Source organism: Calypte anna, chromosome 13, assembly GCF_003957555.1.
Source record: "Calypte anna isolate BGI_N300 chromosome 13, bCalAnn1_v1.p, whole genome shotgun sequence".
NCBI classification, from domain to species: Eukaryota; Metazoa; Chordata; class Aves; order Apodiformes; family Trochilidae; genus Calypte; species Calypte anna.
In genome coordinates this window covers 13,408,653-13,552,253 of record NC_044259.1, presented here as the reverse complement: position 1 = coordinate 13,552,253, position 143,601 = coordinate 13,408,653, and the positions used below count along the sequence as shown (strand labels likewise).

The 143,601-nt window shown below is 44.4% G+C and overlaps 3 protein-coding genes across 5 annotated transcripts; 1 reads left to right on the top strand and 2 right to left on the bottom strand.

The window, feature by feature from the left end:
- The first annotated feature begins 48,539 nt into the window (after window positions 1-48,539).
- On the top strand, window positions 48,540-80,327 carry ADAM19 (ADAM metallopeptidase domain 19). Its single transcript, XM_030459417.1, has 23 exons — window positions 48,540-48,594; window positions 48,854-48,939; window positions 51,582-51,652; window positions 61,286-61,364; window positions 62,402-62,478; window positions 64,044-64,236; window positions 64,693-64,758; window positions 65,707-65,778; window positions 66,595-66,761; window positions 67,867-67,951; window positions 68,196-68,335; window positions 70,901-71,078; window positions 71,680-71,769; window positions 72,985-73,180; window positions 73,456-73,564; window positions 74,082-74,286; window positions 74,851-74,931; window positions 75,422-75,530; window positions 75,632-75,767; window positions 75,989-76,055; window positions 76,616-76,831; window positions 79,185-79,331; window positions 80,054-80,327. The coding sequence occupies exons 1-23, from the start codon at window positions 48,540-48,542 to the stop codon at window positions 80,126-80,128; spliced, it is 2,700 nt and encodes an 899-aa protein (XP_030315277.1). The 3' UTR covers window positions 80,129-80,327.
- A 3,324-nt stretch (window positions 80,328-83,651) lies between these two features.
- NIPAL4 (NIPA like domain containing 4) lies at window positions 83,652-92,176 on the bottom strand. 3 transcript variants are annotated; one of them, XM_030459155.1, is made up of 7 exons: window positions 92,018-92,176; window positions 89,879-90,118; window positions 87,181-87,237; window positions 86,094-86,184; window positions 84,807-84,967; window positions 84,128-84,711; window positions 83,652-83,667 (listed from the first exon to the last, which is right to left on the bottom strand). In XM_030459155.1, the coding sequence occupies exons 1-7, from the start codon at window positions 92,052-92,054 to the stop codon at window positions 83,656-83,658; spliced, it is 1,182 nt and encodes a 393-aa protein (XP_030315015.1). In that variant the 5' UTR covers window positions 92,055-92,176; the 3' UTR covers window positions 83,652-83,655. The 3 variants fall into 3 exon arrangements, with proteins under 3 accessions (XP_030315015.1, XP_030315014.1, XP_030315016.1); XM_030459154.1 differs by lacking the exon at window positions 83,652-83,667 and having other exon boundaries at window positions 84,107-84,711; XM_030459156.1 differs by lacking the exons at window positions 83,652-83,667; window positions 87,181-87,237 and having other exon boundaries at window positions 84,107-84,711.
- A 7,920-nt stretch (window positions 92,177-100,096) lies between these two features.
- Window positions 100,097-141,737, bottom strand: CYFIP2 (cytoplasmic FMR1 interacting protein 2). The gene is made up of 31 exons (XM_030459282.1): window positions 141,611-141,737; window positions 135,157-135,297; window positions 133,020-133,109; window positions 132,860-132,937; window positions 131,754-131,855; window positions 130,886-131,067; window positions 130,480-130,576; window positions 129,700-129,828; window positions 128,235-128,339; window positions 125,382-125,473; window positions 122,472-122,589; window positions 121,780-121,899; window positions 121,003-121,128; window positions 119,851-120,017; window positions 119,446-119,593; window positions 118,970-119,123; window positions 118,401-118,557; window positions 117,620-117,716; window positions 116,914-116,990; window positions 115,846-115,954; window positions 115,331-115,450; window positions 114,451-114,650; window positions 113,859-113,946; window positions 111,660-111,803; window positions 110,086-110,176; window positions 109,272-109,402; window positions 106,122-106,194; window positions 105,524-105,618; window positions 101,665-101,903; window positions 101,009-101,156; window positions 100,097-100,461 (listed from the first exon to the last, which is right to left on the bottom strand). Exons 2-31 carry the CDS (start codon window positions 135,271-135,273, stop codon window positions 100,294-100,296), a joined length of 3,762 nt encoding a protein of 1,253 aa, XP_030315142.1. The 5' UTR covers window positions 135,274-135,297; window positions 141,611-141,737; the 3' UTR covers window positions 100,097-100,293.
- Window positions 141,738-143,601: the final 1,864 nt, after the last annotated feature.

Here is a 143,601-nt window from a genome sequence, read left to right as displayed (position 1 = left end):
CCTGTAAACTAAATAAGGCAACTCAGCTTAGAAGTATCTGATAATTAAAAGCACTAGCAAAGCAAGTCTCACGCATGGCTATAAAAAGGTCTGGAGGCTCAGCAGCTGCCAAGGAAAAGACAGACAAGAGTAAACACCCACACGCACACCTTAGTCCTCCTTGCTTGGCTGTTTAGCATCTGCTCAATTTTCTTCCCTTCTTTTAGGAAAAATATTCAAGAATGGATCATTTCAGGTTGGCTGCTACTTGAAGGGATTTTTGCAACCCCTCTGAGTGCACAACTTTGTCCCACAAAGTCCCACCACACTTTGCTCTCCTATGGTGTAAGAACTGCAAACTTCTCCTCCACCTCTCCCTGAAGCCCAAGAGTACCTGCAAAAGGGGCTGACAACACCTCACCACAGTCAAGCATAAGGGAAAAAGGGTCCATGCCTTCTTTTTGTGATGGCTAGGTGCAGCTCAACAGCCTATGTGAACATGAAACTATGTCCCAGGCATGGGGGGTTGATGCTCACAGAAGGCAAGAGTTTAAAATGCAAACTCCATTATCAACAGTATTTACTCTTTTTATTAAAATACTATGGAAGTTCTTCATTTATTTAAATGATACTTCTCATTTCTTCTGTAGAAATTGAAAGTGAGACACTTGGACAGCTTTCCCTGCAGGACTGGTATTCCATACTTGTCCCAGCATGCTGACAGAGTGCAGTGTCTGATTTCCAAATCCATTATCTTCAATTATCATACTTTAAACAACAGCAAAGCCACCATGTGTGATGCTATCATTAGGAATCTATAAAATACAAGAGGAGCTTCTACAGAGACCAAACTGCACAAAGCCAAGTTTTTATCAGGAATGAGTTTCCAAGGCCCTGGAAATACAAATATTTATTGACATTTATGAACCCTCCCCACTCCAAGAGGTCTCATACAGTACAAGGTCTAGAGCAAGAGCTCCTCTTTTCAGAAATATCTTAAGTTACACCCTTTGGGAACGTGTTGTGCCATCCGATTTATCCTTTAATTTTTTCCTGGTTTTCTCTAAATCATGAAGCTTTCTTGCAGCTGTCCTGAACTGTTCAGCCAGTCTCTGGGGAAGCAGAGTACCATATGAGGGCAGCAATACCAGGGCCACCAACCACCTCCTGCTACCCACCTACACCCAAGTTAAAAATAATAACAGTAAAAATGTCTAAACATCTCTTCAGCCCTCTGACTTGCCCTCAGGCCTGAAATGGGATGCCAGCAACTAGCACCATCTTCCTCCAAGGGAAGCTGACCTTTTAGCTTGTGACTGACTCAGATTCAAGCTGTAAACAACTGCAATTTATTCTTCCCCCACAGCCATTTGTTCTCCTCTCTCCATCTCATGCTGCAGAGTTCAGCTGCCCCCCAAGTCAATGTGCACTAATACTCACTTTTGTTTGCCTTAGAAGAATCCCTTTGCTTGAAAAGATACTCACGACTCTTTTACCCTTGCTAAAAATATCATACCTCATAGAGACATATCTTTTGGAAGAGATGCAGTTTTTTAAAATCCTAAAAACCTTAAAAAAATATTGCATAATCATCTCTCCCCAGTATCTTCTTCCTCTTCAAAGATTTCCTTGCTATGGCCTCACAGCACATGGGAAACACATGCATCCCCAATACCTTTTTCAGCTATTTTGATGACATGCCAGAGGAATTTCCAGGACTAAAAAGGCAGCAGCTTCACTGGCCTGACATCTAGTTGCTAACCTGAATCCAGAAAAAAAACCCCACTGCTTCAGCATTACAGCTGGCAGAGCTATATTCCCAATAAGCTTTGCACCTTTCACTCAGGGCTTTACAGGACATGTTATTGCAGTGCTCTGATGGAAGAGAAACAGCCCTATCATTTAACATGGTACTGCCTGCTCAACATTAAGGTTGCAAAGAAAAATCCCTTGGGGCCCAGGATACTCAGCCAGTCAGGTTAAGAGCAGGTCATACAAGATGCAGAATGACCAGTGGGGTGACTGAGGACATCTGTGGGGCAAAGCCTCTGCAGGACTGGAGGACTTGTGCTCAAAAGCATGTTTGTCTTTCATGAGCATGCCCAGCATATCTGCCAGAATACTAGCAAGACACTTTCCTGCAAAACAAACCTAACATGGTACTGGTAAGGGACTGAACAAGTCTGTATCTTGTGAATCACAGAATCCAAAGTGCTCCCCGTAAGCATGGGGCAGTAAATTCACTACTCAAAGCCTGTGCAAGCACTGAGCTAAAATCTGTGGAAGTAATTAGTTATTACAAAGCCCTGGCTGGACTCTTGACATCATGGTCTCTAAACACACACCCATAGGCTTTTATCAACATGAGGTTATCTCTTCTGGCAGTCGCTTTGGTGAGGGGGGATGAGCCAGCCAGCCCAGGATGGGGTTGGCATCTGCTGGTTTCTTTAGTAGGCTTCAGGTCTCACAAATGCAGCAATCAGGCTGTCTTGGTAACAATGACCACAAAGCAGACCAGGCTGGCCATGTAGAGAACCCTCAGGAACCCTCTTGGGAAGTCAGAATCTGTTTAAATTATTTTACAGCTCCAACCCTCAGTAAGAGAGGTGTAAATGCACACAGAGCTCACTGATTGTGGCTCCCCAGAAACCCAGAGCCACTGTGACTGGTGTCACCAACATCACTGCCCAGATATCAGAATTCAGTAAGTATTACACCAAAAAAATTTTATGGCAAGCACGCAGCTGAGTAAGAAAGCTTTTATGGTGCTAATTACAGTGCAAATCTCCAACACCAGCAGTGAGCTGAACATTCACCCCCCCTTTTAAGTTCTATGAATTCAAAGGGTTTCAGCCTGCCACAAAAGTCTAGTTCAGCCCTGACTGCCACCAAGCAGAGGAATTAATGTGCAATGCCATTTTTTGGTTGTTTTGGAAAGTGCTTGTAATCAAATAGAAAAATATTCTAGCATATTTTAACAGCAAAAGCACCAGTGCATAGACAACCAGCAACATTTAGCATCTACGTCAAACCATACACCACGGTTGTGATCAGCAAAGTGAATGGTACAATCATTAGCTTTTATTTAATTTTCCATTTTATAAATTAGGTTGATTAAAAGCAGAAGGAAGCAATGACTAATCCCCAAAATAGAAGAAAAGGTTGGGTCAAAGTGATGCTGACAGAAATAAGCTGTTAGGGGATGCAGTGCTTTCAGCTCTGCAGCACTTGCATTTATCAAATTTTAAACCATCATTTCAGGTTTTAACAAAACCAAAATTGCCCATTTCAAAACGTTTTTGCTCCCTTAAGCTATTAAAACCTAAGTTCCTCAACAAGGGATATTGCTTTATGAAAACAGAGCAGCAATGCAGGAATAATGTCATCTGATATCATATGCTTTAAAATTGCCCTTTAAACAAACAAAGCAAGAGACACAAATACAAACAGACCTTGAGGTACTAACTCAATCCAGTATTAATTCATTAATTAGGACACGAGAAGCTTTTCTATACTTGGTATTAAGTTGTGGACATGATACCTCTCTTTCTCAGTCTGTAGAATGAATGCCCAGCCTCAGGTTTTAATTGCAATCCTCCATCCACCTCAGAAGGCATCACAGAAATGTAACTGGTGGTGCCAGTTCAGAGTTGAAAGGGGAATGGATTTACCTGCTCAGCACCCACTTCTTCCATGTCCATTCTGAACTATCAATAGTGTAGTAGGGGTCTTATTACTGCAAAGAAAAGTTGAAAGCTGGAACAAGCTTTGCACATGGCTTTGTCCTCATAATCTGCAGCTACTCTTGTATAAGAAGAAAATTCTCCATTTTAATTTGCCTCAGAGTTCATGGCCAGCTCTCAACCATGGATTTCAAACATTTACAAAAGCTCAGTATGGACAATACACCCAGGAGTGCAAGTACCTTAAATGCCACGATTTAAATTCCTTTACTGATCTGACTAAGTTTGCAAGATTTTTCACTATTTCCCTGAAAATAGTTTCATTCTACCTCTTCCAAGCTTTGTGTCACTTCCAGTTTCAGGCTCAAAAAGCCAATCACCTACTCCACAGCCAATGCCTGTCTCAAAAACAGACCCGAGGGACTTTGTACTTAACACAGAAAATGTACAAACACTTGGTTAACAACAAAGTACTTGGTGGAGCCAATCCCTCCTTCCTGATGTCTCATTTTCCAGCAGAGAACAACAACATATTAAAGCATACAAGTCCAAGTGATGCATATGAATGTAATGGCTGGGGCATTTTATGTGCTGCAAGGCTGTATTGCAAGATGATTGATTTCTTATGGCTGAAACTGTCACGTTGAGGCAACATGAAGCTTTGAGTCATGGTATTTAATCTGCAATGTGTCACAAGATCTAGATTAAAGAGGACAATTGCATATTCTTTTCCAGCCTTCCAAAAACTCAACAAAAAAAAAATAAAAATACCAACAGCAACAAAATTAAGGAACCTGTGTCTCTCATTTCTTTGCTACAAAACACAACTAAACATGTAACTCTGTTTGAGAAATCAGAGAAGATGAAATGCAGAAGTCACTATGGGAATTCATTACTCAAAAGCAACCAAAGGGAGGATAACATTTTCCTCACAGACCTCCCCAGAAGATTGGGGCTGTGATAGGCAGCTGTGGCTCCATACCCCAAACTTCCAGAGAGCAAAATATCACAACCAAAATCAGCTGAACAGGTTCAAAATACCAAATTACATTCCAAGACATCAAGTGAGCTCCCCAGTGAAAGCACTGCCCAGTACAGCACAGGAACCCAGTTTTCCCTGCATCCTAAACCTGGGATTAGAGTCACCAGAGCTGGGCTTTATGGAACAATTCCAAACCCAGCTTTGGTTCACAGGACACTTGGTAAGATTAAAGCTTTCTTCAGGGAGCAGCTACTTTCCTCAGATTTCCAGGCTGTTTATGAACCAGAAAGACCTGATTAACACATCAGCTGGCTCGTACAAGATTGAAACCAAAAAGATGGAAAAAAATACAGAAGCTAAAACCAGCACCAAGTCAGAACTAGGGCACACACTGCCAACACCAGGCTGCTGTACAGCAGGAGGGGAGCTTGGCAAGAGAATTGTGTAATTGGAATTACCCAACCCAGAGAAACCCCTTCCTAGAGGACACAAATGGCTCTTGATGCCAAGCAAGATGCCTCCTGTTTCTTCATCCTCTCCAGAAATGCAAACCCTGAGGCCAACTCAGGAGTCGTGGGCTCAGCGACATCTCAAAGATGCCTCTGCATGGGCAGATCCACATTGCTCAATGGGGCATCCATCCTCCTCTATACTGCATCTCTGCCAGCCCTCATCCCAGCTGAAGAATTGGCTTCATTAAAATGCTCTGATTCCACTTAAATAAAAAGCATATACCAGCTTTATTCTCAAGTTACCAATTTAAAGCACGAGACTAAAATGCCTCAAAAACTCTGCAAAGTCTAGAGGTGGCAAATGCCACAGGGAGGTAGGGAAAGCAATTATCCATCAGTTTATTTAAACTTGTTCACTGAAAATATTTAAGCAGGAATTTCACACAGAGATAAGCCACTTGGTAAGGCAAGAGGTTATGGTAAAGAGATGAGTTACTGCATGTGTGCAGGCATAGGTTACAGCAGAGAGCATTGGGACTAGATGACATTTCCAATTTAATCCCCTTTTTTCTGTTGTAAATAGCTTTATTAAACGAATTTTGCTAAGGACTGAAGTTTTCTATGCATCATCTGAGCCCAAAGGCAGTTTTCCCTGCAAAACTTTAAGCAATATTAAGTCAGAATTGAGTGCAAGAAAATAAGAAAACACAAACCAGGTTTTAGACAAACCATTGGTTGAAGGAGGGGAAAAAAAACCTCATGGGAAAATTTATTCACAATTATTTTTACTTAAAAAGCAGAATATTTCTGAACATATGGGCATCAGCATTTCCAACTGGGAGAAGGGAAACCTCTGGGCTAGACAGTCCACACATAATGAAATACAATCCCTTCCTGACCATCTGAGGGCTAAACCCAGACTCAAATAGGCAAAAAAAACCCCTCAAATTTATCCACTGCCAGCCTGTATTTTGAAATATGGGGAAAGAGGAAAAAAAGAACAAACAACAAACTTTGACAGTGCACGCAGCATCTAGGATAAAGTTAGCATTTTTAACATGAAAAAAGTAAAGCCATACCACAGCAAAGTCAACACAGCACTTAGGAAAGAAACAGATGTTTCAAGATAAATTAATTCTCCCCCAAATTTTATCTAATTATTATTTTGCCATTTTCTTTCAAAAGGGCAAGCAGGAATCTGTCATTCCCTGCAACTCCCCTTCCCCCCCCAGTCAGCCCCTTTCAGGAGAACTGTGAGAAAAATGTGATGGGAAGAAAGTTCAAGCAAACCAGAGCGATGCTCGCTCTCGCTCTCTCTCTCTCCAGTTCTGCCCTTTCTCCCAACATTACAATGTAATTTCCTCTCCAAGGTATTCTTTATCACTGGAGATTAAAGGCACATTCTGGGGCTGTTTGATTTGGCCAGTGCTCAGATAAACAAGTAAACTGCAGGGATGCAAAAGTCGACAATCAAGATCAGTTGAGTTGACAGCAAGCAGATAAGAAGAAGCAGGTCAGGGTCTGGTTTGCTTCATTTTCTTACACATTCTCTTACTCTGCTACAGAGAGGGTTCTGGGAGGAACCAGGGTTCTTTTACAAAAAACTACCTTAAAAAAAAAAAAATTGGGGTGGGAAAAAGTCATGCTGAACATCAGTACTCAAAAGCACCACTTTTTATAGCTTAATGGTCACTAGAAAAAAAAAAACAAAAGCAGAAACAAACAAGGTGGCTTTCTCATCTAGGAGGGCAGTTGATTTTATCACCTTCTACCTTCCTCCTTTGCTCTAATGAAAAAGCATGATAGTACATTTATTGTCTTTCCTGCCCTGAGAAAGTAAAAGCTACAGAGGGAATAGTTGATCTCTTAGATTTGTATGGTCTTACATATGTGTATGTGCATATATTTCCAAGCACTTACAATTGTTGTGGGTTGCTCTTTGTTTTGGTTTTTTTCTTGTCTTTCACTGCTCCTAAAGTCACCTGGTTTAACCTCCACTACCTTCTATGTTATGCTAAACCAGACATCTTTATATGGCCCAAGTTAAATTTCAAGAAATAGGTGTAAAAAAACCCAAACAACTCTGCAGAACAGCAGCACTTGTTCTGCATTGGAGAAGTCCTCTCCTTCTTACCCCAGGAAGGGCCAGGCTGACACCCAGGTTGTACCAACCCAGGTATTTACCACAAAACCAAGCCACTAAAAGCACAAAGCTTTGCAAATTTGATCAGCATTAGAGGATTAAACTTCCTGCATCTCTAAAGACAAGCATGGCCAGCTGCCCATTCCTGGCAAAGTTTGCCAAAAGGTATTTTAGGGCCATTTCCTAAATTGACTCATTCAGAGTTTTATTATTTCTTTGAGTTTGGATTTGTTTTGCCTTTTTTTTTTTTTAATTAGGAATCAGAGAAAGGGAGGTAGTGAGCCCCTTCATTTTTAGCTAAAAAATAAGCAACAAATGAAGTTCCTACAGCAAGGAGAGGCACTCATGATGCTGGAAGCTTTACTGATGATTGAAGATGATATTCAGCTCAGCAGAGCTGTAGAAATATAACATAGTTCATAAAGGGGAACAGATTCAAGCTGAGCAAACAAATCCTATAAATTTGCACTTAGCCCCCTAAACAGGGGCAGGAATAAACACAGAAAGGCAAGGCAAAAGTTACCGTAAGAATAAGAAAACTTCTTGATTCCTGGTGGATTTATTCAGCCTGTTGTCTTGTTAGAGACAAGGACTCAGGAAAGCAAAAACTGAGCTCTGTGAAAGGAAGATCTAGGTTTTATTATTGGGGTATTTGTATGGCAGACTGGGCCAGAGGTAACAGAAGAGCAGTTTGGAAGCAAGCTTTTTTGGGACCGGGAGGATGTTATCATTCTCCTCAGCATACCCTGAAGCATTTCTATGGAGTGCAGGGCTGAGCTCTGGGCAGATTTTACCACACTCCTAAAGGGAAGCATTGCAACAAATCTCCCACTGGCATTTTAGAGACCAAGGCCAGAGCAGCAGCTCCTTCAGCTGACCATAAAAGTTAAGACACCTGGTAAATGCATCTTTAGGTCACTTTGAACACACCAGTGCTTTCAGGATTGGTGTGAGATGCAGTAATAAATCCTGGTCTTCCCCTCACCCATCTATGAGCACTCATGAGGAAGAAATGCAAATCCAGACACCAGTGTCTCATGCTGGCCATGCCACAGGGTAGCATCTTCACTTTGCCCTCTATTACCAGCAGGATTTATTCCCTTCCCTCCACCAAAACAAATCTTCATGATTTCTGGCACAGCAACACTTCCCACCTCACTTAGGGACTGTTCAAATGATAAACAACCCCACAACCACCCAGCTTTGGCCCAGACAAGTCACAAGCACAAGAAAAAAATATGTTTTCTACACCACAACTGCAAGGTTGCAGCGAAGGAAGGGAAGGTGGCATCAAGCCATGTAACCATTAATGGCTCAGTGGAAGCTGCTCTTAAATGGATTGGCAGAAAATCCAGTTGCCACTAATGGCCACACTGCTGAGAAAGCCAATAGACCTACAGGAACTCAGCCATATGGTCCATATGTATCTGGAGGAGAGAGAAGCAAGACACCTGCAGTATGTGTAGGAAACCAGACTGTGGTGAGAGCAGCAATATTCTGCTTCTGGCTCAGGGGAAGAATGCGAATCCAGAAAAAGCATGGCCAGGACAACCTGAGGTCTGAACAACTGCACCCTGAATAAAGCACTGTGAATTTGGACAAGGCTTAGGCAAAAATCTGTGCCCTTAAACTTCTCCCTTCTCTCGTGGTGGATGTGCCAGGAAAAGATGGAAGAGAATGAAAAAGCTTCATGTGAGCCCCTGCAATTTGTGCAGCTGTTCCCAAGGAGAAGATGAGCGTGGAGCTGGAGGCTCACGTGGAGGGAGCAGAAACAAACCAGACAGGATTTAAGGGAAAAGATAATTATAGGACCATATGGTGGGGGGGTTTATTTCAATCTTCAAAACAGTTTCCATGGATTGCATCTTCAACTCAAGTCAGGGAATTATGAGTCACTGAGTTTTACACCTCCATTAGCCTGTCCTAATGGTTGTACTGGAAACCCAGAGCTGCACGATGTACAAACCTGATTCATGAGAATTCTCTCTCTGCTAAATCTGAACCTGCATTATTTTGGCAAGAATGCCTACATCATCTCAAGGTTTTTCTGTTTGTTTCAGGGGTTTTGTTTTTGTTTTTTTAAAATCACTTCTTTTGAAACCACATCATAAAATGAACAAGAAATACACAAGCAACATGATGCTCATTTATTTCTTATATAGCCCAGAAGGAATGTAATTAAAAATGTGAACTTTGGCAATTCATCACACAGTCCTTAAGGCTTCAGAATTTTCAAAGAAGAAACTAAAATAAGCAAGATGCTTAACATTGAGAAATGCCTACAAACACCAGAACTATCAGACACAAGGATATTTGCCTTAAATGCATCGAGTTTAACTCACCTCTGGTGCAACTCTCCTGACTCTGAGACAAGCAACCCTGCCATGCTGTTCAGAACACATCCATAAAACACTTAAATCACATCTAAAAAATACAGCATAATTCTACAGAGGTTTTTTAATGAAAATATTTATTGACTGCAGGGGATAGAGCCATTTAAACCTGGTGGGTAAATCACATCCATGAAAGGCTTGCACAAGAGCCAAAGTGAGTGTTTGTGCCCACCACTGCTCTATTGGATAACACTGAAGATTTGTGCTAAATATCTAAACATACAACTTATTTCCACACCCGATTTGTTTACACAGCCATTTGATGTGTGGAAATACAGCTTGTATCAGTGTTCTGGACAAGGTGTCCCCTGCACTGGTGTTAGCAGCATCCTAAGCCAGAACATCTCTGGGCAGGACAAAATATGAGAAACCATTGCCCAAATCTGTTGTTCTGTTACCTCTGATGGAGGAAGAGTGGGGGTTTTGCATAGCACAGACTGAAGTAACCAGCAAGCTCATTCACTACTTACAGTTAAAATTAATAGGCAACCTTGCCCTTCCTTATCTGTGCAGCAATTATTTCCCAATCCAGGCAACAAAGTCATGCCAATTTTGCCCTCTGGGCCTCACAAAGCACACAGTCTAATTCACATTATCCAGGAGCAGCCAAGCCAGAAATTTTTTAGAGGCAGAGATATTCTTGTATCTGCTCTCATTAAGCAATTTCCTGTGGTATTTACTGAGTGGCTACAGCCTGCCAGCACACCCCACAGCCATACCCCTCCCAAGCCTTAAGCTTTTCAAGGTGTCCAATTTTTTTTTTAAATTGTTTTTAATGGGGTTTTTAGGGACTGGCAGTGATGCCCAAACAGCTGAGAAGTCTGGCCAAGAATATACAACCTGGCTCTGTCCCCAGAGTAATTTCTGCTGCTGGACCTGCAGGACTGTAATGCCCTGTTGTGCTCATCTGTTGCACCAGGAAAAATAGGTTGTTTTTTTTTTATATTTATCTCAAAGTAACCTGTTAGAAAACAATGAGAATTAGGCAGACCTAAATCAAGCAAACAACCTAACTTCTATTTCTATTGCAATTTCCAAGCATCCCAACCCCAGCTAAGCTTCCAGCACCCCTGCAAGTCACCAGCCTAAAGTTGTTTCCCACTTGGTCCATCACTTCTTGGTGACTCTGTGAATATCTCTGTGCTATCCCCTTATTTTTTGGGGATGGCAATATCAGACTCCCATATCAACTTCCAGGAAAAAAAAAAAGTTAGAGGTTACTTGAAACCATGTTTCAAAAATCTGCTGACATTTTAGATTCTTAGGTTCAAAATCAGCAATTTTTTTGCTATTGTAAGGCTTAGGAGATGCATTTCTAGAGGACTAAATTTCACAGGCACCTAAACAAAGCAGTTGACATGGTTAAGTAAACATTGCAACACACATGATAAATAAAATCAATGCACGCTTGGGAGTTTATTTTACAAATGAAAAAAAAAAAAAAGATTATAGGAAGGAAAGAAACAGAAATCCCAAGCTAAGAATAAGTTGTGTTGAATTAAATTTAAGTCAGTCTGGACTTGGTGACAACCTCTGTGAAAGGACTGAATTCATAAATGTCTCATGGAAATGGTAAAATTTGAGCCAAGCTTGCAACTATCTGATAGTGCCTCAGTGGGCTGGTTTTCACCACTACAAATGATCATAATTTTCTCTCATTTCTCTATAAAACACCTATTTTCTCTCTTTTACAGACTAACATTACTGTGGCCAGTCTAATCACTGCCATGGGTATATACTCCACTATGTTTTCTTGACAGAAGTGGTACAGAAGACACCCTTCAGATAAGGGCTTTTTTTTTTTTTAACTTGAAAGATAAAAGCAAAAGCAGTTTCTGTGTTCAGCAGTCTTAAAGATGTGATTTAAACTGTTCTGGAAGCATTTATATAATTGAATTATAATTTGCTTCATTTGGGCTTGTGGTCTCCTGTGCACTGTCCAGTGCACAAATCAGGCATTTTGTACAATTCAATTACAAATATATTCAGGAACCTTTTAATCTCATATTAGGTTTCATAATTGATTCCTGCTGTCAGCATCAAGTCTCAGTGTTTGGAGAGTTCTCTCAATGTCTAATGGTGACTTATTTTGGATGTTTATACGCCCTCCCCCCCCAAAAAAAAAGCACAAGAATAATGCATAGATTAAGCCAGATTTTAGGGACCAGATCATTATTACAAGAGTGGATGTAAATTTGTCCATATGTGCAGGGTAGGAATATTCAGAGCAGAAGCAATTTGTACTTTTGACTCTTTCCTTTTTAAACTTTTGGTTTTCTTTGGAATAAGCATATATACATGCTATTGCACTATAAGGCAAAATGTAGAGTGCAATCAGTTTGTGCTTGGAAACATATCCTCTCTTACTAGAAAATGGAATATTTGTATTTTTAGAAACTGGAATAAATCCACAGTAGTCCATCTGCTAAACAAACATCCTAAAAAACTCTTGCCTAAAGTAATGGAAACTGTCGTGCTCTGCTGATAGAGTAGTATACACAACAAGCTTCTTTAAAAATGAAAACCAGGTGTTACCACTCTAAATTTTAGCAAGAATAAGCCCTGAACACACCAGTTTACCCAATCAGTGAATCATAAGAGTCTCTTTCCAGAGGATCACCACTTCTCCTGTCTTTTGGTTGGCCCAGGCAGCAGGGGAGACCTTGCTTCCCACAGAAACCTGCTCGCTTTCAAAGCTATCAAATGTCGAGTTCAGAGTGGTTTTATATAATTAAAACAGCTCCAGCAACCACAGGCTTCAAATTACCTAGCAACTTTTCCATGGAATCTACTGGGACGTTGGCTTTTGCAGAAACCTTTCCTCCTTAGAAAAAAACCAAACCAAGAACACCTAATTTTTCTATAAGTGACAATATACACAGAGTTCATACCAAAATGTAGAACTATTCTAGCAGTACCAAAGCATCACAGGACTATTTTCCTATTCTCCAGGCAAGTATAACACGCTCAGCAAAGCAGATTCAACTCCCCTAGAAGTTATACCCACACAAATACACAGGTCTTAAAGGACTTGTGATGGATTTACTCTTCTGTAAATCTCAGCAATATTGCATTAAAACCCCAATGACAGCAGCCTCCAGAGTCAATGTCCTATCCTACCATCTTTTCAGAAGCTCAATACCTTGAGGCATATAACCCTCTCTGCTTGTTCTCTCATCCTAATCTCTTGCAAAAACACCTGGTTTCAGATAATAAATTTCTTAACTTGTAGAAAGTTGTTACAGTTATAAACTGCCCTACACAAGTTACACAAGGCACTAATTTCTCTGTGCAAGTGGACCAGCAAACCCAGACGAAGGCTATGATGAAAACAGATACACCATCTAGTTTGACAAAAGTAGAGACTTCTCTTCAGCAAAGATTCACTTCAAAGCCCAAATTTAGCAGAATGACTGGTGCTCCATCACCCAGTTGTTTTAATAGCTCATATGCATGCAGTTTTGTGAAGCAGCATCCAGTTTTTCCCTGCAGGCACTACTAAAAACAACCTAGTGAGAAGGAAACCTCTGAAGAGCTACCTAACATGAACCTCCAGAGTCCTGACAAGCATCAGACTACATTTTTCCCCTATTTGGTAGGGTGGGACCAAGGCAAAATCTTTCCACCTTCCACATCATGTGTTGTGTGTTTCACAAAAAAAGAAAAGTAATCTCTGTTTTCAACAGATGATATTCATAATCAAACCACATCAAACAGTTATAAAAGCTCCTTCAGCCTAAATATAAACACAAAGCCTTAAACAATGCTTTTCACAAGAGAATTAAACTGCTGTGGTTTATCACAGTACACAAAACAGTAGCTCTGGGGGGTCCACAGAGATGTAAGAGTTTGTGATATGCAAAAGGAAGGGGGGGAAAAAAGCCCCCCTAGCCCAGCCTGGCATGCAAAGGCACAAGTGTGCATGGAAGGGGCAACCTTGGGTTCTCCTGCTGGCATTTGAGGTCCTCCAAAACACAGATGATGGATTTTACAGTGCAGACTGGTAAATGTCACATCCTTCACAGCAAGGCTTAGCCTTACAACCCAATATCATGACCCAAGGCAGCTGGGGTGAGGGTGGCTACAGAAGGACACCAACCCCACTGATTTATTGGTTTGTGTTACTCAATAGCACCACAAAAGCAGTGGGTTTAGAGCTGCATTATCCCTTCCTCTGCCAGGGCTGGCATGGCTACAAATGAGGGAGTTGGACTCAGCTTTGGACCCCCCCCTAAATTAAGGAGGATGTTGATCAAAACCTTCTGCACAGAAGGCTGTAGAGCAGCCCTCCAGCAACCCCTTCCCATAAACGTTTCTGCACATCAAGGATCCCTTAAGAAGAAACAATAGCAGCTCAAAGTTTAGATTTTTCCTGGGATAACAAACTACTTTGCAGTTTTAACAGACTAATTTAATGTTCTTCAAGGGTGCCTGCCCTTTAGCAAGTGTGCAGCTGATGCCCTTGCAAAGAGACAGGCCTGCTTAGAGAGTTTACTGTCACTTCTGAAGTGTTTTTGCCAAAAAAAAGGATGGTTAACAGCACTTTTGCTGTGCTTATTGCTCTACCCAAGCAAGAGAATCTGGATGGTACATCTGTTAAGAAAATACATCAGCTCACATTGCTGGAATCCCATCCAGAATCATCTTGTGTTGCTCACACAACACAAGATTTTGGACATCATTCGATATGCTTGGATTTTTTTCTACATGTTGACTTTTGCAAGCCAGAATGTGATGATTTCTATACCTGTATGTCTTGCTTTGAGCTCAACCAAATGAGTTGCTCATGTCCTCAAGGCCTTACAACCTTCTCTATTACCCCTGAGTTTCAGCAAATCACACCAGAATTCACCGTGCTTTAAATTCCATTTTCCATTTAGTCCCACTTATGTCACCTTTATTTTCTTTCTAGACACTGGGCTTTGAAAAATGGATTTTGGTAGGACAAAACTGATGCACACAGTGAGGGACAAAGGAAAAGCCAGTCTGCCAGAAGCAGGGCAGCAAGAGATCCCATGGAGCCTGCAATAGGGAGAGGCAGCTGAGCACTACAGCACACACCTTCCAAATGAGACCCAGCTGGATTTCTTGTCCATGCTTTTTACCCAGGCCAAGAGGATGGGCCAGATTGTCAGAGAACAAGCACACTTCAGCATATTGCTCTTAAAACATAATTACACTGAACTAAAATGTACACACTCAGGACAAACAGAAGTGAGACATCCACACGTGCAGCTGACAGATTTCATTTCCTTCTTGGAGTTTCTGCTGGAAACAGATTTGTTAACTAATTTCTACACTGCTATACCAAACAAGCAAATTTTAAGGAAAACAGAAACATTTAAGTGCTCACACTTTTTAAAAAACAGACAGATGAATTATAAGCCCTCAGGTCACTTTTTTTCCAGGGTGGGTATAATAATAGTCCTTAATTAACACAAACCTTACCTCTCCCAAACCACACACTCACACACTCTGCATACAGATAGCTTGAAGATGATTAATTTTGATTACTGATCACACCAAAGGCTTCAGTAACAACTAAAATTACTCTGTTGGTTTTTTCTCCAGCTTCAGAAACATCCTAGTAAGCTTTCAGTGTATCTGCATTTCTACATTCATCCACAGCAGCCCAGTTCATCAAAACAAGACCATAAATTTTGCAGAGAAGTCACATCTCATAGCACTTCATTTTGAGATACCACCTTTGCTTTCTGACTTCACCAAGATGATGGCCAGGTGCTACTGAGCACTCCCATATTAACATATCTAACAGCCAAGGAAATAAAAAAAAAGATTCTGGAAAGTTTCCCTGTGAAAGTGAATACAGCACAGGCACGGATGCTCGCTGCAAATGGGATCCACTTGGCATCATACTATAAATGTGTTCAGTGCTCATCAGAAAAGGGGGTTATTCCAGAGGAAATGCAGCTGTGATTTCATCCATTTTTTGGCAGGTTAATATCCTGCCAAAATATCCAAATTTTTGTAACAGGAAAAAAAAAAGAAAACATCTCCCCCTCCTAAGGATTCTGAATGCTTTTTGTTCAACACCACCATAGTGAGAGATGGAAGAAAGAGATAAGCTGCAAAGTTTTAACATAAATCCTTATATTATTCAAAAGAACAGATAACAGTTACCTACAAATCCAAGTGAATTTTGCAAGCAAGTTAAAATGAGGTCTAGCAATTGATTCAGAAAAAAAATTATGACATTTGAAACTTCTATTTCTTCTCCAATTTGAGAAGAACACCATGGGGAACAGATAAAAGCCACTGCAGCCTGCCAGAAACTCTGTTACCTGCTGTTTGAGTGCAACATACCAAGAGATCTCACTTATGAAAGAAGACCTTAGAGAAGTACCTTCTGCTTGCAAGCAAAATGAGGTCTCCCAAATTGCTTTGCCTTACCCCAATTCCCAAAACAAATGTTATTCACACACCAAGTGGGAGAAATTCCAGTTGTCTATTCACTGATTATCTACATTCAAACATGGTTTGGCAAGGCAGGTTAACCCAACTTGAGCATCACTACTATTTTTTGCTATAGATGATGATAATGTCGGATTCCAGAGCAGCCAAATTAGCATCACTTGCCAGGGGCATAAAAAAAAAACACAACTCAAACCTGGAACAAGAACCACATAAATCAGAGTTGAATACTTTTGAAGAGAGACACATTTTTAAGTTTTATGCTAAATAAAGATCACATTTTTCCATTTACATGGATGTCTGATAACTTTACTGCCAAAACAAGGGAGATATAAACCTGCTAATGAACAGACAGACAGCCACGTGAAGTAATTTGAAAGAAAAATCTTCCCATTTTCTAAATTAACAGTTCCTAAAATGAACTACAGAGACAAACTCTGATCAATTTTTTTTCCTGCAGTCATCCTTTGAAAATGAAGTTGATTTTGTACCATGGTAGATTTTTTTTTTTTCATAAGAAACTCAATTAGCATGAAAACCACATCCTGATGTTTGTTGGCTGCAAGAGTATAAAATCATTTATGTAGATCCCAAGCTGCTTCAGCCAACAGAGCTGCCTGTCATTTATTTCATAAGCACATGGCATTCTGGCACACCACAGGTTAGGGTTTTTAAAAACATCTGATTTACCTCAAGGGTACCCTGAAAAGTCAGCCTAGCATGAAAATACATACACATTTTGTAAAGGTCATTCAAAAGTAACATCTGCTATTGATTCTATCTGAAAAGTCATAACTAATCACCATAAACAGTTACTTAAACAACCTTCTCTTTAGTAAAATTACTCAAAAGGAGTAGTCCCTCCTCATGCATAAAATAACTTATTCATCTCTTGATTACAGAAATACAGGGATAAAGAGGACTGTGGTTGGAGAATTATACCCATTCCCTCATTGCAATCATGACAGCATCCCTCAAGCAGAACCATTGCTCAGAACTTTCAAAGTTGAGTTGGGAAAGTTCAAGCCATACCATGCTGAGCCTTTTTCCCTTTTCTGTTTCAACTCACTCCTCCTAGGACAACACAACCACTTGTCTTTCTCCCAAGATTTCCTGTAGCACTGCAGCCACATTTACTGAGGCCAGGAACACTTTTCTGCAGGACAGTTGTAGACCTGTCAGAAATCTGCCTTTTCTTGCTTTCATGCCCCAAAAAATCCATGCCCACATAGGGCTGACCTGAGGTTTCAAGGGCTGCAAGGTCTCAACTCAAAGAGTTCCCCAAGGGAACATCTTCCCCAGGGGCCAGGCAGAGCTTGGGGGTTCATAACAGAAAGCTGGGGGTGTCTCCAAGTTACCCCAATTGCTGTGGTGTTAAAAAAGACTGCAGACACTTTGTGTCCAGAGGAAACTCCTGTAGGAGCAGCTGCTCCAGAGTAGAGGAGGGATTTTGTTTAAGGGTAGATAAGTCACTTGCCTTAAGACTTTACATCCGACCTTAGAGGGAAGAAAGCAACATTTCCCCCAGCTACACTTTTCCAGTGATCAAAGGTACTTTTCATGCATCTGAAACAACTCCACTGCCTTGCAGCTGAGTGTGTGAAACCTAAAGGGATTTAAGGAGCAAGGTGTTAACTTCTTGACAGCAGTTCTGCTGGGTTTTGTCAGTTTTCTAAGTCCTAAGTGGCATCATGCACTGCCACTGGTCCCACACAGGTACCAGGACAGAGAGACGCAGCCCTGACCTGGTGGTGCCCTTCTAACACAGCCCCAACATCATCAACCCTTTTGCCATGAAATTCAGGGCTATGTTTTGTCCCAATGTGTAAAGGACCAGCACTACCACACACCTCACTTTCAAATTACCAATTCCTGCCCTAGCTCTGTGCTTACTAAAGGAAAGGAACAGGGCCTGAAGAAACAAGACCTGCGTTAATGTAAACAGGGATGTTTTCAGGCTCAAACCATTCAGGCCATTTAGAGTTTTCCAAATAATCCCAAACCTTTTTCCAAGTGATTTTCCTCATGGTTAAGCAACAGACACACAGGTTAATTAAAGCATTCATTTAACTCAGGCCAGAATTAGTTTAATTAACCTTTCAGTGCTAAAAAAGAAAAAGAAGTAGAAAAAGAAAACTGGAAACCTTTCTAAGCAGAGAAAATTATTCACTCCCTGGATTTTCCACTATCTCTTGCTTATGAACTGCATTTGGGACTTGAACATCTCAGTGTATTTCTGCACAGTCCTCATGACAAGCTGGACAACTACTTTTTGCTTCAGCCTTTGTGGTTCAGGGGATTATTATATGTACAGAGATTCAAAGTCAGCAAACCCCTCCTGCTTGTAGACCTCACTGTGCCCTCCCAAAACCCAGCGTGGGGACAGCCCACCCACGGCCAGGGACTTTATTACGCAAATATTTAAGAACATTTGATCTTATCCCCCTGATTACACACACCAATACACTTCAGTTCATAAAAGACAGTCCAGTCTCAAACATCTAGGACTGTTTCATAACAACATATAGTAGACCTCAGGCTGCCCATCTCATTTACAGGTTATTACACCTCTTCTCTGATACTGTGCATACTCTGAAGGGGAAAAAATAAAAAAAAAGCAGTAACAAAGCAAGATTTTCTTGCTGAGTTTATGCCACTATTGAAATGCACTTTTTATGTGCCTACCCAGCAGTCGATCCTCACTCCCATTATTGAAAACAGACTGCCTCAAGCATTGCTCCCTCTCCAGGGAAAACCATGTATTCTTTACTTTTTAATATGGCTGTGCACATAAATATGCACACACAGACATGTGCATGATACACACACCATGGAAGGGCAATCCTAGGTCAGGGCTTTGGAGAGAAAGTTGCTGGGAAGGCAGTGAAATCAGGCCAGGCTCAGGAGTGCTGTAACAGAGAGGGTATTCAGAGCAGAAATACCTAAGGTGTCTATAAGTGTCAGTATGAGAAGTCAGTCCCAATTCTTTATGGTGAAGGGCACAATAAACAGTTGGTTTTTAAAATCTGAGGTATGTGAAAGCACATCAATATGTCTGCCTGAAGGATTCCAGGGACAGCCATAAACATTGTGGACATGATAAACTCAATTAGTTCAGTAAACAAAAAAGGCCCTGATATACTCACTTGGGAAACATTCAGTGGCACGTTATCAGGTTTTCAGGCAGACATCCCACATTAATAAACAGAAAGACATTTTTGCATGTAGAGATTCATGCTCCCCTCTTCAAACCCACAGCTACCTCGAATTCCTCTCAAGTAAATCTCATGCTCTCGGGACAATCTCCCAATTATGCCTATGGAGCAGAGATAACTCAAAGCCAGCTCTGACCACAGGCTCACGCACCACTTAGGCTGAACTTCACAGGAACAGCTGCTTAAACTCTTATTTCCAATCCTTGCTCCCAGTGGGGATCTTTCCTTTGGCTTTCCATAGCATCACCTGCCCCTCAGTCTGCCAGGGCTTCTGCCAGGTGGTTTTCAACTCCACACACAGCTCCTGGTCAGCAAGGACATATTTAAGCTCCACCAAACTTGCTGCCCTGGGGAAAAGACCTCATCACACCCAACTGTTCTACTTTGCCTGGCATTTTCCAAGCTTCACATCAAAGGCACTGCTGCCAAATAGAAGGTGCAACACCATCACTATTTCTTCTTTCAATAACCACAATAAAAACTGCACTAGCACAAAGCTTTGATAAATACATCCCCTACCTAATTTTGACAAGTTGTCATTCATCCCAATTAACTGGGTTTTTATAGAAAATGACATTGCTGATGCAATTTACCCCAGAGCATCTTCTTCACTGGAGGTCAGAGCACTGGTACAGGAGTTTGGGCCATCCCTGCTCCAATGAAATAGAAATCTGTGTGACCAAGGCCAAACTCCACACTCTCCAAACCACAAGTCATTGCCAATATACCAACCTCTCTTTTTTAGCAAACCCCAGAATGGAATTTTACTAGGTCTAAACCACCTGTGTGAAACCCAACCCCCATCCCATCAGAAAGCAGAATTTAATCCTCTCTTACCAACAAGTGGAAGAGTTGATGTTTTCTTTGGCAGTCAGGTCTGCTTCAGAAACACAGATTAGGAAAACCACAGCTCAATAGAGCCCACTTTCAGAAGAGATCCTGCCTGGTATACGTAGCAAGGACAAAGTGATTTCATCAACACAGAAAACTTCATTTCCAGCATTCAAAAAATTAAAAGGCTTGATACAACAGCAATTTTGGATACAGTCACTCAGGAATTATCATGTACAAAGAACCTTGGAAATTCAGGCATGGGAAGGCAAATGTTCTACTGCTCCAGAAAAATGGGTTCTCTGGTAGAGCCACCACACACCCTGTGCATCTTAGATTATAAAATACTAATTTGCCAGAGGATGACTAAGTTAATTAATTCTAACTGCATTTCTACACCAGGGGGGAAGGAAGCATCCATCTTTTCAGGTGAAGTCAACATGAACATTTATTCTAACCATTTCCAGGGCTGGAAAATTGTGCCTACTGAGGAATATGCATTAGAACTGGTAAAGAAATCACCTCTTCCATGAAAAAAATAAACCCACCCAATCCCACATAGACATTAAGCTTTACATGTTTCACAGCAAGAGAGAAAGGGGTTTGTGTATGCACAGCCAGAGCCCAAAGCCACCCCAGGCAGTTTAAGTTTCTTTTGTTGTTGCTGAAAGCATACACTAAAATATAACAATGTTAAAAAAAAATTAAAGTTTTTACTCCCTGGGTTAGACACTGGCTGCTAAAATGTATGTCTGTCTCAGTTCAGGGCATGGAAAGTTCCTGATTCTAAAAGGAAATTATCTGTTTACCACAGACTGTATTAATTAAGGCCTATTGCAGAACTGTATTCTGTGCTAGAAAAACACAACCACATATTTATCAAATTTTAACCATCATTATTGTGTTTTATTGTTTCATAAGCTTTGAAAATGTCATGTCATGATCTATTTCATCTCAGACTTTCCATCTAGAAACCATTGAATAAGCTTCGAGGAGAAGCCAGCTCAGCTGCACATGTATGTACTGCAGGATTCTATTTACAATGAAAATTATCTGCAATTGTTTCTCCTGGAGATCAGTCTGCACAGGCATTCTGTGAAGCCAGAGCTAAATAACAAACAGTGTTTGTAAAAAAACATAAGTTTTCCTGAAGGGGAAAAAAAAAAACGTGGAGGGTAATAAAATCAATGCACTTACAGCAGTCCCAAACTAATGGAAATCTGAGACATCAGCAAAGTGCCAGAGATGTTTCAGTGCATCAGAGTGGTACAAAAGGACTCAAGTCCAGTATTGCTTGCTAAACAGATTGAAAAAGTCTGTCCCCTGCAAGAGGGTACCACTGAGTAAAATCCAAAGCAGTAGTGCTAAAACTGTAACATCTAGGTGAGCTTTGAGCACCAACAACTGGATTTCTGCCTTTCTGACCTCACAAAAAACCCCAAAAACCCCAAAACCAAACAAATGCTAAAAGCTTTCTATTTCTTCAGCACCAAATACTACACCATACTACTTCATGATCAAGAAAAACTGCTCCCATTACATCTCCTCCATACACTCTTATCCTGCTTTTTATAAAGCCTGGAGAGCTCAATACTAGCTGATAAATTCCAAAACAATAGAGTTTACAAGTGCAAGAAACACTTCTTTTTCCCCTTTTAAACATCTCTATTTGGAACAGTTTGCTGGGATTTCTGCCAGGAGCTGGAGGAAAGTCTTTACATATGGGATGTACAATTAAAACGTCAAAGCCAGAGATTATTTAGTGTATTAAGAGGAAACCTAAAGAAAAGCCACACATTTTTAAGAGTCATATTCTTTGCTGAATTATGCCAAGACTATCTCCTCATTCAGTGTGAGCCAAGATTTCATATGTTATTAGAACAATCTAGCCAGGTTTTAAACTCTTTGCCACTCTGCTCCCTTCCCAGATTTCTTCCTCCTGCCCCAGGAGCATCCATGCCTTGAGCATCCCTCAATGCAACGTGCACCAACCTGCCCCAAGCACACACAGTTTGCTCTCCTAGGTAAGCAATTAGGATTTAGTGGGTATCTGCAAAACCTCTGGTTTGTGAGGGTCTGATATCAGATGGAAAAATGCACTGGAGTTATTCAGACACTTTGATCACTGAGATGGTGTTTCTCAAACTCTCAGTTTTTGATCCCAGTTACTGCCTTGCAAAAGAAACACATTAAAGCTGTTAGGTACAGCAGGTTCCAATTCACCTTTTGCAGATCTGCACTGCAGGTTTGCAGTGGGATGGATGCTTACAGCAGGCTGACAGCATTGGAATATCATGCTTAAAGCCAAAGAAAGGGAACATTCAAAATAGTAGGGTTTTTGGGAGAGGACAAAAAAAAGGAAAGGTTTTTTCTGTGCTTTTGTCTGGTGGTTTATTCATAAATCACAAGAACACCTTCAATCCCAGCAGACTCATGGTTTTCACAAGGTCTTCTGTTCAGAAAAACCCAGAAAGCAAAGGCAAGGCAACTTTCTACAGGAACATTTTCTCATTTGGGTTGTCTGTTTGTATGTCGCAGAGGTAGGAGAGTGATGAATTGAAGATTAAGAAAAGTTGCCTTATGTCAGTGTTAGAAATAACACTCAGTATTTTCAACTGGAATTTTTATGCAATAACTCTGGGAAAGAATATATTACAAACACCCCAGTTTCTACAAAAACACAATCTATTTATTTCCTCCTAAAAGTCCTTCCTGCAAAGCAGAGGATGTCACAGGCCTGTGCTGCCCACATGGCTGATCCAGCAGATGTTTAGGGGAGCCCTGCAGCCCCCTACAAGAGCAACCAGTGCAGCATCACAGCATTTTCCTAGACAATTCACATCCTGCCTTGTCCTTCTTGCTCAGGCACTGTTCCCCAAGCTCCCCAGCACACATTGCCATGGTCCAAATAAAACCAAAATAATTTAACAACCACTCATTTCTCATTGATGGAATTACTCAATCCTGCATCTCATTTTTCCTGGTATTTTGCCTCGGGCTGTGCAAATAATCACAAGTTTCATTAAGCCTGAGAGAAGCCCAGATTTGTTAGCAGCATCCCTACTGAGAACTAGAACTGATGGCTTTGAGATTTGATAATGTGAACCAGAGTTAGGAGGAAGTTACTGTGGCAGAAAAGAGCAGAACTGGAACCAAAAGGTCAACCTATCTAAGGACTGGTACCACAACACTGCAGAATACCTACTTAGAGGAAATACAATCATCTTCTGGGTGATCTGTTCAACAAGAGACATTGCAACAATTGGACAAATCAATGCATGCACAAGCCTGCACCTCCTAGTAAAAACCTTTCAATCCTAATAAAGAAGAAATAAATTTGTTAAAATAACCAAAACCAGTACTGACCAACAAAAGCTAGAATTGGATCTGCAACCCAAGAATTGAAAGTTACATTCCCATTAGGAACTACCTTAAGATTGCAACTGACTTGTTGCATGAAACAGAGATGCTTGGGATTAACCCAGCAGTGTAAGGCAGGGGCTCACTGGGCAGGGGTTGTGCTGAAGGCTGCTGGAGGAGGGTGAGCTTGCTGACTAAATCAATGTCCTTAAGCAACTTGCCACAAAAATACATATTCCTGTCTTGTTTAATCATTACAGTTCCCCCTCCATCCCTTGTAAGAGGGCTTTACAGAAAGGGCAGCAGGTAAAGAGGGGCATTTGGTAAGAGAAGATGAGCTGGGAGAGAGGCAGAGCAGGTTCCCTTTCATGCCCAGATAGTTTCTCTGTGCTGTTTGAATTACAGGCTCTATCAGCCATCCTCCCCCAAAAAGTCATGTCTCATCCAATGTGAAAGACATTCGTGAGGAGATTTGTCTCCTTTTGCTTTTCATCACTCATATGCAAATCCATTTGGGGAGAGTGGGAGGACCACGAAGGAAATGAGACATCAAGATAGATGAACTGGTAAGAAAGAACCAAAGAAAGCTCCTCCAACCAAAAATATCTGCAACCAAACTACTTCAGTTTGCCATTCACAGTTTAAAATGGATTATTTATAGATGAGAGATGAAGAGTTGCATGTGAATAGAAATTAGAGGCTTAAATGATAACACATTAGCAGTGTTCATACATCTAGGCTGATGCCTCAAAAGAGATGTGGGCACTAGGATATGCTCATCTCCAAGACATTTTTACCTAGATGAGCTGGAAGGAGAAGATTTTGGCTGCATATCTCCAGCTGACCAGAGCTGTGTGTGATGCTTGGCACTGGAAAGCTTCAGTTCAGCCTTATTTTGTGCCACTTATGGCTCTAACCAACAAATCAATTTCTGCTGCGTCAAAAAAATAGGTTTTTTTAGAGAAAAAAGCAAGAACACGCAGCATTATTTAGCTCTGAATACTACAGCAAGAGCCATTTCCATGCAACAGTCCCACTGAGGTGTTAAAAACACGGACCTCCCCTTTTCCCTCTCTGGAAATGACAGCCCCGATTAGGGCTTGGCTGCACAAACCCGATGAAGCGAAACAAAAACATTTCACAGCCCACAGCATTCCTGGCTCCCCAGCAGAATGCTGGCAGCTGGGAGACTGAAATCAAACCCTCTGGTCTCAGTCCCTTCATCTTCCTCCTTCCAGCTTTTGCACTTTGAGTTATCAGATAAGGACAAATTGACTTTAATGAGGGTTGTTATTCAGCATCTCAGGTGCTTAGGGCTGTATCATCCACAGCCCCCTCCGCCTGTTCTAATTTGAGTGGAAACAGCTTCAGTCAATGGCCCTGAGCAGAGGGGTCCTCATCAGCCTCCCAGCTGAGAAATGTATTTCAGCTGGCTCCATTCATTACCCTGTTCCTTACTCCTTGCCAAGGGTACAGCCCCAAGCAGAAGAGATTAATGGCTTAAACCCCAGGCCCCATTTTACTTGGGGCCAGAGCGTTGCCAGCTTCCACCAAGCACTGAGGTTGAAGACCAGGGAGTTTGGCACCAACCATGCAGAACCTGGCACTTAATGGCAGTGACCGCTCAGCCAACAGCTCCAAACTTGTAGCTTGTGCTTCATCAGCAACAGGAGAGCAATTAGCAGTCACTGCCCCCCACAGGGCAAAGGAGTCTTTCTAGCTTGAGTCTTAGTTCTTTTTGAGGGTTTTTCCCCCCTCCCCTTCTCACTGTGTAATACCCACCCTAGATAATGTTTCCCTCATCCATAAAGGTTTGCCTGACTGTATCCTACCCCAATGCAGACATTCCACACACGCACAAAAGAGTCCCAAACACAATAACACAGTCACATAACCAGGTGGGAAATGCTACAACACAGAGAAGCCAATTAGTGTTATTACTAAATTCCCCCCCCCCTCCCGCCTTGAAAACTGCATCTCTAGGAGTCACCTTTTTGGGATTTCAGCCCAGTACTACCCCTATCATTCTTGCACAAACCCCAGAGTGCTGTTCCAACAGGTCCAGCAGCCCTACCCAGCCCTTGCTCTCCACCAAGCCCCAGCCTCCACTGAACAAAATGGAAACCTGGGATGGAGGGTTCAGGGAGCAAAGCCATCTCAGCAAAGCTTCTCAGACACCTCTGGTTTTACAGTCAAACCAGCTGGGTTACCAGCAGTGGCTCAAAGGGGTATCCAGTGAAGCTGCTTGCTCAGGAGGGTGGGAGAACACACATGGGCTCTGCTGCTATTCCAGAATAAAAGTGATATTTTACACAAGAAAAGCCTTAAAAAAAAAAACAAAAACAAAACAACAAAACACAAAAACCCACCACAATAAAAACCATCCAGGGAGGTGAGGACACCTCAGAAGCATCTTGTTTAACATCTTGAAACTAGGCCAAGAATTTCCCTTTAAGATGCACATTCATTACACTTTTCTCACATGCACCAATTACAGCATGATCTGCAACCAGCAGGTATCCAGCTCCAGAGGGATTACTTTAAAACAGGCTTCAAAGTAACACAGTTGTGCCCAAGGTCAGACCAAAAGCCCCCCTTGGGGCAGCATACCACCTCCAGTAACAAAGAGAACACTGAGAACCTTGCTACAGCCTCAAACCTCCAACATCCAAACCAACTTCTGAAGGTGGCACCCAGGCTGCTACAACACCTGCCCATGGAGCAGTCCTCAGATGAGCTCTTCCCACATACCCATATCTGCATAAACATACAGCTCTGCTTTCCTGCTGGTTTGTACTGGGTTTCCTTCCAGAACATCTTAATTTCTCCCCTCTACTTTAAAAGGCAAAGGGATGCAGACATTTTAAAGATAATTGCATTTAACTCCCATTCCCAGGCTGGAAGGCTGACCCACGCATACACACATGGACATTGCCCATTTCACAGAAACACAGAATGTTTAGGTTGGAAGAGACCTTCAAAATCATCCACTTTAACCTTTTCCCACACTTTCCTGAGAAAAAAACAAACACCACCAAACTCACCTCAGCCACAGAGAGCACAGAATCACATCCCCCCAGCCTGGAGACACATCCACAAGGACTCAGTGGATCCACACAAGACCTCACAGAAACCCACTGAATCCAGGCTTTATGAAAAGGAGGAAGGGAGGGAAGAGCCCCTGGACACACCTGAGATGAGGTGACCTGAGGAGCAGCAGCTGTCACAATTACCAGCAGGTGACAGCACTGATTCTTAATGGGCACTGATGGGAACACATGCACCAAGCAATGCTCCCCTGAGCAAGAAAGAGTGGAAAAGCCCTATTGCCTTTTCTGGTCCCTTTTCTGAGCTAGAGGAGGAAAGATGCTCCTGGTGTCCCTCCTGGTTCCTCAGGAATGGAGGCTGCAGCCAGTTTTGGGGTCATTCCTAGGGGAATGAATTTCATGAGAATTGAAAAGGAAGAATCTAGCAATACATGGGATATATTTGGGAATATATAAGTATATACCCACATATATAAAAAGCCTTCTTCCTGATAACCACCACCATGGGGCTGAAGAGAATTAGAAATGTCCCCTGACCTGATGGGGTGGGAGGGATGGAGAGTTGTCCTTCCCATTCACATCTCCTTGTTAATTAAAAAAATGTGAGGTCTGGGGTTTTTTTCCTTGCTAAATCCCAACTCCTTGGTTTAACAAAACACAGTCTCCCCTTCCTTTTTTTTTTTTTTTTTTTTTTTTTTAAATGGGTGTGTGTGTACAAGTGGAGAAGCCTGGCTTTTATCAAAGGCCTGAATGTGCTTTTGTGTCACTATAACCAAGGAGGACCAAACCAGGGGGGGTGATTGTGCTGCTGCTGCTCCTCCATATACTCCAGACCTCATGTGTCTGATCATCTCCAGCATGGACATCTGCCCCAGCACCAGGGCATGACCGAGTGCCCAGGGATGCTGCAAGGCACTAGTGCACTCTGACCTTATGTCTGTGTGAAGAAATAGTTTAAAGAGTGGATCTTTTTGCTCTGAAAATGAAATGGAGTTCCTTAAAGTCTGGCTTAAGTCACATTAAAACAGCCCTCAAGGAGCTAAAACACAGTCCTTTTATCCCTGAACTCAAAGTGGTCTGCATTAACTCCCAAGCTGGAGTTGAACATCCCTTATTGGGGAATTTAACCATAGCTTTGGAATTAAAATAAGACTTTTATACAGTCCTGACCTACAAAATAGATTAAAAAAAAAATAAATAAAAAAAGAAAATGCAGCAGAAAAGTACATGCAACTTCCAGCCATGGTGAGGACATCTGTGCTTTGCACTGCACTCTGTGCAGAATTGACACACACCCAGAACAAGGGCAGGGGCAGACCCTCAGGCAGCAGTCTCTCCAATAATGAGGATGATCCCTGATCCAGCCCTCCAGGACTGAGCTGGAAAAGTTGTGGTTTAGGATGCAAAGCTTATGGGAAAAAAAAATAAATGTATGCAGCAAAAAACCCGAAGAACTCCCTGTGTCCATGGCATCACCACCCACACCAACACAACCCACCAGCAACAGTGTGCTTGCTAACTGCCCCCCCCTCCCAAAATCAATAACCATCTGTCTTCAGACAAGATAACACCAGCTGCCAGTAGCCAAAAAGCCAGCCTTTCTCTTAAGAAATAGGACATAGATTCCTTACAGTGCCTTATCAGGATCTCTTGCAATCAGACATGCCCTCAAGTCCCTCTGAGATGGTGCTTTAAGTCTCTTGACAAGGAGTCTACACAACACAGCTGAATATATTCAAATGTTTGCACAATAGGGACCCAGAAGCATCATTATTTAGTAGCAGTTACAGCCAAAGCTTCCCAAAGTCTGAAGCAGATCATATCAATACCAACTGTTCTCAGCTTCCAGACAGATCTGCTGATGAAAAAAAGAAAAAATGGAGAAGAAAAATCTGTTCAACATCTCATCCAATCTCTTTCAATGTCTTTTAGCAGTGAAGCAGCAAAACCTGCTCAATCCTCCTGCACCAAGTGCACCATGTGCTGGAGTTGGGTGAACAGGGACTGCTCAGACACAGCACAAAATGGGGAGAAAACCCAGACAAATTCAAGCCAGAAAGAAGCATTTCCAGATGTTCTGCACTGATAGACCTCCTCTTTACTAGTATTTTTTTTTTTTTAGAAGTCTGACCACAAAGCTACAGATGGCTGGGAAAATAATCAAACCTATTTAATTTTTCTTTGTAAATACTTCCCTCTCCATGTCATCCTTGCTGGGAAGCAGCCCAAGAGCCTGGGACACAAGGGGTAAAATTTTGATGTGGTGTACAAAGTTTGGGCTTAAGGGGTCCACCCAGGGGCCACTGCCCTCTGTGTGGTGCTTGTACAGCCAACAACCATGGTCATGCTACCCAGAGCCAGAAGCAAATGGATAAATGTAGGATTTCTTGCAAGTGTATAGGAAACATCACACATGGAGCTGGAGCCAAGTCCCCCACTGGAGCTGTCTGGACATAAATGGTCCCAGTCAACTTGTACCAAAGGGGAACTTCTGATGAATGAAGCCCCAGGCTGTTGGGTGTCAGTGGCTCCTGCAATGGGGTTACTCAGAAGGGTTATAAAGGAATTCCTATTCTACAGGCATCCTCAGGTAAAGACTGACTTTTCTTGGCCGTCAAGTTTTGTCTTGGTTGCAATCATTTTGAAAAAAAAACAAAAACACAAAGGGCAGCCGCTGGTCAGCAAAAGCCAAGTTGTCTTTATGTCTTCAGCAAATACTTACATAAATAGACCAAATTTAAACACGAGCCAGAAACATGACAAACAATTTCAGATGCAAGTAATGCAGGCCCAAATCCTTACTCCAACCAAGATTTGATATGGCCTACAAGATGAATGCAAGATCTCCCACAAATACCTCCCCGGCTCCAATTTGTAGAAAAATGTGGACTTCTGGCACCAATTTAACATTTCACTCAGTGAACAGATTTTCAAGCCCCTTCCTCGAGTCCCACTCCTCTCCCCCAAGGTTTTTTTTCTCATTCTTGCCCCACTGGGTCACATTAAAAAAAGCAAATGACCTCATGCAGGGGGAACGGGGGGCCATTCAGGCCCTGCCATTCCCTGCATTTCCAGCAGCTCTTTGGCTCACTCCTACAAAAGGACAGGAGCTTGATCCAGGGGTGAAACCCAAGCAGCACATTGTACTCACACAGGCTGCCAAATCCAGGAGCCCAGGAGTATCTTGGCACCAGGATATCTCCTACCACATGATAAAACAAAGACTGATGGTGACAAACGAAGAACAGGTGGAGAATTTAATGAGGTCACTTAAGCCATGGGAGTGCAACCTGTGAGGCTGCATTAACACAAACTCTTGCACCCACCAGGCTTGTGCTGGGGGTGGGAAGTCACAGCCTGCAGAGGTATTTGCATCCACCCAGGGATGGGTGCTGCTTGCAAATGGTGGGATTACCATGCAGTCATAGCTGGGAAATAGCAAAAATTGTTGCCTCTTGGGTGTGATTTAGAAAAGCAGAAAGAAATCCAGCCTTTCCACTGTCTGGTTTGTCATGGCAGGACAGGTGCAATTAAAAAAAAAAAGATCAGCAACTGAATCTGTCTTCTCATGCTGCTTCTCCATGAAGTGCATCACCATGAGGACCTCTCACTCAGAGGCTGCTGGACCTTGTGCATGTGTGTGGAAAGGGCAGTTCAATGGACATCCAGCACCAATCCCAGCCAATGAGTCTCTACCAGAGAGCAGAGTCATACACTCCTTCAAAAAATCAAAATCCAATCCAGTTTGATTTTGATGTCTGTTTACACCAGTCACCTGTGCTAGTGATTGTGGTTACTATGCAGCATGTGTCTGTGCTACACAAGCCATGAAACATCAGCCTGAAATACATCAGCTGACTTCCCAAAAGTCAGTTCTGGGCTAAAACCTGCTTCAGTCAACACTGAATGAATGATAAGATCAACCTAAAGCACTCTGGGTTTGAAACACATTCCCAACTTGTTACATAGAAGAAGGACAGGAGATGACAGCCCTGCTAGCTCATCAAGACAGTGGGTACCATGCCAAGCACAATCTATTTTCAATAATCAGTCCCACTAAGCCAAGTTGCTTGTTCACGTGGGTGATATTAATCCATCATTGGAACCAGAAAGAAGAGGAAACTAACTGGAAGCTGATGGGAAACTCCCAGGTGAGTCAGTCCATGAGCACTGACAGAGCCTTCACTCTGCAAAGGCAGCTCTGGAGGGGCTGGCAGCAAAAATATCTGTGCCTAGATAAATGACTTCATATGTCGAGACAAAGATAAAGTTACACAGAGCCTCTTGCAGAGGATATGGTCATCAGGTTTATTTTTGTAGTTTTCATTACACTCAAAATAACTTTGGCAGACAGAAAAAATAAATTTTCAAAGCCTTCTCCCATTGATGTCACCAGTTTTAATTAATTTTTGCTGAAGTGGTCTAAAGATGAATGCTGCTGGGAAAGGGCTGGTTCTTGGTGTATTGCTCTGGGCCTCTGTGTTCAAATACCAGCACTGCACCAAACGCCACCAGGATAAATCCTGTCACAGGCTCACTGGGAGATTGGCTCCAGCCCATTATCCTGCGCCAGTGGTTTTGAGGCCAGACTGCTTTTCAGCTCAGGCCTCTGACTCCGTGTCAGAGGGGCTGCCAGCTCTGGGAATAACACTGGTACCACACTATTTGCTGCCTCAGAAAGTCCTGGCCACATCCAGCATTAAGATCACCTCACTATGACATTAAATGTCACTGTTGGCTGACATGGCAGCTGATCTGGGAGGGTATTGCTTGGATAGGTGCCAAGGGCAGAGAACATTGCCTCCCCTTGGATGCCAGCATCGGTTTGACAGCAGTCCCCAAATTCCCAGACACAAACCTCCCCTTTGCGGCACACCTGGCTGTTACCCACTGCTCAATCCCCCACCATGAATTCCTCAATAGGGGTGCAGAGGAGTGCCCAGAGTGGGTCTGAAATAGAGAAAAAAGTCAGCACAAGCAGAAGTCCCCTGATACGGCCACGAGACACCTGGATGCTGCCAGCAGCCCTCTCCAGACACACAGCAACCCACAGGGCCACAAGAAAACTACTCCTTTACTTTCAAGAGGGATTTGGGGCTTATTCTCTCCTTATTGCTGGCACCCTGAACTGCCCAACACATGGCTGGGACGAGATACGAACCCAAGCAAGATTTCCACTCTATTTATTTCCATCTAGTAACTGCAACGGTAGTGGATCAAGGATTGGACTTGATGATCTCTGAGGTCCCTTCCAACCCAGTCGATTCTATTCTATTCTATCTATTGCAACCACTCAAGATACAACTTCCCAACCCAAATGTTTCCATCATCCTGGAGCTCCCCTAAGCACAACTTTAAGGTTCCCAAGGATGAGATGGGGTCCCACCACTCCTCAGTGGCTGCTTTCCAGGACTTTCTGGAAGAAGCTGGAGGGTATCCATGCCCATCCCAGGTAGTTTCCAGGAGTAGGCAGCTGGCTGCTCCATACATGTGGTGTGCAGACACAGCTCCAGATATCCACAGGGCCTTCCACAAATATCCCAAAAGGACTTGGGAATGGTCACCAGGAAGGAGCAGATGGAAGGTAGCCAGCAGTTATTTCTATGCTCAAAGAGCTTTCTTCCAAAAGCTGCTAGGATCTATGATCAGGTTGTAGTTTTGAAGGGGTAAGATTGGAAAATAAATGAAGAGAAAGTAAGTGCCTGCATTTATGTGGCACCATTTGTCAAAAGTCCTCCCCAGCCAGCAGTTCTTTGTTATTTAAATGCTTTAACGTTTAGCCTCTGGCTCTGGTTTTTCTGTGCAGGAGAGAATTCTGATTGTGTTTGTAAGTTTAGTGCAAAAAAAGTCCTGTTTAAACTAATACTGTAATGCTAATGTCCTGGCCTCCTGCTGGCAAAGTCAGAATGAGAAAGTAAACCCTGCTGAAGCCAAAGAACTGGCAGGGTATGGGAAACCGAGGCAAGGAGAAATTATGAAGTTTTTTTAAAACTTGAAGAAGTTGCAAAGCTCTTTGTTTCATTCTAAATCAGAAATTACAGAAAAAAATAGAGTTTTAATGCTTTGAGTAGGCAGGAAAGCATCTCTTGAGGTGTAGGCAGTAAGGAATACTTCAGACATTTAGGCTCAGTAGATGCACTGCTCATTTAAAAAAGAAACACTTGTTTTCATTTGATATTTCCCCATATCTGTTTAACTATCCTGAAGGACTCATGATTCAGAGAGGCAGCACTACAGACCCAAGCACTGGAGATGTAAAAAGAGCAGAAATGGAGCTGTTATCACGCAAGAGTGTGAAGCAAGCGCTGGCATTAGGAGAGCTCAGCGCATCCCGTTTGGGCTGCTGGAAAACATCTGCCGCTTGTCAGGACTACAAAGCAAGCAGAGCCTTCTCCTCCTTGATCTCCAGCAATTAGGGAAATTCTGTTGTGCTAATTACCTGGGGAGACAACTCGGGGAGAAGGCTGATAGTGAGTGACGCTTGAAAACAACATTTGCAGCAGTAAAAAATTAGGCAGAGATTTCAAGTCACTGGGAACCACAAAATTACCGTGCCAAACCTCCACGGCGTGCTGGAGAAAGCTGATCCCTGTGTATAAAGTTAGGGTAAAAATTTAAAAAATAATAATAAAAAAAATCTTAATAATAAAAAGCTATGTGACTAATAAGTGGCACAGCAAGAATGCTTTTGGAGCTGCTGTGACTGCAGAGGTAGGGAGGGTTGAAAAGGATCCACTTCCCCAAATACACATGGTTTGAATTGCTGAGAAATGGAGCAATCCACCATCCTGCAGGCTGCAGTACCCCTCTGCTCATCCTGCTGCCAAGCCATTATTGGGAAATATTTGTCACATATTAACTGGAACATCAGATTACTACACTGAACATTTAACACTGTTTTGTAATATATCCATACTTTCAAAAGCCCATGACACCACCTCAGCGTGAATTGAAGATGAAGACAGGGATATGCATCATCCAGCAGCCAGGAAATTGGAGTTAAGGCTCCAGAGTGCAAAGCCTGGTGAGGTTCTGTTAAATAAAAAGGCACATGGAAACATAGCCTGTATGTTCACAGACACAGTGCAAGTGCAGCTGAGATGGAGATTTTCAAACCCTCAGTTTGTAACACAGCAAGAACTGGCTGCAAGGCAGGGCATTTGCTAAAGACAGGGGCATTTTCTAAATGGTATTTATTTTATTGTCTTTAAGAGGAAAAATTCGCTCTTGTGCTCTAGCTCAGTGCATCCAGCATCTTTAGTTCTTGAGGGACAAACCCTGAAGACTTTTGGCATGGTGACTGCTGTATTTAACAAGAGCTTTTTGCACCTCAGATTTCAAAAGATTGTGCCTAAAAATGCAAAGAGGGGGAAAAAAAACCTCCTTAGAAAGCAAAAGGCAACCAGAGGCCACCCAACAGAAAAACAAAGTGTTTGCAAGCATGAAGTTTTAGTCTTGCTTTCAATCCACTTCCAAATACTCATTAGCTGAAGCCTGTCCTAGATGCCAGATAAAGCAGTGGTCCTGCACCTGCTGGATTGCATCCTGCATCAAAAATTGCATGAGGACCCCAGCAGAGAAGACCTGAACTTGAGTGGACAAGGGGTCCTCCCTGCAAAGTATCACAGGCCTGGCTCAGAGAATGAAAATAATAAAAATATTGAGCTGCTGTTACACAGCAAGCCAACATATGGGGACAGCCTGTCCTGGGCCTGCCTGGTGCCAGCAGTACCCACCCACTGTGGCCCCATCCCAAATAGCTGGGGGCAGAAAAGCCATGAGCAGGGTCACCATCCCTGCCCCATCAGGGCATTCCAGAGCCTGACCTGCACTTTGCCCTGCTACCTCAACCCCCCCAAGGATGCTTTCCTCTGCTCCAGCCACAGAAATGCCCAAACCACAGAGGAGCCAAACAGACATAAAAATATTGTCATCATTACCCTTCCTCTGCTTTAGCTGAATAAAGCAAAACAACTCAAAGCAGCACGCAGATACTGAGAGAAACTCTGGAGACACCTTTTTGTAGCATACCCAGTGTCAAGCCATAGTAACAATTTTTAAAGCTTCTTTTTTCCAAACTTATTCTTTTTCCTTGACTCTTGGGATGCTCTCTCGTCCTGGCGAAACGGCCGGGCCCCCTCTGCTGGTCACCGGCCCCGCAGCTTTCCCGCAGCTCTCCGGCAGCCCTGCCCGTCTCGAACAGCCCCCAGAATCCCATCCGAGAGATCCTGATGCTTTGTAACAACCCACTCGAGCCCTATAGGTGACTTGGGACAGGTTGGGGCTTTTGTAGAGGTGTTGCTTGTGTGCGTTTGCTTTGTTTCGTTGGGGTTCTGTTTGCTTCATTGTTCTACCGGCAGTGAATTAGGGCTTTGCTGTAATTAAAATAACTTGAGCCTCATTTAACTTCTAAATGGATCATTGTCATCCCCAACTGCTTTTAATGCATAGCAAGTAGCTTTTATCAAAGTGATCCCCAAAATCCACATGCCCTCCAAATGTCCTACAAAACCCCAAACTGTCTTGCTTCAAAGAAAAACAGGTCCCCTTTAAGACAAACACAGATCACAGAGTAAACTCAGAGCACACAGTTTAGCTGTTAGTTTGCAACATGATGTAGGTAAATAAATGCCAGTGAGGGACACAAACTCTTGGGATGTTTCTGGATCAAGATCTTTAACTACAGACCAGAAGGCAATTCAGCTTTCTTCAGGAGAAAGAGTAAAAAGTCAACATGTGTAAAGAGCCCCCCGATTTGCTCAAAAATAGCCTAAAGGCTCCTTGACAGCTCGGCAGCACATCCTCACCTTAGCACAACACTCAGCTCCAGATTGGTGGCAGCCAGGAGCAGCCACCGATGTGACAACATTTCCTACTCACCAGGAAATCACTTCTCCATCCTTCAGCTCACAAATTACTTTGACATTGGTTACTAATGACTCTAAGAAGTATTTCAACAGCACGTGGGAAAACCTCCCCCCTCCTTCCCTCTCCCCTGTCTCTCAAACACAGCAACCAACAAACTCAGTGACCCAGAACCAAATTGGGACTTTCCTGGCCACAAAGGAGCCTCTTCAATCCCAATTGCATTCTGCGGAGCAAAGAAAAAGCCTCTTGACCACTTAAGCACACCCGTAGTGCCCCAGTTGCACAGACCAGAGGAAGATGCAGGCAGCAGAGCCCCAGAAGGCTGACAGACCCAGCTAGGTCTGCATGGCAGAAGGGAGAAAACAAATTTGACCAACCGTGTCTGAAGAGCTGAAAATAAGCATGATTTGGTTTGGTTACAAGGCAGTGTGGCATAAGGGATGCCCACAGGAGCCTTACACTAAAAGAGTGGCAAGTATAACTGCAGCAGCAAGTTAGGAAATTACTGAAATGTTTCCAAGGTTATTAGGCATAATCTTATGGAGAAAAATTTAATTTTTTTTTTTTTTTTTGTCCTGCGAGGACAGAGTAATGCTATGTGTTCCTGCAGGATTCATACCCAGGATGGCAGAAAAACCTGAAACTGCCCATATGTGGGCATCTATAGATCTATACATACTATTTAAGGCTTTTGTTTTTTCCTTTAAAACCTGAATTGAACTTGCTGCTTGCAAGGCTTTGTAACAGGCCTATGCTTTCACCTCCATCAAAGCACTTCACATCTCTCATTCATCTTTTGCTGTTTCTGTAAAAAAATATAAAATGTAAAGGCCTGAAGTGCTTCTGCCCAAAGTCATTCATGTTCAGGACAGCAGAGCACTTAAGGGAGCATTTTCAATAAATGAGATTCCTTTACAAACTAATCTAAGCTGTTTATTGTTTCCAAGGAGCATGCACTTTCACAGCAAGAACAGGAAGTTTTTAACAGTTTAAGAAGTTCATTAAACTCTGGAAGGAAATTTAACAATCGGTGACAGCTTTCATACAGCAAGGCAGTGCTGGGGAAGTCACTGCCCTCCTAAAAGGCAGAGAGGCTGCAGCTTTTAATTATAACACTTGCATTAAACCCCAGTGACTTTGTTACTACTTCTAAATTGGTTTGGCCCAACACCCGGGGCTCACAACCCACTGGAGCTATTTGCTCTTTTATTCTTGTAGCCAAACACCGCTTTTGTCCAAACCTCAAACTCCTTTATCTGTAAACAGGCCAAAGCAAGGCAATGGAGGAAGTTAACAGTCTCAAGCACAAGAGAATGCTTCAGCTAGGAAAGAAACACTTCTTTGTCCATTTTCCTTGGTACAGAGACATATATAAAAAAGGAGAGGAGGTCTCAGGGGTGTTGGTCCAGTGAGCAGGGAGCTCCTGGCCAGTCTGACCTTGGTTTGCACCTACCTGGGGGGCACATGCAGTCTGATGGAGCCTCTCTTGCTGTCCGCAGCTTTGCAAGTCCTTCACCCAGTTTCTGTTTGGAGGAGGAATAAAAACAGCCATTTAGAAAACACATCACATCTAAATGCAGACTGCATGTGCACACCGACTGCCAAGCCACCCAGCACGCTTCCTTCCAAGGGGAGGTCACAGTTTCCCCCTGTGGTGCTCAGTCTCTTTGGATAACACCTTGTGCCATAGGAGAGTACAAAACATTAAATGCTTCTTAGCAAATGGCCTGGCTATGATGCTTGCATAGGGCAGGCAGAGACTCCTGCACACCCCAAAAGTCACTTGAGCCAAGCTGTGGATTGGATTAATCCTGAGCAGCTACTGCATGTCCCATGTCAGCACCATCTCTGTATGGTTGGTGGCCCAGCAGAGCTCCTCTGCTCCACCACGTCCATCCCCAGCAGCAAGACAAAAACCCTGGGGAACCTCTGCAACAAACCATGATGCTGTTTCTAGACACCCTGGAGTTTGTACAGGGAGATACCTGCATGCCAGATGCAGTCTGACTTGGCTGATTTTGTGCCTAAAATTCATTCTATGTGGAGTATTACAGGTTCTTTAGGAGCATGATAAGAAGATGAAGGACAGTGAGGCAAGCACTGCCTGCAAGACTGGGATGCTCGCTCACCCACCCTCAGGCCACCAAAAGCCCAGTGTTTCCACCTCCAAGGTGAAAAACTCATCAATGGGAACGCATGAAAATCCACAGAACCAAAGCGATGTCTACGTGGCGTATTGCAGACAGATGTGTGACTGTGCTTTGCCTGCTCTCTAAGCCAAGCACAATGTTCATTCCTGCATTTAGGACCACTGCCAAGCCCAAGTTAATAAGCCCTTAGATGACAGGTAAGTTATATTAGCTCAGACATAGCACTTTGTGGCTGGGGCAGCCCAGCACAGGGTGGAACATCTCATCATCACCTGTAGTCATTGTGCTCTCAGTCCTCCAGGGAATGCCCTGTCTCACCTTAAGTATTTACCAGTGAGAGAAACCAATAATCTGATAACTTGAGTCCTCACATTTCAAAGAGAGAAAACTCAAAGTACTTACTGAATCAAGGTGTTCAGACTTGAATTTTACACAGCTGCAATGACACAGTATGTGTTCAAATATTTGAACACTGTGGACTATTCAGGAATTAGGCTACCTGTGAATTAGGTTCTTTCCCTTTTATTCTGGGAACTAAAGTAGCTTTATCTGTTGTTGAAATCCTATTAATTCCTTTTCCAGCTGGCTTGGATGCGGATACTAAGAGGTCCTGAAAGTACCAACATGGTTTCACAGATCCTGACAGAGAAGTTGTCCTAAGGGAAGTGTAAATAACCATGATCCAGTGCCCTCTGCAGCACATACACGTTTCCTTGAGAAAAAGTGGCAAGAAAATATCTAAAGAGACTTCTCTTACAGCCACTTGCAGTCTAAACATTATAGTCACTCAATTTTTTATTTTTAAAGCAATTTGAGTGAAGAAGGACGATCAAAGAAACAAAAATAAGCTCTTCCCATGCTTTCAGTTCAGCAGGCATCACTGGGAACAGCAGAGGAGATCTGCTCCAGTCCTGAATCCTGGAGCAAGTCCTCTGTTCTCCCATTGAATTGTTCCCTGTCATGAAACTGATTTGATCTGGACATTTCTGCTTACTAGTATACAATAAAATCCCAATGAAGTTGTGATCAAACTGGGTCCATCTTTGTTTTACAACTGTGTACTTCTATAATCCTCTGGTTACCATTTCCCCTCCAGTATTGAAAACAACACAACTTCACACTGGGGCTATTGTGACCTTGAGCAAGTGGAAGTGCTGCCCACATTTGGACCATGCTGTTGGAAGTGTCTTGGAGGGCATCAAAAGCAGGACCCTGCAGCCCATCCCACTAAAGGAGCAGGCAAGGGAAGGGTGAGGTTCCACCACATTCAAATCAGCAATTTCTCCAAAGTCAGACAAATAAATGCCTGTCACAGGGCCAGGAACTGAATCGTAGTTGTTCAAATCAGCTTTCATTGCCTTAACTACACACTCACCCTTCCTTTATTATTTCCTATCCTCTTCTGCTTGCCAGACATTTAAATAACACTCAAAGCAACGGAGTCAGCAAGTTGGTGCTGCATTTGCTGCTCTTTATATGCAGTTCTATCATAAATCATGCCAGCAAAGCTCTAGGTTGGTATATGGAATCATGCTCTTCGGGCAGAGAGAGAGAACAAAGTATGCTGGGTTGTGCACAGCGAGCGTATTTGCTTTCACTTCTGAAATACTGTGGTAAACTTCAAAGAAGGATCAACACAGAATTTAACAAAAAAACCTGACCCTAGGCATCACTTGATGTTCATGATGATGGAAATATTCTCTCGCTGTCCAGAAACTCTCAAACACAGAAAGGGCAGAAGTCTCCTGGTGAGTGATGGGTCTCATGTAACGGAGGGAATTTGGCAAGAAGCAGACTCTTCTGAAACTTCACCATAAATTACTAAGTTCATTTAAATTACTATTAATAGATAGCACAATCCATTGCCCCTGCATTCCTTGAATCTGTTACTTGTTTCAAAGTTTGTCTCCAGTATTGACAAAAGTTTGGTCATACTAAAGTGTTCAACAAGCTCACTCTTGCATTAGAACCAATTATGTGGTTTGTTTTATTTTCCCCTTGTACAATCTCCATCTAAGCATTCCCAGTACAAAACAAGCTTCACACTTAACTAAATCTCAGCAAGAGGTTGCACATGATCTTAGGCAGTGCACAGAAACCATTCCCATTACTAAGCACATTTATTGGGGTAATTGGAACAGAACCACTGTCACAACTGGCAGGCTAATTCCTGCCTGGAGAAAAGACGTTAACTGGATTTGTGATTACGCTTCCCAAGCACCCCTGTGGTCTGGTATTCAGAGTTTTCACAGAAATATTTTTTAACATTCCCCTTTTATCAAGACACAGAGATGCAACCAAGTTTCCAGGAGAATGGACGTGCTGTGGAAGTGCCAGCAATACCCTCACTGTCACTCCAGCAGTAACAAGCTGCAGGAGGAACTGTCCCCATCTCCTTTTCCCCCCCAGTGCTGCCTCCATCCTCCCCTCACATCCCACCCCACACACAGCTGAACCAAATCTGCTCCCCAGAGCTGCTCACAGCTGGAAGGCACAGCATAAAAATACATTTTTGCACGTTTGAGGCTTTATGGCTGTAATGATTTTAATACAGCACCGTGTTTTGCACCCCACTCAGGCCATTAATAAAATCCCAATGTAAAACCTTCCCAGATGTCAGAATCGATCACTTGGGAGTGTCCTGCAGCAGCCTCTTAAACCGTGTTGAATATTGCTGCACTTTATGAACTACTGTTTACATAAATCCTGCAGACCAACTGTGGGATCTTCAAGGGTTTCGTATGACTGATGGGAGCCCTCCCCCTCGCTGCAAAAAGCCCCAAACCTAAACACCAGCGTCTGGGGAAAAATATAACCTTTGGGTAAAGTCTAACTTATCTGAGAGAAGTGGTTTAATTATAGAGAAGGTAATCAGTGTGGGTAATTGTTCTCCATGTAGAAGTCTTTCAGCACCAAAATCTTTATCAAATAACTTCAGAAAACCTTGGGATTGAAAGTGGAGCAACTAGCTGCTGGTCTTTGCTACCCGCCATAAATCAGCTCAGCACTGCTGGACCACATGATACGCTGTGATAGACAGTCTAGATAACAGGGATCATGTTCATAAATTTCTAACAAGGAAATTATAGTCCATTACATCAAAAGATAAATAGCATTAAGCGCTCGGGTTACCTTTGCCACTGAATAGCATGAAGAAAAAGACCCACGTTCTCAAACCTTGCCCTGCCCGCCCTTCCACCCGGGGCATTTTCCCATCTCAGGGAATCAGGAGGAATCAGGAGGGCTTTGCCACACCTCGCCCTCCAGTCCCACTAATCGAAGCGGCAATAAAAAGGGGAAAAGTTCGGTGGAAGGGATGGAAAAGCCGGTGACACAGGGAGCAAACCCCGGGCTCCCCGCGCCGGAGCAGGAGCCGAAGTTTCCCAAACTTCTCGCTCCGGTGCCGGTGATGTGCGCCCGCCGGTGGGCGTTGCGGGGCTGTGGGGATGCGGTGTCGCCGGACCCGCCGCCACTCACCTCTCGGAAGAGCTGCTCCAGCCGGGGCTGCAGCGCGTCCAGCAGCGGCTCGGGGTCAGCGGCTCCCCGCTCCTCCAGCGCGGCCAACCGGCCCTGCAGCTCGGCTGTCTTGGCTCCCAGGAGCAGGCAGACGGCTACGGCGGTGAGCGAGAGGAGCAGGCAGAGAGCAGTGGTGGCGGTACCCGCAGCGCCAGCCGCGCCGCTGCCCGCGCTCATCGCGCCGCGCTCCGCGCCGCTGCGCGGGGTCCCGCTCGGCTGCCGCCCGCCTGCCCCCGGCGGCGCATCCAGCGTCCGCCCTTGTGCGCTGTGCGCCCCGCCGCGGAAGTGGGGCCGGCAGCTGCGGAGCGGCCGCTCTCCTCCGCTCGTTCTGCCAGCCCGGGTCTTAAACGGAGGAAGCGGGGGGTGGCGGCTCCCCCGCTGCCTCCCCCGCGCTGGGGAAGGGGGGATGCTCCGAGCGCGGCCCGACGCCCCCCCATGGGGGATTACGCGAAACAGATCCCACCCCCGCCGCCCGGCCCCCCGCGGGGACCGCTCCCCTTCCCCCCGCCTCCCCTCGGGGTCCCGGCGGTGCCTGCGGGCGGCCCCGGAGCCGGGCTGGGCGGGAGCCGCTCGGGGTGCGGGGTGCCGGGCGAGGAACGGGCGCCCTCCAGCGGGGCCGGAGCGGAATCCCCCCGCCGGGACGGTGGCACCGGGTTGAACCTAGCACCGGACTGGGAAATGGGCTCCCCTCTGCTGTGCGATGTGCAAGAAATAGCAGCTGTCGGGGATCTGTGCTCTTTCTGTGCCACAGCCCCTGATCTTCGCTAGAACAGAGACTTCCCGGCAAAACGCGGTGGCTTTCCACCGTGAAGGGACACGTACTGATGTTATCCCAGTGAAGTGACCTGCCTGCTTTAGGGAGCCATCAAATGAGAAAAACTTTGCTCAAGTATAAGCACTAAATAACCCCCGACTTTGTCAAATGTCCTTGCATTTTCCACGGTTACAGACTGCACCATATCAACTTGTAACTCACCTATAAAACATCCTCGAATAACTTAGTGCCTGGCCAGACATACAAATCCTGCACACACACTCTTGGCCTCCTGGCCCCAGACCTAGCCCTTCTAGGTGTAATTCTTACTTCCAGAAGAGATGGGCAAGTCCTGGAACAGACTCAGAAAAATCTGCTAGGAGTGGTGTCAGTGAGATGCACACAGACACCTGGATACATACACTGATTTTTCTTATAGCCACTATTTACAAATCACCAACCTGGATTTTTGTCTCCTGGTGTGACCTTGACCCCCCTGGTCAACCAGCCCAACAGTGAGGTGCTGTGGCTGGTGGCCTTCCAGGTGTTCAATCCCGATGAAGAGCAGAGGAGCAGCAAAGAGGTATCGAGTGGACTACAACACATGGCAGAGTCCCGAAGGATGCAGATGAAAACAAGGATGCTCCTTTGGGAGCCTCAGAGGAGTAAATAGAATCATAGAATTGGCTGGGTTGGAAGGGACCTCAGAGATCATCAAGTCCAACCCTTGAACCACCGTTGCGGTTGCTAGACCATGGCACTGAGTGCCACATCCAGTCTCTTTTTAAATATCTCCATACACGGAGAATCCACTACTTCCCTGGGCAGCCCATTCCAATGCTTGATCACTCTCTCCATAAAGAAATTCTTTCTAATATCTAACCTAAACTTCCCCTGGCACAACTTAAGACCATGCTCTCTTGTCTTGTTGAAAGTCGTTTGGCAAAAGAGCCCAGCCCCTACCTGGCTCCAACCTCCTTTCAGGGAGTTGTAGAGAGCAATGAGTTCTCCCCTGAGCCGCCTCTTCTTTAGGCTGAACAGCCCCAGCTCCCTCAGCCTCTCCTCATAGGGTCTGTGCTCAAGTCCCTTCACCAGCCTGGTTGCCCTCCTTTGGACCTGCTCCAGGACCTCAATATCCTTCCTGAACTGAGGGGCCCAGAACTGGACACAGGACTCGAGGTGTGGCCTCACCAGGGCTGAGTACAGGGGCAGAATCACTTCCTTGGACCTGCTGGCCACGCTGTTCCAGATACAGGCCAGGATGCCATTGGCCTTCTTGGCCACCTGGGCACACTGCTGGCTCATGTTCAGCTTCCTGTCAATCCAGACTCCCAGGTCCCTTTCTGCCTGGCTGCTCTCTAGCCACTCTGTCCCCAGCCTGGAGCTCACCATGGGGTTGTTGTGGCCAAAGTGCAGGACCCTTCACTTGGCCGTGTTAAACCTCATCCCATTGGAATCAGCCCAACTCTCCAGTCTGTCCAGGTCCCTCTGCAGAGCCCTCCTGCCTTCCAGCTGATCGACACTCCCCCCCAGCTTAGTGTCGTCTGCAAACTTGCTGATGATGGACTCAATCCCCTCATCTAAATCATCAATGAAGATATTGAACAGAACTGGGCCCAACAGTGATCCCTGGGGGACACCACTGGTGACCGGCTGCCAACTGGATGCAGCCCCATTCAACACCACTCTCTGGGCCCGGCCCTCCAGCCAGTTCCTAACCCCAAAATAGATATCCCTAAAGGGCAGTACAGGAAACAAGAGCTATGAATACTCCCAAGCCCCTCCCTAGGCCCTCCATCTGCCTTAAGGGAAGAGAGGCAGTGAACATCTTTTTATTTTTGCACTTTTATACAGGCACAAGAAATTTCACTCTGTATCATAGAATAGGGTTAAGCATAAGTACCAAAGCTCTCAATTGTCTCACAGAATGGTTTGGGTTGGAAGGGACCTCAAAGATCATCTAGATCCAACCCCCCCTTGGATATACCCCCAAATATACCTTCCACTAGAGCAGGTTGCTCAAAGCCCCATCCAACGTGGCCTTGATCAAATCCATGGAGGAGTCATCCAGGACTTCTCTGGGAAACCCATTCCAGTATCTCAACACCCTCACTGTGTTGTTGTTTTTTTTTTTCCCATGCTTTTTCTAAATCTATCCTCTTTCAGTTTAAAGCCATTACCCCTTGTCCTATCATCATATGCCCCTTCAGCTGTCCAGGGCCAATACATTTCCTAGAAGCAGAGGATTTTAGGATGCCTCTGGAAACATGGCTACAGCCATGAATGGTTTGATAGGATTACATATAAATACAATTAACAAATGTAGTGTAACAAGGCAACCAGGTTCCACTAATTGCCAGGGAGTGAGCATGAGCTTTTGTCAACCCACCTGGGCCCAATTAGGGTGGGCCCACACTTCACATGAGCAGGACTCGGGGGCCAAGAAAAGGTGAGGCCTGAGACAGAGGTGGGGCTCACTCCTGAGTTAGCCAGCAGAGAGATCAGTCGCTTTCAGCGCAACAGCACCGATCCAGGCTATTCAACACTGTGGGCTATAGGCTCGGATCACTGTTCGTGCGTCTCTGCTGGAACACCTGGTTGGACCTTGAAGCGCTGTACCCTAAAGAAGTTCATCTTGCTACATGTGGGCATAGACCTCAATCTAGCCCGTGCTCAGACGAATCAGAAAAAAGGGATCTAGTCCGGCGCAAACTAGCATTAACAGGAAACCCAAGGAGTCGGGTAAGAAGATCCACTACCATTCCTTCCCTACCACTGATTTACCAAGAAAAAGGAAAAGATGGGATTGTCAGCAAGCACCCCTGTTAATGAGAAGCTGGTGACACTGGCAAAGGAGCAAGAACTCTTCTCTTCCCTGTCCTCTGCAGCTGCGCGGGAACTCTGGCAGGAGGTCAGTAACCTATTGGGAGACCTCCTTACTCAAGAAAGGAACAAAAACATAACCGGATTAGGTGATACCTGGGGAGTGGTGATCAATGCCCTAAAAGAAATAAATGCAGAGGCGGAAGCTGCCATCACTGCTATTGCAGCACTCCCGCTGAAAGCTAGCATTGACACTAGAGCACCACCACCAGAAGCAGGATCTGGTGTTGTCCCCACAGCACCTCCGCTACCCACCCCTCCTCCTGAGGGTGGAATATCCCGGAAGGCATTCCTAGGAGTAAGGGACAACAGCCTTGCCATCAAGGGCATGAGAGGGAAGTTGCACCATTCAATAGCCGAGTTTCTATCAGATATTGGGCCGGAGGAAGAAAAGGAAGCACCTGTTCCGAGCACCGAAAGAAACAAACAAAAGAATGTGAAGATGCCAACAGCCCATGCCCCCGAGATGGGCGGCCTCAGATGCTGCTTGAAACCATCCCTACTGCCACCTCCCAGCTCAGAAAAAGAGCATGGGAAAGAAGCAGCCACCCCACCAGCTGCACCCATCTGCCTGGAGGACAAAATAAAAGCCCTCCTGGAACAAACAAATCAGGCCATGAAATCCTTAGAAAAAAGAATGACAGATATAGAACAACGCTCGTCTTTCCACAAATATTGAGACCCACCCACCCTCCCTGATGATGAGGAGGACATTCCAGCCCCGTTGTTATCAAGACAAAACAACCAAGGCATCAAAGGTGCTGACAAACCCTGACCCGGAAGATGGTCTGGCCTCATCCGCAGTGACATTCTCGAAGGGGATTGGGAGGCCAGCACTGTTGCTTGTCCTGTTCTGCACAATAACAATGGGCCACCTCAATTTGAACAGCACAGTTGGAAAACCTTACAGCAAGCCAAGAAGACCCTAAGAGAGGGAGGATTAAAATCAGAGAGTGGTCAGGCCATCCTGGATTGGTTCTTCACTGCTGACACCAATTGCCCCCACGACTGCCGCAATCTGGCCAGGTACCTGCTTACCCCCTCCCAGCAGATTGTCTGCGCCAAAGAATGGGAACGCCTGGCCCAAGCAGAGGCAAACCGCCCTTGAGCACCCGGGGATCCACTATCAGGGATAACCGCTGAGATGCTCACGGGCTCGGGATGATATGCAGATGTCCAAGTACAGCTGCAGTTCCCGACTGTGCTCCACCACATTGCTGCGCACCTAGCCCGCCGAGCCTTTTACGTGGTTCCAGAGCCTACTCCAGTCCCTTCATTTACTGCTGTTAAGCAAGGGATGAATGAGCCTTTTCAACATTTAGTTGATAGACTCTGGCAGTCCATCATGGCTCAATCCGAGCTGGGAGCAGAGCAGAAGGAATCCATGTTTAAGCTGCTGGCGTTTGAAAATGCAAATCCGAGAATGAAGTCGCTGTTCTCTACTTTACCAAAAATGGCTGACATCTCAGAGATGCTAGAGGTGGCTTCCAGGGCCACCCAAACACAACAAAACCAAGGCATGGCCAGTGCCTTTGCCGCTGCCCTGGAACCCACCCAAAAGCTGCTCGCGGCAGTGGCGCAAAAACTAGACAGAAGGGAAAATCGATACAGAAGGAGAAATCGATCAAGAAAATCCACCCCTGTCTGTTTCCGATGTGGAGCCACAGGCCACTCAGCAAGAGCCTGCTCAGCTACAGTATGGTGTGACGGATGCCAGAGAGACAACAACAACAACCTGGCATCCAGGTCTACAAAAAACAGAAGGCGCAGCGCGCCAGGCCCCCGAGCCATGACTCAAGTAGCCGGGCCAGCGCTCTACACCAGCTCCCTGCCCCAGCCACAAGGGGAAGCCTGGGCATCGATGTGCCCTCAGCAATAGATCTCACGCTGACGACAACACAGGTTTACCGGATACCGACGGGAACGTATGGACCAATATATCAAGAAGATAGCACAATTGGAGGAGAAGGAAATGCAAGGGCTGACTCCCTGGGCAGCCTAGGAATGCAGGGTCCCATAAGTCAGTTCACGAAGGCTCAAAACAGCCATTCCTTATTCCACCAAAATGCCAGGGCATTGAAGCGCATGCTTGCAATTCCATGGGAAGATGCAAAAGGGTTTGTTAAAGCATGCCCTCAGTGCGCACAATTTGGCCCTGCCCTAGGAGTGGGAGTCAATCCACGCGGGCTGCAGGCGGGAGAGATCTGGCAGATGGATGTCACCCACATCTCAGAATTCGGACGACTCAAATACGTCCACGTAACGATAGACTCCTTTTCGGGCATGCTCTGGGCGACAGCTCAGACAGGGGAGAAGGCTCTACATGTGGTCTGTCACCCGACCAATTGCTTTGCTGTTACGGGGGTCCCTCAAGTAGTAAAAACCGACAATGCGCCTGCTTATACAGGTGGAAAAGTCAAGCAGTTTCTTGCTACTTGGGGAGTAAAACACATTGCAGGAATTCCTCATTCGTCTACAGGCCAGGCGATAGTGGAAAGAGCTAATCCCACCCTGAAGACATATCTACAAAAACAAAAGGACAGCAAAGACATGGACCCACAGATGCAGCTTAGCAAAGTGCTTTTTACACTAAATTTGATTAGTCTAAGCCGCGATTCCCAACAACCCCCTGTGTTACTCCACTACTCGTCCCAGAAAATCAACTGCATGCCAGAAGTCCAAATCAACTACAAGGATCCCTCTACAGGTCAGTGGGTAGGGCCCAAGCCGCTACTCCTTACCGGAAGAGGTTATAGCTGTGTCTCCACAGACTCCGGACCTCTTGGGGTGCCCAGTAAATGGGCACGCCCTGCCACCACCAGATCTCTAATGGACAATGGTGCATCATCCAGCACCTCAAACTGAATGACCTTGCCAAACTTGCACATTTGGACATCGTATAATTTTTCTTAGTTGTTGCTTGTGTTCTTCTAGCAACAACAACAACAACAACAACAACAAAACAAACAAACAAAAAAAAACAAAAAAACCCAAAAAAAAACACCGAAAAACAAACAAACAAACAAAAAAAAAAAGGAGAGAGAAATTGTCACTTTTCTAGTATTTGTGTTTATTATGTACTTATTACTATTACGGTAGTTCTTAAAAAAAAAAAAAGGGGGGGGGGGGGAAATGTAGTGTAACGAGGCAACCACGTGCCACTAATTACCAGGGAGTAAGAATGAGCTTGTGTCAAGCCCACCTGTGCCCAATTAGGGTGGGCCCCCACTGTGCATGAGCAGGACCAGGGGGCCAATAAAAGGTGAGGCCTGAGACACAGGCAGGGCTCACTCCTGAGTTAGCCAGCAGAGAGATCAGTCGCTCTCAGAGCAACAGCACTGATCCAGGCTAGTCAGCCCTGTGGGCTATAGGCTCGGTGCACTGTTTGTGAGTCTCTGCTGGAACACCTGGTTGAACCTTGAAGCACTGTAACCTAAAAGAGGTTCGTCTTGCTACAAACAAAGAAATATATTATCAATTAAAACCATAGCACAGCTCCTACAAGAACCTCTTGACAATAATTTGGCTGCTGTGCTCCACCAGATCTTCCCTCTTTACTACGATGTCCGTGCTGGCAAAAGGACTGAGGAGGGAGCTGTTCAAGCTTCCCCCTATCCCGAAGGGACCTGGGAACAGCCCAGCCCCGCCCCGCAGGGCAGATCCGCTATTTCACGCATGGTTCATTCTCGAGGTGCTGCCTGGGGTGAGGTGGAGGAAAAAAAGACCCTCCCACTCCCCCAAAAAGGGGCTGCGGGGGCGGGAATTCTGGCCGGGGGTGGGAGGAGAAAGCCGCTCCGGGTGTCTTTATAGGGCGGGCGGCGGCAGCCGCACGGAGTCTCCTGGCCGGAGCTATGAGGAGGGGTCGGGGGCTGCTCTGCGGCATCGCCCTCTTCCTTCTGCTGCCCCGTAAGTGCAGAGTGCCCGGCCCGGGGGGCGGCTGCGCCTCCGCCCCCCTCCCCTTAACCAGTGCCTCTCGCTGCATGAGCTCCCGGGGAAGAGAGATGGGGTGGGGCGGTGGTGGGGGCTAGTTTGGTGGGGGAGATTCTTTTGCTTCTCCTAAAACCAGCGCATAGCTGTTTCCTCCTGCCCCAGCTTCATGTCCTTAGGCTGGCGGGGGTGAGGCTGGGGCCGGGGTGGTTGAGTGGCTCCTTTTCTGTCTCCCCAGCCGGAGGGGTCTCGGCTGCCTCCGAACCGCAGCCCGAGGTGGTGGTGCCGCGCCGGGCAGCCCCGGCCAGCCCGGGCAGTAAGGAGGTAAGTCACACCTAGAGCTTTATTTTTATTTTGTTTTCAAATGTCTGAATCATTTCCAGGGGGAGAAACGATGTCGCTGTTAGCACAGGATCTTGCGATGGGTGTTTTGTGTTAAGCTGTGCTCACCGGTGAAGCAGAAAACCCATCTGCAGCAACAGGGAAGCTGCTGCAGCTCCTCCGAATCCCGGGAAAGGTTACGGGAGGTGCCTGGCACACGGCACCCACTGACCATGGGGCTGCTCCTGGCGACTCCCATTCACCTTGTGTAAAGGCTTGTGGTCACCAGCTCTCTGTCATGCTTTAAAACCTGGATCTGTGTATCTGTGAAAGGGCAGTGGGGCAATACAACCAGGGGCATTTAGAGTACAGCCGATTAGAGGCATCTGCTTTAGAAGATGAATCCCAGCTGGAAGGTGTTTCACTAATAAAAGCCAACCAGCAGCTCAGGTGTGTCTGATGGTGTCTTAGACCATATATATCAATACAGATCTCATCCCCCTCCTTCCCTTACCGAGACAGGTGCAGTGGTGGGGCAGTTGTCTGAAGCCATTCTGAGAACCTCTGTGGTGTCAGACTTCCCAGTGCTTGCCACAATCAAGAAGTTATCTGTTTCATAATCAAATGAAAGAGGAAAATCCAGATGATGTTATTTATGTTGTGTACCAGAAAAAGAGATGTCACAGCATTATACCAAAGAAAAATCAAGGCATCTCCCTATGGATATGCTCTTATTTTGAAGTTTACATCATCTCTATATGATGAGACTTTCTGAATCTTTATTGTGTCACATTTAAATAGAAAAAAAAAACACCAAAACAAAACAAAATTACAATGAGTCTTTCGTTATGCTAATAACTCTTTAAAATGTCCTTGTAGTGCTGCCTAGAAGTTTTAGCTCTATTATTGCTAAGAATACAAGTACATCTGGATGTTTCCCCTTATACAAATTTGCTGGGTTTTTGGGGACATTTGTTTCAGGCGAGTTCCTTTTGGCTTTAACACCAGTGTTAGCAAAGTTTATGTACAGCTGGGATATTTCAGTTACACAGCAACTGATGTACTATAAAATAGTGGGATTATTGAAGCATAACAGAAAGCATTATTAGTAATAATGCTGTTTGTACAGCCTTTGTGATGACTTTTATGATGATGGAGTCTCTCAGACTCCCCCATTTATGGACAAGGCAACCTCCATTGCTTACATATTAGTTAGCAAAATAACAGACCTACCCTGAGATGTACTGAGCACCTGTGATTCTGTAAACTAAACTCAGCCCCTTGGAATTAGCCACTGTTATATGTGCTAAATGAACTAATTTGCTTTGCATCATCTGTGTGTGATGTTCTGGGAATTGAAGGAAGTAAGAACAAAACTCAGAATATGAGCAAGAAGTTGATGAAAGAAGTTTGTAACTGAGCTTGGAGTTGATGAAGTGTCAAGCAAGCTTATCTCTGGACTGACAGATCTTTCATCAGAACATCCTATTCAGTCAGCCTTGCTTAATTTTGCCTTTAGTTGATCTGGTCTGCAAAATCCTCTTCAGTACTGAATTAGGAAAAAATATGGGTTAATAATCTCAGCAGGTTTTATGGTTGGGTTTGTTGGTTTGTTTTTTTTTCTTCCACATGAATAGAGAAGTCTGTTCTTACCAAATGGGTTATTTCACTTCTAGGAAGTTTATTCATCTGTTTCCTTTATATGAAAGCATTCTGACTTAGAAATGCCCAGCTGCTCTTAGCAGTGGTCCTGTTTTAAGGGACATAAAACTGGAAACCTTCAGAGGCCCTTCTAGTTGGTCCTCTCAAAAGCATATTCTATGTTTTCAGGTTTGTTTTTTTTTTTTAAATGCTTGTTTTAGTGTATGCATTTGACATTGCACTAAAAAATCAAGTCTTTTCTATTAACACCAGTAAGCCTTGGGGAGCTGAGTGTCCTGTGTCCTCATTTGGAGCTGTAGCCAGATTGCAATCCAGAGTTGTGCTAGAGTGCTCAAACACACTAAAAAGTTGCTATTATGGTTTCCAGTCCCTTGGCATCTTGAGGCTAACAAAAGACATCTAAGGAGCTATGTTGTATGGCTTGTATTGGCATTTTCTGCTAGTAAAGGAGCTAGATGAAAATCTTTGGAAGACACACGGACACATGATTCCTTCTGTCCTGTAGTAGGCTCCTGAAAATGTCTTTTTCTGCTGTAACAGCAAAGGAAGCTTTGGTTAGTACCTTGTATATTTGACTTCTGAACACCTGGGGCAAATTGGGATGTGCTGCAATGTGGTCCTGAGCCTGATGCACAGGAGAACACCCCTCTCACGCAGCTGCACCTCAAAGCTCTCCAGCACCAGGACTTGTTGTCTTGTGTGAGCCCATTATTCCTCCTGAGACAGGAGGGTCACTGGTGCAGATACAGCATCTTTCCAGTGTGCCTGTGCTGCTTCCTGGCTCTGCCTGGCTATTCCATGGGTATGCAGCAACCTGTCTGCAGCTGGGAGCCACTATGGCCCATTCCTTCCTTTTCCCAGCACTCTGGGTATGACAGTATAAGGAAGATGAGGTGTGGTTTAAGGTCAGCTGCAATTTATGTTTCTGGATGTGCTCCTTAGTTTGATATATTAGTAACAGGCACTGTCTCTGTTGCATGCAGCATCCACTCAGGACGGAAGTTACAGTAGAGGCAGAAGGCCAAGAGCTCATCTTAGAACTGGAGAAAAATGGGTAAGTGTGCTTGTGCTTTGTGTTATGGTCTTGCTAAAGTAATGAATAAGGATTACAGTGAAGTCAACAGGAAAACCTCCACTGACTTCAACAAGGTTCTGATAAAGACAGGATGAGGAAGTCCTTTTCTGGATTTCAAGGTTATTTCAGGTCTGATTCCCCAGTGATGTTAATCAGCCAACACTGACTGTAACAGCTTTGTCGGCAAAAAGCAGACTGTGACCTGGCTCTCAGTGTAAACTTGGTTTTGCATCATAATTCCTACTACATTAACTAGAAAATGTTGCTGATGTGAAGTGCACTATTTACCAAATGGCTCGATGGTTTAGAGTCTGTGTGACTCTAATGAGGATTTCATTTGCTGTGATGCAAAGAGGTCCTGCTCTGTTTCCAAGGAGAAACGATCCTACAGTTTCAATTCCATTAGTGCCCTTCATGCTAAAGTAGACTGAGAAATTGCTTTCACATTAACTGAAATGCAGTCTCAGGCATGATACAGCAATGCTGTGTGATATCAGAGGGTGTGATGTTTATTGAATTCAGCTGAAGGTGCAGGAGATTAAGATAGGGAGAAAGATTCTGGTCTGGAGGCTGCTGCAGAGGCTTTCTGCCATGTAAGTACAATAGTTTCCAGTGGTGTAAATTTAGCTGCAAGAAGCCTCTTTGCTAAGCAATCTAGTTGAACTGTTGATGTTTTATTTATTTTTAAATGCATCTAAAGACTTACTGATGGAAACACAACCACATATTTGTCTGGTAGATTCAGCAGGAATCATAACCTTAGAATAATGAACCTCACAATGATCCTGGTTGTATTTTAAATGGGCATTCCAACCACAGAGCTTGGGGGCTCAGCTTTTCTCCTGAAAGAGGAAGTGTCGGAGGCCCTTATTAGTTCTGAAGGCAGTGCATAAATCTAAATGATACTCAGAGCATTTGGGAGGAAAAAGATTTTTCTTGGCACCATCTGCAGTAGAAAAGCTGAAATCTGATGGCTGATGAAAGGCAAGTGCATCCTCTGAGGTGTTTCTGTAAGAGGTCACATAAGCTACTGGGGGTTTCAGTGCTGCAAAAGCTGGACACGTTTTGCCAGGCCTGTGTAGAACTGAACAGAAACAGCTATAAAGTCTGTGTGTTTTGGCAACACTCAGCTGAGAAAACCGAAGTGGCAGAAGAGACCATAAGCACTGTTAACTCAGTCCTGTCTAATGCAGGAAATTGAGCTGATGCTGGTCAGCAATGCCAGTCTCTGAACTGAACCTGGAAACAATGTGAGTGCTAATGCTGCTCTGGTTCTCCTTCCTGATGGAAGGACTGACAGGTCTTGTATTTTCTGCATTTACTATGCAAAGGTGAATTTATTTCTGGCCCAGTAAAAGATGGATTAATTCAGCAAGGATGCTTGCTCTTGCCACTTGTGCTCTAAGCATGATGATGTAACCTCCAGGTGCCTTGCAGGAGTGATGCCCTACTATTTCCAGGGCAGCCAAACTAATTTCTGGTGTTAGTAAATAATTATAATAATAGAAGGTTTCTATTGTGTTTATTTCCTGAAATGAATTTTCATTCATTGAAATGTATACACACACAGGCTTAAGTATGTGCACACACTTCCACTGTGGGATGAATTGTCTTACTATTACTGTATTACCTATGAATACAGCTAGTGGTTTGGAGTTCTTTTATTTGTTTTCTTTTTCCTGTGGAAAATGCAAGTGATTCATAGAAGTGTTGGACATGGGAGTCTTACTGGGACTCGGGATCTTAATCAAGAAAGGTGATGGTAAAATCCCAAAATGCAAGACTGGGCTTGGTTAGATGAGAGGCTCTGGAGAGCAGCCACTTTTCTCAGACTTGTGAAGATGTAGGAGTAGTTTAGATACACTGAAAATAAGAGAAATGAAGCAAACAAAACCATGAAGTCCCTGGAAACCCTGTGGGTGCTGTAACTATCAGCATCTGTAGAGCACTCCTAAGTGAAGAGAAGCTGCTTCTCCTTGTCAGAACATGCAGAAAGGCAGAGCCCAGCCTGGCTCCTCAGGTTCCCACACTGGGGCTGCTCCCCAGCACCTGTAAGATCATCACTACCAATGCTTAGTTTATAGGGGAGCCTGATGTTCTAGCTGAGGTTTGGGGTACTGAGAAGTTGCAACATCAGGGACTTCCCTGAAGGGTTTGATCAGCATCCAAACAACAGGAGACATAATGAAATCCAAGGGGGAATTGTACCTTCCAAGCTGTCTGAAATCTGGGTACTCCTGGTTTCAAGCTCACATGAAAGTGGGTATAACAGAACTGCAACTTTAAGGAAAGCATTTGGGGCTTCAAAAATAAGTCCCAGAGTTCTGGGTAATTTAATTGCTCCCAGTATAGAGGAGCCTCTGGAAATCATCTTTGCTGCTTTGCTTCCGATTTGTCCCTGGGCTCGCACATCTGATGCATCTGCTGGGCTCCCTTTTTATTCTCATATCCACATCCCAAACCTCCACCACTCAAAGAAAGCATGAAATTCTTGGCATATTTTGGGCCTGGTTGGGAGAAAATTTACCCGATGGTTTCCAAAGCTAAAATGAGGTATGTCACACTAGTGAAATTGTTGGGGTATTCTTGGTGGGTTAGGTAGCATTGTTACATCTGTATCTCCTTATGGTGATGAGAATGAGATTTTGGGGAATGGAGGAATTCATGGTCTATATGGCTTTGGTAGGCATGCAGCAGCTTCTAAAAATGTGTTGTTTTCAAGATGTGGAAGAAATCTTCACACCAAGCCTGTGATTTTATAGGGCATGTGAGGACATTGTGTTAATACCATGTGAAATCATTGCATATGTTTCTTCAGAACTGTCACCACTATTTTGTAATACGCTCGGCACACATCTGGGTTTGAGCTTCATATATCTAAGGATACAATTACTGCATGAGCAGTTATCTTATTGCATTATTTCCTGTTCAGTGGTGTGATAAGAGGGAACCACACCAAACCAAGCAGACTTAACAGCACTAGTTAACATTTCTGAATAACAACAAAAGTAGATCCCCCAAATGACTCAGGCTTGTTTTAAATTACTCAAAACCATGTCCTGCAGCTGCAGTATTGGGAAGCTCAAAGCTGCACAAACAACAAATACATGGAGAGATGCCTATAAAGCAGCCTTAGATTTGGCTGGGACTTGGGAACAGAAGAATTTGAGTTGCAAACTTTGGATGAAAAGTGACTTTTTAAAAAGGCATTTACATTTATTAACAAAGCAGCTTTGAGTCAAGTATGGAGAGGATGATGAGATAGTCTGTATATGTGTGGCAGCACTGACTGGTGTGAGCCTTTGCTTTCTAGTGAAGGGAAGAATCTTACTTGCACAGCAAAAACCATCATGGAGTCTGCCTTGCATTCACCTGGGTGCAGGAAAAGTATCAGCAAGATTTTTCTCCCTCTTCTCTTCTTCTTTTTGTCTGTCTTTGGGAGAGCAGATTTGGGAAAGGCCTTCTGAGCTGCAAATGGTTGTGAAGGCTTCACCAGAGACTGTCCATGTATCCTGTGCACAGCATGGGGTGAGCTGAATGGTATTTTTTTTACCTGTGTATTTGGGCTGCTTCCTGCTCACAGCGACAATGTTGGCTTGGGGCACTTGGTGGCAAAGCCCCAGTGGAGACACGCAGCAACTGGTGAGGAGAATGCAAAAATAAAATCCAAATCTCATCGTGTCTGGCCTTGGGAGCAATCCAGGAGATACTTTCTAAGCAACAGTGTCTGATAGGCAGTATATAATTTCCAGTTTCTTCTGGCCCCACCTGGGTAGGGCAAGAAAACATTCTCTGCCCTGTTGGATGCTCTCAGCAGGGCAATAAGAGCCCTGGCCTGCCACCTGCATTTCCAGGGCCTCTTCTACCAACTGGGTAGAAGGAAGAGGGGATCATTGCTGCCCTGCCACTGAGCAGAAGGATATGTAGGTTATTCCACTGATGGGGCTACACATCATCAGTGTCTAAGCGGGCTATCCTGCATGGGGAGGGGCTAAAGGTTATGTAAGAAGGAAACTGAGTTTATCCTGCTGCTGCTGTCTCTTGGAGTCTTCAGAAAAACAGGGTTTGGGGAACTCAAAAAGCCATAGCTGCTTTTCAGCCTCCTGGTTCTGTGGGAATCAATTGGTGATTTTTGTGTGTGGGCAGGGAAGAAGAGTATGAGGAAATGAAACCTTTAAGTGTTTTGCTGCCTGACTAATTATCAGCCAGTTTCCCATTTATTTATTTCCCTTTTTCCTCTCCAGGCAACTTTTATAATTCCTGTGGTAAGCCCCTATGTGACAAATTCTGCTTGGGTCCTGTAACATGATTTACACAGTGAATGTCACAGATGATATGGATAGCAAGGAGAGCAAAAAGAGGATGGAGATACTTTAGCATGGTGATATTTTCCCAGGAATTACAAATAGCTGGTTTAGTTCAACCTCAATAGCTGGGGAATTTTCCCTTCTAAACTGCCAGTGTTTACACAGTAAACATATTCTCTGGTGCATCAGTAAAGGCTCTTGAGGAAGGCAGTTTAAGAGTTCCAGGCTTTTTGTCTGGATGAAACTCATGAAGAAAAGAAAAAAAATTGAATTTTCATTGATTTTATGAATGTGCTAGGTTTTGTCTGGAGGTTTCCAGAGATGTGAAATATCTGATTTCCCACTAGTGGTGGATATGAAAAGCAGGCTTGCTTGCTTGTGTTGTCATGGGTAATGTGCTGGTGGTGTTCCAGATGGAATTACCTCAGTTTTTTTTAATAATTTCTTACTTTAGGAAGCATTTAAGTGACTGGGTGGTAAGGGGTCAAGTTCCCTTTCTTACCCTACTTGGATCCTGTTGAGAAGCAATGGATTGGGACCACAACTTGTAGCTGGAAATCTGACCTAAACTTTCTTGGGAGACTCAATTCCCTCCACCCTCAGATGCTGGCCGCCTGACTGGACAGATTTATTGTGATTTGAGGAAAGAGACAGGGGAAGAGATTGCAGGCTTCATTCTTGTTGGTCCCAAGCCTGAATTTTAGGATTCAGTGTTTCTCACAAGAGCTTCATGGACCATTTCAGTTGGGGTTTTTTGGCAGAAATAAAAGATCTCTCTCTCCTAGATACTCACAAGTGCTTTTAATAGGCAGCTGTTTATGCAGGCTGGCCCCTCTGTAAAATGAATCCAAACAAAGTTGCTTAGGGGGACCAAATAATAAGTCCTTCTTGGTCCCATATTAGCAAGAGCACCTACATGCTGCTGGGAGCCTTCCCAGTGCCTATGGTTGAACTCTGGCTGGCAGAGCTGAGCATCTTCACAGGGTCCCCTAGGATGGAGGATCCTAGCCCCTCAGAGACTTTGCAATAGTGGATATTTCACAGGCAAGAGAAAACTGCTCCCATTTATCAGGAAAAAACAGGGGTGACGTTCTCCAGAGCATCTGGGATGTATGCACTTGCCTCAAATGAATGTGTTCATGTAAGAAAACCCCCAGCTTCCTTCTGCGTGTTTGGGGAGCTTTGATGTGCTGTTCAACCCCTCTCCCGCAACTGCTCCTCTGCAAGTATCGAGGAGGCTGGAGTCACAGTTTTGTAACTGTCCCCAAGTGCCATAGGGGCAGCTGTGGGAGAAAGCTGAGTTTCTGCACCAAGCTGTTCCCACTGAATACTATTGGATTGTGTGAGAAGTACGTGACCCGACTGGCACTGTGGGATTGTCCAAAACAGTGCCCAAAATTTTGTCAGCTCTGTGCTGCAGGGTCCTTTGAGGGAGCAGCACAGCAGTGTAGGAGGAGGGTTTATTTTGAACAATGATATCATTGACAGGCTGGAGCAGTGGCCATAGATCACCCCATGTTGGTCATTCAGCAGAAACAGTCCCAAGCCATCTGTACATTATGGCACCAAGCCACTCTTCCTTTGTTTTGGCTTCCTCTCTTGGATTTAACCTGGCTCCAAGGCTTTCTGGGGAACAAATCCTATCAAGAGCAGGGCTATTCCACCCTAAGCCTGAGCTGATCCTGGAGACACTGGCATGCTGCTGAAAGCTTGTTTCTGTTAAAAAGATGTAAGGACTTTCAAGGAAAATCTTGAAAACTTTTTGTGTAGCTTACCCTGGGTTTACAACAGCCTGTGGCTGCAGCTGTGATCAAGGTTTATGCAAGGGAAAGTGCCTCTCATCCCAAACCAGCTTTTCCTCTTACTTCATCAATTTTTCATGCTGATAACTTGTCTAATGAGGGACTCCATTCTGCTTTTAGGAAGGATGGATGTTGCTGGCAATCTACCAGCTATCTGACTGCATCTCGGAAGCCCTTTAAATGATGCTCTTTGCAGCTTTATCTGAGCTGCTGGAAAGTAGTCACTGAGACACAGAAATGTAACAAAAGAAAGGATCAAATCATGCTCTTTTTTCCAAGCTTCCCTCCTAGCAAAGAGGAGCTCTGTGCTCCTTTGGTAATGGTCAATCATGTCTGTCCGAGCTTTGCAGGGCTGAACTCTCTGGAATCAGTTTTGTTCTACCTGGCAGTGATGATGTCCTAAATGATGGGCAGATAAAGGCCACTGCTAATGTTTTGAGGTATTGTGCATGTAACCAGTCTTTCCTGTTTATCTTGGCAACTGATACACATGGAAAAGAGGGAAAAGACTGGCTGATGAATTTGTTACACTCTGAGAGGGAAAGAAAGCTTATTTTCTATTTATTTACAGATTGTTGGAAAGCTTGATGCTAGCTGAGGAAGTGAGCTGGACTGGGAATGAACTTTCACAGGCTCAAAGTGAGGTAGCACCCCAAGTGTGTTGCAAGATGTTCTGTGGTTTTTCCTTTCCTCACTGCATTCCCCACCCCATGCAATAGCACTTCTCAGCAGTGCTGCAAGAGCCCCAGGGCTCCCTTGTGCTAAGGCAAGGAAAGGTCTTTAAAATTTAAAGTGTTGTTTCAATTCAGAATAAGAAGATGGACTGCTCATAGTGAGTCTACAATGTAGCATAGAAGTCAACTGGTGGAGACTAGCATGGCACTCGGCTACCTGATCTATACTTCCAGTTCAGCAGCTGCAGAAATACCCCTAAAAAATCAGACCTATCTGCTCCTTAATCCACACTAAAAGGGTCTAGAGCCTGATTCTGAAGGTAGAAAGACACACACATGCCATATGTTGTCTGGTATCATCCTGTGCTCTGAAGCCTGGTGTGCCAGGCTCCTGATGCTCAGGCATGGGCCAGCTGTTGCAGCACTGTGGGGGCCTGGGGAAGCAGGTAAAAATAGCTCTTCACCAGTGAAATGCTTTACCAAGATGAAGGAGCAAGAAGAAAACATAATGCAATCTTGAATTTGGAATGAAGACAAGTATGCTGTGCCAAGGTCCTACAGCTCACTGGGAATGCCATGGGCTGGTTTCTAATTCTGGCTCGTAGCAGCCCTGGGCAGATGCACACTGGTTCAGTTGCTCTAGATGACAGTGTTTAACACAGACCAGCATAACCTGCCAGAACAATTGCTCAAGTTGCATTTCCTGCAGTTAATGCAATCTGTTGATAAAACTTTGTTTCATGGAGCCCTCGATGCTGAGTCCAGTGACTTCAGTTCAGGGAGATAAGGGAATTGTGTTTTCTGTGGGCATGATGCTTCTGTGATTCCCTCAGTTTACAGACCCATAGATAGCTTGAATTGCAGCAATCTTGCCTTCTAATCACTGACAGATCTAGTGATAAGAATAACAGATCACAAAGAACAAAATGAGCTTTCCTGGGCTGCAGTGACTTTGAAAGTGAGATAAAAGCTGTTGGATTCCTGATGTAAATGGTGTCAAATACAACAGTGGCACACTAGTTTTTTCTGACACTAAGCCATCAATACCTGTTCAGGTGTCTGAGTCTTTGGATGCGGAACTGGGAATCACTTTCAAACATGATAAAGGTTCTGTTTGCTATGCTCTGGCCTAATTTAATTAGGCCAGAAAACATCCAATCCTTATTCAACAGAGGCTTTTCAAGGTATAGTAGAACTGACTGCCACATACCAAACCCCAAGCCAATGAAAAAAAATTTCAGGTTTGCTTCTGATACAGCTTTCTTCATCTAGTCTGAAGAAATTAAGCAAAGCAAAGAAAAAAAATATTTCTTGCTTTCTTGCAGGCCATAGTCCAAAAATCTGTGTATGATATCATTGAACAGGGAGGGATACAGGAGGAGAAAGAGAGCTGCAGTGCTGCTGCATTGCACTGCTAGGATGCACCTCGTGTCCCAGCAAAAGTTGCCCTCTCAGTGGCCTGACAGCACTGTGGGTTGCTACAGAAGTGTGTTTCATAGATAGGGCATATTCTGTGATCTTTCTCCAAATTTTTGGAAATTAGGCCATTGTTTAAAAACTGCTTGAAAACTACTTTTTACTGCTGCTGAGATACACAGGATATGACTTCTTGGTTTTGGTCCAGATTTTAACTTGCTGTACTTTCGTAGGATTCACTGTTTAGCAAATGCAGATGTTCAAAAGAAGGGGGAGGCTGTTTCCTCTTGAACAAAATAAAAATGTTTACTATTCAGTGCCCAGGAGTGCCTTTTGTAGAATTCTGCTATGATCCTGGGATGAAGACAGGGAAAAATATTGTCTATATGAGAATGACAAAAGCAAATTCAGATTGAGGAATCATCATTTTCTGAGGACAAAGATGTGAACTGGCTTCTGGAAAGAAGCTGAAATGCAGGTGCAGGTTGGTTTCTAGTTGTGGTTAGATTAGGGCACTGGAAGAGTCTGAGTTGGAGTTGAGAATTCACACTGGTGTCTACGTGTGTCCTGAATTGGCTTGTTCTGAGCTTGCTGGACTTGGGCATTCTGCATCTAATCCAGTACACCTGGGGCATACTTTTGTAGTAGTTATAAAAACCCTGCACAGAGACTTGTTCCATTAAGGGATGGTAATGAATTGCACTGGATTTCTGTGTTGTTTGTTTATTTGTTTGTTTTTAAAAAGTCCTCATGAAAAAAAATACAATTTTTTCACTTGCAGCTTGTTAGAACTAGATCTCAGTGCCTAATTGGAAACTAATGATAGGCTCTCCTTTACTGTTGTTAATTTGGTAAATGACTTGAAAGAGCACTTAGGAAGATAGCTTGCCTGCACCCTTTTAGAAGTGGATGTGCTCCCTGAGAAGTGCTTTGCTCTTGCTAGAGACAGATGAATGTGGCAAGGTCACCTAGATCCCACCTTCTGACCCTCTGCCATCACACCATGCTCTGCACAGGGAATCTCAGCCTGTGCTGCTGGTCCTGCAGTGGCTCCCATGGCTCCTGTGTCACCAGGAAGCCAATAGCTGCTTCTTCCCTGGGGACAACCTGTTAATAAGTGCCTCACATGAGGAAACTGCTGATCCTGGTCAGAATATAGAGATACAGCCCAGCTCTGCTGTTGTTCCATAGGTACCTGACTCCTGCCTGGCCTCTCTGTGCATTGTCATCAGTTTTGCACTGCAGGGAGCAAATGGCAACTGTCCCATGTCCACCACAGTGATTCACAGCAAAAGGATTATCTACAGTGATGTCAAAGTGCTGGATCTGGCTGATTTTTCTAATACACCTAGGAAACAGAAATCCAAGTCTAAAGAAAAGTCTGTCTTTTTTTTTTTTTCCCTGTATCTGCAGAGACCTCTTTGCACCAGGGTATACTGAGATTCATTACAGCCAGACTGGACAGCCACAGACCACCTCTCTAAACCACACAGTGAGTACAGGAGCACTTTTCCTCCCACAGTGTGTTGGGGAGACCAGGCAGGGGGCCTGGAGCAGCAGGTGATCTTCTATATCCAGAACCTTTCTTTAAGGCCATGGGTCTGCTTTAAGCTCAAGGAGAGGGCAGTCTAACTTTCTGACTGGAGGAGTTCCAGGGCATCTCCATCCCCCAGCAATAGTAAAAATATCTTACTGTTTTGCCTGAACTCTGATAAGAGAGACCAGGTCAGGCTCCAGCATCATTCCCCTTTTTGTGCACTGAGGAATCATTTATTCCTCCTGCTGCTGATCCTCTTACTTTTAGTCATGCCATTGGGTACCCCACACTGTGGGTGTTTCCAGTCCTTTGGAAAACCAGCTGATGTGTGCTGGCTCCTGTTCAGTAAAAATCTCATGAATTACTGATCTTGCACAGGCCCTGGCTGACTTTACACTGCAGTGGCACAAAGCTGTGCATTGGTTGTGATGCAAACATGAGACAAAAACCCCATGAGATCATCTTTACTGGGTCTGCCCCAGGGCAAGGGGGAAGGATGCTATTAATATATTGGCATTTCTGCCCCAAAGTCTCCTTGTCCTTGCCAAGAGGCTGCCTTTGTCTTTCCCAGAGCCCCCAGACAGGGACTTCCCTACTTCCTGTGGCATCACCCTCTTGGGGCTGGAAGGCAACATCCTTTGAGACCTGACCCAGGGCCAGCTGCCATCAACAGGCAGCTTCTGTTACAAGCAGAAGTTTTGTATTGATGTTAGTGCTGCAAGCCATCTGAGCTGCTTCCTCAGGGATCAAAAGCTTAACTTTTACAGGCAACAAGAAGCTGTTTGATGCATTCAAGCAAGCCTTGCATGGCAGCTAAAAGGCCAAATTTCAATGCACTGACAGATGCAGTTATGATAGTCAGCTGCTAAATGTGGTGGAAAGAGAATTACTGGAGTATCAACAATACTTATATGCAAGTCAGTGATGCCTAAATATAGCCATACATCCATCCTCAAACTGCATTGCCAACCCTGTTCCCCTCTGCCTCCCAGGACCACTGCTTTTACCATGGGATTGTAAGGGGCTGGGAAAACTCCAGTGTCACCCTCAGCACATGCCAGGGACTGAGGTAAGTGCCTGGTGATGCTGGAGCTGTGGGAATGCCTCTGCTCAGCTCCTCAGCATCCTACCATGCAAACCCTGATTGCTGTTACTGGCTTCTGGGTAGATAGACTTGTTCTCAGGTGCCACCCAGCCAAGAGTCCTGGGCATAAAAAGGAATATGTTGGTGGGAAATAAAGACTTCGTCCTCCTTTGTTCTTCTGGGAATGTGGACTTGTGCAATAAGTGAGTTTAACTGTAGTCCACTGGAGCAGAAGACTCTTGTTAGTGACTTAAGGCTGATCCCTACAGAGACAGGACTTGCCATATTCCAGTCCAATATTCTTACACTAATGACGTAACCAACTCCTTCTGCCAGCATGTCACAACTGGCAAATTTTTGTGTGTGTTTTGAGGCAGTGTCTTCAGGTCTGATCTTCCTTCTGGATTGTCAGTCCTGCTCTCTTTCTCCCTGGGTGGTGCTGGTGTTGTGTGTGTTATGCCTTTAAAACCTTTCACTTTAGTACTAATGGAGTATTTGGCAAGAAAAGATGAGTTGTATGCTCAGTAGGAGTAAATGAAATGGACTGCTGAGACAAAGGAGCTTCATTCATTTGTGCCAGCTCAGAGTTTGTTTCCGTAACACCACATGGGCTTTATTGATATTAGTGGTCATCTGCTCTCAAGCTCTGATTGGGAGCTATGTTGATGATACCATCTCCAGCCAGGAAACAGCCTGAGCCAAAGAAAACCTGGGGCCTTAAATTAAAGTAACACAGACCAAAGATCCCAGTGTGATAAACAGGAGAGTGCAGCCACCTGTGGCTTGCAATAAATAACCAAAAGCAAAAGTAGTCACAGGTGGGCCTTGCTTCTGTCAGCCTACGTTTTTCTAGGCTTTGCCTTCCTAGCTGCATAAGAGAGAAGGATGTCTCCTTGTGTGCACATGTGGTAGTGTTCCTGCACTTCTGAGCTGTCAGAGGTTTGCTGGCAGCTCCTTGACCTCATTTTCCAATTGCCAGGAAGGCAGAGGAGCTGAGCACACATGAATGTTTTCACTCCAAGCCATTGCAGAGTTGTGTGATGCTCATCAAGCCTAACATCTTCCACTGGGCATCAAACACAGATTTCCAGCTTTCCCAGCTACAACATGCTCATTGAAAAAAACAGAAGTATATGGCCACATCCAAGTCCCAGAGAGAAATGGAGTTATTTGCTGTCTTTATAGTTTTTAGGTCAGTTCAGTTAAAGATGAATTTCTTTAGTCTGTTGAAAAGCTTCCACTACCCCTAAAGAAAAAGCTGTACTTGGAAAAATCAGTACTTCTCAGGTCAGTGATGTGGAAGTATGTGCTCCAGTAGCCCCTTAATTGAATCTCTGAGGCCCATTGAACTGATTTTAATGTATGCAAGCTCAGGGACTCCCTGCTCTGAACTCAAAATGTCTATATCCTTTTTATTAATGAACTGAATGGCCTACTAAAGTTAAGAGCCTTGCCAGGGTCAGATGGGAACTCTGCAGCAGAAGAAGGATTTGTCTCTGGTTGCTGTGGTAGTAATTAACTTTCCCTCTTATTGCTTCCTGTTTCATCAGAGGACTTATCATACTGAGCAGCAATTCCAGCTATATCTTAGAGCCAGTTCCCAACAGCTCAACCCAGCACTTCATCTACAGGCTGGGTGACCTCAGGTTGCAGAGTGGAGCCTGTGGCTATCAGGGCACCAGGGATGCAGCTGAAGACTGGCTCAGAGACTTCACAATGGGGATGAAGACAGCAGGCCAGAGGGTGAGAAAAGCTCAATCTGGGTCCAATTCATTGTTACCATGAAATTTCCCACTTGTTCCAAGCCCAGGAGCTTGCTGTTATCCAGGAGCGTAGCTCAGAAAGTGAAACGAAGGAGGATATTAGAGAGGGTTTGTAGCAAGTTCTTGCTAAATAGTGGCTCCACGTGGGAAATAAATGTTTTGGGGACCATTGTGTAGTGTGAGGAATCTGGTCTGTAGCTGTTCCTGTGCAGATTTGTTCATCTGATACATGAACAAAAGGGTGGGATGGGGACAGGCACACAGACACTTGCTGTAGCTGAATACTTGGTTGCTGTGAATCAATCACATCCAGAGGTCCCTGTGATGGGGTGAATGGCCAGTGAAGAACAAACTGGGGCATATCGCCTATACCTGCCTTTTGGGAAGAGTTTCTTGGGGGATAGTGGGGAAGTAACCTGTGCTTCTGCTGCCTCAGGTGAAACGGGAGACCCTGCAGGCTGCAAAGTACGTGGAGCTTCTGCTTGTGGCTGATTATGCAGAGGTAAGAAAAGGGATTTTGTTTGTCACCTGAGCACTGGGCCCAGAGAAAATATTCCATATACAGCATTTCCTGGGGTGGGGAGGACAGCTTAAGCTCAACAGGTTTCCTCTTGAGAGTCCTGCCTCCACGAAGAGACAGGAAGAGCTGTGTCTTGGTCACTTTTGTCCTGACAGATGTGACTCCTCTTCTGCCACCTTCAGTGACTGTAGGCCAGGGGAGAGATGCCACTTGTCATTGGGCAAGGTAGCAGTGGCCAGCTCTGCTACTGATGGGAGAGATGGGAGAGATTGCCTTCATCCTGGGGTGACTTGGGGTATTTCCTGGAATGACATGCTTATAATTCTGCAGTTCAGTTAATCTCTATAGAAGATAACATGATTATCCTCTGCTCTGAGGTGGTAGCAAAATATATAAATAGACATTTTTCAAAGCTCTACATCATAAAATAGGGCTGGAAGAGACCCAGTGAAGCCAGCAACTCCTTCCCCAATCTATGTGGTATGCCAGACTGACAGCGAAAACCACACAGTGTTTTGCTGATTGCTTAATCTCCAACACAGACAGGAGTCAGGCTGGTCCTATCCATAATTTACAACCTGAAACTCCAACAGGGGAAGTGACGTAGTGCTCTGGGCTATAATTTATTCTGAACAAAACTAAAGAGGCAAAACTTTTTCAGTTTTTCTGCTAGGAAACATGACACCCTGGAAACTGTGAGGAAATACATTATACCAGGAACCATATGTTGTTCAACATTTTATTAGACAAGCTGGGATAAACACCCTTGCAGTGCCACTAACTCGACTGTCTCTCTCACTGGAAGAAAAAAAGTCTTAGGAGCTTCACCTGATAGTTACCTTCTTATTCCCAGAGGAGTGTGGATTGTTTCAAAACATGTAATCTCTTTCTAGTTACCTCTGTGCTGGCTGACATTTTAACTTTGTTCAGTTTCAGAAACATCACTTCAACATTGAAACAACAAGACTTAAATTAGTGGAGGCTGCTAATTACGTAGATAAGGTGAGATCAGTTGTGTGGGAATGGATGAAAGCAAAGTCCAAATCATGAATTATGAGAATTAGTTGTGGCAGAGGAAGACTGACTTCTTGGAAGAGAGATTAATGTTTCAACAGTTCTCCCAAGTGACTTAGGGAGTGTAGAGTACCTGACAAACAATTCTGGTTTGGACATCAGGGACAGAGTGGAAGAATCCCCATTTCTTACCTTGCAGCCAGCATGAGCTGGGTTCTAATGCATCTCTGTATTAACTGTTACCTAAATGCTGCTTTTTGACAAGGAACTAAGGTATTAATTTCAAATTGTTGAAACTTTGGCAAGTAGAGCTGGAAGGAACCTTCAGAGGTCATCCCTGCACATGGTACCCAGTGCTGCTGATGTCACAGCTTTTAATACTCCCTTCATACTCCCCTTGAACTCCTTCTGCCACCCCCTTCAGCCCTCACTACCTTCACTGTACCCCCCATGAAAACCCCGTTTGTCCTTGATCTGTGCAGCAGATTATTTCCTTTCTCTTTTTCAGAATTTTGACACAACTAAAGAAATGATTTAACCATGATCATACCAAGATATCAGTGCCCAGTTTTTGTTTTTTGTAGATTGCCTTTCTGTCATTCATTTAAAATGAAAGTTCAGCTCTTTAGTTCAACTGATTTCAGGTTTGTGGTGCTAAGTTGCAATGTGTTTCCCCAGCAAGTATCTTCTCTGAGGAAGGGCATCTGCAGTAGCATTTAACAGGCTTTATATGCAAGATTAAAACCACAGTAAAATAAATGAGTTGTGCTCATTTTGTCATCTCTTTTTCTATCTGTATCCTAGTTTTACAGATCCCTGAATATCCGGATTGCCTTGGTGGGGCTGGAGATCTGGAGTAATTGGAATAAATGTGATGTAACTGAGAATCCCTACTCTACTCTGAAGTCTTTTCTGGCCTGGAGTAGCAAAGAGCGGGTCCACAGAAAACATGATAATGCCCAACTAATCACGTGGGTTTATTTCTCCTGAAATCATGTGTTTCTCACAAGTGGCTGGGATTGGTGGGAAATCAGTATGTGAGACAATATTCTAAGATTTAGAGTGGCAGCTGTGGTGTCTGCTCAGCCAACATCAAGCTCTGGCTTAGAACACAAACCATGCTAGGAGAAGTGGAGGTCCTGGGCTATGCAGCAGAAAACATAAGCCAAAGCAAATCAGCTTTATTGTGTGTCTATATCACAAGCAGCTGCATGTGATCTGCCACACCTACATGGGGAATTTGAAGAAAATCTGAACTATAAGCAAAGGGAAACTCAGCCCTTTGCAGGAAGGCATTCATCCCTATCTTATCCCAGTGAGACCTGGGGACAGGGTGCTGGGAGCTGCCTGGTCTGTGACTCATTCTCCTTATTTCATTAGGGCCAGTTGCTATGGCCAGCAGTGCAGATGTCACTGGAAGAAAAATTTGCACTGTTAGACCTCTGTTTCTCTCTCATGGTAATTCATCCAGCAGTAAATAGTGATGAGTCAGAGGAGAAACCCATAGGACTGAAATGCAGACATCCAATGACTTTTGCTTTGTTTTGTTTGATTTCTCTCTTTTACAATAATGTATTTCTCCTAGTCACACAAATCCTGAGCACAGTTTCCAAGGCTCCTATTTCAGACATGCTGGCAGGGATGGCACAGATTTTCAGGCAGAACCTGACAGTGGCTGTATCTCAAAGGTGTTATCTAGCACTCTGTCAAGTCCCTGAATCCCAAGCCAGCAAATAGCAGGCTTAAGGTAAATTAAGTATCCAATAGAGCACTCAAGAGTCCAGAGATAGTCTTTGCAAAGTTGCAAAGCTCAGGGAGAGCATTTTTTGTCATCAGAACATTATAGAAAATAGAATTGGTTGGTTAGTCCATAAAACAAAGTAGTAGTCCAAGAAAAATCAGTCTTAGTGCTTTGTAGCTCTGTTATATGTCTTGTATTTAAAGGTATTGATAAAGAAAATGTATTCATTTGACACTGTGTATATGTATAAAGCTGTGGATTGCAGGATGCATTTCTCTGCCTTGCCTTTTCAAGTGCCTTGGTGCCATTTCATGTTTTTTCTGGGATGATTTTAGGGGTGTGACCTTCCAAGGTACCACAGTAGGTTTGGCTCCTGTGATGGCCATGTGCTCTGATTTCCAGTCAGGAGGAGTCAACATGGTAAGTTATTGCTAATACCCAATACTTTTCTTGCTAGCAGTGATCACATTAAATAGGTGCCTCCTAAAGCCCAGGAGGAAAATATTTCCCATGAAGGCCTCTGGCTCATTTACTCATAGGCCTGAGTACTGTCAGGAGATGTTTTCTACATGTAGTAATGAGAAGTGCCACTTAGTCCATTGACTCAGAGGTGCACATGACAGGCACAGGTAAAATGCTGATGTGCCTCTTTGATCTTGTACAGGATCACTCTGATAATGCCATTGGTGTTGCTGCTACCATTGCCCATGAGATGGGACACAATTTTGGCATGAATCATGATTCAGCTGGCTGCTGTACTACCCCTGCAGAAAATGGAGGCTGCATCATGGCTTCTGCAACTGGGTGAGTTCATCTTACAGGCTCTCAAAGGGCTCCATTACAAGAGCCTTGGTGATACAAGAGCTAGAAATGCAGACTGCAGGTGGGTCTGTTGCTGCCCGAAGTCAGTGTGTTTCTACAGAAAATCACAGCAAATTAGGGGTTGGAAGGGACCTCAAAATATCATCTAATCCAACCCCTCTGCCAGAGCAGGGTCACCTACGGCAGGTCACAGAGGAATGCATCCAGGCAGGTTTTTAATGTCTCCAGAGGAGACTCCACAACCTCCCTGGGCAGCCTGTGCCAGTGCTCTGACACTCTCACAATGACAAAGTTTTCCTTATATTTATGTGGAACCTCCTATGCTCAAGCTTGTACCTGTTGCCCCTTGTCCTATCCTTGGGCATAGCATTCTCCTGGCACTGCCCCTTTACATATTTATAAACATTAACGAGGTCACATTTCAGTCTCCTCCAAGCTGAAGAGACCCAGCTCCCTCAGCCTTTCATCATAAGGGAGGTGTTAATCATCTTGGTCTTCCTGCATTGGACTCTTTCAAGCAGTTCCCTGTCCTTCTTGAACTGAGGGGCCCAGAACTGGACACAATATTCCAGATGAGGTCTCACCAGGGGGAGGAGAACCTCTCTCAACCTGCTAGCCACTCCCCTTCTAATGCACCCCAGGATGCCATTGGCCTTCTTGGCTACAAGGGCACATTGCTGGCTCATGGTCATCCTTCTGTCCACCAGCACCCCCAGGTCCCTTTCCCCTTTGCTGCTCTTCAGCAACTCAGTCCCCAACGTATACTGGGTCCCTCTGAATGGCAGCACAGCCTTTTGGGGTGTCAGCCAGTCCTCCCAGCTTTGTGTCATCAGCAAACTTGCTGAGAAGACACTGTCCTATTATCAAGGTCATTGCTAAAGATGTTGAACAGGACTGGACCCAGCACTGATCCTTGGGGCACTCCACTAGTTACAGGTCTCCAGATGGATTCTGCACCATTGATCACCACTGTGTAACCAGTTCGTAATCCATCTCACTGTCCATTCTTCTATTCCACATTTCCTGAGCTTTCTCAAGAGGATGTTATAGGACTCTGTGTCAAAAGCCTTGCTAAGGTCAAGATAGACTACATCCACTGGTCTCCCTGCATCTACCCATTCAGTTACAACATCACAGAAGGCTATCAGACCAGCCCAAGCATGATTTCCCCTCAGTAAATCCATGCTGACAACTACTGATAACCTTGTTGTCTTCCGTATGCTTAGAGCTGACCTCCAGAGTGAAATAAAAAATCCTGCTTGTCAAACCCTGGCTCATGTATTAGTAGCAATTTGCTAAATTCCCAGTGAGCTTATTCCTGCTTGAGACGTAGCTAACGTAGGGAGCTGGCAGCATTTAGAAGTGGATCTCTAAACTTTCTGCTAAAAAGGAAATGTGTGACTTTGGTATGTAGGGGTTTACATGGTGCTCATGTCTGTGTTACACAAGATGTGTAGATAAATAGTTGAGATAGGTTCTAAAGCATTTTGTGCAAAAGATAATGTGCATTATCATGTGGTAACAAGGGGAAAATTATTGCTTCAGGGAAGAACAGATTTCATTTTAATGCATAGTGGTAGGGCTACATTTCTAAGTTGGAAGTCATAAAAACATCTTGAGTGCATATTGTCTTAAGAATGTTGCTTGGATTCAGGGAACCAGAGAAATTCTATGTTTAAAAGGGAACAAATAGCTGGCTTTAGGAGAAAGGGGAAGTGAGAGAGCCTTGGAAACCCACAGTGATTCCAAATCTCATTGTGAATGAGCAACCTCAACAGCTTCTGTATTTCAGTCAGCTAAAAACATCAGCTGAACCCATTCACTTAAACTATGTTCCCTGTTTCCTCAAGCCTCCCTCCTTAGGATTTCACAGGTTTTAACAAAGTTGTCTATTAAATCTATTAGATACTTTCTGTTATATAACTGACTTCCTACAAATAAGGAAGAACATTTAGATGAGAAGTGAAAATACACTGACATGTAGGTAGACCGTTCAACACAGAAGATGTATGCACAAATGCACAGCCATATGTAGAGTGCAGAGGTTTAAGCACTGTAGCAAAATAAATGAATAATTCATGTAACAAAATATTCACATCCTTTGCAATGAGGCAGTAGATGGGAAAAATGAAACACTTCTTTTACAAGTTAAATTCACAAGTAGTTATTAACAGTCCAAGTGATCCTCAGGCTTTTTCAAGCAGGAATAAGCCACAGCTTCAGTACTGAGAAGGCAGTGACAGCCATAATGTTCAGCTATCAAAATTGAATCTAACTTAACATATTTTGTTTCAATAAAGTTTTTTTTTAAGGCCATTGTGTTGATAGACAGTCTTGCAGTGCAATCTCACCTATCTTCTAATGTAATCCAGATAGATCTGATTTTGAACAGGCACACAAAATCACAATTGACCTTAGCACACTTTCATAGACTTCAGAGAGAGACTCGTGCCCTTTGACACTTGTCAGGATTTACATGCTCAGTTTTGGTTCTCTAAAGCATTGCATAGATCTGTCATGCTGTTTTTCTACACTGTCCATATTCAGGCACCCATTTCCCAAGGTGTTCAACCAGTGCAATAGAAAAGAGCTGGAGAATTATCTGCAATCTGGTGGAGGGATGTGTCTCTCCAATATGCCGGATACCAAAAAAATGTATGGTGGGAAGAAATGTGGAAATGGCTACTTGGAAGAGGGGGAGGAGTGTGACTGTGGAGAGGTGGAGGTAACGATTGTTCAGATCCAACCATTTGGGGTTTATTGGGATACAATTTTATTACGTATTTTGCAAATACAGTTAAGTGATGAGATGTTGGTTTGCAATGTAAATCAAGGCTGTGAAGTATCATGTCTAAATTTATAGCATCCCAGAACTCAGGGATGGTGTAATCTGTGGTTGAACAGAGGTGATGAAAACTTCCTTTAAAAAAGAAGAAAAAAAGTGATCTCAGATGTTGCAGTTTCATATGTAAGTTCACTTTACCTACAGTTTCGTTCTTGAGAAGTATGTAGCTTCTCTTAGCACTGCATCTCACTTCTCCAAATTCATACTTTGACTAATAAGAGAAAAATTATCTGGAATAAGCAGTCCAGACTTATCAGATGTCATGAACACAACTTCTATTGTCCAGTCAGACAGAAGATACAAGAATGCCTCGGTGCATGCTTGGTATCATGAACATCCTGTGGAAATGAGGCTGTTACTTTGATGCATGTAATTTCTCATGTAAGAGAATAGATCAGCATCAGCCTCAGACTTTGATGCTCTGGCATGTTCTTGTCTTGAGAATCTGCCTTAAACTCTGGTACCTGTCACTGTTTTCCAGGAATGCAATAACCCCTGCTGTGATGCCAGCACCTGCTCCCTGAAGCTGGGTGCCGAATGTGCTCATGGAAGCTGCTGTCATCAGTGCAAGGTGGGATCTCTGGGGTTTCCTGTGAGAGGAGAGGAAATAATGGTGGTGGAAGTGTGAGGCTGAAATATTGAGGAGAGAGGGGAGCAAACACAAGCCAGATGCTCCTCGGCTGCACTCAAGATGCTCTGATTTTAGGGTACAACAGCTACAAGTCTCATCAAACTAATGGGATCCTTGCTTCTAGCTGACTAATTTCACTGACTGGTGATAACTTAAAACACGCTGGGAATGATGATGGAATTTAGTCACATTACCTCTCTTAAATAGGATGATATGATGGAGAATTAATATTTCTCTCCTTTGGCTCTAGAAGAAATCTAGACGGAACTCCTAAGGCAACCTCTTCCTCAGGAGATTAGGCTGGATGCTGTTTTTGCCCTGAACCCTCTTTTCTGGGATGTGATTGAATTCCTTTAGCCCAAGGTTCTTGTGGAAGAAATGCTAGCAAAGAGGGTTGTGAATGTGTGACCACTATAATTTATTTTCCTCATAGAGGCTGGTTAAAATGTGTTCCTGATTTATGAGACAAAGATCTCAAGCTTTGACAACAAATAACTCAAAAATGAACAAAGGCAAACATTTCTCTTAAGCTGACTTTGGTGTTTGTATATTGACTGCTTGCTCCTACTGACCTATCCTGAGCATGTGGAAAATATTTTTTTCAGAAATCCACCCAGACTCACTCCTATCATAAGAGACTTGGAAAAACCTCCTAGATATAACTGTGTATGCCCATCCATCCTCCGTGTCTATCATGCACAGGGCAAGAATGAACTGGGTAAACTCATAAGCAAGAGAGATAAAGGTTATGCATTAGGAAAATGTCTTCTGCAGAAACTACATGCAAATGCTGAAATAAACTTCCCAGACAGGGAAGGTTTTGAGAATAAATTACACAAACACCTTTCAGAAATTGAGGCAAATCAGATCCTACCTTGGGGTAGAAGGAGACGGATCGGTGTCCCCTTGAGAGCTGGCAGCCTTGTTTTCTGCACGTGATCTCATCACTACCTAGGGGGAGTGATCCAGTCATTGATTTGATTCTGTGTAGCTTACCCAGTTAATGAAGCAACAGAGTTGTTTGGATACTGCTGACCTCAAAAACCCTAAGACAGGGTGGATTCTTTTTTGTCTGTAGGGAGATATTTTGTAGGCATGAAACTACAAAGGAGCTAAGCCACAAAGGTCAGACTTTTTCTCTTTGTATCTTTCCAGTTGCTGGCTCCAGGAACTCCCTGCAGGGAAAGATCAGGACTCTGTGATCTCCCAGAATACTGCACTGGGGAGTCACCATTTTGCCCCCCCAACTCTTACCAAATTGATGGGGCTTCCTGCGACGGAGGAAAAGCCTATTGCTACAGCGGGATGTGCCTCACTTATAAAGACCAGTGCTTGCAGCTCTGGGGGCCTGGTAAGGACACCACTTGCAGTGAAATCTGTTGGCCTTTGAACAGGCAGTATCATGTAGCATTGTGTTGTTATTCACCCTGTGTAAAGCACCTTCCATACCCATCATCAGTGGCAAAGTCTGAGGAGCCTTTTATCCTTCCTTGCTCACCTAGAGGAGGCAGCAAAATTTTCCTATGCTTAAACCATCCCAGAAAATTAACAACTGAGTGGTTGGCATGGGGTGAGACAGGCTGCCAGGCTTCACAGGAATCAGCCACATCGGTCTTTTCCATGCAGGTGCAAGGCCAGCACCAGATGCCTGTTTTGAGAAGGTTAATGCTGCTGGAGACATCTATGGGAACTGCGGGAAGGACATCTACGGCAACTACAGGAAGTGTGGAATGAGGTAGAAAGCAGAATGGCAGCCAAGAATTGCTCACTGGAGAAGATGTTTTTATATATTACAAAATTAGGGGCCAGTATATAAAATTGATCCATGCTTTGGTTTCTTTCCTTCCCTCTGCATCCTGGGAAATCCAGGATACATCCCTAGCTGTATCCTTGTCAGATAAGAGCTTGTTCAGCCCTTATGACTGAAGTTTTAAGTTTACCATTTTCCCCACCTTTTGCATTTTAGAACACCTAACATAATTTTTCAAAGCAACAGAAAAGGGGATTTTCATATCTGTAAGTTAAATGTAGCTTTTTAACAGAAAAACTTCCTAGTCTTATCAGTGATTTTGTTGAGGTTGGTCTACCCATGGGGACAGTGAAATGACACCATCAGTACCCATCAGACAGTGTTGCTTGAGCCAGGTCTTGCAAGGTCCTTGCTCTTGTGCTATTGAACAATGACTCAACACTGCTGCTTTAACTTCCAGCAATCCAGAAATAACAATTGTCTTCTTTTCCTTTGAAAACAGAGATGCTAAATGTGGAAAGATCCAGTGCCAGAGCTCAGCTTCCAAACCTCTGCAGTCTAATGCAGTGGCCATAGACACAACTATCCGCACACCGAGGATGGAGCTGAGGTGTCGAGGGACCCATGTGTACAGATCTGAGAGTGAAGAAAGGGAAATGCTGGATCCTGGCTTGGTGTTGACAGGAACAAAGTGTGGAAGCCACCATGTAGGTAGTCCTGCTGTAATAGCTTGGGGGAGGTCCAAGGCATAACTTCTTAATCTGGGAAGTGCTTTGGGTTTATCAAGCCATTAATTTCTTTGGTCTAATTCCTTTCTAGGGATCTTTATGCTAATTACAATAATGTCTTAAAGGATTCTAATAAGCTGTGGAAGAATAAATACCAAAGGGTGTGTCTTAAGTCTTTGCCAGATGAAGTCCAGGGCCAGTGCCAAATTTGTGACTTGCTAGTTGGTTGGTTTTGCTATGAAGTGAGAGACACAGTTAGAAATGAAGAAACCTGAGAGCTCCTTCAGAGACTTGCCACATGGTCATGGCCAAGCTACCAACTTCTGAGCTTCCACTCCTCTCTCTGATGTACATTAATTGGGATTTAGAGTAATGAATAAATGTCTGGGAGCCAGGTTAACTGCATGGCCTGTTGCTCTGCCCAGACTATTACTTGTGTTGGTGTCTGGGACACTGCAAATCACAAAATAACACAAGGCACAGAAAACACATGGTACAGAAACCAAAGTGCTGAGGCTGAGATTTTGGATCCTTTCTTTGCAGGTTTGCTTTGAGGGTCGCTGCCAGAACACGTCCATCATCTTTGATTCTGAAAGCTGTAGCAAGAAGTGCCATGGGCATGGAGTAGGTGTCTTCCTCCTTTTCATCTACATTTCAGGATGGGCTGCCATTTATCTGTAGATGGGTGTTTGGCTCAGTTCTGATACCACACTTAGGTTCAGTCTGGTCTTTTGCTTCTTAATTATTAATTTGCACATCCCTTTCATGTTTGGTGCATTTTCTGGTCTTCTAGTGTTACTTTGACATAGAATTTAAGGAGTCCTGAAAGGATATTACAATGAATGAAAACCAAGAAGGGGCAAGCTTACAGAAAAATATCCTGGGCCCAGTTTAGATTGAATAATAAAAAAAAAAAATTACTAAGGTGAAAAACATAGTAAAAAAAGCCATATTTAGAACAGTTTATACCAAACTGTGCTCTGCTGTGTCCCCAGGAGACAGAAAGAAAAGGCTGGTAAGAATTTTTTTTATTTTATCCAGCAAGAACTTCATTTTTTTTAGCTTGCAGTTGCTTTAGGAGCTGGCACTAAAGTCTCTGACTTTTACCCTCCAGGTCTGCAACAACAACAGGAACTGTCACTGCAACCAGGGGTGGGCTCCCCCATTTTGTAACAAGCTGGGGAGGGGAGGAAGCTTGGACAGTGGCCCTCCCATGCCTGGAGGTGAGTGGGACCAGCTCTACCACGGTGGGGTTTAGAAGGATTTTAGTTATATTGAGAGCAGAGAGTTTTACATTTAACTAACTTTACTTTCTTGTCATCAGGTCCTTCAGTGGCTGTTATAACTCTTGCAGTCCTGGCTCCCATTCTCCTTCTTATTGGAATAATGTTTTTATTCTATTATCTGAAATGCTGGAATAAATTTGCCATCTGTTCTCTAAAGAAGATGCCACAATTCAGGTAAGCTGTCAGTGCTGTTCCTTGTCTACTTGAATCCATGCCCTTTCAGTATCAGAAGAGGAATTGCAAAGGCTGTGAAGAATACAAGTAAATTAATTTGTTGATGTAGTCAATATTTGCTTCTTTTTTTGGCTTTGGTTAAAATATAATGGAATATACAGTAAAGAAAAAGAAGAAAACACATCGAGGAAGTAACAGTATTTTCTTTCTCTCACTTTCAGTGACACCTCTGGAAATGGGCACGCAAATCCTGCCTTCAAGTTGAAAACTCCCCAGGAGCAGAGGAAGGTAGGAGCAAGGCCACTTTCTACCTGCCCAGAGAGAGATACAACTGCCCTGAGTGATGGGATGCAGTTCCATCTCACACTGCAATTAAAGAGTGGATTTATCAAAAGATGGAAAAAAGAGACAGGAATTGCCCATGGCTGAAAGTCAGTGTGAGATGAATGCAGCATCTATTTCTAGCCATTTCCTTAAAGGAAGGATTTGGGATTTTACCAGGCCTGTATGGCTGCTTGTCTCTCCTGGTGGAGCCTCTTCTGTCACATCCCCATCTCAAAACTGAAGAAATTGCAGACTCTGGATTTATTTGCAAGCATCACTTATAATGTTAATGCCTAAGTCACCCTGTTCTTTTGGTTCCCATTTCTACCTCTTGATCCCAAATTATCCCAATTTATCTGATCAGTGCTTAGTAGACAAACAAAACACATGCCAATGTTGGAGGCACTGTTTTCTCCTATGTGGCTCAAAGACCTCATGGAGACACTCAGAAATGTAGCAGAGAGTAAAAACATGATTTGAAGTGCAAGAACCTAACTCCTGGGACTTGTGGATCTTCTGCACAGGTGATCAGCTTCCCTGAAATCCCACCAAAATCTCCTGCTCAGCAAGCTCCAGGGCTCCGAATGAATACACAGCAGCCACCCAGCATCTCCCCTGGCTACAACTGTGTCCTGGGGCAGCCTGCTAGACCAGTGCTCCCAGCACCAGCAAGGAACATGACCCAGAGGACACCCCCAAGCCGGCCAGCACCTCCTGCTCCTAAACCTCCTGTCTCTCAGGTATGGAGTTGTTCTACTGTCTTGCAGGTGCAGTTTGATGGGAGATGTGTTCTGAGTGAATCTGGTGAAGCCTCTCTAACCTTGGTGGAGGTTTAGGAGTTCCTGTGCTTATTGATGGAGTCTCCATTCCACTGCAGTCCTGGGTGGTCCTTCTTGCTTCATAGTGTAGCTGACAATGACCATGATGAGCATTCACAACTGCTCTTAATTCAGGCCCCCTGATACCCGTAACCTGGATCTGAAATTGGGTTTGTTGGATCACAGAGAAGCATTCACTTTGCCAAGGTCATCTGAACAAATTTTAGCTGCAAATCAAACAGATAAGTTTGCCAGGAACAAAAGAGCTGAACAGAATTTTCCCTAAGTAAGCCTTTCAAAGCTCCTCTTTCCACGTGTATGTATTTTATCTCCTGGAAATAAGCCCTTCTGAGGTTACCACTTTGAGGTTCAGTACCATGTTCAGGATATCCATTGCTTGAGATGATCCCTCAAATATATTGCATTTGGCCATTCCTGGACTGAAGTCTGGGAAGCCTCAGACAAAGTTTGAAGCAGAGCCAACTTTTAGTATGTTGCATAGAAAACATCAGACTTAAGCCAGACTGACCCCATCATAGCATCCTCGCTATGAGGTTATTTTGAGGGCTATAAGGAAAGGGTATTGACATCCTTCTCTTGCTGGAAGTTTTGTTCTAAGATTAGTACAGACCCCTGTTTTGTTCTAGGATTGGAACAGACCCCCACATTCTTATGGAAAAGATGACAAATCCCTCAGACTGACCCTTTACCAAATTATTTCCCTACTAGAGTTTTTTAGTTTATGGCCAGCAAAGAAGCAAAGTGCTCAGTTGCAGGGGATATAGCAGAAGGTAGTTTCTCTCTGAAGGATATAGAGGAAAACAAAACCAAAATACTTCAGTGAATGGGATTTGTTTCTACCTCCATTGTTCCTGTGGACAGACGGCACTTCAGCAGGAAAGAAAATTAAAACAAAAGAAGGAAGTTGACTGTAGTCAAGAAGGAATAGGCATCCTTCCCAGCTGGTTGTTGACAAGTTCCCCACAATCCCCATTGTGTTCTCCTTCAATTCATCCAGTCTCTTTATATCAGTCAGACCTACTAGATGGAATGATTTTCCTAAGATTTTCAAATGAAACGTTGCCATTTCTGGGTTGGGGGAGAGCCCCAAGGTGCAGAAGATACAGGGGAAGTCATTAATTTCACTGTTTGCTAGTGTCACTGTTCTTCCTAGATGTTTCCAGTGTCTGCCAGACTTGCTCACTTGCTATTCCTATACAAGGTCTTTAGACCCAGCTGTAAGTGGGATTTAGTCTGCCTTGTCCTTCCTGCAGCCACAGAGCAAGGTCCTTGGAGAGCAATAAAGTCCCAAATGTCAGCTGATGCAGCCGTTGTACACAGTCTAAGGAGACTGCAGGGGTTTTGGGTGTCCTCCAAGTTGTCACTGCAGCTGTGTTTATTAAATCAACACCTGTAAGCCAGCAACAGCAAGCAGTTAGTTCTTGTGTGGGTAGCTTTTCCCCAGGGGCTTTACAGTGAAATTCATTGAAAGAATGGAAAATATAATGTTCTGAGTATCTTCTGAGTATCCTATTAGAGACAACTGTGTGCACAAAGTAACAACAGATTGTAGCTGAGTTCAGGGTTGTGTGGCTTTGTATGGGCATATATACATATATATATATAGGGTTTACAGGCATATGTGTAATCACAGTGAGAGTGTGTGTGAAACTTGCTTCCAGCCTTAAGTGCATCAATAATATAGATCATTAAAAGACAATGGAACATAGCTTCCCTATTACTTGAAAATTCAAGACTTAAAACTTCTGGATCCTCTCGTAGCCAGAATATGATGTGCTGTCAGCCAGTGACTCCATTTAGGATGCAGAGCAAGGTACCCCTGTTACCTTGTTTTGTTGGACTCAGTTTGAAGCCCAGCAGCCTAAGGCCATCCAAAATAAATGAAACTTGACAGATGAAAAACTCATACATATGGAAAACCACTAATAACCTGCATAATGTGATAAGCAGTAGCAGCAGCCACCTGTGCTCCCTCTTGTAAGCATGGTTTTGCCTGTATCCCTTCAGTCCTTTATCTCAGGCAGGGATGCTACAGGCTGTTGTGATGGGATTCCCACCCAGTCTGTAAGGTTTCTCCTGCTTTTCACTGTGCAGCCATTATTCTGCAATATCCCTGAGGCTAATGCCAAACCAGAGACATTAAGGTGTGCAGCTGCCTACCCAATTTGTTGTCTCATACTAATGAAAAAATTACAAATATTATCTATGTTTTCAGGCCCTGCAGAGTATTTAAAACTGTTTCTTTCTTGTGTAGGATATTTCTAGGCCCCGGCCACCCCAAAGAGCTTTGCCAGCTAATCCTGTCCCAGCTAGACTCAGAGCCTGGCCTGGGAACAGCCCTGCCATCTCACTGCCTCCTGCACACCTCAGAAGCCCAGGACAATTCCAGACTGCATCAGAGGTAGGCACTGGGTGCATCCCCTCACCACCAGCAATAAAACTACTCTGAAGGGAGTAACCTGGCTATCATACAGCAAAACACCTTCATGCACAGCCCTGATGGGTAGAAATGGAAAGGTGAGTGGCTTGGTTAGCTTTATTGCAGGGATTCTGTCTTCATTTGGTCCTTATTAAGCATTCATAGTTATGTAAAACAATTGATTCAGTATTTCACCCCCCTGAGCACTTTCGCATTTAAAACCTGTGTGAGCTGTGATGAGCAGTGGAGGTGTGTGACCCAGAATCATTGGTGAAGAGCAGCAACACAAGACCTGAAGACCCCAGTAAGGAAGAGAAACCCTCTCCAGCCATGGCTATGGAGATGTTTTCTCTGTAGGAAGTTTTTCCCCAAAGCATCCTTTTAATCAGGACAGTTAAAAAGGGACTTTTAGTTGCTGAGCTCAGCTCCCAGCAAGCTGGGCCACTTAGCACAAACACATGCAGTCCACAGACCATTGGATGGGTGCTGCTTCCAGCTGGCAACATACTTGAGGTCAGCTGTAAAAATGGGAAAAACTGCATTGTGCTCCTGATGTGTGAGTTTCCTGTGTGATGCATTAGGGTGTGAATGCATGTGAACAGAGATTGGCCCGTTATCACATCAGCTCTGGGAGAGGGAAGGTTCAGTGTTTGCTCTTTCATCAGTGTTCACACCTCTATTTTGTCCCAATTCTCCTCATCCAGAATGCTGGTCATGGAACAGCTGGAGCAGCAAACATCTTGAAACTGGGACAGCTGGGCTCCCGTGGGCACTCGTGAAGTGGTCTGTTCCCACTGGCTCTGAACTTCCCAAGGGACTGGATGGCCTTTATCACCAAAAAAAACCCCACCACATTTGCAGTCTCTTGGTTCCTCTTCTCTAGCTTCACCTATTTCCTATGTGACTCAACAAGCTGTAGTCAAGCTTGGCAGGAGTACCACCAGAAACTGTGCCAGTACATGCCAAGCTGAACTCAAATCTCTTTGCTGATAGAGTTTCCATATAGAGATAACTTGTTTATACGGTATTTAAATATTATTGTGCAATATCCAATGCAGGGATGGGGTTTCACATGTTTTTAATCAGTTATTTAAGTGTTATCGGAGAGAACAAGGTGTGAGTGCAGGTGCTAGCCCTGATGGGCTTCCATGGAAGATTCCCTATGAAGATTCCTATGAACTGTTGATTCCCTCAGCCCATCCCTGCATCTGTAGGAGCATACCTTGGTGCTATACAAAAACCACTGCCTCTTGGGAAAGCTGCTGATAGCTTTCTTCAGCTTAAACTCAGTTTACAGGGGATGGCAAGTGGGGTCACAACAGGGAACAAATAACAGGAATATTCTTTGTTAAAATAATTTATGGGTCACCATGGAATTTTATTAGCTGTAATAGAGCAGATTAATTATTTTCCCTGTATAACCACCTTCAGCAAGAGCACTGCAACCTGCCTGTCCTCCAGCACTCACTTGTTTTGCCTCAATGCTGTATCCTCAGCGTGGCCTGTGCACTCCCACCTGTGTCACTGGGACACAACCAAGGTACAACAGGGAAACTCTGCCCAAAATAAAGAGAAAAAGAAGGAAGCTCAGCAAAAGCAGTGCTGAAACCTCTTCTCCAGCATACGGTACTATGGATAATCTATAGACACTTGCACATTTTCCTCAGGCAGTAATATGTTTCCTTAGCAGTAATTCAGCATGGTCTGTCTGCTCCCCATACCAGTGAGAAACCTACCTTCAAACTGCCCAATTTCTGCTGAATGGCAGAAATATTAATGCAAAATGGTGCTTTTGTAGGGCAGCTCATTTAATCCACTTTTTTTATTTCTCCAAGATGTGGATAGAGAGAGCTGTCCATATGCACTTTAAGAAGCTGGTAGTTCTGACCCCAAGGACCTTCTCTCATGATTTTTTTTTGTTGTTTTTTTATCCTTATTGTTTGGGCTTTTCTATTTTTTTTTTCTCTCAGAATTTTAAATGACCTTTTTGTGTGCCAAATTTTTCTTTTTTTTTTTTTTCCTTGAAATTATTTCCAGGGTATACTGGAGCTATGGTTACAACAGTTCTGTTGTGGCTGATTTATTATGGACAAATCCTCAGTGAGATTGCTGCTTCACATGTGAGAAACTATTATTGGCATAAAGAAGTCTTGTCTGATAGTTCTCATTCCCTTAGCTCTACTGATAGAGCAGAAACATAAACTGAGCACTCATTAAATTTGCAGTTATATATAGCAGTATATCTGTAGGATGACTTAAACCACTCCAGTTTTTGCAACTTTACTACCTCTTTCTCCACAAGAAAACAGTACACAGGGTGTGTCTTGAATTTCTGGCTGAGTTTTCATTATCTTGATCATTTTGGTCCTTACCTTCTATACAGCTAGAAAACAAACTGATCTAAAATACTTCTCTCTGAAATATGGGATGGCCAGTGAAAGCCATCACCTTTCTAATCTTTGTGTCTTTTTCTGTAGTTGTGTTATATAACAAAAATTATATTCAGACAACACATTTGTTTGAATTTCTTGTTTCTTGGAGTGCAGGGACCAGTAGAAGCTGAGCATGTACATTACACACACTGTACTAGTACAGAATCAACCAGAAGAACTCAACCTTGTATCTGAGCAGCATACTTCTGCTACAGCCCCTCATCTTTATCAAATTGCCACTGAAAATCACTAAGAATATTTCAGTTGATGTTAATATGGGTTCATGGTTTTAAAAATTTCCCCCAGCCACAAAAAGCTCAACTGGATGTGCCCAAACCCTAATGGAAAACTTTGTTACTGGAATATCATGAAGTCTCCAGAAGGTAGTTTAAAGTGAGTCCTTTTCATTTTTTTATGCGTGCAAGTTGAGTGAATAATAATAGCTGGACTGCATGAGGAGTAATAGATGGTAAAAAATGATTTTTTTTTTTTTTAAAGGTAGTGTTACTTAGGAGAACATATACCAAAATACATCTCACTTTCTCCTGTGTCCACATAATAATGGTTTACAATAATGCAATCTGTGCATCTATGCAAATACTTGAAGTATGCAATTCATTGTGCCTTTGCCTGGTTTTAATAAATTTGTTGGTTGACATTAAATATTCTGTCACTGTACTATTTTGGTTCAAGTCTTCATTTTATTCGTGGCATTCCTCCAGGATAGCTGAAGGAATGTCTCTCCAAAATGCAGTTCAAGGCAGTGAGAAGGACAAGTTCTGTTTACAATCTATTTGTAAAAGAAAATGCATAAGGCATTATACCAATTAGGATGCTAAGAACCAAGAGTGAATTAATTGAGTGAATAATTTTCTGCTGCCAAAGGAGGGCGCTGCTTTTTTAGGCTCAGCCCCAGATGCTCTTTCTGTTCTACTCAGTTGTCTTTCAGCCTGTTTATCCCTAATTGTGACACCAATAAGATCAGAGAAATCATAAAAAACTTTCAGACCCACGTCCAAGTTTTGTTCTGTTGGGGGGTTTATTGTTATTGTTTTGGGTTTTATTATTATAAAAAGCCTTTATTTCCCTTTCCACATTCAAAAAAAGAGTACTGAAATGTTATTAAAATAAGAGATTGTATATTCCTCTCCCCTACAACCCTAAAATACATTTGCTCAGGGATGCCTAGACCCAGGTACAGGCAGGTCAGAATCTCAGACAGCATCACTACAAGCTAACCCAGAGCTAACCCAGCCAGAGCTGCCTCTGGACCCAGTCAACTTGGCAAAGCCATCTGAGGCTTTGCTGCTCCCAATTTGGGATTTGCTGTGAGCAAATGGGTTTCAGTTGAGCAGCAAGGTGGAAGAAACTTTTAACTGTGCTAACACCTTCCTTTTTCACCTTTAAGCATAAAATGTTATTTTCCCAGTCCTTTCATTCCCACCATTGATATAAATCCAAGGGGATTCTGAAGGTGAGCAAGAGTTCAGGTATCATCTATACTGAGAAAGATGGAAAATAAAAAATACAAAAGTCCCCTATCTTCCAAAAAAAAAAAAAAAAATCCAGAACAACAAACAAACAAAACAACCTACAAAAAAAGAAAAGCTTTTGGGCTTAAATGACAGCAGGACATGTCATCAGGCTCAAAAAGATGGGGGGATCACCAAGTAATGCACCCCCCCAAAAAAAAAAAAAAAAAAAAGTGAGATCCTATTCCATAATTTGACATGTTTTGCTCATATTCACCAATATTCTTGTTCCTTATTTGCAGAGCAAATTAACCATGGATGAGTAGAGTCTGAATAGCTGACATGCACCATTCAATCCTTGTCTCTCACCTCCATTTGAGATGCTGGGCTGTATTTTAGAGTTCACCCAAGTGTCTAGAAAGAAAGAAAGAAAAAGACAAAACCCACTAATCAATGACTCAATCAGGGCCTGGAAATACATCAATGCACACCCCACCACTCACCACCACACCCGGGGGAAGGAGTGTAAGAGTAAACACTAGAGCCCTGCCAAGAATAAGAGTTGGGAAGGGGCCTCAGAGAGGAGCTTTGTCCCAGGAGTATCATATATCAAAAGGATTTTCTTTTTCAGTGGCTCATGTATGAAAGCCCAGGGAGGATTAATATCCCTTGCTACCACACCATGACAAATCCAATCCAAAATCCCAGCTAAAGACTTTGCCTTGAGTCTACCAAGCTTTGGATAAGACACTGGTGATTTAATTTTCTGCTTTTCCTTTGTTAAATTCCTCACTAACGTCTGCAATGTTGACATCAACCCATTCACCCAGCCTCCAGACCCTCGTATATAACATTAGGTGTAGATTATGGATACTTTGGGTTTATCCTCGGGGGCAGTGCTGGAATTGTCCACCTCTATCAGGATGTTCTTGTCATCTCGGGTGATGGGTGCTTGCTGCCCGCTCTGGAGGACTTGTGGTAGATTTCCTAAACTGACATCCATGTCTTTGAAGGCATGGAGTAAAAAGACCCCCAAAATGATGGTGAGGAAACCACAAACTGTCCCAATGATGTCCACTACAGTCATGGTGACCCACTCCTTAAAAAGGATGATGGAAGTTGTGATGACAATGGTGGTGAACACCACATAGTAGATGGGAAACACCAAAGAGGTGTTGAAAATGTCTAGAGACTTATTGAGGTAGTTGATTTGTGTAGTGATGGATGCCACCAGTGTGATGATAAGGATCCATGTCAATGGATGCTGCAGCACAGGCCAACCAGCAAAGAAGCCTTTGATGGCAATGCCCAGGCCCTTGACTGAGGACACGGAGAAGGCACCAATAACAGAGCAGATGGTGAGGTAGATGAGGATGTTGTTCTGGCCATAGCGGGGTGCAAGGTAGAAGATGAGGAGGAGGCAAATAGTCAAGAGGATCACAGCATAACCCAGGAAACCTGGAAGAGGGAAAGAAGTAATTAAAAACTGAGGAGCAGGCATGGGGAGCAGTTTGCACTGCCCCGTCACAAGAAAGCAAACATGACCTGCACACCTGGCTCTTTCAGCTTAGAACACACTTCATCCAAAGTGGTGACTTCCTCATCCTCTGGGGCGTGTATTACCATCATGGTGCTGCCCACCAGGCTGAGCATGCAGCCCAGCTTTCCTAGCAGGTTGAGCCGTTCTCCAAGCAAGTATGAAGATAGGATGGCACTGCACAGGACAGAAAAATGTCAGCAAAAGTCCTTTAAAGAAGGAGCAGCAGCTAAAATAAGGTAAAAAATTCCTTCGTATGGTACAAGAAATACAAATTTGTAGTACACTTGTTGGATTTTAGTGTGTTAATACACAAACACATCATATTTACTGGCAGCTGGACCTAGAGATACAGGTGTGATTAACTGATCACAGCTCACTTATCAGCAAGGTGAAAACATACTGAATGTGTTAGCACATCATCCCCAGAAATATTTTCAGGGTCAACAGGTTCACTCATGAGCTGTTAAATGCTATGAAGCCTTTAGTGCCCAAAGAAATTACTTCAGGGGGCAGTATAACAAGAGAAAAACCTAGTGACAGAGTGTCAACCTAGTGACAATAGACTTATATTCATTTTAACTAAATCACTGAAACTATTAAACCACAGAGAAACTCTGAAGGGACTGGAGCTACAGATGTATCTGCAAAAATATTTAGCTTTTGCCATAAAAATTTGGGGAAAGACACCAGAGCAGTCCTAACTCTCAGTTTTCTTATATATTTCACAATAACAGTCTTTCTGTAATGTCTTGAGTACCTGAAGTCATAGTATTTTGATAGGAATCTTATTTTTCAAAAATACAGAAATAAAATACAGTTTCAGCCCTTTTGGCAATAGACAGAAGTATAAAAACACAACATTTGAGCACTTCAAAAATGGAGAAAACAGAAGGCAAATAAAAGACAGTTTAAAACCAAGCCTGTCATTTTTGACCCTTTGAGATTTTTAGTTTACTACAAGAACAAAAAAAACCCCAAACCAACCAACCAAAAAATCAACCCCTTTGAATTGGCTGAAGAGTTGGAATACAGAAGGACACAACAGTAATATTTACAATTATTTAACCTAAAGTGTATGTAGCTACTGTTCACATGCAGCATTTTCAGAAGGGCAGGCTACTTAATTCAGTGGTTTCCACATGATCCCCCCGCATGACAACAGCTCTCAGTGTTCTTCCAAAACACTGAGGCTTTCGTTTGCTTTCAACAGTATAATTCATATTAGCATCAATTCAAGTCTTTCTGCCTTACAAGGCAAACAGGCAAATTTAAAAATGCAAACTGTAGACACATAAATCACCTTATGAGCACGCTCAGAGCCCCCAGAGGTGTGACAATAGTTGCAGGAGCAAAGGCATAGGCGGCAAAGTTGGCAGCTTCCCCTCCACCCACTAAAGAAACACAACAGAAATAAACACCAGTGAGTTCCAGTACATTTTTTTTGGTTTCTCCTGTGGGCTTACAAACTATTAATTTGTCAGTTAAAGAAGGGGGTTTATTACTGAGGACTTCATGCTGCTGCTAACAACAGTGCTGGATAGTTGGTGAAAATCAATTACAAATTAACACAAGCTGTCCTTGGAGCCCTGCACCCAGAGGGAGGAGGGATGGGGGTGGCGGGGCTGGCCATGTCACAGCTGATCTCCATGAGCTCATCAATCCCCCCCAGCCCAGCTGGGCACTTGCAGTGTGTCTGGGCCATACCTGAGGTGCTGCCTGGCAGTGTGCTCCTCACCTATAAAGAGTCTCCTTGGGGCTGTGGTGTCACCATCTGGACAGCTGACTTTGTCCTTCGAGTAGTGAGTACTGTGTTTGCCTATGGCTTGTGTTATGTGGCTGTGCAGCAAGAGCTGTGAGTGCAGAGCAACTTGGGGACACCTTGGACACTGCTGCAGCAGTGAGAGCCAGAAAAGACTGCTCTGAAAAACCCTCTGCTCCTCTTTGCACAGCTGTGAGGCAACTTTGAGAAGGCTCAATAATGGTGAACCATAAAAAAGAAGGATTTAATTCTTGCTCTAAGGCAAAGCAAGTCTTGTTCAAGAAAGGTGTTATCCACACCTCCTTCATGCTGCAGAAGGGACCTTTCCCAGAGCCTCCAGGCATGTGCTAGAGGCTGTTTGCCCTGTGCCAAGTACACAGGCAAACCATCCAGCTGCCTTATTAAAATCTGACTCTTCATGTTTTTGCTTGAGTAAAACAGTGCTCTCAAGTCCTACCAGCCCTGCAGGAGGATGGTGGGGAGATTCTCTGTGGCTCACTGGCTCCACTCTCCTTGGGGTACCTTCTGATGATGAACTTGCCAGAAGAAAAAGCTTTAAGCCACCGTGTGCTGGGCTTGTTCTACACATGATTCACAGAGACAGATCCTGGAAACAGCTTCCACTTACTGGTTAACAAGCCTGCCCACCAGAGCCAGTCCTTTAGGTAGCCATGGCCTCCATCTCCTAGGGAAGGAAAGCACATAGATGAGCAGGAGTTAACAACCAGGTTCTTTAGAATAAGAGATGAGAAATGTCCCTTTGGAGAGGGATAAATTGCAAGGGGAAGCGGGTGACAAAGAAAATGGCCTGGAAGGACAGAATATGCTGACGTGGCATTCTACGTGGAAGTGATGTTGAGTCAAGGGATCAGTGGAAACTGGCATAAAGGGATGGACAATGCCAATACCATGAAATGAGTTGTTTGTTCCTGGATGGCAATAGCACTGCTCCAAAGCCACTGAGGTTATTGACTTGAAGTGCAGCCTGTCCTGCTGCAGCATGGAGTTTGGGGCTGCCCTTCAGCCCTGATCATCTTTGCTGGTTTGTCAGGGTGCATCTACCCCTAAATCAAGCAATAAAGGTCCTCAGCTGAGGTTCCATGGACTGGTCATGTTTCACCTTGCATGTTCCATTTGCCTGTTTGTTATGGGGCACTCCTGGAACCAAGGCATGTAGAATGGCAGGGGCTGCTCTGGGCTGGGAGCCCCTAGAAAAAGGCTTCTCTGTGGGACACTGTGCATCCTGCGTGTGGGACCCTTCACTTCACCTCTCATCACACCAGCTGGCTGTGCAAGTCTCATGCATGGGAATTAAGGTAAGACAATGTGTTTTTTCCAAACTCAGTTCAAGCAGAGGTTACAGCTGTGAAAGACAAAGAGGAAAATAACTGGTTGGTTGCTCTGTGCAGGCATGTGGTGCCCAGTTTGTATTGCTGTACTGTTGTGGTGAGGGCTCTCTGCATCCTGTTCTTTCTAGAAGCTGTGTCTGCTCCTTTTGTATAATTCTTTGCATCAGAGCTATATCATAGGGCTTGAGCTTGAACTGCCAGAAATCCTCATGTTAACTTCATGTGGCATAGGCATTATGTGACTGTTTCTGTTGAAAAATGATTCCTGACATTGAAACAACTTGGTGAAAGATGTGCATATAAATGAGGAAGAATGGATATACTGTGTTGGCAACTAATCCAGCTCTGGTCTTAGCTCACTAGCTGTTAGACATAAGAAGCTTGAGCCTGCTGACATTGTGAACTCTGATTTCCTTGTCAGAGGAAGCCCATGTTTTTGCTAAGCCTGACCTGACCGGAGTTTCAGTAACAGCAGTGTTTGACCTGCCTTGGAGAAAAGTGATGTGTTTAGTTAGTGGTGTGAAACTCTGGGATGAGAGATTAAAGGGTGAGATAGGGAAACGGGGAATGAAGAAGTGGACAGGAATTTGCTTGAATAACTCCTCTGGTTACTCAAGTTCAGAAATGCTCAAGTTCAAATGTTATGCTTTGGTATGTATTTAGAAATTGCTGAGCTGCTTTGTTTTTTGTTTTATTTGATTTTTTTTCCTCATGAACTCTTCTTATCAGCAGCGGGTTTTCATAATTAATTTCTAATTCCAGGTTAAACATCCTGAAAACTAGGGGTTTGCTCTTGTTTTACTAGCTTGGCTCTGTTGTGGGAGGAGTTTGTGGAAAGAGGGGGGAGAGAGACATCTTAAATGGTTGAAACAACACTGATATTTTGCTGTGCAAATATAAGGTGAAAAGTAAACCCCTGTGAGTTCAGCAGTTGCATGTGGCCAGCCTAATGGCAGGGCTGGAGATGGTCTGAACTGTGACTCAGGTGCTGTTTGTAGCTTTGCTGGTTTACTCTGGACAGTCACTTCATCACTGAATGTTTCCATGTCCCCCCATGGGAACAGAGTAAAATGGGGAGAGTGGTATTTACTTTCTTTGTGAAATGATTTAAGAACTGTCCCTAGACCAGAGCTGGGAAGCAGTAGTGTTTTATTTATAATTATTTTGGTTTGTAGTTATGCAAGTAGGTCAGCTGCCAGGTAGGACTTAGGCTGCTGCTAGAGTACATTTGCAGTGCTGATGGGATGCATCCAACTCCCCAGTGCAATTCTGCTGTAGGCAGTGCTCCTCTGCCATTTGCTATTCATATATATGTGCACATAAGCACACGCCTTACCCTAGTGCTAGAGGAAAGTTATCTACATGTTGTTGAGCAACATACCTCAGAATTATCTGAAAAACCACAAGCAGAGTTCACACAGATCGCAGGCATGCAGTCCCACATTAATAAGCAGCTCTTGCTAATGCAATGAGAGCACATGAAGCTGCATTCTTGGCTCAGAGACTTGGTTGCATAGCTGCTTAGTGCATCGAGAAGAGCAAAAGGGGTTACAGACATGTGCTGTGCTGCTCAGGTCTGTAGCACAGACATGAGTTGCACCTTTGTACAGAGGCACATTTCAAAGAGATTTCAACATTTGGCTTCTTCCTTCCCATGCAAGAGCTGTGATTGGCACATATTGTTTTGGTGGGTCTGTATCTGATCACACCATGCATGTGGCTTCCTATTTTCAGTGTGAGGCAGGGGAGTGCTGCTTTTAGCTGAGCCCTTCCAATGCAGGGCTCTGTAAATTAGCTCCAGCACAGCACCTCTCTGGATCTTCCACACAAAAATGCATCCACAAAAGGCCTTATTCACATTGCTGATGGAAGGCTGATATGTACCCAGAGGTTTTCTCTTTCCTTATGAGTTCAGATGCTGTGGGGGTGGTTCTAGGAACAGAACCTTCTTCCTCCTGCCCCACACAAAAGCCTTACCTGCCCTGGTGCCTCCCTTCTCCACCAGCCGTAGCAGCCCCTTCTTCTTGAGGATGATGCTGCTTCCAATTAGGAAGCTGGAGAAGACAGCCAAGCCCAGGCCAATGTAGAATCCATAATTGCTTTCTAGTTGAGTTACCCAGAAGTTGCTCAAAGTCCCATTGTCCTGGACAGAGTCAGCATTGCAGATCAACTGGCACACAACCCGTTGGGAAAGGCATGAGAGAGTGACCAGAGACCCTGTGAGACAACCATGGAGATAATCAGCAAATTATTGATACAACTATCAACAGTGCCTCTGTTGGCCTTTGGACTCCTACAGATGTCCCCCTGAACGGCCACCTGTGCTGTCACCCAAACAACACATACCCACAAGTTGAAACTCCATCAGATTCAAGGCACCTCTGTGGAAATGGCAAGGTGTTATATGATAGATTCCTGGTGTACAGTTCAAGCAGGCTGTTGACACTAAATGTATCTGCCAGTCTACCCACTGAGCTGGAAGGTCACATAAGTACCACTATAAAAATGTAACTTTGTTTTCCAAACACCTATTCCACAGCCTCTCCTCCAAAGACTGATGAGTTTGAATTATGCATTATCAATACTGAACCTTGTTGATTTAAAGGCTTTGGTGCCAACTCGTCCTGCATCTGCAACATTTGGGTTTAAGGTGGAGTGAAGCCAGTTCTTGGTAACTTGGTAACTCTGCATCTTTACCAGCTCTATGTTGTGCCATGGGATTGCTTGTAAGACAACAACAAGCTCACCCTGGAAAAAAGTTTTATCTCTACATTGCCTCTACTGTCTCATGGCTTTATTCTACCTGTTTGCTGAGTACATGAGTGCTTATAAAGCACACAAAGTCCTCCCAGTGTGGAAGGAGTGTAGCAGGCACAATTTTCTGGTGCTCACACCAGAAGCACTGAGCTCCTCAGTCTCTAGGCAAGGTGTGTTGCTGTGTGTGGGTGGGAAAATTGCTGAGTTTCTTCCTACTCTCACACTCCTACCACACCCAGCACATCTTTAATTGCAATCTTCACTCTGAGTGTAGTAAAGACAGTGGGAATGTGAGGAATAGAACAGCCTGGTGGAGTGTCTCAGAAGTCCCTTTGTAGTAAGAGACTTTAAATATCTGCCTGAACTCGTGAAGAAATTATGGTGCAAGTATTGTGCCTCTGCAGGTAGAGGTATAGAATGGCTAAACTGCTCACAGCCTGGGCACAGATTCCACCTTTTTCTTAAATCAAGAGAGGCTTAAAACTTCTGCAGCTGCAGCCCCTGTCCCTGACACATGTAGCTGAGAATTTGGATCCAAACTTTTTCTAACTGAAAAATGGCAGTGACATTCTAGATGAGTTTTTAGTGGCTCCCTATTAGGTTTCTTTTCTAATGGAAAAACATCCTTAATTGCTGTACTATTAGCTGGGGACCAGGGGGGCATCTTGTTTCCTCCACTGAGTAGACGACTTTGAAATGTGCTGCTAGGCACAAGCACTGAGCAGTAGGATGGGGTGACTTCGACTGGGTTAGGTAATTAATAAAGGGGGAAAGAGAGAGAGAGAGAAAGAGAAAAAGAGAAAAGAGAGAAAGAGAAAAGAGAGAGAAAGAAAGAGAGAAAGAGAAAAGAGAGAGAAAGAAAGAGAGAAAGAGATAAAGAAAGAGAGAAAGAAAGAGAAAGAAAAAGAAAAAAAGAAAGAAAGAAAGAAAGAAAAAGAGAGAAAAAGAAAGAAAGAAAAAGAAAGAAAGGAAGGAAGGAAGGAAAGAAAGAAAGAAAGGAAAGGAAGGAAAGAAAAGATTTGAATTCCTAGTTGCTCTTTAAGTGCTGTAAGGCTGACACAGGGCACAACTTAATGCTGGAAAAGCCTCCAGGCTGTGGGAATCTTGTGGATAAAGGGGTTTTTACCATTACTATACACACCTCAACCAAAAATAAAAAGGGGAGAGACACACTAAAAAAATCCCAAGCCCAGAAAACAGAGTAGTAAAGGGAGCAGCTGCCAGGCCGGAGGTTTCAGCGGGCTCAGCTCCCGTGGGATGAAGCCCAGGCTGCCGCCCCCTCCCCAGGACTCTCCGACCGCCCCCACCCCCCCCAGTTTGTTCTCCTTCCCCCCGCGCTGCTGGGCCGGGGGAACCCACCGTTCCTGCAGGTGCTGTTCGTCTCCAGCGACTCCATCTCTTTCGTCCTCACGGACGGCTCAGAGCATCTCGGAGCCGAGGGGAGAGCTGCTGCCGTCGAGACTGGGCAGGGCCGGGCCGCCGCTCACCTGCCCGACCGGCTCCTCCTCCGGGACGGGACGGGGCTGGCCCTGCTCTCGGTGCACCGGTAACAGGGGGGGCTGAGCAACGTTTGCGCCTCAACCCCGGCTGCACAGCTCCATTGCTGCCCTATCTCCTGTCCCCTGCCCTCTGGAGGGGCAGAAGTGTGGGTTGAACACCCTTATGAGAGACATGGGATGAGGCTCCCCAGCTGACAGGGATTTCTCCTCTAAAATGTGTTTTTATTATTTGAAGTGGCTGGGACTAAGTGCCATGGAAGCAGGAGGTTATGCTTCTGGTTGGGTGGTTTCTGGGCCCGGTGCAGTGTCTGAGTTGTGGGACCCTGGGTGTACACTGAGAGGGTTGTGGATGCTGCAAAGCTGTGGGCTTCATGTGTTCAGGGTAGGGTGGAACAGTACTGAAAAATAACCAAGAGAAATTAAATTCTGTAATCCTGAAGATAATGTCTTACTAAAAGGGCCTGTAACTGCAGTTAATATAGCAAAGAAACATTTCAGAAAGTGTCCTGTTGCTTCAAGCATTGGTGTTTATTATTCTCCACTTAACACTGTGGCTGTAGGAGTGAAGGACAAGGCTGAAAGGCTGAGAAAGATATAGAGGTCTAGGAAAGATGGATATACCCAAATAGAGCAGTGGGTGCAGTGTTTCCTGCACCATGTTCTCACTGGGCAAAGGTATGTTCTCTGCTGAAGGTCAGGCCAGATTTCCCTAATGAAACCTTCCTGACTTTTGAGCTGTAGTGGCAAAAGCCAAGCTCCACACAAAGACACATTTGAAAAAGAAATAGCAAAAGATGAATGTGTAATGACAAGGGCACTGGTGTGTGAAAAAGAAGATCAGAGGTTTAGGGGACAATTTCACCAGTAGCAACTAAGATTTTGTTTTGTGACTGCTTAATTGGGAGGTCTCACTCCTTATGGCCACAGGGTTCAGCCTGTGCTATAGAAGAGGCTGCAGCTCCCCCAACAACTCCCCATCCCACTGCAGCTGAAGTCTCTCATGCTAATATTAGTGTGTGAACATTTCACAGCATGTTGTACATCAATGTATTTTGCCTTCATCCCCACTCTCCTCTGCCAATGTCCTCTCTTCTGTGTTTGTGGGTGGTAGCTGTGTGTACACAGAAACCTACAGCCCATACAAAAGCCCTTTCACTGCAGCAGGAGCCAGTAGTTAGACTGCACTGTAGATCAGCAGAGATAAGTAAAACAAATGGTTTTTCTTCAGCAAGCACACATTTATAGTTAGAAATGGTATCTGTCAAAGGGCAATATAGAGATGTACGATCTGCAGGATCTGAACATGTGTGAAATATTTTTCCCCCCTATAAAATATATGTACATATATAAACCTGGTACTACAGAAATTGCCTTAGACCATCAAGCTGCAGCATTGCTAGTACCACATGGCTCCTTCACTTGGTCCCTTATCCTATCTCTGTACAACTGTTCTGCAGCAGATGTAATGTTCAAGTGTTTTGTGAGTCATTTGATTTTAATCAGGTCTGTTCATCAGTTACAGACCTGCAGGTCGCTGGCTGGGACATGCTGTGCCAGCCAAATCCAAATGCCACATCACCCCCTTTATCAAAGGAGCACTTGATAATCAATTCAAATTGTGTGGCAGTGGGCTTGGATGTAGGAAATGTGTGCTGATTTATTAGTGATCTGGGAGAAACTTATGCTGCTGTTATATAGACAAGACAGTGGACAAGACAGTGATGTCAGGATTTGACCATAATTTAGTAAATTTACTTGCTTATGCTGGTTAAGAGCTATTCATGCAATGTGTGGGTAGAAGGCTTACTGCAGAAACCAAGGTGATGGCAAAATGGGACAGTGTACTGACTGCAGCGTTCTCTGTCCCCTCGAAGTCTGCTCCATCTGCTTGTTCTGGTGCTCAGGGACACTGTCAGGCTGTCCACTTTGTTGGACCTCCTACAACAACAGCAGGTCTTGCTCCCAGCTGGGAACTCCTAATGGTGATGTGGTTATTGGCAGTTAAACTGCATCCAAAATGATTTCCAAGCTTTTGTGGACAAGTGGTGTTGACATCTGTGCAGAGCACAGTTGCTTGCTGCACACAAAGGTGCTTGGGAGGGAGGAAACATTTATGGAAGGGATCTGTAGTTAGAATAATACTTCTGGTCATGGTGCAAGATCATAAGTTACTGCCACATCAGGAAGGGGTGTACTCAAAAGCAAAATGCACTTTGGGACACAGCTGTCAGCTTGATTTCCTAAAGAAAAAGGCTAATGTGACTACATGCATGACCATATGCACATGTTCATATCATTCCCAAAGATACATGACCTCATGGCCACTTTGCCAGGTTTGACAGGGGATGAGATCTCTTACTGAGAAGACATTCTCAGTTCTGGGAAGGGAAGAGGAAACATGACATAAAGAGCTCCTAGAAGGAGTGGACACAGCAGTGTGAGCTGGCTCAGTCAGGGAAGGAGAACGCATAATTGCCACCACTGTGGGAGAAGCTTCAGTCAGATACTGCAGTCAACCATGGGACACAAGTGTGTCACGAATTTCTTCCTGGTGCAGGGTCTGCAGGGGTGTGGGATATAAAATCACTAAGTCACAGGAGTTGCATTTGGATTTAGCAAGGCTGTGTACAGCAATATGGAAGTTAAAAGCCAGGTAGGATGGGCATGGAATTGCCTACTACTCTTAGTCAAGGGCAAGTTGAGACAGATAGCAATAAAGAAGGGATGCAACCAATGCCTCTTTTATTGCTTCATATCCTTGCTTTAATGGGAAGGCTGTAATTAAGGGAGTTCAGCTCCAAGCTATGACCTCACTGGTTGATACTCTAATCAGATGGTTCCTTAAAAATAACTCTTAGAAATCAGGGAGTCTTCCTTAGCAGCTTATCTTCTAACAATGCAGTTCCTCCTGAAATACTGGTTTCCAAGCCAAAAAATTTGACTGGAATCCAGGGGGTAAAGCAAGGCAGCTTTGCATGCAAATAACCTCTTCAGCAACATCAGAAGGATTTTTTCCCCAGGCTTCTCACTGCTCATCTCTTCTAGTTTGGAAAAAATGATCAATAAGTACTGGGAATCAATTGTCTTGAGCGAGAAATAATTGTGGAAGCAGCCTGCTAACAGGTGATGGAAACTTTCAGATGTCTGATAGCCACTCTTCCTGTGGAAATTTCAAGAACAGGGTTCTATGGCTTTTTCTGTTTGAGGGCTCTAAGGATCTGTTGCTTCAAAGAGAGAGTAAATCCTTTTTCTGACAGTGGTATGATTGTGTAGGGTTAAGGGAATTGGCCAGTGTTCAGATAATTGCAGCACTACATGAAAGGATGCTCAGACCTTGACAGGCTGGTTTTTGAGCAGACAGGTTGCAATTTGTCCTGTCTCAAGGCATGGGTGACTGCAGTGGCTCAGGCTGTCATTTCATGCTACCTTAGACAACTCCACCAAATCAGAGTTCCCAAGCCTGTCATAGCTGTGGTGGGTTCCCACCCTTGCTGTTCTGTGCCAGTGGGTCTCTGTTGTGGAGCAGCTGGGTGATCCAGGGTCACTATGCCATAAACCACACTCCAAATAATTTTTCCCAAGGTTGCTAATTTTTTCATTCAGATCACTGTGGTCCCATAAACTGTGCATGTTGGCAGAGCAGTAGAGGTAGGTTGGTGATGGTATAAAGTTCACTTCTAGTTTTATGTGAAGAATCATTGCATTTTATTCCTCTTAAGGTAGGAAGCTATTCCCATGAGGAAACCTTGGAAAGAAGCTATGAAAGGGAACATGAGTTAAAGCATTTTGTCTAGAGCTGATGAAGCACAGTTGCCCCTTCTTATAGACCCGTGTCAGTTGTTTCACCCTAACTCCTAAGCTCCCAGAAGGTCTTTTCCTCTTGACAACCACAGCTTCTTCTCAGATGCTTCTAATATAAATCTAAAAAACAGTTTAAAATAGAAATTTGGAAAAAAAACCAGCAAGGAGAACCTTCTGAAATAAAAAGGCCTTTGTTGAGTTGGTAATGGCTGTGGTAATGAGAGCAAATTACCTCCTCAGTCTAGATTTGAGTAGGGCCTGAAATTCTATTAAAAATAGTTACATAATTTTCCCTCCCCTGGCCTTCTTATAGTAAAAGGAGTTTTCAAATGAAGATTTGTTGTAGAAAGATGTTTTTCTCAAAAATAATGAACTTCTAGATATGAAAATTTGTTTGCTTTGGTGTTGGCCACAAACAAGCCAGTTCAGTTTTGGCAAAAGCCAAAAATTTTTCTCAAGAAAATGAGAAAAAAAATATTCCTTTTAGCTTCCTGTTTGTCCCAGGTGCAATCAGAAGCTCTACCCAAAATCAGTAATTGCAATGATGATGACATCCCAAGGTAAAGTCTGCCCATTTCATGAATGAGCCCAAGTTTTATTTCTCTTCATCACAAAAGTCATCCCACATTTGCTGTACACAATGTTGGTTGCTGTTTTATGGGACACATCACCATGTACCAGATGCTTTAGTCTTGCAGAAGCACTTCTAATGGAGATGGAAGCTTCTGTTAGCTGAATTTTAGAACAATGGCAAAAAATAATACAAACTCAAAATATCATCTTCAGCGGCATAGTAAATACAAATAAAAAATTTAACATTGTATCAGATCACAAGCCTAAGTATACCTCACCATAAATAAAGTTCATTGTACAAAATAACTCAAGCAGCTTTTCATACAAATATGGTACTTTAGACAACAGTTATTGAGAATATTTTCTTGGGTTTTTTTACATCTTCAATTTTTTTTTTCTTTTGTTCTCAAACACACATGAACCCACTGGACTGGATTAATGCAGCAGAAAAAGGACTAACATGTTGTTCAATGCTAATAAGTGCTGTCAGAGTTGAAAAGGAAAACCACTGAAGTGTTGAGCTTGAACTAGTTTCCTTCACCTTTCTATTTTATCATTGAATACCAAGTCTAGCATCACCAGAGAAAGGCATGTACAATGCCACTAGCCATGTTTTATAATGTCAATCCCAGAGGGACTATTAAATAACCTAGTCTGACTTCATTCATGACACAGGCCATCCTTTTCCCCTCCCTGTAATTCCTGTATTGAGCCAGCAGCTTGTCACTGAAGTAGGCATTCCAAGTGGTGACAGTAAATCCTGGGGAGGTGGCAGGGTACTTCAGAGGAAGCAGAAAAATGCAGGTAAAAAAGAACACCTATAGTCAGTGGACTTAAAAGTATTCACAAAGGAGTTGACATTTTTCCCCCCAAAAATATGGGCCTACAGATTGTAAAAGGCTGGAAACTACAGGATTAGAGCCAACCTGCAAGGAAGAAAAGTCTTCAAGTGTGGAGAATATGCCCAATTCTATGGCAGTCCACTAAGCACTACTGGTACAAATTTGGTCCTTATTTCTGTTAAAAATTATGAGATTGAAAAAGGAAATGAGGAAAAAAACCCTATTTTCAAGGAGTTCTTATAAAATTTACACCTTTTTCTCATACACAGTCAAGGAGGGTTAGAGAAGTGAAGCTAAAGATTTTTGCACCCTTTAGATAATAAAAGGACAATAACATCAAATCTCAGAAGTGAAGACTGTAAGATTATTCCCAGCTGTGTCTCTTACTACTTGAGCAACAAGGCAAAACATCTGCATGCACCCGACAGTCAGGAACACTTTACATTGTGTCTGTGCAGACATTTAATTCAAAATGTTTAACCCCACAGAATCTTTAAGGGATTTTACCTTCCTTCCAGAAAATCTAAGGGCAACAAACAGTTTTCATCTATCTCTTTTTTTCAAGTACATACATCTGTGTTTTGCAGGGCTTCAGAGAACTATTATGGCAAAAGTACAGCAAAAGAATGCAAAGTGGTATTCATATTAAGGTAGAATATCTCATGACTCACTCCAGACCAAGACAGATGAAAAGAGGCATTTAAATTTATGTTCTTATATTCTGTTTTGTCTGGGTAGCTAAGATTGGGCTATGTGGTACAGTTCATTTTGCTGATGCTAGTTTCTGAGAAGTCTCCAACATCCTGTAATTTGTCAGATGCAGTAGGACGTTTATTTTGTGCTGTGTTCAGAGGTGGCCCTGAGAGCCAGACATGGCCTTTTGTCACCTTTTCAGCAACACTTTCATACCAAAATAACAAGCACTTACTATTTAGGTCAGGAAAAATAGGATCTTGGTTAGAGCTATCTTCCTCGTATTTTGTTTTTCACAAAAAATAAAGTGCTTGATTCTCTTTTTCCTTTCAAAAATATATATCTCTAAATACCCTGACCCTAGTACTGTGTAAGTGCTGGAATATGATGGAAATCCAGAAATGACATCCTTAGTGGAAAAGTAAATAGAGAGCAAGAGCCCTGCAGTGTCATCAAGTCCCTGCTGCTCTTCCTCACAGAGAGGAGGAAACTACTCACCTACCAGCCTGGGTCCTTCCCTGCCACTCAAAAATTTCAGCCAGACTTCCTGAGATTTCATTTAACTTTCATACAACAGTGCCACACAATTTCCTCCCTGCAGTTTAACTGTCTGTCCTGGTAGATAAAAGAAACTCAAAGTGTGAAAATATTCATTGCTTCTCAGCTGTGGGGTATTTATTGATTATCAAGGGAGTAGATGGTGAGTGTCTGGAAGAATAAATTCATCCACCCAGCAAGGTGTCCTCTTGCTAATAGTAGTTCACTCCCTGTTGTTTTCCAAGACAAAATACTCCAGCTGGGACATTTCTACTAATTAATTATTTGTTCCCTCTGAGAAAATGAATGCCCAGGTTCTGCCTTTTTAGCATCTGTAATAGCATGCAGTTTGCAAGGTATGATGAAATGGACTAAGGGAAAATATATAATCACAAGCTTTTGTATGACTTCAGTGACACTACTGAGGGGAAGCAAGGAAGGCCATGAGTTATGAAATTCTTGAAGTTCCTACTGAATTTGTTCTCATTATCAAGGGATCTTAGATTAACTGAGTAGGAAAAGGAAACAGGCTCTAGTGTTCCCTCTGAATGCTTTTAAATCTGGAAAATTCTGGGTATTCTTAAATGCTTATCCTGTACCACTTCTAAACAATCACATAATTTCTGAGTGATGGAAAGTTTCCTAAGCCCTGCTGATAGTCATTCTCTGAAGAAAGACATTTGGCCTCTGTGCCATGAGGAATTTATCTAAAACAAAGGAAAACAGTATTGCAAGAACATACAGAGTTCAGCTCTCATCCTTGGCTGAAGACCGAAGATCATGTATGTTCAAGGACATTCCACCTGCCTCCTGTCAGGACCAGTGATTATTTTCACACAGATTAATATGTTCAAGAGCACATTCACATGAATGCATCCTCTTCTGTCTTGTTTAGTCCATGGAATATTATCTTCAGAGGAGAATCCTTTGCATTAAAATAAGTGGATGTCCCATAGCAGTGAAAGAAACAGGCTGTCTTACCCCAGTCCTCTGAAGTGCTGAGATGTTATTTGGCAACTACCTCATTGGTATTCTGAAACCTACATGCCAAAGCTCCCTTTAACAGATACTAGAAAGGCCAATGATGCAGCAGAGAGTACAAAGCTAACCTCAGCCTAGAGTCTGAAGCCATCCAAGACCAGCCCATCATGGCTTCTCTGCACCCATCACTTAATCCTCATGGTGGTGCCACAGGTGACATCCTGCCTTCTTCCTCCCCCAAAATCTGGGGCTTCAGCTTCTCTTGCTCCATGGCTAGTGGCACATGTCACTGGGGGTGTCGATCTGCTCCGCTGTTTCTATGGTGGGAACGGGCTCCGAGTGCTGTGTAAGCATGGAGCTCTTCCACCAGCACCCTCATGTTTGGGGTTGCAATATGGCTTCAGAGTGATGTGTTGGATTGGATGAATCACAGGGAAAAAATAGACCACTTCATGGAAGAAAAGCACATTTTGCCCACCCACCCACACCCACCCACCCCGAAGTCTGAAAGCTACAAGTAAAATGGATCACAGGGATGGTACAGAAGAACATGCACTCAAACAGGACCGGATGGGAGGATGTGTCCTTGTGAGTAATAGGCATATCCAGTCTTAGTTTTCCAGGTCTCATGCTGTCAAGATCAGCCCTGCCAGCTGTTCTGGGTTCAGTCTCTTCTGCCTTCCAAACCCGTGCAGGGTCAGTGTCCCCACTAGCAGGTGGTAGCCAGAGACTGGTGGATTGGGGGCTGGAAGCAGCGCACGTGCTCCACCGTGGAACTCTCTGTTTCCACTGACTTCATGTACTTGTTCAGGATGGCAAAAATCTCGTTGTTCAGGATCTGATACTTCCTGATCCTATCAGCCATCTTCTTCAAGGGCTGGAGGGATGGTGAGGGAGAAAAACAGCAGATGAAGAAAGTCTTAGGTCAACTGACCAGCTAGAAAGTACCAATATCTGTGCCCTGCTGCTGAGAAACCTCTGTTAAAGCAAAGCAGCTATAAAATGGGTTATAGTTCCACTTAACACCTCCTAGGCCCCAGTGAGTCACTTCATTATAGGGTCTGATAAGTCAGAGCATTCATGAGTGGTCCTAAGTTAACTGGTTCAAAATCTAGACTCCCAAGTGCTTATTGAGAAAGCCACTGAGATCACAGGATGGTTGCTGGGAATACTAGCTTCTCTGCTCCAGCTTCCTAACTCCAGGAGGAAAGGAAAAGATCTGGCAGAAAAAAGATTGGATTATCAAGCCAATTAAAACCTCAGCCTCTCTGCTGAGACTGAGATGGAAATCTCACAGCAAGTATGTCCACTTTGAACAAGGTTAAAACTGGTCATGGTCATAATTTATGAGTTTATAAACAGGGAGAGACAGAAAACAGAATTGTGCCAGTTCAGTTCCCTTGGGACCTCACCCTTAAACTTACCACATTTTTTATGATTTCATCCTTTCCATCCTGCCTCTGCACCTTCAGCAGGTGGTAGCAGAAGTCAAAGAGGTCAAAACGCCTTTGCTGTCCAAGGAGAACAATGATGGAACAACCTGCCCAGTTTAGACCATCGCCAAAGCACTGTCTGGAAGGAGGACAGAGGGATAGGGTGAGGTGAGATGATATTATAGAATTAGGTATGAGAAGTCCTACCATGGCACCAGGAACTTTTCTTGGTGAATTGCTAGGGAAATCAGATTCAGACATACTCCTGGAAAGTGGGTACACACCTACAGAAAATGAAGTCAGTAGGAGATACAAAGAATTATACCAGGGCCAGGCTGTGCAGGGTGCACCACAGGGTATGATGGAGAGGACCTAGCCTCTGACTTGGGTTGCTAGCTCATCTACCCATCTCCTTCTGCAAGTCACCTTGTGTATGTCTCTACATTGCTCTTTTCTTTAACTGTTCAGATAGAAAGCTCTTTGGGCATCTCTATGTCCATGCGCAACAAAGTCCTTTCATCAAGGACCCATGCTCCCCCTCTGCCCCTTCACTGGCTGGGGCTATCACTGCAGCTGAGGCATCCCAGGGGCATCCCAGAGGCTTGCCAGGATGGCACTGATGGCAGAGGTGGCTCGTGGACACTCACTCTGCAGTGAACTCGTTGGTGCCCACGGGGATGCAGTACACAAACTGCATGGCACTCCAGAGCCGGTGAAACTCCACGCATTCATCCACGTGCATCACCCCATTCGTCGGGGGTGGGCCTCGCCAGATTGGGTCCTGCAGGTAGCTCCTAATCCGTGTCAGGATCACCTCGAACATGGACAGCCCACAGCACAACCGCTCCTTGGTCAGCAAGTCACCCTCTCGGGCAATGGCTATTTGCTGAGGGGGAGTACAACCAGAGAAACAGAAGTGACAATGTGACACAGATGGGTCCGCTCACTGGACTCAATGCTTCTCCTTCCCCCTGGCTCTTTAAAAGTTAAGGCACATCCCATGCAAGGTCCAACCTTACCTCTGATGGCTGCTCCCATGGCACTCCCCACCAGAAACTACTCAACCCTCAAACAGAAGAAGACTTAATCTTGTGCTCATTATTTTCATGATTTGTGCTGATTGCGAAAATAAAAGAGAAGTGAACAGGACATTTTGTTTCCCAGGGCATTACCATCATCTCTTTAAAATGTAGAGAGCCTGTGGCTTTATTTCTCTTGTAGTTAAGGTTAAAAAGCTCAAAGGAAGATGAGAAGCCACTGGAACTGTAATACTGGAAAACCTGTGGTTTATAAGAATGTCTAATATTTTTTTCTCAATGTTGAAGACTTATGTGTGTGAAGAATTTCTGTGACATCCACACTCAGATTTACATCTGGAATGGCTCCACTAGATGGAGTTCATTTGGTTTTTACACTAGAGGAAACTTAAAAAAAGAACTAGCTTCACTTTAGTCTCTTTGCTCCCCCAGAAAGTAAAAAAAAGGAGGATTTTAAATAAGTAGGGCCTCCCCGAGGCATAGGAGTATTGACCCCACTGAGCTCACTGAGGGGCTGGGGTGGAAGCATGAAGTTCACTTGTTGCCCTGATATCCTCTTAGCTGCCCCACATCTGCCAGCAGCAGATCCAGCAGCATCACTGACTTTTCTTTGCATTGCTGCCAAAAATAACATGGGAAATGAGAGCCTAGTGCTGTTGGAATCGTGGCTGTGGGAGGCTCCAGCTCTGTCAAGCTCACCCCAGTAGATAAGTGGCTGCTACAGTGCTCTGGCCCCACTGGCAGAGCCTTTTACTCCTCTCACCACTTTGGCAGAGGCATGCAGAGCTAGTGTGACATTTACTGACCTGCCTATCCCAGAGGACTAACTGGAGCTTTAAGTGCTTTTTAAGCATTTGCTCCATTTCCATCTGTCCCTAGAATGCCTGCAAAAATGTCATCCTGACTGGAATCCAGATGGGGGCTCAAGAGCATCTGGTACAATGGGCAGGAACGTGTCCTGGCCAGACATTAAGCACATGAATTATGCTTGGCTTACACAGGTCATTTTCATTCCACTCTAAAAAGACATGAAGGTGCCTGCTTACCCCCTTCCTGAGTATTAGTTTATGCTGGCAGTAACCTGAAGCATTTTCAGGTTGGTGTCTATTGAAGTTAAAAGTGTTACAGTTCCTGCTTGTGCCACAATTTCAAGGACACTCTGGGAACCTTGGATCAATTAATATTCAACTAATAGCAAATATCAAGAGAAAGGTGTACTGTTGTGCTGAGGTGATATTTGTTCTAGGATCCCCTAGATTTGTTAAATGCAGGAATGATATCACCAGTTTCATGCCATGCACTTGCAGATGTTTGCTGAGCAAGTAAAGACTTACTTTATCCAGTTTGGTTTTATAGCTAAAGGCTATACACTTTCTCTTTCCTCACCTGCTCCAAACTCTTACCAGTGCAGGTTAGCATCTGGACACACCAGTCTATGATGGCAAAATGAGGACACAGCAGAAGTTAAGCCACTTCACATATACATTAGGTATTAGCATTACTCTTTGCTAAGATATAGTGGTAGTACAGGTACTTTTCTAGTCTAATCCACTAACCTAGTCTATTCATCTTAGTATATAATTTCTGAAGAAATGCTAATATTGAAAGGGATGTATCTGCCTTTTAATTTTTTTTTGGTGCTCTCAATGATGCCTCTGTGCTGGCTCAGTTATTCCCTCTGCCATCAAAAGGAAAGGGCCCCATTACTTCCAGTGAAAAAAATCAAGCTAACCAAGGAGTTTTGAAAATCCCTACTTAATAACCCTATGATCAGCATTAAAAAGGAAAGGATTCCTTAATGAACCACTTTGACACCCCCTGGTTCCTTATGAATCACCCACTGAACATCTCCTTCTGGATTCCCAATGCAAACCAATTATTTACAAAAATCACTGACAGTTTTCCTGCCATTACACAAATCCAGTTGTGCCATACCTCTTTCAGAGCTCATTAACTGCTAAGCTTTCAAGAACTGGACCCAAAGCCTGCAAGGACTGACAGATCTCCACTAAAGACAACAACCTCTGGCTCAGCCCCCTTCACACATGTAATTATACAACATGCCCAGGGCCACCTTCTGGGAGAGGCATCTATGAGTCAGATTCTGCTCACATTCTGGACAATTGCTAGAAGGCACTTATGAGTTCTGCAGGAAAAAAAATCCTGTATGACCTGTGTCCAAAACTGCATTTCCAAAATGCATGTCCACAACTGATAAGGAGCAAGCTTAAAAGCTATGGAGGCACCTACAGACAGTGATTCTCGTGTTGATTTACATCTGAGTTCAAAAAAGATCTAGTACTCAACTGTACCTGTGTGATGAATATGGGAACAGATTACAGAAAAAAAAATTTAGCAGGACATGAAGTACTTCTTGTTTTCATCACCATCATAATTATGGAAGAAATAAGCAACATGTGAACTCTAATAGCAGATTTCAATGATGATTTTGCATGGAAAGGAGAGATAGAAAGACCAACACAAAGACACAAAAACACAGAGGCAAATTCCTTTTCTTGAGTGTCTCCTTTAACAGGAAGTCATTGGGAAGTGAGAGAAGTGTCTAGAAAGTAAAAAAATGCCCTCGGTTATCCAGCCAATTTTTTTGTTTCATATGACTTCCAATGAAGCAAAGTTTAAAATGTCCTTGAAACATCAGAAAAAAAATAAGAAAAATACATCAACAACTTTCTGTCTGCCATAGATCCATCACCTCATACAACTGAATGTTCATTCTATTCTCTCAGCAGTACATTACAGAAAAAAGTTGTTGATTCATTTAACACCTGGAATGATTTTTATTCCATCAGCCCCACTATACAGGCAGAGGAATTTTGGCTACCGATATCATTGGAGCTCAAATTTTGCCCATTACATTGATCAGTCTATGGAAATATTTTTAACAGTTTCCCATTTCTGCCCAAGAGATCTTTCCCAAACTGAGACCCATTTCAATAAGAAATTAATATGGAGCAGTAATTTTAAGCATGTGCAGAAGCTCTAAGCATGTTCTAGGAGGGAAACCATTCTCAGAGGTATTCTTTGACAGGGATGAGCTTATAAATGAACCACACTGCAGCCCTAAAATGGCATCCCCAAAAGAGATGGCAACTGATTCAGTCAGGGACAGCCCTGCAAAGTTTTGCTTCAAACCACCCCAGCAGTTCTTCTTTTTAAAATAGAGAAGAAAAGCTTTTTAGAGTTGCTGGTTTCTAGCACGCTTGCCTTACAGCTTCCCACCAGCTCTCCAGACCTGAGGCAGCAACACACCATCTCCAGACCCACTCACAAATTCCACATTATCTGCTAGGGCAGGGATTTTGATTTTCTTCTCCAATCGATGTTTCGGGGGGGGGGGGAGAAAAAAATAATAATAAAAAGAAAAGGATCGCTTTCCCAATGGCCAAAACAGGCCATTTGGGGAGAGCTATGAGTTTCCAACAGCCATCCCTTTCAATGAAATCCTTACCTGCGGAGTGCCCAGCCTCTCTATTAAGGGAACCAGGTGAAGTGGGGCATACTTGGCTTCGAGACGCTTCATGCGCACCTCCAAGCGTTCTCCTTCTGTCAAGCGAGCAGCAAACAGTGAAATGAGAGGAGGAAGTGGAGACCCGCAATTTCTGCTGAGCTTGCTCAGAGCTGCCCCCCAGCAACCATCCAACAAGATTTGGCATCAGGGAGCCAGACCGACAGCAAATGAGGGAACCAGTGAAGCAAAGAGAGGAATGTGCAATTGCAGTCTCAGCAGCAGCTTAACCACGCGTCCAAAAGCATGTTCCTGATCACTCCTGTTGAGATGGACATTTCATGCTGTCATTCTCCAAAGAGGCTGTGAAACAGCTTTAAAACCTTAAGGGAACCCCCAAACTGGCTGAGGTTTCAGTCTGTAACTAGGCTACAGAAAATGCACCCTTGGCATTTGTTCCACCTGACTCTCCTGGTTCTATCCACTTCTCTGTTTTGAGGGGGAAGCAGGGCCAGAACTAATCCTCAGCAGAAATGAGACAGAAACAGCTTCTGGGCAGAGACCTCTGAGTCTGTCCACTGCTTCCCTCTCAGCTTCTTACCTTTGATGTAGACCCTGGGCAAAATATTTTGGAAGGGAGCAGCATGCAGCAAATCACAAACTTCTTCCTGGGACTGAGGCAGGAAGAAAGAAAGATAAAGTAAGTTAAAAAATACCTGTAGGGGTTGAGTGTATGGCTTAGGGGCCTGAGCAACACTACAACAACTCATGTCTATGGCACCTATTCAAATCCAACCCAACTCAGTAGTAACTTCAACAGTTTAAACCTAAATGAACTAAGACTGGAAGAAATACCTCTCACCTCAAGCCAGGAAGTTTTCTTAACCGAAGTAAGTTACTTCCTGCCTGTACAAGGCCAGAGATTTACGTTTATTTTCTGTGCCACTCACTAGCACTGCAGAAGAGGGGATGAAGAACGCAGAGGTTTCAGCTCCATCTTATCCTGGTGACTTCCTGCTGTTTATTTTTACAGAGTGCCAGGTGGAAATTACCTTTTGGCTTAGTTATTTTAGGATGTATATGTGTAAAATATACCTATGCATGGCTTTACTGCATCATGTAAAACATCAGTCTGAAATTATTTGGTTGTTCTAGTTGGTGTAGGCACCAGGGACAATAATACAGAAGTCCAGAGAGGAATAACATCATGAGATGCCACCTGAGAGAATGCATGCTGATGTACTTGAGAAAAAATAATCCCAAACACAGATGTACAAGGAGAAGAAACCTAGAAATAGGCAGGTGGAGACTGAGGAGTGATGGCTGACAGTACATTGTATGCAAGTCTGCAATGGGAAACAGCAGCAAGGAAACCAAAGCTATTTAACACAGAGGCACTGAATCACAACAAGGCATCAGTTTTCACCTACAAAAATCTAGTTCCAGGACATGCTTTCAGTTCTGAGCTTATTGTAGATATATTGACACACTTGAAAGCAGGTCATGACAGCACAGCAAAAGATATTTGGGAGCTGGATGGAATGACTCAGCTGAGTCTGTTTGGGATGCAACTTCTAGCCAAGAGGCAGAGAATAGTGTAGCATGGAGCTGCAGGATGCTGCACTGGCACATGGATGCTGGGATGAGAGCAAGTTTGTGGGAGTGCAGTTTGTGACACAGTGCTGGAGGGACACAACAGTCTGGGGTCCCTCCATGGGCATAGAGATGCTGATTCTAACAGAGTGTGCCTGTCATCTTGGCTGTTTTGCTTGTGAAACCCTGTTTGTTCATACACAAATTACCTTTCAATGTTGCTTCCCTCTGATAAGTATTTTCACCACTTGTAGCCTGCATTTACCTGATATCTATCCCCAAATTATTTGTGGTATTAATAGGTCTCCTCTGAAAGGCTCTTTACCTGAGAGTAAGAATTCTGCTTAGAAGTTTATTCCCAAGCAACCCCTCATTCCTCAAACTTAAACAATAAAAAGGGGGTAGAATGGAGCAGACTGCACATATTCACTAGAGCAAATAGTGAAGATAGAGTCTCTGCAAGCAGCCTTAGATCATTCTAACACCTATGAAGATAACTGCACCCTAAAAGCAATTGCTCCTGCTGCACAAGAGTTCATTAGAGGGAAAATCTTGTTACATGATGGCTATAGGCACCTGACATCTTTCAGTGAGTGAGAACTAGTGAACTAGTGCCCAATGCATGCAAAATGGCTTTATCCTCTGAATCTATTTCTGTGTGAAAAAACAGGGGATCAAAAAAGGGAGAGACTTTGGCTGGCATAGAGAGTGGGCAGAGGTAGAATCTGATAGGCAGACTTCCTAAAAGGACCCTCAAATTCTTACTATTTTCTTTATTTTTCTGCTATTCTAAAATGCCAGTATGCTGCTGATATAAAACTCCTGGGACTGGGGGAATACTTTTAGATTGACATGAGAGATTTCTAAAAGAAACCATTCTCTGTTCCTTAAGTGTCTGTTTAAAGGGAAGAGGCAAATGCACTACATCTAGCAAGAAATCCAACACTGAGAACAGCAGAAAGCAATGACAAAATCACAAAAGGAACAGAAACTGCCAGGATATAGTTAGCAACTTTGGACATTCTATAAAACAAAGCCAAGCTGCTAGGTGATCTACATCTCAAGGTTTCTTACTCTTATATAACTACTGCTTACTGAATGTGTTTGATACACCATATCAGGAACTAAACATCTTTATGTCTGGGGGTAAAATGCAAAGGAAAGCTCAGAAATATCCATTTTATGGACATACTAAGATTTTCAGTTTTCCCTGTGCTCTAAGGTTGAATAAAACTTGGAATATGTGGACTTCTTTTTTGAAGAAAGGTTTCACTCTGAACAAAACCTTCTGGCTTCTCTTGGAAATCCCATCTTATGCTAAGAAGTCATTCTGAAGTGTTTCTGGAAAAACTGGAACAACCCTGCCAAAACCATTATGAGATAAAATACGCATTTTTAGTGTAAAATAGTGATGCTGAACATGCCTCAGGTGGCCCTATGCCAAACTGTGAGATAAATTCATTACCAAGTAAATTGATTAAGTGAAAAATTAGAAGCTAAGATCACGTGTAGCACTGAGCCACAGCCTTTGCCCCATATCAGAAAGGGCATCACATAAACTGAGAGGCTGACTTGTCATGCACGTGCAAAACACTTTTGCAGGGGAAAATACCAAATTTTCACTCCAGCTAAGTTTTCAGTGAAGAGAAGTCATACAAAACGTATGGTAAGATTTTTTGAGATTTCCTTCCTGTTGAATTACTTTGTCCTTATCACCCTTAGTATCAATCAGGTTTTTTATTGCACTGGCACCCCAAAAGAGCTGAGGGCTCAAATCTACTTCTCACTGTACAAATATGTATGTAAGAAGTATTGATCCCTGCCCAGAGAGCTTACAATCTAGAAAGAAATTCCAGTTGGTTTTATTTCTGAGAGGGATGAACATGGGGTAGCTTTGGGTCCAAGAATTAAATCTAGATCTTCCAGTATTCAGATTCTCCTTCAGTAATCCCAAATGCCAGTGATCAAGTGCCAATCCATACCATACCCGTGGATATACCCACAGACCCCAATCACACAGCCCCAGAGAGGCCCTGAGCACATGACAAGCTGGAGAGTAACATTTCCAAAACTCTTCTGTTGAAGAACCCACTTTCACTTATACTCTTGAGTTGGCAATTTCAAGTACAATCTGTTGGTGCAGTGGTTTTTGCCTTACCAAAGCCTGCTCGATAAGGAGGCAGAAGAGAATGGCATTGCCCACTTCTCTGAGGCTCTGGAACACATCGGTCTTCAGCTCTGCATATTCAATGATATCCTTCAACTGATGGTGGAAAAACTCCAGGATTCCTTAGACAAGGAAGACAAGGAAGGAAGGCCAGAAATGTGAGAGCAGAATCACTCTCTGATAAGTTGGATAAAAAGACAATCAGTGCCTCATATTTCCTTCATCACAAATTGTAAGGTGTAACTGCTAAATGGATAGATGGAGACTGGCACTGGGGAGAAACAGAATGCAGTGTTTTTCCCTGCTTTCAGTAATCCTTAGGAAACAGGGTCCTTTAACTCATCAGAGTTAAGAAAAGATTCAAGGCTGCAGCAAACGTATTGCTGCTGGCTCGTGTATACCAGCCAGAATTTCCCCAGCCAGCTCAATGACAGACTGCAGTCATGCTGCAAGAAAAATCTTTGCATCAACTATTTACAGCTTTTGAAAAATATCAGTGATCTTGCAATAATAAAAGCTCACAAAAGCCTGAAAACAAAACAGAAACTACCAAAAGACATTCCCTTATCAGCCATCTGTGTGTTCAAAGGGAAACTTCCAACAGGAGGCTTTCCTGGAAAAGTTTCCTATACATGTTCCAGTGTCAACAGCAAAGCAGATCAAAGTGTGTCTCAGCAAGCCTGGCTGCATGTTGCACTGCAATGTCAGTGCCAAACCTTGTTTAATATTATTAGTGTGTGCCTGAGTAACTGCTGTACCATCACTTGGGTGAGCTCTTGCTCAAGCATCTCTCTGCAGCACCCACCTGGAGAGCCATACTCGTGCCTTGGCAAGCGGCAAATCTTGGGCATTACTTCAATCAGAGTCTTCACATACTGCAGGATGGTGCCTTGTAGCTGTAGGGGACAAAGAGGGGACAATGACAGCTTCTGCTGGCATTGGTTTTGAAAGAGGCTGCTTGTGGATGGGTCCACATCTGACAGTACCAGATGAAACTTCAGCTGGAGTCCAAGAAGAGTTTGCTTAATTTGGATTTCACTCAAACATAAAAGTCAGCCCAAGTGTATGGATTTAGAGTGCTTTTAAAGCTTCCTCCCAAATAATAAATCACAGACCTGTGGATTTTGACTTCAAAATACAGCTTGCTGTGTTTGCATTGTTTGCAGCTGAAATCCAAACAAAGCTCAGTCTTAGACCCAGCTGGATCACCAAGGCTGCTAACGGAGTCATTCCCCAGCACAGTAAATGCTGCTTATACCTGAAGAATCATCATTAGATACCCAAGAGTTTAAAAAATAATTTACATGCATGTAGAATGTGTTTCTGCAGATTTGATGTTTTGAACTAATATAGACAAGAGCAAAATATATTTCTTGGCTGATAGTGCTTACTTAATTCGGAGTTATACAGCTGCATCCTGTAGATACATTATAAGGAATTATGCACTGAACACTAATGAACCAAATGTAAAATCTTTGTGCTGAATACTGTCTGATCTCACACACCAGGTACAGCAATTTCAGCTAAGTGACACAAATTGCATCTTCAATAACTGGTGCTTTACAGTAGGGACACTGTAAGGAAACATAAATTTGAGATTTTCAGTTTTTACATTGCTTTGGTAGACAAGCTAACAATGATGTCATTGCAGTCAAAACAGAATTTAAATATTTATCTTTTCTTTTGATATAGCAAGGGGTTTAGTAGAAAAGCATGATCTGAGCAATGATAGATCTTTACATGCTCTCTCCTCACTTCCTAATAATCAGTATTGTCAGTGCCCTTGGGGAACAAATGAGATCATTTCCCTTACATTACCCTGCTGAAAAAGAATAAGGAACTAGGAAACAGGGCCACTGGCAGCCTGGCTTCAGAATAACTGAAGGAAACGGACAGTGTGGCTTGAATAAGGACTAAGCCATGGCAGGGTTTTCTTATAAAAACATAGTAAATTGGTTTCATCAGTTTTGCTGCCTGCTCTCTACCTTCCAGGTGTTCTCACCAGGCAGTGGGACACAATGCTATTGCTAAACATGAGCTCATGTCTTGAATGTCTCCCAGACTGCAGTGCAGGTATTTCTGAGGGACCAGGAATGCCACATCCCACTCGATCACTTCCCAGTGGCTTTTAGCAAAGCAGCCAACTCCACCACCCCCAGAGGGAGGGGGCTGATCACAGTTAACACTTCAGGATGATGGGAACACTCCATCATGCCTCAGGAATCACTGGGATGCCTCAGCAGCAGTGAAAATCAGACCATTAATAAAAGTGTTTCAGTGTGAATTAAAGGGCATGAAGGTGCCCCTGAGCTGACTGTCCAATCTCCACTTCTCAGGGCATTGAGGTTTCTCCATCAGGAGGGGCAGGCTCAGAATTACCAGGCTCTTGACAATCTTCAGCAGCTCTTCCATGACCACAGCGATGCCTTGATATCCAAGAAGCCTGCAGATTGTCTTGAAATGAGGGGGTCCCACAAAATTGCGGTAGGAGCTGTAGATGTGACTGTAGGCAATGTTGAGAGGCTGAGAAATAAGAAGCACAATGAGAGTTAGACAGGAGCATTTACCAGGCCTGCAAGTAATTCTTTTATCATAGTATTATGTTCCATCACTTCAAAGAACTTTTAAGGAAGAGGAGAAATAGTAATATCCATGACAATTCCCATGACTTTTACTTCTTCTAGCAAAGAGGAGATTGCTCTTCTTCCTGTGCAGCCAAGATATATTCCAATCTCTCACTGTCACATCACCAAAAAGCTTTAGATACAGGTAAAACAGAGAAGTTTGGGTTTGTTTTTTTTGTTTGTTTGTTTGTTTGCTTTCTAGCTTTTTTCCCTATGGACACTTGCTCTAAATATGACTTACTAAGAAAAGTAGGAAATGTGTACATTCTGTACATAGGGGCTGTGCTGTGGCCAAAATCATCACCCAGATGGAAGCCAGTAACCTGCCAAGGCCCCAGCCCAGCTACCCTCTTGCTGAGTTTTGTTGCTGCAGCTTCTGCAATGCATCATTCCAGTTCTGGCATCCCCAGAAAGTACTATGCTGTAGGGGTGATCCTGGCAGCCCTGAGATGGCTCCTCACAGCTTCCTCTCATGCCTTCATGCCTTCCTTTCATGCCTTTCTATCAGCTCCTTTACTCAATTACTTCCCCACATTTAGCACACTGTGGCTTGTCCAGACAATGGGGTGACTAAATATCCCTATTTCAGTGGGCTTAGGAATCCATCCTTATTTGTGGAAGTGTCTTTGCTACTCCATGGCCAGGAGACAGGCCTTCTCTCTGCTTTCCTGCCATGGTCCCCTGAGTTGGGTTACCATTGGTATACAGTTGTGGAGCCACTGGTCAGATTTTCCCTATAACAGGGCTGACATTTCACTGTACAGGCAGTGAGCAGCAATGCTGCTGCACTCCCTTGCCTCCCAGTAGGATAATGGGACTGGAGAGCAGCTTTCAGCTGGGCTTTTCCCTCAAGCTGGGAGGGGTTCACCAATTGAGCCTCACTGGGAGAAAATGCATTTTAGGACATGCATTGGCTGCAGATGAGCAGGATGATTTATTGCCACCTCTGTGCAGGATAAGGCAGGTTCATGGAGCACGTTAGCAGCAGGCTTGCATCTAAAAATAATACTCTGACAGCAATTAAAAATATGACCCCATTTAAGGGTAAGATACACAAGTGGTAAAGACTGTAGGATATAAAAAATTACACCAGTGGGTATTTTAAGACAAAACAGCTGAAGGCACAAGCTGGCTGCTTGGCACCACAGCAGACACTTCCACCCTCTCAGAGAGCAGCAGCAAAGCCAGATTTTGACAGCTGTTCAGAGGTTTTGCTGTTTTCAGGAGCAGCAGCTGCCAAAGATGCTGTGGTGGTTTGCCCCACCTTTGGTTTGGAACTAAAGATGCAGGTTTGGGGGCTGGGAGTGCAGGCAGGCTGGGATTTGAAGCACAGGGCAGAGATTTTAGTGTTCCATTCTATGCCCACAGGTCTGAGGGACAGTCATTTGTACTTGGAAGCATGTGGCAGAAGCCCCCAAATTATGATATTGGGCATGCTCTGGAACTGATTCAGTAACAAATGAAGCAAAATGAGAACCAGTTTCATTTCTACATCTTTTAGCATGTTGGACATCACCCAGACCTGTCTGAGCTCACATGAGGGAAGGCAGAGAGAGATATAGCAGACAGATAATACAGCCTGTGTCTGAATCCCCTTAGAAAAATAAAGAGCTAAAAAAGGATTTGCACAGAGCACAAGACTAGTCCAGGCTCCCAGCCAACCCAACTTCAGTGTGACAGCTGAGATAGTGTCTAAGAAAGTGAAAACTAATTCTAACCAGAACTGTCAGAGAAGGATCTCTAAAATAAAGCCAGAGGCATGGTATGGAGAGAATAGGGAAAAACAACAGCAAAACCACACTCAATTTGTTTCTTACTTGGTTTTTGTTTAACATGGTAACGTATCCTGCACCTTGGCACTCATTCTGTTAGTGAGCCAGTCCTTGTACTACTTTCTTCCTAAACAAAATACGTCCAACACCCACCTTGTGGCTGTTCTGGCTCATTTACTGACCTTGGATCCATACAGGTAATATGGCTGAACATTGGCTGGCTTGTCCCTCTGGGGTTCCTGTGTGAATGGGATTGCTGTCCTCACAAACCTGTGGTGGGCATGGAGATGGGGAGGAAAAGGTCAGTGCCTGATTAACTGTGCTGAGTGCAGATACAGCAGTGTCTAGGATGAACTGCAGTTGCAAACTAATTAGCAATTAATCACTTGAGCTACATGATCTGTAATGCAAACTCCCTGCCCAATCTTTTGGTAGTGTAAAATGTCATTTTAACCTAGTAAAGGTAAGGTTTCTTCTCATTTGGAGCAGGCAAGAAACCCACATATGAGCAGCTACCACAGCTCTGCTGCTCAGTAAACCAATTCACTACACCGAACTAGCTCAGTTGTTTTTAATCACTGTGTTACTGTTGCTTAGATTTGTTAAGAACATTTTCAAGGTCAAAGGGAGCTGGTGGCTTTACCTTCATTTTAAGTACAACTGTTGCATCCCATAGGGAATGCAAATCCCACTGCAATTTTACGTGTCAGGTTTGACATTTTGGAAAGAAAGACAGGGACTTCAGGTGCTCCCTGCCTTGCTTTTCCTCCTCACCTGTTGGTGGATCCATTGTAGCAGTAGTTGGGTAGAAAGTCAAAGTTGAGCTCCCAGAAGACATGGAGGGTGATGCGCCCATAGGGAGCAGAGACATTGTGGTTGGCCTCCCTGAACATGGCATCAAAGCTGTCCAAAGTCATGTGTTTGCACAGCAACCTGTGAGTCAGGCGGTTTATTTCCAAGAGCCACTCCAGCTCCTGCAGCACATAAAGCAGCAGCAAATGCAACATTTAACCAAGAGGACAAAAGAAAGGGCTGATTTCATTGCCAGGTGAATGATTTTTATATTCGCATACAAAGAACTTTCCACGTTGGGAAGCAGCAAATGCTAAAGACATCAGTTTAACTCAGTGGCTAAGGCCAACTGCACTTCTACTAACGGGGGTGCTGGTCCAACATCTTCTAAACCTACTTGAAGAAAAACTGATTTGTTTCCTACACAAACTTTTCTACTTCCACTGGCTGGCTTTGACAACAGAATCCTTCAGAGGTTGAAACTGGTAATTTTACACTACTTGACCCTCATGCTCCTATAACATACCAAAGGCAGCAAATCCTGCACACACCAAATTATTTTTCATCCACAGGGAAAATACAGTCAAAATTTCCTTCTCCCAGGACACAGGACTCTCCCATATGAACTCTGCAAAATCTAACTGCTGGCTGTCACCTTATGTTTACAGATACTTAAAGGTTCAATAATAATGCTATTAAAGCTTAATAAACAGAAATAGTAGAGACTCATCAGCATAAAAGAAAACATATGGCTGCCTGAAACCTACTGTAGGTGGGAGTTGAAGCAGAAAACTGTCAACTATGTATCCATAGCAGTGTATTATTCTTTCTATTCATACTTGCAGTCAATAACAGTTCTTACCACTATGGATGTCAGGTCCTCACTCTCAAAGCGGCTGATGGCCTGGTCTAATGATTTGTACATTGCTGCTGAGATACGCTGGGTAATGAGCCTGTTCAGGTCAATTGATCTACCCAGCAACTGGGAAAAGAAGAGATTTGCATGTTATATACATTATATACAGCTGGTGAAAAGTCTGCTTAAATGTGAGTGGCGATGCAAACACTTTACTTAACATTTAAGTTAACTTTAAGTACACTATACTTAAACATTTAACATTTACTTAAGCATTTACTTAACATTACTTAAGATGGAAGGAAGGAAATGCAGAGCATAACTTCTTTTCCCCTCAAGCCCCATGCCCTGAGTGCAGTTTCAAAACTAGGTTCAATCCTTCTCACTCCAGCACTGGCCTCTATTGAGCCCAGCACTGGGATGCCAGTCACCAACAAAAGCAAGACTGGGATGCCAGTCACCAACAAAAGTATGACAGACCAAGAGCTATGAGAACCAGGGGTCTGTCACTTCCACTGTACCTGGACATGCCTCTGCTTCAGCAGCGTTTCGTAGCGGTTGGATGGTGGGTATGGAATAATCACCCCATAATTCTTACATTCAGCCCGGAAACGTTTGTCCAATAAGACACTGAAAAAGAGAAGCAGAGTCAGGAAAAAAAACCAGAAATGGATCTTTTTCAGAGTTGTTTTCATCCTTCTTTTCATCTTGCTCTGAGTGACAAGAAATTTCCACACGCTAATAAATTCACTTTCACTACTAAATCACAAAGCAGTGGTTTCTGGGGACTGACATGCTACTGTCCATAATTTTAACTTTTATGGCTAAAGCATTCAAAAAGATAAAACACTGAGTGGAATGGTATCACGAGTGCCAGGTACTGGGCTGCTTCCACAGGTGTGCTCCCTCCTTGAAGATCTGCTGTGGGAACATTTGGTCAGTGATATTGATTGCTCTCTAAAGGCAAATTTGAGGCTAGACACAGAAGTCCTTGAAGAATTGCACCAAAGACTTGGTTCACCTTTGGGGACAGGAGAAGGGAACTCTCATAAGAGATCATTCATGTTCTTCTTGTTTAGAAGGATGTTTCACAAACAGCCTATCTCCCTTCAAGGGATCAAGCACCTCTGCAGAAGTCCTAGAGTCTGGTTTGATGTGTGACCCAAGATACTGAGTACCCTTCTGGCCTTCACAAGTGCTGCTGCTTTACTAGGCTCAGGACAAGTGCATGTTCCTGTTCTTTAGAGATAGGAGGTATAAAATGGTATAAAAATATGCATCAACCAAGGACAGGTCTTCAGCAGGCTTAATTTTATTTTATGCTGCTCTTTCAAGCTTTACTCGGACACTTGCTTAGGATGCTAATTTTTTTTTTTCTTCACTTTTAATCAAGTCTCCTTGCCATCTTTAATTCATTTCCCCCATCTACACTGGTCTGACACAGATAGGCAGCTCTGTGGCACAGGAATGATCTATTTTGTCATGTCTACTTGCAGCAGCAGCTACTCCCTGAGGGGAAACTTTTGGTTAACAGCCAAATTTGGATGCAGTGCTATCATCACTCAGCAGCAGCAGTCAGGCTCTCCTACCTGCCAGCCATTGCTTTATAATAGGCAAAGATTTGATCTGCCAGCTTGTACACAAACTGATCAAAGCACAAATTCACCTGAGGGAGAAAGAAAAAAACATCATGAGGGTGTCACCAACATAGAGTAGCTCCTTCCTAGGCATGCAAGATCAATACAAGTCAATGCAGAACTCTAATACATGCATGTATGTCACTCTACCTAAAAACTGCATTGCAATTCTTGAATGCTAAAGCTAAGCAGAAAACTGCAGTTACATCTCTCTCCTAGATTCTGCAATGTTCTTAGAGGTCCCGAACCCCAATCCCAAATCATCCTTCTCTATCAGGGATAACCCCAATCCCAAATCATCCTTCTCTATCAGGGATAACCCCAATCCCAAATCATCCTTCTCTATCAGGGATCTCTGGTTTCTCATTTTCTTCTGATATGTCATAACCCTCTCCTTTAAGAGACTCTTCCATGATCCCCATGTTTGACAGCCTTTGGCTTCCACTGTTCCCCCTGGCTACAGCTGAGATAAAGCACTTCATCAGGAGAGTCTGTAAACTCTGAAAATTTTTATAATCTGAAAACTTCTCAGTCTGATAGGGTATGTTTTTCAGGAGATGCCTGTAATGAATTCATTGAACCGCCAGGCAGGGCTGTCAGGCAGGGCAATGTGACCCCAGTGAGCTCTTTCCATGCAATAGGAATTAAGAGAACTTACTTCAGCTTCAATTTCATCGTACAGGAACTGCTTTTTGAACTTGGTCAAGGCGTAGTATGCACTGTCGTTATAGAGGTCCAAGGGGTACAGTACATACCTGAGGGCAGGAAGATAGATTACATCTTAAATTAAGTTTGAAGCATATCAGTGTAAACAGCAGCCAGTGCACATGCTCTGTTTGGTGCAAAAAATGCTTTTTCTGACTTCACCTTCACTATCTCCAGACACCCAAATACCCCTTCTTGCTCCTTGAGTCCTGCAGGAAGCAGCCAGAAGACATTTTAACTTGAGCTAACTCCTTCTCTGCTCTTAAAAAAAAAAAGCTTTCATTCTGCCCTCATTCCACAGAGTGCTCTGAAAATGGCTAGAGGAAGATATTTCAAACATAATTACACTTGCATAAGAGCAATTCCTCTCAGCATTTACCATGTATACATATATAAAAAAAACAACTTCAGGTAACTTAACCAGGGCCTTTTAATTGCACATCCTTTCTGAGTGCTGCATGCAGGGGACAGTACCACCATGTTGTGCCCACATCCAAACTGAGCAGTTACCAGCTGATGGTTTATGATGCTTAAGTCCAGTGCCAGGAAGTTGTCTGTGTTCATCTGCTAATGAGGTATTCATACAGCACACATTATTGGGACAGCAAGTCAAGAAACACCTATTTTTCCCTCCTGCATTAAAAGGACTGTTTATCACCAGCCTGCCTTTCTCGAAAACAAAATCCTAAACCCCAGTGCATGCACAGTCCCACCACAGCCCATTAAACTCTTACTCCATCATGGAGGGTTCTTTGGTTTCCAGAATATGGTCTGTGAGGATCCAGGGCATGGACATTTCGATGGGGAACTGGATGCGGCGGCCCATGGTCAGCTCCAGGAAGAATTCCCGGAACCAGAGCTGGGAGAGGTCACAGCACTGCTGCAGTGCTTCTGAAATGCAGAGGAGATCCCCCCAGCAGGAGGGCACCCATGTTACTACAGGGATGGCAGTGAGGGACCCTCCTTGGATCATTCCTTTTGCTCTAGAGCTCCAGGGAGAACATTTCAATAGCTCAGAATTACCCTTGAAGATTTCTGTCATGCTCAGAGTCTCAGAAGTTTGTTTGGGACAGAAAGAAAACTCTAGTCCTAGAAAATAAACTATGTGGCTATTTGCCATTGTTTACTCATTCCTGTTCACATGATTACTACCTAGAAACACACCTGAAGCAGGCAGAAGTAGGACATTTGGAGAAATTCAGGAAAATCTTTTGCATATGTCAAGGAGAAGCAAAGCTGATCTACCTTTTTCATTCTGAACATGCAAGAGCTGGATTCAAGCCTCCCTCTGCCATAATCTTACCACTGATATTGAGAAGGTGGGTGAAGAAGAAGGACTGCTTGTGGAACTCCTCAATGGCCAAGACTATAGGCCCATCCAAGCTGCTCCTCAGAGTCTTCTTTGAGCCACTCTTGTCTGCTATGAGAGACTCCAGCATGGTCCGCACCATGTAAAGCTTTGGAAGAAAGTTTAATTGCAGTTACCACTCCCCAGTGAGACAGTGTTGCTCTGCAACAAAAAATAACACGTCTCCCAGGTACCTACTACTCTCTACACCCATAAGCCACTATCTTTCTGAGTTAGAAATAGTTAAAATTCTGTAAAAGGAGGCTTTGGGAACTACACAACAAATTAGGCACCAAAGCCACATTTAAGACTCAGCAGTGTGAAGACTTTGTGGAACAGACAACAGAAACAGCTGATTAGCTCAAGGTGGGAGACTTCTACATGGCTGTAAGACCATTAATTCCCTACACAGGAGACAGACATTCACATACCTGTGTACTGGAAGGTCCTACTGCTCGTCGTGGGACTTTAATGTCAAATCCACCTTTAGGATCCTTCTCACCTCTCAGGCAAGGATCATTTGGAGGCTCTCGACCTCCTTCCCAGTCACAGATAGTCTTCCGAATTGCCTGAAGTACACTGGAGTGGGTAGGAGAGGAAAGTAGGGCTTAAGCTTGATGCTAATCTGAGATGAAAATATTCCCTGCTGTGAACACATGGGAAGAAAAGCACCTAAGGTGGGAGGCCACACTGTCATTACTGGGGGGTCATGCCCTGAAGTGACCTTGGGAAGAGCTTTTGTTGGCTGTGTGCAGGGCAACATTCTTATATAGTACAGATGTGAACCACAAATCAATACATGGGCTTTGCATCACATTCAAGAGGGACAGACTCACCTGATCAGAACATTTTTCTTCTTCCTGACTGCCTGCCGCAGAGGCTCTCTCAGGGTCACCTGTGCAAAGTCCTGCAGGGCTGCATAGATGGTGTTGCGGATGGCTTGGTTAAAGACACTCTCCATCCGGCCCATCAGCACTTGCAGACCTTTGATCATGGCAATTACCTGATTAAAAACAGATGTATTTGCTATTTTCCCATTGTACGATGAGGTCCATATCTCAAATATTATAAGAATTTGGACAAAATTAATTTTACTCAAGTGACATAGGTCCAGTGGCTGTTTTTTCTGATAGCTGCTTAACAGATCACAACAAGCTGAGGACAGCATTTATGCCACCAGTTGCTTATAAATGACCCTTGTCCCTAGGTAGGCTCTGTTTCCACTCCTGGTCTCTTTACATCTTTAATAACACACAGTCCTAAGAAACTGGACATGCTCCACATGTGGGTACAGCTGTGTGTCTTGCAGACCTGCATCTGCACCAGGGCATAGCCATCTTGTACAAGAGCACAGTGACAATTCTTAGGAGGTAGTGAACCACAAAATTAAGGCAATATTCAAATGACCTTGGACTCTGGAAGGAAAAGGAAGCTGTGAGGGTCTTCCCCAGTGAGGGTCAGAGTACTATTCCCACTGTTCACAGACAGCCAGACCAGGAGTTCATGGGTCCTTGGGAATGGCTGAGAATCCCTTATCTCACTTGAACACAGCTCCTGATCTTGCTCCTGATCACACTGCTCTGCAGCAAACACCCTTCTATTTCCAGAAGCGCTGACCCCCTTTTTCAGGTCAGGAGAGGCTTAATACAGCAATATTAAGTAAAAATAGAGGTTCTATACTGTCTTCCTCTAGCACACAAACACTGCATAAGAAGAGTAGGATCAGGAAAAGAGAGAATTGCTCTCATCATGCACTGGTGCAGTGCCCCTATTCCAAGAGGAACTCCAAAGAACTTTAGTGGCCCCTTAGTTTTGGGAAAATTAAGAGCTGCAGGGATGTTAGAACCCTTAATCCCTTAACGTGGGCCACAGGGAAGAGGAACTGTCTGAATATGGTGAGATGCCCTTCCCTTCTCTTCCCCTGACCTGAGGAACATGGACAGGAAACCAGCCCTGTCTGGTTCTTACTTTGTACAGTTGGCACCTACCTCCACAAAAGCAAACTTCTCTTCACTGGTGTAGTTGTACCGGGTGGCTCTCTCATATTCTTCTGCTGTTCCTGGACAATCCTTGTTACAGAATTTATCTGTGGGATGAACCAGTTTCCAAGAGTACTAGAAGATGGAAAGAGGCACTATCAGCAGTGTAATGAGTAAGAAGCCAGGCTGGAAAGACTGAAGAGAGCCCTGTGCCAGGAAAGCTCTCCTTAGACATCACTACAGTTATTTGACAATCCTTTAGGAGCAGAGTTTGGGGTTCTTCCTGGCTTTATTATCACTGTATCAAATTTTGATTTTGTTTTATGTGGGAGATTGCCAGTCATACAGGAATTTTGACATTCATGGACTTGTGTTGAGAAGAGGTTGAAATTTTCCAAATTAAGAATTTCCTTCATTGTTTAAGTTACAGTTTTACTTGCTCAATACCCAGACTTATCTCAAACAGTTGTCAGTACTTAATCAAGGCATTCAGGTCAGGAAAACAGTCACCCATTTCCTCTCAAACATCAGTGGTGACACCTCAGCACCTACAAAGAGTAGTTCAGGTCCAGGGTGAGATGATCAAGCTCTTTCTCCATTTAGTACACAGGGTGTTCAGGGCAATTACCTGCCTGATTATAGTGTTTTTCTTAATGGCTCAAGGTTAGATGGCATGAAAGCAAGCTCACCTCTCCACAGTCCTTGTTACATGCCATGTTAAAACATTTATGCTCACCTGGGAAGAGAAGGATGTTACACACTTACTGCTTCCATGGATGCACTCACCACTTCCATGACATGGGCACTCCATTTGGACAGCAGCTGCAATCCCCGTAGAGCAAGATCAAAGAGCTCCCTGTATTCTTCATCTGATTTCTGGCTGTCCAGTCCTGAGCCAGTGACCACCTGGAGAACATCACATCCCATTCCTTTTTGATGGTCTAATACAATTGAAAACCTTGAGAGTCCTTTAATGATTTAATATTCAAATAAGCACTTACAAATGCCAAAAAGAAAAGGACTAGGACTGCTAACAATTCATTGAATTAACACTGATGAATGAGGGTCACACGTTTGCAAAAAACAATCACAATGGCATCAGAGAGGGCCCTGATATTCAGTAATGAAAACAGAGACACTCTCATGAACTTTCCTGAAACCTCTGTTTTATAGAAAAAAACGATTTACAAGTCATGGGTGTTCTGCCACCTGCTGATAATAAACACTTGGTTGCAAAATTTTTCCTACTTCTTATTTCAGACAAAGCTGTAGCCAATGAGCAGAAGCTGTTGCAGTAGAGCTTCTGGTGCACATCATTTTGCACCTGCAGGGGCCTTTAAAAACTTGTTTTTTTATTGCTGGATTGAGAAGCAGGTCGTTTATCCTTCCCTCCTCAATGTATCCTTAGCAGATTACACTCCTCTTCCAGCCTTGTCTACCTACCAAGACTGCTTACTGTGACTTTGTGCTGAGTTTACCTCACTGTTGCTGTAGCGTGCGAGCTCTGAGATGAAGCGGATGTGATCATCTCGGATCTGGACCATCTGCTCACAGATGTTGTACTGGGGGCTTATGCTACTCTGAGTGCACGTCCACCTAGGCAAAAAAACACAGGTTTCAAGGACAGGACACAGAGCTTCTCTCAGATACCCCCAGGGGTAAAGTCTTGCACTCAACTGCTATCTTCACTTCAACATGCCCAAGACATGCCACCTTCAGGACAGATATCAGTCTATGTTGTCTTTTTCATGTCTCCTGCTGTTTGGGGTCTTCCAGAGGTGGTCTCACACAGCATGATGGGGACATTTGCCTCACCTTTCAGCCTGAATATCTCTGCTCCATCCACCGTGAAGGCTGCTCTCCATGTTGGGCTCACCTACCCCAGAGGCAGAGATGGCTCTTTCCCAGGCTGCCATTGGACAAGCTTTCATAGAAAGATGAACTGCAAAGACTCAACATCATTTGCATGCTTTCTACTAAACCTACAGATAATAATCCCCTTAGAGGTCATCCCTCCAGGTCTGAAATAGCTGGGTCACACTGCCTTCTCCTGCAGGGAAAGACTGCAATGGGCTAGTAAGGGAATATCCCTCCCACTCTTTTCTGTTCTGGCTCAAACTACCAGCTCAGTGAACAACCCTCAGTATAAATGACAATGATTAAATGAATTAGACTGTCATCTGCATTGAGCCACATGTTCAGCATAGCAATGTAATGATATCCTAAAAGAAGGCAGTGCTCCCCATCCAAAGGCACAGTGATACGAAGAAATGGTGCAGATCAGGTCTATTTAATTTAACATGTCCTTTTCCCACATTCATGTTAGCCACAGAAATGGAACCAGAATGACTCCGCCAAAATGCTTTGGGCAAGCAATTGTCTGTCATTGAGGCTTTCATGTCTTACTCTGTCATCAAAATGTAGAAGCTCAGATAATGCTTCCCCCCAAATAATTGTCCATCTTGTGATAGTCATCCCCCCCATCTAGATTGGCTGTACAAAAGGAAGGTGAGAAGCCCATCCCTGATATGGACATAGACATGAAGATCCATCACAACAGTTTACACGACACTTGTTGCCAATATTTGCAGTGGTAGAAGGTCCTCTAAGTGCTGAGCTATTTCCCTTGTGAAATCCATCCTCCCACAGTCCCATCACTCGTCTCTTACCCGTTTCAATGTCCTGTGCTCCCCACTGGACAATTGGCAGGTTGGCAGGAAAGGTCAGGGCTGCATCAGCCCTCCCTGCCACACATAGCCTAGTCCACAGTGTGGAAACAAAGCATCATGCAGAAAAAACAGACATTAATTCAATCTTCATGGAGAAAGGAAGGGAAAGAAAGTGACAAAAACAGTATTAGTAAGAAATGGAGATTATATGGAACCACCATGGCAGTTAGCGCTGGGAGTCCCATGCAATTTGCTGGGAAAGCAAGTGAGTGAGGAAGAAACATTGGTTAGTATGGTACAGCATACAGACCTGGTGAGACAGATTTCCAGACAGAAATTAAAATAGTGCACAGATAAACAGTCCACAAGTTGCCTTGGATTTAAGATGAGAAAATGAATGCAGCTAACACTGTTTCATTGAAATGTGCTTTTGGAATGATTTGGGATAGAAGGTGTACATTTTCAGATCACTTTTCCATTTTAAAATGAGTTTTCAGAAATATTTTTAAATTCACATGTGGTAGAATGTTAATATCCTTCAGTTTTCAATTTTAATTGAAACCTTTTGACAAGAAAACTTTTCCACCTTGTTTTCAGTTTTCTCACAAAAAATTAATCAGCACTTTTCAACCAGCCTTGGGGAGGGCTGTTCCTGGGTGAATCACACGGTGGGCAGAAAAGCTGGATGCTCCAGGGTGGAGGGGGCTGAGCACACAGAAGTAGAGAGATGAGGCTGCAGGTGGTTAGTTCCTGTCCTGCTGAAGATACAGCATGGATAGGCTGCTTTTCACTCTGTAAAAATCTGACTTCCATGCAAGATGTTCCCATGGGTGAAAGGCCACTCACTGGTGAAAGCCAGGCTGCAATCAGCCATTACAGCCAGACATAGCTCAGATGGACTTAGCTCACGTGTGGTTGCATAGGCCTTTTTGAGGACATCCAAACTTAACACTGCTTCTTCTAGCAATAACTGAGCATGATGCAAAGCTACAAATACAAGTGGGGGTCAGCACAGGCCTGGCTTGGTCTGAAATGATGCCTGCAAATTCATCTGATGGAAGCAGCAAACTGCCTGTGAACCTGGACTGGAAAGTAGTGCTGAGCACTGCCATGAAGACTCCATTTCTGCCCTCCTCACACAATATTAATTAATTTCCAGTGCCTCTGACCCACCTGGCTCAACACTCATTCCCAATGCCCTTCTTCACAAATCCTCCCTGAGCTATAGGAGATGCCCTGCCTACTGCAAAGAGGTCCACTGCTGTGTTCACGCTCTGGAGGATTTTGTCCCTGAGATGAAAAATGTGGATTAAAATCTCTCCAGAGCAGGGACACACTGCTCACACTCACACCTCACAAGCACTCAGTGGCTGCCCTGATCCACACAACAGCCACTTTTACTTCCTTCTGCCTTGCTGCTGGGCACCTTCCCAGCCCTTGCCAGGAGGAGCAGATGCAGAGGCTTGGCTGCTGCCCTGCCTGAGCACAGCGGAAGGTTACACGTAGGTTCAGAGCTGGCTGCACACTCACACACACACGTCAGGGAGATGAAGACATCTTCCCATGTAGGGACAGAGAGGTACACTCGTGCACACAGAGCTGGCAAGGACTCACACCTCACAGGAACACACACGGGGACCCATGCACACTGGAGAGTTGCAGCTCCCACGGCTTTCAGGACACACACAGAAGCCAAGAGACATTATGGCAGGCACTCACTTGGATTTGTTCTCCTCATAGTGAGCACTGGTCTTAATGTATCTGGCCAGTTCTATCTGCATATCGCCGAATAAAGGAACCACCTGCAGCTGCTGGAAAAGAAAACAAAAGATGGTTGAAACAGAGCAGAGAGAGGGAGCCCATGGACCCAGCACAATGCAAGGGACTAAGAAAAAGCATCCTGCACTTTGAAAGCTAGGGAAAGTGTCAGGCTGTTTAAAGCAAGGTGCAGACCTGGGTGCAAGGTCATTTTACACTTAGAAAGTGACTAAAAATGATCATAAAGCTTTTTGTGTGAGGATCACTCCCTGTGTGTGCTCTGGAGCCCTGGAGTCACCCATGCAGGCTGGTTTTTGCCAGAGTGGTTTGGTGATGTACTGAGCCAAAGGGAAAGTTCTTTTTACAAAAAAGAGAGAGAAACATATTCCTGAGTAGGGCTTATTGCCTCCCACCATAGTGCTCCAGGGGAACAGAGGGATGAAAAGCCAGCATGTTGGTAATTTGGCAGCAAATTGCTGTGGCTCCCTTCAGAGAGAAGCTGTAGGCTGCTTTGGTGCCTGGACTGCCAGGGATGTGGCATCTTTCTTCAAGGACTCAGACTGTACTTTGGCACTGCAGCTGCTAGTGATGTGTCTTAAAACTTCTCCACAAAGAGAAATACATAGGCAGTGGCTGCCTGCAATATAACATGGCTTTGCTTGTCCTTTGTATCTCAGGAGGATTTGGATGGGAAATAAATTCAAAGTGCAGTGAACATGCCTCAAGCTGAGACAGGTCCCTGCTTCACTAAGCTTTCAGCTGCCAACAAAATTGAACCAGAAACTACCAACAGCTCTTCAATAAAACATGAAGCTCCAAATTCACCCAGCTACACAAGCTTTGCCCCAAAATTCAGGGGAGATGGTGGCAAATTCCTTGTCCTATTATCACATGCTTCTCTTCTCAGGCTGACTTGTGTGGGGGATGTGCAATGGGGGATTCCCAGTGGCACCATCATAAAAGGTTTAAATGAACATATAGTTTATCTTCACTACCAAAAATTCCTGCTCAATCCACTAGAAATTAATCAGAAGGCAATAAGCAGATGTAGTAAGAGTAGTAGCTGGCCTTTTCTTATTGAGATCTGATAGTCTGGAGTAATACTTAACTGATAAGGTAAGATAACAGCAGATGTGAAAGTTCAAATGAAAAAAAGCTGGAAAGGAGAAAGTTATTTCAGGCAATGGAAGATATTTTACCTGATTCTGTGATGGCCTACAGGACTTGGCAATGAACAACAAATCTGTTTGAATGCACTGAGGTGACCAAACTTCACAGATTACACCGAGGACATGATTCAGTCAAATTAGAAATGCTGAACCAGGAAAAACTCAGAAGATTCCAAGAGATAACATGATATATCACTTTTGCAGAGCCACAATGCTCAGCGGTCTCCTCAGTGACTGAAGGGTATTCAACCACTTCTTTATGGCAACACCCATGCAGCCATGTTGTATGTCTGTAGATCCCTATGTAGCAGTTCATGCTCTGTAACTACTCAGAAATCCTCATCTTATCATTTTAAATGATGTGGAGTCAATGTTGGCAACAAAAAATAATCTTTCCATCTCATGAGGACTGCTTAGGCTCAGCAGGTCTAAAACAAAACTAATGGTTCCATCTGGGAAGTTATTTTATATATGTGCTCCTGCTATACTGCTATTCTTTGCTGCCATTATATTTGTCCTTTGCCAGATCCCACCATGCCTCTTAGACCTCATCTGCTTCCTAACCCCAGCCTGTGCACAGAATCAATAAAAAGGATGTGTCCTTTACCCCTGTGAATGCCACAGGTGATGCTGTGAGGGGCCTCAGACCTCCTCTCCATCTGCCACAGCTGGCTGGCAGCTTGCAAATACAACAGATTTTTTTGGGAAGCAACAGGGTTATCCCAAACCTTTCTCATGCTGAGTGGCCCGGCAGCAATGCAGCCTGGTCTCCAGCTGTGGTCCAGGGCTGGATTCAGCTGCATGTGTGCATGGGCAGAGGGAGGCTGCATGGCTGCCTCCCACTCTCTCAAGGGAGCATCCAGTTCTTGTGGTCCTTTCCTCTAAACCAGAATCTCAGATAAGACAAAAACAGCACATCAAACCATCACATGAGCACTTTAAGGAACTCACTGAGCACCTCCAAGTTCCAACTCCAAGTTCCCCAGAAGCTTTTTCTGTCCTATGGGAAGCAAAGGTTATCCATGAAGTAAGACAGATCACAGCTAGCCAGTGTCTCCCCTGTCCCTCAGCTCAGCAGCTCACCGAGGGAAAGCAAATGGCAATCATCACCTGCACAGACCTCAGCAAACCAGTCAGGTTTGCTGGTGGTCTGAAATGATGGTGCTTCTCAGCAGACTGCAAACCTGCCTCAGTAGTGTGTAAAAAAAGATGTCAGTCTGTCACCTTTCCCTTGTCCACAAAACAAACTTCCCATGCAAAGTCCCCATCCTTTGCTCCCTGAAGCAGGCATAGCTGCAGCAGCTTCCAGCTGCCCAGCAAGTGTGTGCAGGGCCCTCAGCTCCCATCAGCTCCATTGCCAACAGCCTGAGAGCAGAACCAGCTCCAGGCACTGCCCACACACCCACAGCCTTGCTGGTAGCAAGGGCTGGCATCACTCCTCTCACCCATGCTGCAGCTCTGTGCCCAGGAGCATTCAAAGCAATCCCATTCCTCATCCTTCAGCATAGATGATTTCCCAACTCTTTGGGTTTTTTGGACTTGTAAAAACTTCCTGCAGTTTTTTTCTGGCAGTTCGTGCAATGGTACAGGTTGCTAATTCATTGGTCTGTGATAAACTCCAGCCTCACTCAGAGAGATCACTGACCTTGAAGAATTTGTCTATTTTGCTAAGGTTGATTCTCTTCTTGGCATCCAGCTTGTAAATGTTGCTGACATTCCCATCCATGAGATATAAGCCAAATCCCATCACCTAGAGAAGATGGAAAGCCTTGGTTTCATTAGGGTGAAGTCAGCAGAGCAAGTCAAAGACTTCACATAGGAAAGACCATTTCATGCTCCTGTATGACCCGACACTCATGAGAAGACTGTAAAAAATTTGCACACATCTGCAAGGATTTACACAGTAGATAGAGGACACACGATGATGTTTTCATTTATGTTTTCTGTGACAAAACACATGACACTTGCTCTGATAATTTGCTCCTTTCTTTCTCCCACATAGTATCAATCCAATTCACCTAATTGTGAATATTTACTTCTAGAGAAGCACTGAAAATATTTCAAATATTCTCCTGGATTGATTTTTCCCCCATTTAATTAAGTACACATTATTACAGATATTTTACTACTCACATTATCCTTCACAGAACCTTAATTGATTCCTAACATGGTAATGAAGTTCTTATGGTAATAGTGACTGCAATCACTGTAATAACTGACTTACAGTAAGGACAAATATACAAAATAGAAGGTACTTTTGTATGTTCACCTTGAGGGCTCTTTAGAGTAAGCAAACCAAACCTGGAAGGATCTACCTTTTGCAGAGACCTATTGCTGGGAATGGGCAGCAAGATGAAAATTCAGGTTGCAAAGCTGGTGGTGATTTCAGCATGTCCTACACAGTTACTCAGGTCAAGCCCATGATCCCATACATCCATGCACAACAGAAAAACTCCTTCCGACCCTGGAGAGTGCAGAGCACCCACCACTGCTCTCATCCATCAGCTGAACTCCCATGCATGTCCTTTATCCCAGGCAGGCAGAGCTGCTGGCAACCTTGGGAAGGATTGAGGGAAAAGACAGAGATGGAGATGGGGAAGAGCAGAAGAAATGAAGAGAGGAAGGGAGATTTTTATATGGGAATAAGGGAGAGGGATTTGAAAGGACAGCAGAAAAATTATGGGAGAGGTTCCAAGTTACAGCAGGAACAGAGGCAGCTCATGACACTGTCTGACACAGGTGACAGTACAGAGCACTGGGATGGGACATTGCTAACCTACAGACACATCCAGTCTGCTAAGCTACAAAGAGGTGAAAAGGAGAAAATGGGAGAACTGAGGTATCACAGCAGGGGCACAAACTAGCAGAGATCAAAAGTGAAACAGGAAAGCAGGGAGGCAGCCTTTGCTGCTCCACATGGAGAGCCTTCCCATCTTATTGCAAACCCTGTCCAGAGGATGTTGGTCCTGCAGAGAAAGGATGCATTTTAACCCAAAGGGGAAAAATAAAGAAAATTAAGAGAAACACTGTCCCAGGAGGGAATTTCATTTCACTGAAAAAGAAGCGAAACTACTCAAGAACCTAATCCCAGAAGCATGGCTCAAACTTACCTTTAAGAGCATGTGTTTCTCACTAGGAGTCAGATACATCTTGTTTTCATAGTAATCCACACAGATATTGACAATGTCAGCCAGCAGTTCCTCGTAGCCAGGGATAACCTCCAGTTGTTGGTGCAAACACTGAAACATTGACAGGGGCCACATGACCCATATTGATAGAGAACAGCAAGAACCAGGGGAGAAACATATTCAAAGGATTAGGAGCAGAATGATAAGAGGTGTCTTCAAACCTCGTCTGTGTGCTTTCCTTAAGTTACCGGCACAAGATTGACCTCATAGTGCCACCTGTATGGAACAACCTTCTTTCTACAGGACAGATCTCCCCTTCACACTGATCACACAGTAGCCAAATATCAGACAGTGAGATGTAAAGAAAGATGCCTCAGAAGTTGTGCAATATTTTATCTAATGAGAAGAAACTATAGAGGGCCCTGGGCCTGATCTGTAGTCCCCATTCAGTCCGAGAGATGGACTGGATGGATTTACTGGTGAAAAAAGAGGAAGAGTTTCTGGCAGAAACCCTTCCTGAGAGGTCTTCTTGTATCCTTTAGACCTTCAGTCTTGTCTTAGGGACCTTCAAAGAACCCAGGATGACCCATGAAAAGGAGATACTGCTAGAATTAACCAGCCTAGCCCAAAAATCATCAATCAGTAGCAATGAGGCAACAAACAAGGCAGCTATTGCCACAGTCCAGCATGAAGCACTCTCAGCCCTGGCAGGATCATTGTCTCTCTCTACCCACAGAAAAGTTTCAAAGGAAAGGGACCTGCCTGTGTGATGCGGTTGTGGTTCGCCAGGAACATTGAGAGGTTCTGGGACTCCTGGATGGACTGGGGGTCTGCCATCTTCCGCAGAAACTGGGCAGCTCTGGAAGGGAGAAATTCAAAGTCACCAAGGGCCAATCAACTCAACATGAGACTCTCATCACCCATCTTTGCTGTTTCACCTGCAGCTACAATGCAGCTGCCTCAAAGCCCCCCCTGCAGGACAGCTCTGCTCTTTCCTTGTCTTACCAAGAGGGAACCAGAACTCAGTGCAGCTGTAATATTTACCTAAACCCACAAAGAGAGCTTACAGCAGCACAGAAACCCAGCCTCCTGATGTCCCCCTGACCTCACTGCAGGGCAGACCAGGCACAGACCTGTCCCCACTCCTGCTGCTTTGCCCCCCTCTCACCTTTTGTAGGCTGAGTGGTCATTTTTTACGCTGCACTTCATGTTCTTCAGCTCATCGAGGACAGCAAACATGTTAATGAACTTGCCCAGTGTGAGGAGATAGGCCTCAGAGACAAAGTCCTTCCTCCTCTCAGCATGGCACAGGCGCTTCACCTCACTGCAAAACCGCTCGATAGCCTTGCGCTGGAAGGACACAGCAGCATCTCATGTGCAGCCACCACACCACTCGTGGGACCCTTCTCCACCCAACTACCACCTCCTTTCTTTAACAAGAACACGTTTCTGCTGGGGATGGAGGCTCCAATGTCCCTCTCCACTGCTGCCATCAAACAAAGCACCTTTAAAGACTACTGCAGTCAGATATTCTCAGTGCTGGAGAGAAGCTCAAACCCTCCACTTGTGCCTTCTCTGAGTGCAGCATGTTCTGCAAAATCAGGCTCCAGTTTTTCAGGTGGGGCATAAATATCTCACAGGACATAAAATAAAAAACTGATTGCGAAACTGATGGTGAAACAGGTCTTCATATCCACCAACCAACATCCCAGAAAAACTCCTGTCTGTGACACCCATCAGCTCCACACAGAAGTGCTCTGGTCCTCCATGGCCTCCAAGGGCTGAGGTGTGCTTATTCCCAACTGGTATGTGAGGTTTTGGGGCTGAGCAAGGGACACACGGATTTTCATTCAGAAAGGTCACAGGTATCTGCTGGTGGCTTCAAGGAAGAGACCTAGCAGGGGGCTCGGGGGGTTCTTCAAGCTATCCTGGCAGGCAAATATTCTTGCCCTACTTACCTACAAATACAGCCCCACTTAGGATAAGTTAAAAGGGAAGTAAGAAATTATTTTTTGCCTCTCTCCTTGACCACTTACCTGAAAATACATGAACTTCATAAGCTTGGTGACTTCTGGCTCTAGGACTTCCACAGTCTTCTCATAAATCTCCACTCGATTTGGTTGTTCATTACATTTCACCTGTGTTGCAAAGAGAAATCACTCTTGTCAGCATCAAAGTTTCTAACATTGCTGTGTTTCAGGCATACTGAGGTGCTCCTTCATGCATGCTCTCGCAATACCTACAACCCTGGGGCTCCCATGGCAGCAGAAAGATCACCCCAGAGTCTGAGCAGCAGTTTGAGATACTGAAACCTGCCCCAGATACCTGATCTGCTCTGTGCAAGTCAGGGAGAGCCTGACTTGAGCCACACCTTGAGACAATTCAGTTTTCATCCCAGGCTGCCTTCACCCTCTTCTTCACACAACACAAGACTCCTTCCCAGCACTGGAGCAACTTTTAACTGAAGCTGAAGCTCCTGATATCATGCAACAGTATGAGGCCACACAATGGTACCAGGAATGTTTGATATAAACCAGATCTGATGATTTTACTCTGAGCTTCCAAAACCTAACTGCCTTTGTCTGAAGCAATAATGAAATAACCACACTGCTTTAGCTAAAGCAAAGTCTACTCATTCTCCAGATAAAGATGTGGATAAAGACCCAAGGGACAAAACACAGCACTACCACAAGTGCTGTGCTTAGCTTGGTCCTTTCAGCAGCTGTAGGACAAACAAGCTGGTCCGGAGGGGTTGAAAAGCAAGGGAGGGGCTCCCAGTTTCCTACCAGGAAATATACAGTTTGTGGTTTCCTACCACTTCTGGTGTGTGTGACTGAACTGAGAGGCACTGCTGAGAGGTGTCAGGTATGGAGTCCTCACAGCCATGAGAGTGCAGAGCAGACACCCTTTGCTAGGACAGCAGTATAGATTTACTTCTGCAATGGCTAATGGCTGCTGAGATCAGTGGTTGTGACTTTGGTGAGAAGAGGACAATTTGAAGAGTCAGTGGTCTCTCTTTCAACCTCCCTATTTGTTTGAGACTTTGAAGAGTTTTGCTCTTCATTCTCCACTCCAGACTAACCACACTGAAGACACAGCCAACTAGGGATATCTCTGCCTGGGAAGGGTACATCTCTTGTACCTGGGGGATGGCCCGGGAGCAGCTCCTCCATGTATAAAGCATCACAGCATACTCATGGCCTTCTTCCAGCATTTCATTCTGAAAAACAGAGAGGCATTGCTGGGGCAGGGCACGGGTGCCACAGGCTTCTCATTGCTAGGGAAGCACCCAGGGGACTCACCATGCTGGAGTGCACCGTTGCTTGCTCGATGTATCTGGCAATGCCAGTAACAAAGGCATTTCTGTCTTCAAAATTTGTGTCAAAATTAGCCTATGGGTGAAATGGAGAGATAGGGATTAAAATACAGCTAGTAGTTTGGTCACCTGATACAGTCCAGTTTGGGATGCACTGAGCAAATGGTAGGATCAGTAGGGCTCCTGAGGCATGGGAGCATCTTAGGAGCAATTGGAGGTGTTGCACCTCTAGATCTGAAGTAGAGTCATACATGCAGCCTCTGATGCTTCTGAATCACACATGCTCATTAGGGAAAATTCTGCAGACTATACATGTGAAAATATGGCAATCAAGACTGATGAACCCTTGTAAAACACAGCCAAACCAGGTGGGGATCAATTACAGGGAACAGCAGCCACACCACAGAGCAAACCTACAACAATTACACTAAGGATTTTAGCTTGATAAGTCAAACAGATGCAGCCTCATTAATTTCTATTTGTGCTCTGGCTGTTTTGGGAAGACCACATCCTGTCAGCAGGAATTGTGAAAAATAAACACACAGAAAGGGCAAGGAACAAGATGTCTGGAAAACACAAATCTGAAAGCACTCATCCAGATGCTATTATCAGCACCAGTGTTACCCTTGCAAGCAGATGCTTCGGGAGGAACAGTTGTTTTGGCAGTCGAGCAACTGCTCTGGGTCAGCACAGGGGAGCAAGAAAATGCAGAGCAAGGAGAGGATGAAAAAAGCAGCTCCTCAGCCTCTTTGCACCGTGTGCCTGCTCACACATCTGCACTTGCCTAATTTCCTCTGCAAAGGCTGGGTGATGTTATCTGCTGGAGTGCAGAGCATATAGAGTCTGCTCCCAGGCACCCAGAGCTGCTTCGTGCAAGGACATTGTCACTGCACTGACCACACTCACCTCAGTAATACAATTCCTGTGTAGGAAGAGCCAGAAGCACAGACACATGGCTACAGGACCACTTGGCTTAGTTCCTCCAGGACACTGCATGTGACTAATGTAATACTCTGAGGTTGCATATGCAATTCTGGCTAGCAGGGGAGAAGACTATACAACCCAGATATCATGAGGACATAGGCTTGGCCAGTGTCTCTAGATCCAGTTTAGAGGAGTTTTTAAGGCCCAGCTACATGCACAAACTTGTGGCCCTAAAAGGAAGTTTTGCCATAAGGCTGAACCCTAGGCCACTGAGGACACAAGAGTAAAAATTATTTAAGGACAACATAAGCAAAAATTACATCAAGGTTTTCCAGGGAGAGTTGAAATTTGAGCAGCCAACAACTGCCTGTGGGTCTGATAACCCATAGACATACTAAAGCTACTAAACAAGCACACAGTCTGACCTGCTGAAAGAGATACTGTAATTTCAGACCCCTGTACAAGGCACAGCAATCACTGCTCAGGGGTATTTATACACAGCAGTGGGTAAGCAATGAATGCAGGAGTGGCAGGATGGAGAAAGTAACCCCATATTCTATTTAACACTGGGTGTGTGCTATAGGGCAGGGTGTGGGGGCCAGGCAGCAGAGGCATCCTGCTGCGGATCCAAAAGCAGGAGGTTGAGCCTTGCCCTGGGCTCGTGCCAAGCTTTGCTTGGTCAGTGCAGCTGCAGCTAAATCTGCAGTTGTTCAAGGCAGAGAAGTGATTGTTGCTAACTGCCCTTCCTCGCATGCCATCAGCTCCCCAGGCCGGCAGCTCCAGCTGTGTGAGCAGCACAGGCCAGCCAAAGTCAGGCACAACTTTGATTTTGACCTACTTAGATGCACGCACTGCCATAAAAAGGCAGCACAGAAATACATGCATAACAGGATATTACTGAAAACTTTCTGCTCTTATCACAAGTCTTATCTTCTTTTTCTAACCCGTTCATGCACTGTGGTACTCTTTTTTAACTTCCCTTTGTCTTGCTCAGCCTTAAGGATCTGTTTCACCCATCTCTAGGACTTTACTCTTAAAGTCTTGGGGAACAGATTTGTGGGTAGATCTGTTCTGAACATCTCCTTAAACATGGTAAACCCAAGATGGTTTTGAGAACCCAAGTTCTCATAGTGCCATGTGTCCCTATGCTCTACCAAAACAACACTCCCTTACCCACCACCTCCAGGATCTGAAAGTACCTGGTACATGATGGAGGATGGAGGTGGTTCGATGCATGGCTGCTGGTCTGGCAGGGGCAGCTCCTCCAGCAAGTCCACGTTGGACAAGGCATCCTCTAGCGTGACGTGGGTGGTCATGGTTCTGGATGTTCAGTTTCCAATCTAAATCCAAAGAAGAGAGTGATGGACAACAGTCAAAAGAAAGTGCCAGAGGACCAAAGCTGAACCACCATTTGCTGGCTCTGCAAGATACATGATCCTAGTTTATCTCATTTTCCTCTCCTTCTGTATTTAGCTTATACCTCTATGTCATCTCTCTTTCTGTGATTCAGCAGTAGAGTAGGAATGCAGAACAAGAAGAACACAATTACCCACCCATGCCCCTCTCTGTTTAGCTATATGCAAAACTACTTAGGAGAGAGTGCAGATTGGTGCTGCAGTGCAGTGTTAGCAGCCCAGAGTGAAAACGTGTGCTCCCATTTGAAAAGCAGTGCTATAAAAATATCTCTTGAAACTGCATGATTAGAGAAGTATGACAGATGCTGACACTCACATGCTCTCCTTCTCACACACATGAATGGCACTGAAAACTGTAAACAACAAATTGCATTCTCAAAGGTGAACCAGAAAGTATTAAGTGCAATGAAGGCTGTCTGTGGCACTGCAAGCAGCAAAAAAGAAGTTGCTGCTGGAAAAGATTTTCCTTCTTTTTACCACACACAGTGTTCCCTAGCCAATGGTGCCAGTTACTCATGAAATAAAAAGCAAAGGGAAAAGTTTCTGAAAGCTCTCTGGCAGAGAGCTAGGAACCTCAGGACAAACCCCTGTGTCCCTTACCTCCTTTGCCACTCACCTTTGCTGTAAGAGAACAAGTATGGAGGGACAGCTGCTGTCACCCAGGCTGAGTGCTTGCATAATCACAGCCACAGGGCTTCCCCAGTTAATACCTAATCCATGTGCAATAGGTGTGCCTGACCTAGAGCTTGTGTCTCCTGGAAAAACACTTTGCTGCATTTAAACATTTGCAGAGAGAGAACTCATTTTAAATACTGACATGTCATTGGATTAGCAAATTCCCCCCCCCAGAGTGTTTCTTTCCCTACTCATAGCCTGTCTAGTTTCAAAGGTGAACCACTGAGTTTCATCACTCTAACATGCAAGTTAGTGGAGCTCTCTATTCCTAAAGTTCCAATCAAGATACACATTTCAATGAAACACCCTGCAACCTTCACTTGGGCTCAGGCAAGTAGATGAGCCCTTTGCTTGCCTTGTTACAGAACATGTTTTCCAGTCCTTTCATCCAAGCCTCTTTTCTCTAAGATTGATTTGCAACTTTTCTGTTGAAGTGTGGATGCCATAGCAGGATATGGGGCTCCATCAGTGTCTGCACAAGCATCAGATACAACAGCAGTGTAAGCTCCCTCCTTTTGTACAAACACACCAACTCCTTTGGTTGCAACTGCAATTCCATATTCAGCCTATTATCTGCTACAAATCCTTTAGGTCCTTTTTCTTTTTTAACTGAGTCCCTGTTTCCAAGAATATCAGTTTGCTTTTCATTTCTAGTACTGGGAGAATAGAAGGACAATGAATTTGGGGTGCCCATATATATACATGCATGCACCCAGCAAGGATCAGGGCCAAGAGGGATGGATGCTGTGTGTAGTCCTGGGCTGGCTTCATGTTAGGTGGTGAGAGGGGTGAGTCTGCTGCTGTACCTATCAGCATCATTGCTGCCTGCACGCATGGGCTACAGGCATATCTATGAGCCTGGTAAAACTCATTCCACCTCCACAAATGCCTCCACAAGGCACCAGGCAGCTGAGAAAAAAAGCTTGGTTATAGCTGCAGCTGAGACACCATGAAATAAGTGTCTGGAAACAAAAAAAAAAGTTTCAAGCAGTCCTTTCACTACATTCTCAAATTTCTGTTTCCTTCTTCACCTCTCTTTGCTGAAATGGTTTTCTGTTACAAATTGTAGCAACTGTCAAAACCAGACATTATGTCAGGGTGAGATGCAGGCAAAAGCAGTTTCCCTCCTTCCTGCAAGCATCTTGTGCCTGCACCTCTGTGCAGGCAGGTCCACTTGCCCAACCCCATGGACCTTCTTGGCTGCCCACCACCTCCAGTGCTTCAAGATTCTCCTCTGGGTTCCCAGAACAACACCCCTGGTACTGATAGATGTTTCTTTACATACTTCAGGCCTGGAAAGACAAAAACCTTCTTTTATAGCTTTGAGGGCTGTGACTGTTTATTTGGGCTCATTTGATTGTAAGTCCAATTCTAAGGCCATTTGTGGAAGGTGTTGCAAGTTTGCTGCAATCAAAGACACTTCCCCAATATCCCTGTGACATGCAAAGAGCTCAGCAACTCAAGAGTGCTGCTGTTCGAGCCATACCAGGACTTACAGTCCCAAATACAGTATCAGATCCTGCTGTGACAGGTGGCACACAAACCTGCATGACTAAGCCAGTGCCTGCCCTAAAGATCTTGCACTCAAATAGAGAAAGAGACGTAGTGTGTGGAAATAAGAAATACATTAACAGAAAAGGAAGCATGAAGGTTGAGTGCATCAAGCGATGCACTCAGATATCAACCTACTCCATGCTTTGCCATGGCTGAACAGAGGGCAAGAATTTGAATGAAGATGGAAAAACTACAAAGGCTTTGTGGGTGCAACAGATAGGTCTTCATGGAGATTCCCAATTTCACTTCTGTGCTTTGTAAAGCCCAAGAGGAAAACCATCCAAGGCTATGGGGAAAAGTGTGGTCTACCAGGACTTCCCCCAAGTTTCATGCTTGTAGCACACTACAACATCAACCTTGCAGCCAGAATGTCTGAAAAGGGAGCTATTGGTCCAGAGCTGCCTGATTTGGATCCTCACCCCAGATCATTCATGGAAAAACAGCCTCAGGAGAGATCTCTCACCTGCCTGAGCCACTGGCCTGCTCCCTGGGGTGGTTGTAGGGCTGGCAGGGGCCCTGCTCTCAGTTGGGATCCACTGCCAGTTGTAAGCATCGAGCAGTCAGAGGGGTTGTGCACTTGGACAAAGCCTGGGAAAGGCTCTGGAAGGAATCAGTGATTGCTTGGCCCCTGTTACTTGGGGGAGCTGAAAGGGGAAGTCTCACTGCCATAGATCCACACCACCGTCCCTTACCTTCCTGCAACAAGGTTTCTAACAAACATACTGGGGCTGCCCTGGCAAGTCCGGTTTCATCCCCTCAGTCCAGCCACAAAGTGGGCAACTGTCAGGTAACATGGCAGAGACCAAATGACTCCAGCCCATGGAAGCCAGGGATCCCTGCAGGCACTCATCAGAAAGTCCTCATTAAGCCTTGACTGCCACCCACCACCTGCCCTCAGGGAAGAGCAGAGTCAGCCCACGTTGATGGTTTACTGATGGCCGTGGGGCTGGGGGCTACAATGCCTGGGAGCAGCACAGCAGCCTGCTCAGGAAGAGGACTTTTTTTCTGCCATAACATGTGCATGACAGGGCAAGGCTTTTCCTTGCACACAGGAAGCACATCCTGCCTGTGTGGACTCGAACAGATCCACACGGGCTGCTGGGTACCAGCTCACAAAAGTACTTTCTTCCCTGCCCACACTTTCTGCTCATCTGTTGAAGCAACTTCCTCACCCCATCCCACATCTCAGTCACAGTCCTTCTGGCCATCTCTTACACATTCTAAAGCCAAATGTCCACACTGAGGCAGAGAGCTTTTGGATGCTGCAGGGAGCCAGCCAAGTGGGGTCCGTGGCCAGGGCATGGCCCAAGACTCCAAAGCAAATATTAAAGAGTTCCCAACACAGTGACACTGCTGTGGCAGCATCCTGGGAACCAGATTTAACACAGAGCACAGGAAGGTTTTGGGAAGGAGCAAGATGTCTGAACTTGCATGGCAGGTCCTACCTTCCCAGAAGTATCGGTGCAATATCATCCTTTTGCAGTGAAAGGAACAAAGACATCTTTATTGTTAGAGCAGCTTGGGAGAACAAAGCAAGACTTTTAATAGCAGAGCCATAATGAATATGTTGCATGCATATGCATTTGGTTTCAAGGCTGCACAGCTGAGAGCTCTGGGGAAGTGGCATGGGTGGTTTCAGGTTTTCAGCTCACCTGCTCCTACAGTACATATTCATTCTGATGCTGTAATAGCTACTGAGAGCAGGAAATGACACAAGAAAAGATAGGAACTGCACAGGACATTTGCACTAAGACAGGATACAAGCCCTGCAAGCCTGGGGTGAGAAAAGCAGCAAAATTACTTTTGCTGAGGAAATGGCAAATGAAGAAGGAAGACAAACTTCTTCTGGTTACCTCCTGAGGATCTAGGATCCATCTCCATCTCTGATGCCCAGTCCCTGGGTGACCCAGGAAAGTCACTTAATTTATTTTTGCCTCTGTGATATTGCTTCTCACGCGTCCTCCAAAATAGCATGGATGGTCAGGAACCATCCTGGCCTAACAAGTACCCCAGCAAAAATTTAGTTTGACCCTGGCCTAAAATACAGGGGATTAAAGTCCCCTGTGTTTTAGCTTGCATGTCATCAACCCCTTCCCACATCCTTCAAGAATTACTTGTAATTGCAACCATCACCACAGTCTGTAGGTTCTTTGCAGGAGCAACTAAACACAGGTAGGATGAGCAAGTCTGGCAGAGCAGGGCATCTGCACTTCATGAAATTACCCTTCCCATTAAAAAAGAAAGCCAAACTGCATGACTCCTGAAAGTGCTTTTCTGTTTCCCCACTCTACATTTTCTGTAACTCCTTTAGGCTGAGTTCCAGACATTGACACTGTTGCTCAGCAACACAATTATTTTAGAGTTTATTAATTTATTTCTTTTAGAATCTTCTTTCTTCTCTTCACTTTTCTTTTTTCTTCTGATGCTAAGAATGGTCATGAAGGAAGGCAGGTATAGGAAGCTGCATTTCCAATATAGTTGAGAAATTTGTAGCAAGTTTTCAAGCAACTCCACTGCTGACAGTTGAAGCACTTTTTGGGAAATTAAATGATACAGGACAGTATTGTCAATAGTTGGGCAATTCATTATTTTCTAACACCAGTCTTTGTATTTTTTATGCAAAGATGATAACTGCTCGTTAATAAAATTATTACCATGAACTCAGCATAGTCTGCTTTGCTTAGGATACCTTGGTTATAAAATGGAAGTTCCTTCTATCTTTCCACGTTCATTGGGCTTTGCTAATAGTAAGGTACAGAGAAAAAGAGAAAAAAAGAATTGTTCTTTGCAGTGAATAATTCTAGAATTATATTGCTGTAGCAGGCATCAAAATAGTGGACTAGTCACCCATCCATCTCAGTGACTAACCCCAGACAACTGTCATCATGTAAATCATGAGGTGCTTTTTCTGTCGGTATCTATGCAGGGCAGGCAGTGTGCAGAGGGTTTAGCGACTCAACCTAATTCTACAAGATCTCTGTGATCCAAACCCCCCAAGGAAAGCGGCAGATGGCAAAGGGGACAAGCTCAGCGTCCTCTGACAGCACATAAAACCACCACCCTTCCCCCTTCTCCAAAACAACCCCGAGTAGGCAGAGAGATTCTAGTGCGTGCGTCTCTTTCTTCCCCTCACTCTTTCCCGGTCCTTCCAGCCAAAGGAAATTTCCTGCAGGATCCATCCATTCCCGCCCAGGTGGGATGCGGCTAGCACCACCCATTTCCAGCGTCCTTGGGTGGAAAGTTCAATACAAAGGAAAGCTTCCCTGGGCACACCTCGCTCCTGAACCGTCTCCCGCTCGGGAAACCGGGCGGTTTCGGAAGGGAACGGTTCTGCCGACTCCTACAGACGCCAAAGCACGAACCTGCGGGCGCAGCTCCAGCTCTTCCCTCCCACCCCTGATTCAGACCCCTTCGTTTCCTCCTTCCCCTTCCTCCCCCAGGGACACCATATTTTCACGCCACGAGTGATCCGGGCGCTGGTCGGGAGCCCCCGCCGGGGGCACCATCAACCCCGGCCCAGCGCCGCCGCTCCTCCATCTCTTCCATCCCCTTTTATCCCTGCGCCAAGCATCGCCACGACCCTGGCTCGGGTTAAAGCTGCCGCTGCAGCCCGGACCTCGGCTCATTCCCGTCCTGGGGGCGCAGAGCCGGGATGCAGGAAGGTAGAAGGGCAACGCTGATTTGCGCTATTTCCCCCCACCCCCGGCGCCTTGCAGTGTCTGCGGGGAGGCTGATTGCTGCAGGTAGCTCTAAGCATTGTGGGATACAGCTCCGCACATCCCGACCCAGCCAGGCCTCCCGCACTCTCTCCGGTCCGGGCGGGCAGCACCTGCCCCGCCGCCCCGGCTGAGCCTTGCCGGAGGACGGCGGGGGCAAAGGCGGCGGCGGGGGCATCTCTGCGGAGCTCCGCGTAGGCCAGGGAAGAGAGGGGGGGGGGGTTGGAGGGAGGTGAGGAGGTGAGTCCGCGGAGCCCCCACGCAGCCCCCGCGGCCTTCCCCGCCCCGCTCACCTGGCGCTCCGCGGGGTGCGTTGCTACGCGCCGCGGGATGCTCCGCTCCGCGCCGCCCTCACAAAGAGCAGGAAATGGCTGCAGCAAGTGCACTTCCGCGGCTCTCCGCCGGCCCCTCCGCACGGCGGCGGGGGGAGCCCCGGCCCCCGCCGCGGGAAGGGGCTGGAGCCGTGCGGGCGGCTCCTCCCCCGGGCAGCGCGGGGGATGCGCGGCGAGAACGGGGATCGAGTATGTCCGCGCTGAGGGCCTCCTTCCCGCTGGGGCTGCCTGGGGTGGCGGCGGTGCGGACTCTCCGGTGGGGAGGGAAAAGGTCACCAACCCCCTTCTTTGCGCGGAGGGGACACGGGCAGGGACGGCTGCTGTTCCCCGGAGGCCTGGCTCTGGGTGAGCCCGTTTGGGTCCCTGAGAAAGCAGGACCCGTCTGGGATTGTCCATCTCCCTGCTGCTGAGCCTGCTGGGTCCCATGCCTTCATTCAGCCTCTCTGCCGCTCAGAGGACGTGTACCATCATTAGGTTTTGCGTGCCATTTTAGCAAAATCCCTGTTTACAGAACGCACACAAAGACTTGGATCACTAAGCATGTAAGGGACCAAATCCAGAAGACAATGCCTTTGCTCGAAGCTCCGAGCCTCTTAGGAGTTAGCACAATATCCAAAAGATCTTCCTTTTGGCATCTGGCATTTCTTCAGGGACAAGTTTCCAGTCCTTCTGCTCATGCTGCTTTTTAAAGCTCAAATACATCTTAGATCTACTGTGAAATTCAAAGTGGACTTTTTACAGCTTTCAGAGGAAGTGCCTACTGGTGATTGGCAGAAACCTTGTATGGGGGCCTTCATATTTCTGCAACCCTCTAAGCTACTGATGCTGCTGCCTGTTGCAAGACACTGCTGGATACCCAGAGACTGTTGGAAGTCTAGATACAGGTCTAGATATTTTTCCCTGGTGGCCCTGGCAGTGCCCCTTTCCTGAATATCAGCCCATGCTAAATATGCACTGCCATCTAGCCCTCCTGGATGAGAGCACTGATTCCTTAGAGACTTCTGCTCTGTTGTCCATGCTATCGTGCAGCAGAGCTTGGTCCCCATGGGTATTAACTGGTGTATGTTGGCTCCTCGGTGAAGCTTGGATAACATGTTTACACTGTAGCTCTGCTACTGTAAGTTGAATGAATGCCCTGCCAAACTGCCAAAGTCTGCAAACTACCAAAGCAGCAAAATAGCCTCAGGAACTATCTTTGTTTTAGTAGACAGGACCACACCTGAAAAAAAAACAAAACAAACTATCAATAGCATTTTTGGAAGTAGACTATCCTTCCCCTGCACAGCATTTCTTCTGTCTCACCTTTATCAGAAACATTTTGTAGCCATCATTCATTTCTGTACTACTTATTTCTTGTCAGAAAATTTCAGTGAGCATTGTTACAGCAGATCCAAAAGATTTAACAGCTAATATTGCACTGAGGCCATGGGTGAAACAAGGTCACTTCAAGAGAACAGTGTCAGTGAAAACTGCTGTGGACTATTTTTTAAACAGTTTAGTCTGCTCTCATTATCAGTCAGGCTCAGGGTAATGGAAATTCCACTAATGTTATGATATTAGTTTAATTTTCTGCTCTATGTTGTCTTAGGTCTTAGAATAATAGAATGAGCTTCTTTGCTTTTGTCTTTTTCTCTTCAGGCTGGTAAGGCAGACCCCATATAGGTAGGCACAGGAGTGTGTGCACCAGCTGGTTATGTGCAGAGGGGAGAGATAACATGATGGTGGCGTGAACTGAACAGAAGAACACACACAAATTTGAAGTGGCTGCCAAGTGAGATTTAGCAGAGCCATTCACCTGAACCCTGCTGTGCTGATAAGCACGACGTTCAGAGAGGATAAAGCCAAACATCACATAGAACCATGTTCATTTTAAAATGTTCCAGGAAAGTCTAGGTTTTTCAGACCTGGTTTTAAGGTCTGGATCCACTGGAACAAGCACCCAGAACTCTCCC

Excerpts from the sequence above, each read along its gene's own strand:
- ADAM19 (XM_030459417.1), top strand. The coding sequence starts at position 48,540 with ATGAGGAGGGGTCGGGGGCTGCTCTGCGGCATCGCCCTCTTCCTTCTG. Across the intron at positions 48,940-51,581 it reads CCAGCCCGGGCAGTAAGGAG|CATCCACTCAGGACGGAAGT; the intron begins GTAAGTCACACC and ends TGTTGCATGCAG. Across the intron at positions 74,932-75,421 it reads AGAAGTGCCATGGGCATGGA|GTCTGCAACAACAACAGGAA; the intron begins GTAGGTGTCTTC and ends TTTACCCTCCAG.
- NIPAL4 (XM_030459154.1), bottom strand. The coding sequence starts at position 92,054 with ATGGAGTCGCTGGAGACGAACAGCACCTGCAGGAACG. Across the intron at positions 90,119-92,017 it reads GAACAGCACCTGCAGGAACG|GGTCTCTGGTCACTCTCTCA; the intron begins GTGGGTTCCCCC and ends GTTGTCTCACAG. Across the intron at positions 84,968-86,093 it reads GCTCTGAGCGTGCTCATAAG|TGCCATCCTATCTTCATACT; the intron begins GTGATTTATGTG and ends TGTCCTGTGCAG.
- CYFIP2 (XM_030459282.1), bottom strand. The coding sequence starts at position 135,273 with ATGACCACCCACGTCACGCTAGAGGATGCCTTGTCCAACGTGGACTTG. Across the intron at positions 121,900-122,471 it reads CACGCTACAGCAACAGTGAG|GTGGTCACTGGCTCAGGACT; the intron begins GTAAACTCAGCA and ends GATGTTCTCCAG. Across the intron at positions 111,804-113,858 it reads ATTACCTGTATGGATCCAAG|CCTCTCAACATTGCCTACAG; the intron begins GTCAGTAAATGA and ends CTTATTTCTCAG.